This window comes from Apteryx mantelli, chromosome 10, assembly GCF_036417845.1.
Source record: "Apteryx mantelli isolate bAptMan1 chromosome 10, bAptMan1.hap1, whole genome shotgun sequence".
In the NCBI taxonomy this organism is placed as follows: Eukaryota; Metazoa; Chordata; class Aves; order Apterygiformes; family Apterygidae; genus Apteryx; species Apteryx mantelli.
In genome coordinates this window covers 15,895,922-16,028,754 of record NC_089987.1, presented here as the reverse complement: position 1 = coordinate 16,028,754, position 132,833 = coordinate 15,895,922, and the positions used below count along the sequence as shown (strand labels likewise).

At 37.4% G+C, this 132,833-nt stretch overlaps 2 protein-coding genes across 4 annotated transcripts; one reads left to right on the top strand and one right to left on the bottom strand.

Moving 5' to 3' along the window:
• The first annotated feature begins 57,567 nt into the window (after positions 1 to 57,567).
• Positions 57,568 to 78,706, top strand: SIAH1 (siah E3 ubiquitin protein ligase 1). 2 transcript variants are annotated; one of them, XM_067302555.1, is made up of 2 exons: positions 57,568 to 57,634; positions 76,371 to 78,706. In XM_067302555.1, exon 2 carries the CDS (start codon positions 76,373 to 76,375, stop codon positions 77,219 to 77,221), a length of 849 nt encoding a protein of 282 aa, XP_067158656.1. In that variant the 5' UTR covers positions 57,568 to 57,634; positions 76,371 to 76,372; the 3' UTR covers positions 77,222 to 78,706. The 2 variants fall into 2 exon arrangements, with proteins under 2 accessions (XP_067158656.1, XP_067158655.1); XM_067302554.1 differs by lacking the exon at positions 57,568 to 57,634 and adding an exon at positions 57,873 to 58,034.
• A 3,640-nt stretch (positions 78,707 to 82,346) lies between these two features.
• LONP2 (lon peptidase 2, peroxisomal) lies at positions 82,347 to 131,107 on the bottom strand. Of its 2 annotated transcripts, XM_067302552.1 has the most exons (15): positions 130,856 to 131,107; positions 129,783 to 130,017; positions 128,848 to 128,979; positions 127,080 to 127,202; positions 126,004 to 126,167; positions 125,117 to 125,211; positions 122,798 to 123,056; positions 115,011 to 115,152; positions 107,746 to 107,896; positions 105,808 to 105,934; positions 104,581 to 104,714; positions 94,013 to 94,155; positions 86,022 to 86,229; positions 84,543 to 84,733; positions 82,347 to 82,830 (listed from the first exon to the last, which is right to left on the bottom strand). In XM_067302552.1, exons 1-15 carry the CDS (start codon positions 131,086 to 131,088, stop codon positions 82,609 to 82,611), a joined length of 2,559 nt encoding a protein of 852 aa, XP_067158653.1. In that variant the 5' UTR covers positions 131,089 to 131,107; the 3' UTR covers positions 82,347 to 82,608. The 2 variants fall into 2 exon arrangements, with proteins under 2 accessions (XP_067158653.1, XP_067158654.1); XM_067302553.1 differs by lacking the exon at positions 127,080 to 127,202.
• Positions 131,108 to 132,833: the final 1,726 nt, after the last annotated feature.

Below are 132,833 nucleotides of genomic sequence, written 5' to 3'. Positions count from 1 at the left end.
CCAAAAGATAGAGTCACCTGTCTCTTCTACTTTGGCTATGTTTTTGTGATACAAATGCTGTGTAATCTCTGTAGCTATCTGTAGTAAAGGAGCTGGGATTCAATCTTTTTACCTCAGTATATACAGTAAGATTCTCTGTTCATGTAAATGGGTTTGCTGCAACTGAAGGCAGAGATTTGGGGGTTTTTCTTGTCCTGAATGATTGACCTATGCCTGAAAAATGTTAAATGTGATGTTCTTATTTCAAAATAAATGTTCATGCTTGGACTTAATTAAGAATAGATGAATCACTTTGAAATCACACAATTGCTTAATCAAGTGTACCACGTTTCTTGAAGAAACTGTCACATAAAACACACTACATGTATGTCTTCTTTCATTTATGTGCATCCTGGCTTCCTACATGTTCATTTTTTAGGAGCTGGTGTAAAGAATGTTGCAATCTTTATTCTTCTATCTGAAATCTGTTCCTAAAGCATGTTTTGTGCTAGTCAACATTTGGTGCTGAAAAAACACAACTCATTTTAATTAGACTACACTGACTTAAGGAACAGGTTTGGGGGACATGGGATAAGATCCCACGTTGTCCAGAGAGTAGTTTTGAATTTAAGCTCTGTTGTAGTCCTGCCGGCTGTTCCTGGTTTAGAGTCTCTGCAGAGCTCCGTGTGTCTCCTCAGCGTTTCCTCGTGACACATCTGAGGGAAACCCTCCGATAACAGCCGTATTTTCCTCCCTCTCTGTGCTAAGAATTTTTTATTTTGATTAAAAGCAGTGTTTTGAATGAAAATAGCAGGGACCATCTTCTATGAGTGAGAGTGGTGGAAAAGTTACTCTCTCTCTTTTAGGATTTTATCGAATGCCCATCTCCCTGATGAAGTCTTTTAACTCTGATTTTTGGTATGAGGCTGATTAGAAGATTTTTGTGATAAATTCGACAGATCACTCTCAAAAGGAGTTTTTTATCTAAGTTTTAGAATAAGAACTACATAACATAAGTAATTCAGGTTGTAAATAAAGCTATAAATGATTACTAATATTCAGCACTGGTACGGCTGTTTTTCCTTTCTGTTTCAGTGCCATACTAGGGCAGTTTGTTTTCTGGAAGAACATTTCTGAACTACCTGTTGCAATAGCAGAGAAAATGCCTGAGAAAGTTCCATAAAAACAGTGAATTACACAGTGTCTCCCTGTGACTGACAGTGTTTCCTTCTGGTTCACCAGCTTGCAGGCTGTATTTGATATGAATGCCTTTCTTGCTGGAATTTTTTGTAGCTGCATCCAGTGCTATTTTTAGGGCTTAATTTATGTTCTGAATGATTCTGTCTTATTGGGAAGCTTGTGGCCCTGGTATAATTCATGTATATGACATGTAATTTTAGTAAATGGTATTTAAAATAATAATTACTTTACAAATCCAAATATCCCCTAATCTGCTGTGAGCTGTGTGATTTGCTATAAAATATAGTAGAGGATTCTGGTATTTGGAGGAGTCTGGTCACAAAGCTACACAGAAGGCCTTACAGTAGTCCAACTAATCATGCTTAAAGTATTTTTAGTGCCCCAAACATTTTTCACCTGTCTGTGTACGCACTTATGTTTAAGATGTTACATCCTCCTGTTGAAACATTGCGGTTCTGTCGTGACTTTTCAGAGAAACCAACAAATTTGTGCTAAATAAGTTCTGTAAGATTGCATTATATCATTTTAAGTAGTTAATTCAAAGGAAGCATTTCTGAAAAGGAAGCTGTTTCAGGATATGTTGGTTCTTCTTTTCAGTCTCCACTTGAGTACTTTTTTTAACAGTTGCAGGAATGTTACTTTCAATGTTTTAAGAAAACTAAAATATTACATCTTTTTTATCAAAAATAAGAAACAAAACACTAATGACATCAGATTTCTGACAAAATATACCACTTAGATTTATTTTCTTATCATTTGTCACTAAGTAAAGGAATCACTGTGATTCAAACCCAAAGCAAGCTATAATTTTTCTATCTAGCTTTTAAATGAACATAAAATGCTCAATATATTGAGTCTTAGTATTATTAATTTTAAGCGAAAAAACTGAGCAAAATATTATTCTCTGTTACTAAAAGTAATGGCTGGCTTGCAGATATGTTGGTGTAGCTCCCCGCTCTTTTTTTTTTTTTTTTTTGAAAAACAGATGTTAAAGATAAATTCAAGCTGTGGATACTTCAGTTCTTTAATTTTATGTAATGATTTTTAAAATAATTGTCCTTCTTTTAATAGTAATTAAAAAAAAGACTGGTCATAAAACTATTTAAAATGTTTTCTGGAAAGAAATACCAGTGCTGATGACATTCTTTTAACTGTAGAGGGAGCCAGTTGTTAATTCTTCTGTTTAGAGGTAAACAGTTGGATTCTTTGCCTCTAAAGAAAATGTAGAGCGCTATGGGAGGATGTATGGCAATAACAGATATTTGCACAGCTACCCAGCCTTAATGCAGAAGTTCATTTGTATGTCTTGTTGTATCTTTTTACACTCTTATTAGTATCCTTAATGCTACATGGTGTCTTTTGCTTGCTTCGTGTCTGAGGGAGTGTCATTTTTTTCTGTTTGCTAATAGTTTACATTTGAGATGCAAATAAATTGTAGTTAGTATTAAAAAACAGTAGTAATAAGTTTACCTTTGATACAAGCTCTTTGAATTCCAAGCTGCACCCAGAAATCTGATGTTTGGACAATTCTGATTGATTTCTTATAGAGTGATATCTTCATTTTTAACAAAAAAAGACATTCAGAAGAGTTATGTTAAAAATCAGAGAAGATATCACAGATTTGCATAACAGGACCAGGGCAGAACTGGCTGCCTAGTTTTGCCGGAAGTCAGTGAGCAGTAAGGCAGAATACTAAAACTGAGGCAGAAAGAGGCCAGCTCTTCCACTGGGGTGGAGACTTCTGAGCACACAAGACTAATGATACTGAAACCAGTGAGCCTGACTTCTTTATGTAAGAAGCATTTCTATAACTTGAATCCAAGTGAGCCCAAGTCAGTCTTGTCTCTGGCAAAGACAAAAGAAAATTAGGAATATCTAAAAGGCAGAGCATGAAAATCTGGCAGTCTTTTCTGAGAGAAGGAGGAAATACGCTGTGGTTAATAAATACTTTTCTGCAGGAGATCTTTGCAGTACAGGGCTGTGAATTAAAAAAAGCACATCAGAGACCTTTACCAGATCTTGTACTGGCAAAACACCAAGAATATGGATAATGACATTCTTGAAATTCTAAAGTGAGGAAGGGGCTTTAAGTTAGTAGTATTTGACTTTCATTGGAAACAAATCAATGTTTTCTGTTGTAAGTGCAGCTACCCAAGTATTCTTTACACTTAGGAAATAGAACTTGTCAAATTTTAACCTTTTAGTCTACTTTTACTCTGTTGACGTAGATATAGGAAAGTCTAGCACCTGCTGTCACCTAACGTAAAGAGAAATTTTTAGGACTGAATGTAACCTAGTCTGAAATATTTAACATCAGCATAAACTCAATTTCACAATGCTCTAACTCATTTTCCTTCCAGTGCTGAGAAAGAAACTGACTTTTGAGTAAATAAATAAGCAAATAGCACTGAAAATTAAATGATTTAAGATAATACATGAAATAAACTTGCCGAGTTTGTACCAATTCAGTGTGTGCACACAACTGTTTTTGTTTAAAACTATTCAATCCACTAAAAATTGACTAAAAATTATTTAGGGCTCCAATGCGTGTGTGGTGTGTGTTTTAGTGGTTTAAAATGTTACCAGTGTTGTTTGCTACAGATTCACTTTGGCTCTCACTGCTACTGGAGGAGTACTGTGTGCTGGATTCTCAGTTGTCATAGCTGGCATATTGGTTTAAACTGCTATAGGTCATGAGTCAGAGCCCTCAGTTCTCTGCTGTCAACAAAAATGCCAAGAAGATAAAGATATAGAAGCTAGATGGTTAGCCTTTCGTTTATAGCATCCATCAAAGCTTGGCTTTATATACAGAAATCAAATTAAGTTTTCCAGTAGTACAGCAGCTATGAGTCTTCCAAATTATGATAAATTGAAATAATTTGTGCAAAAGCCCAGAATATCTCATCTATCCCATCTGGTGGGTTTAGTCTCAGGGCCTTTTAGGGACATTATTGAAATGTCTCTGGTAGGAGGTGAGTGTAATTGCTGCTTGAGGAGCTATTTGGGAGGGAAGGTTATGATTTCTCTTAATATAATATTTAATTATATACAAATAATAAAGCAGTTTAAATGAGTTTGTAATGTTCCTGTAAAGATGTTATGGCCCTTTGTTTCTCTCATCACTGATGGGCTCTGGCGTGATTTTAGTTTGTATCATAACTCACTAATAGTGAGTGATACATAGTAAAAAGGATGTTATAGGAGTCTGCCTCAACTTGCGTGTATCTGAGTTCACAAGCCTATGGGTGGAAGCTGAAGAAGAGGCACAGAGTTAGCAGAGTGATGTGCCAATGGTAAGCCAGTGCCATAGTGGCAGACGCAAAAACAGATTCCAGATCTCTTTTTCCCCATCTAGGGTATAAGTGACACCTTTTGATTACTAGGACTGCTACTGTAGTGGTTATGGATTAAATTCTAGTGTTGCATACATCTGTTCTCTCCTTCCAATGAAACTGAGGCTAGGTGTACTTTGAAAAAGTTTGCTTATCTCCTAATGCTGTAAACATGCAGAAACACTCATATGCAAGATGAATTCAGCTGAACTAAAGAGGGCAAGTGGTTGGGCAAGGAGATATATCTTGTCTGCTATCAAAACAAATGGTAGAGACTGTGTGCCACTCTGCTTAGAAAAGTCTTTCCAGACCAAAGGATGCCATCCTTGCATGACAAAATGGGTACATCTATACTTTGCTATAAAACTATAAAAATTTATGAAGGTCTGAAGATACAAAGATTTCTTTCCAGTTTCTTGCCAGGTGAAACAAGCATGGAGTCTGTTCGTTAGAATCTGGATTAAGACTATCTTCTTTGTGGTTAAAGAATGCAGACATAGAAAGTCTGATCATATATTAGTGTGTAGATGGATGGGAAGTACAGTAAGGACTATGCAGGAAAGGTCTCTGAAACATGTGGAGTGGGTATATGGAGGGAGTTTTATTCCACAAGCAAAAATTAGACAATTTATTTGAAAACTAAATTATTAAAATTTAAATTTAAAATATTAAAGTGTTTATATTTCAGACTAGATTGTGTTTGTGAGTTGTAACAATTTACCAGACTGGCATAGGCAATGGTATTGTCTCAATGTGTTGCTGTGCAGACTATAAGTGTGGAAGGAACTGGGTAATAAATCCTATGCTACTGTAGAACACAAGTTTAACTGGCTTAAAATTTTACATTTACTAACATTTGATCTGACTTAACTGCCTATCTGGGAATTGTCTGTTCTACTAATTGATTTGGCCCTCTGCTCTAACAATGTTGGAAATATGTGCACATTTTCTGTTGTGCACATTTCAGAAGAAAAAATGTCTTTATATAATTCAATATACAATGAAAATGGAAACTATCATATCCTGGGGGAAGGGTGGGGAATTACAGATAGAACAAAGCTAAAAACATATGCTATAAAGATTCATGACTAGATCTATAGGCAGCAGCATTTTACTTCTGGTTAGATGATGATCTTCTGATAATGGATACAGTAAGCACAGTAGTTGCTTATAATACCCTGGAAACCCAAAGCAGTTTTATGGAGATTGTATTCCTCCACTTTGTGATTACAGGGTATGAAATTATGTAGTTGGAGAAACTGTCGTGGTGAAGGACATTCACACTAAGTAATATGGTTCTGTCCCAAAATGCAGACTTACTAACAGAAAACAATAACTCATACTGTAGATACCAAATATTAAAAGAGCATGCATCACGTTTTTTAGTAGAGAAGTATCTTTGTGTCAAAATATGCAGGTTAGCAACTGTTCTGCCTCATGGATATTGGTAGAAAATGAATATGGGAAATAGTTTTTTTTTTAAATAAACCAAAGAAATGTAATCCAGAGTTTATGGACGTGAGTTATATGACAGAATATCCTCCAGTCCTGCAGAACAGAAAATCAAGATAGGAGGACAAATGAAAATATATTGACTCAACTTAAGCTTTCTTGAAGTACCGTATTCTTTTAAGTGGCCCATGTCACTGAAATATATTGTATAGTTGTTATGTTATGTGGATATTGGCTTTAGAGTGTCTGAAGGTCTAAATCAAAGCCTATCATTATGCAGCTCATCCTGGACAAGATTCATAGTCCCTTGCACTTGCAAAAAGACAAAGCTGCTTTCAAGACATTCCTGCTAAGACAGAAAAAAAGAGCAGGAAGGATTGCACTGTCTCCTCTTAACAGAGTTGCGGGAAAGGAGATGTGGTACATGCTGTGACAGGCTGCAGTCTTACATATGTTCCCTCCTGAAGCAGGTTGTTCCCTGGAGCTTTCTGTCCACATTATATTGAAGACTCCTGTGATAAACCCAGAAGGATTCCTAAAGCAAGGTGGTGCATTGAGCGTGTAATTTAGCTCACAGGTGAACACAATATATGCTGGAATGATTGGTAGTTGGTATAGTGGTAACACCTAACAGACCCAGCTGAGTTAAATTCTGCTATGCTAGGTGATCTGTAACTTCAGAGTAAAAGATAGGCCATGGCACAAAGACTTTACACTACTGAACTGAAGATCTGAAGAACTGGGAGTGGGATGCAGACACATGAAGAGTTTGATGACTGCTATTCATGTAAGGTTTGTTTTTCCTTTAATTTTTTAGTGATCTAGTAGTTTTGTTTGTTGTTTTGTTAGTCTGCGTAACAGTAAATGTTTTGGAGTAAGCTTCCAATGTTTTGTATTTGATTCTGATGTATTGATGAGTGATTGAAAAAAAAAAACCCACAATAATGGAAAACCAGAATTTTGTGCTTGGAAAACCTATAAACAACTCTTGATTTCTAAGGACAAATTTTTAATGTGACATTTTGCTATGCCTATGCCAGAGACTGTTTTCATGTTGGCTTTAGTCATTTTGTTGCTACATGTTAAATAGCAAGATATGAAGTTTTGATAATATTTTAGTGAAAAAATTATGTAGATCTTTGTCTAATTTGTAAATAAGTGACTAGGTGTTTGGATAGACCAGTTATTGCGTTATGCTAGTTTAATTCCCCATGAAGGAATTACTGCATTTTAGAGAAAAATAACTTAGAAATAACTTCTGAAAACCTTGCTATGGTGCTCATCTGTACCTTTGGGGACCTAAATATCTTTTAAAATTTGAACTGGTTATATGCAAGAGTTTTCTCTAAGATTGATACAACCTATGTGGAGATCAGCCCTGATATAAATAGGCACACTTACTTGAATGAACTTCTGCCTGTCTGTGTTTGTCCCAAAGACTTAAGCAGACTGTCTTCAAGGAGCCTTGTAATTGCTCCCGTATCAAAGTGTGGTGCTGTAACCTACAACGATGAGTTACTGCTCATCTGTTAACAGAAGATCTTGTAGGCAGAAATCTGTATAAAAGTCCTACAGACCAATATATTAATGGAATAATAGTAATTCTTGGAATATACAAAGAGTTCTTCACCCATGGTGTCTAAAGCCTTATTACTAAGGAGTGTGTATCATTATTTTCATTAACAGATGGAGAAAGTGAAGCGCAAAAAAGTCAAGGGTTATGTAGAAAGAGGTCTGCTTAGGCAATTTTGCAAAACCTGTAGTTTGAATCAGTAATAAAGAAAATGATAGAAACAAATCTTCTAGGGAAAATTCAGTTTGTATTGTTGAGGGTGTTATCTACATAATATTATCAAATTGTAACAAATTTTGCAAAAATATATATATATCTGTGTCATTATATATACATAGCTGTTGTCTGTAAATTTACAGACACTTTCTAAGTAATGGTGATGCTCTGTGTGTTTTCTTCTCTGTTGTGATTTGGCTGTTAATATAATAAACCTATTTAATAATTGTAGGAAGGAATATTATGTTCGTTCAAAGAAATGAAACCAGTTGAACTCAATATTCTTATCCTCTCTCTTCTGCTTTTCAGTAGGTATGATACTTATCTAGATATCACTTAGCTTTTCTGGACTTTTTACAGTTTGTTTTAATTAAAATTCCAGTTTGTTTAAATAATTTTGTGGACAACATAAAGACAAATGTCTTCTTGCTGTCAAGTCATCCAATAGTAATGAATAATGCTCCAGGAGCTTTGGCTTTTCTTTTTTTTCCCTTCCCCCCCTTCCCCCCCGTAACTTTTGTTCCAAAAGCTATTCAAGAGGTTTAAAAGGCACTTTGAGGTCCAAAGATAGAATTTTCAGAAGTGTCTAGGTACATAAATACCTCTAAAAGCCCACAGTGCTTAAAGGTACTTTGGAAAGTGTGACCTTAATGCCTAAGCATTCACATCTTTGAAAATCACATCTTTTGCATTCATATAATATCACCAAAATGTGACTACCTTGGGAAAGGAAGATCAGACATGGATTTACAGTGGGGGGGGTGGTAAATGTGCTTTAGGTCCCATACCAATAGCATCATCTGGAGCAGTACCTGGTGTGGCACAGGAATGCACAACTGCAGCCACATGGCTGTGCAACACGCCCATGTAAGCTGGAGCTGTCTCTGCCCCAAATGCTGCTACAGCTCATCACATGATCCCCTGTACTCGAAGAGGATAAAAATAGGACTGATTACATAGTAGTGAAACAGTGGACTTGCTAAACTTATGGGGATGTAGTTCCAATTCTGATGGTTATTAAACTTGCTTTCATGAAAAGGGAATGGATATAAGAAGAGAGACTCAAAGCTGGAGGCATAAACCTGAAGCAGATTATACCATGGCAGCTGCACAGGAACTAGCAGTCTGAACTTCAGAATATGTGAGGAATGCTACACTGGTTTCACTGCAGTTGTTGGTGGGGGACTCAATTGCTTTTAGGGGTTCATCTTGTGTTTGGTCTTAACCTCCTTATGGGTTCATTTGTTTGTAAGACATTCAGCATCACAGCTAGTAGTTCTTCACTTACTCACATAAAAGATAGCAAGTTCAGTATCTTGTAGAGACTGACACTGGTAGGCTTTCGTAAAAGTTTCAGCGTACTTCAAAGTGTCTGTTTTTTGTCTAAATCTGGCACAGGATGGTACTTCTTCAAAGCAGAAGGAGCATTTCCAGTATGCAGTAAGCCATAGAGCCATTTTGAATGCCTTTAGCCCATTAAATGTGTGATGCTTTGATCTTAGGTTGATGTGAAATCAGTGCCTCTTGCCCTAAAAGCGTTCCCTAACAAACTCCCAATCTGTCTCATGGGCTTTTGATTTGCTGGTGGTTTTGAGGCGCGTAGTTCATTCTCTACCAGTAACCCTTGTTGTGACTGCTGTTTAATACAGCAGTAAGCATAAAGTTTAATTGAAAATTTTGTGCACAAGCTGTCTTTTCAGAAAAATAAGCTATTGCTGTTTTAAAATACAGCAAGCAACAGAATGCTGACATAAAAGTGCACTCGCATTCATGGTGATTTGGTATGACTGACAATGCCAGTAATCTGCCTGTGCTGACAGTTGGGAGGTAGGCTTCTTACAAGTGTTTGTCTCCTTAGGTGTTCCCTTGTGTTTAACTCGTGATAAGGAGATGATGGTCCATTTAACCGTAAAGGCTTTTACCAGTTGCCTCTGTATTTACTAGCACAGTTCCTATTGCCCAAAAATAATTTATAGTACAATGGCATTAATATCTGATTACAGAAGTGTTTTGTGATGTTTTCTATCTTGTGAACTGTTTAATACGAAGCAACCATGCAGAAATGCTTGGATGTGTGAAGTTAGTGAGCCAGTTAGTTAAGCTGCAAGAGCCAGTGCACTTGCAAATGGAATATTGAACATACCAATTCATTCATGAAACAAAATTGGTTGTGGGTTTAAAAAAGAAAAAAAAAATCTGTGAGCACATTCCTCTAAATTCTAGAGGTGTCATAACTGGTTAAAAAAAAAAAAAAAATCTTTATCAGTTACATTTGGGTTTAATTTGGAAGTGCACTTTGGGGGGTTTTAATGTTTTAACCAGCTTAATAAATCAAATCTTTTTAGTATGTCCACCCATGATTTTATTGCACCTGGCAAAAACAAAGAAGTAAAAATTCTCAGCTGTCTCTTCCTTTCTGATGGAAAGTCTAATATTTCAAAAACATGTTTTGTGGGGGGGTTGTGAGGTGTGTGTATTTTTGTCTTTTTTGAGAGACACTGTGTGGTATTCCCATGGTCTGCAAAGGTGCCTTGAGTGGGTCTTGAGTTCACACAAACTGGGTTGATCTGTGACTTTCACAAAGGGCATATGGTCTTGGAAAGAGCATATGGTCTGGGAGAAGACGTTTATCACAGTGCTGCAAAACCTTCCCAGATGGTTTATCTATAGGGTAAACCTGGGAGTTCACTTGTGAAGGCTGCATGCCTGCCTGGGGGATCAGTATAAGGTTTCATTAGTTGAGCCAGGATGCTCAGCTCGCATTGTAATCTATTCACTGGAACTGTTTTCCCTTAAAAATAGGTCAGAAATTAAGAAAAAACCTAGGCCACAAAGACAATTTCTGGAAATAATCCACATGACAGTGAAATTGCTATTTGGGAAGCTTATAGCTTTCTGAGTTTCATTAACAATGTCTAATAAATACTCTAAAATTTGACTTTAATGTCATAGATCAGCAGTCGAATCCTGCAGCTCTTATTTGGTTAACCTTAATGGGACTACAAACTTGTTTAAAAGTTTGGAAAAACTAGTCTCAATGGCTGAACTTTTTTTCCCGTAATTGCGGTACTGAACAACCAATTTTAGTAAGCATTAAGGCACAGCTTAAATTCTCAAGTTAGGGGCATAATTGTGAAAATGTATTTAAATTTTTTTTTAAACAGTAGGAGGGAAGAAGAAGATTGGAAAATGTTTTAAATCGGATAATGTAAGTAGAAAAGCTCTTTACTGTGTAGTTGCATTTTTCATTTCATCTAAAATTTATCTTGGAAAGTTTGATAAAGAAACATCATGCTTTCTATTTATTTCTTTTGAGGAAGAATGTTTTCCAACACTTTGTTTCACTTACCATCCTTACTGAGTTAAAGAGAAAGGGAATGAATGACAGGTCATGAAGGAATCTAGGAAGGTCATGACTCCTCTGTAGCAAAATAATATTAAAATTGAGATAAAAAATGGGAGGGGAAACAGAAAGGTGGATGGTATTTTTTGGCCCCAGCACTGAATTCTGATATTTGGAAGTAATTATTCTATGATTTGGTCTTGAACAAATGACATAATCTTTCTTTGTCCTTATAAAATGAGAATAAAATTTCAATGCCATTGAAGTGGGTTTTGGGGGGAGAGGGGTTGTTCTGTTTTTAAGCTTTTCCCTACCCTTTTCTCTTTCCCCTCCCTCCCCCCTTTTTAGGTGCAAGACCCATGGCAGCAAGAGAAATCTGTAGCTTCTAATCCAAAGATTTTGCTTAACTTCAGAAATCCTGTTATAGTTCTATAACATATTGCGATTAACCATCTAGTGTTTGTAGGACACATATGCCACCTAACATAAAGAAACCTTAGTCTGAGATGAGGTACATAAGTACAGCTATGTTACTAAAATAATAATCCTGGCATACATCTTCAATAATAGTTACTTGAATGAAAATGAAAGTAAACTATTTTTAATAATCTGTATTTTAAAGTAATGTCATTATATGTAGCTAATAGTTTTAGGATTTTATAATATATTGGCATATACTGGCTGTATAGAGCCTGGTGCAAACAGTTAAGTGACTGACACTGCTCATGTAATTAATAGTAATGCTATTTATTAAGGTTCCCTGACATTTACTCTTTAAAATCCTGCTATAAGTTTTAACTTTGCCAAATGTTATTCATTTGAGCTGATATTTTACATTTTGGCTGTCTGAATCAGTTTGAGTATATGTTTCTGAAAATTTCAGGCAAAATGCTTCAAGATTTTCCAAGAGTGAGGATAGGAAAAAAAAGTCAAAATATTAATTAGTCTTGCTCCAAAATGGCTATCAGGAATGCTTATTTGGAAGCAAATAAATGGATTGGTTAATAAGAGATTTTTGCATTGAGAGCATGTGTTTTACTATCTCAGGGGAAATTCACTCCATTTTGGCCAAGTCACAAGGCTGTGAACAGTGGCAGTCCTGACTTCTGAGCTATGGGATGGAGCCCAGCCCAAACTTCTGTGCCTGTGCAGAAGCAATGCAAGGCAGTAGCCTAAGAAGCTCTGTAAAGTCTCGGTACAGCATCGGGTTTTTAAAGCTAACTGGAGAACAGTTTGTTCCATATCTATCACACTTGCTCTGTAATCTTTCTTATAGAAAAAACTCTTATCAAAGCCTTATCTAGAGACCTTTTCAGATATTCGTATTCCCACAATACATTCCCAGAGTTGGGCTGTTTCTTGTTGAGCTAACCTAAAACCAGTGCAACTAATTGAATAATTGTTGGTTTGTTTCTAGTGCTATTGTGTGTACATCTTTTTTTTTTTTTTGAAGATGCATTCATCACAGTATGCAGTGGTTGTGTTTAAAAGTGTTACAAGACTCCTAAATTATCATAGCTTGACAGAATCTGTCATTAAAGCTGCTTACATGAGTTGTTCAAAAAACACCTACTGTAAAATTTAACTTAATTTATTTTCCTCTAGTATTAAGAGTCCCAATCTCTAAATACTAGGTTACTGAGGTTTTTTCTGTAGTTCTCTCATGATTCACTGGGGGGGGGGGGGGAGTGTTTTGCTTAATATACCACTATTAAATATCTTCCTTTTCTTATATTTTTTCAGTATTGTCTTTTAATTTTCTAACTAAACATTATTTAAAGCCTAATTTGAAGACAGAGATATTAATTTCTTTCTGGACTTTTCTGTGCTCATTATCAGAGTGCACTGCTTCACAAACTCAAATGAATTTCTTTTCACTACTAACTGGTGAGATAAAAGGCTATTATTACCATTTTACAGTAATGATGAACTAAACCCAGAGAGATTAAGGCATTCCTTAATTTTGTGTGCCCAGTTTTCAGAGTACTATAGTATTTCTGTTTCAAAGAGTTATCTGTAAACAGTCATATATTCTAGAAATAGTCTTCTGCCTTTTTCCCACCAGCTTGATCTTTTGTTCCTCCTCCCCTCTAACTTTCTCTGTTCTAATTCTTTCCATCCCACCTTTGACTCTGTCACCATTTCTTATTATAGTTATAATCTCAGTTCATCAGGTTTCTGATTTCAGTCCCAGTTGTCTTGCCCAACACTTACACAAATTACTTGTGTATTTGAAATAAGAATGTATTCTGAAAGGTGAATGTAGGGAAAAAAAATTATCTTTTAAAATTCATTGCGACTGTTCCCTGTTTGTCTACTCAGTGGAGAACATAAGGTCTTGAATTAAACAAACAAACAAAAACTTAAAGGTCAATAGAATTTCATTTATAGGATCAAGGAATCCTTCAAAAGATACATGTTTGTTCACCAATTAATTTTAAGAGTAAAAATATTTTTTCAACTTATGAAACTTACTTAGTTAAGTAGTTCAAATACTTGTGCTGAGTCCTTGAATATACATATATTTGAGTAAACAGAACACTATGTAGCTTTTGGGATGCCTCAGTACTGGTAGATTTTACAGCCGTCTGTGTGCAAATTAGGATTTAGGATTCCCTGTAAGCCCAGTGACTATAAAGTCTTACTTAGTGATATTGAGGCAAAAGTAAGGCTCCAAGCTTATGTACCAGACACGAAGATTACATTACAAAACCTGCATTAGGTGAGGGGGATGGGAGAAACAATTTTTTCATGTGTATATATATGAGAATTTTTATATGGAAGCTGTTGTTTCTCTGAAATCTCACAATGTCATGTCTAAATAGCTTCTCTTTTCAGAGGAAAAAAGCCAGCATCTAGTTCCTACTCTTTCATTAAAACAGAGTAAAAAGTAATTTTCTTTTCATTTACCTGGGATTTATCAGTATTCATGTTCCTTACCTTCTCTGTAGTGAGTGTATTTCATGGTCTGTAAGCATATTTGGGGAAAGATCATAACTATCTTTTATTCTCTTTGCTATTGTGTTTGCTTAGAAGTTAGTGCAAGATAGGACCCAACTTTGCTTACTAGACCTATATAGTCATAGGTTAGTGCTACACGGTCCCCTTCTCCAGGGGTTCTCCAGGCCTTCCCTTCTCCAGATTGAACAAGCCCCACTCCCTGAGCATCTCCTCACAGGGCAAGTGCTCCAGTCCTGACCATCTTGGTGACTGTCCACTGAACTCTTTCTCCAGTTTATTGTTGTCTTGCTTGTTTCAGGGGACCCAAAGTGGGATGCAGTCCTCTAGATGCGTCCCAAGGGGCCTAAGTAAGTACAAGGGGATAATGATGTCCCTTCGCTTTGGGGCTATGTTCCTGTTAATACAGCCCAGGATGTTGCTGACCATCTTGACTGCTAGGGCACATTGCTGACTCATGTTCACCTTGCTGTTAACCACAATTCCCAGCTTCTTTTCAGCAGGGCTGCTCACAACCAGTCCATCCCCAGCTTGTGTTCTTGCACAGGGTTAATCCTTTCCAAGCAAAGGACCTTACATTTGTCCTTGCTGAATTTCATAAGGTTCCTGTTGGCCCCTTCCTCCAGCCTGTCTGGGTCCATCTGGATGGCAGCCCTGCCTTCAAATCTATTGACTGGTCTCCCCAGGTGGTGTCATTTGTTGAGGGTGCAAGTTGTAATTTTTGAAACTTACAATAAAGCTGAAAATATTGAAGAGCTTCCTTATTGTGATTCTCGTCTGTCAAACTGCATGTTTGGGTGTGATCAAGAATGTGATTGTAGAAATGGTTTCTGAAACTTTTAAAGGAAGCTTCCTGTGGAGTAAAACTTATGTTGAAAAGCATGGAATGTTTCTCTCCATATGCACTTAAAATAAAGCTCATTTATTGGTAGGATCATCTTTGCATGTTGTTTTGGGGTAACTATGTTAATTATTTATGTATGTTAATTGGCATGCAAACACAACATTTATCTGTCTCATGTTTTGTGGAAGGGGAAATTATCTTCATCTGCAGCATTTCAGTTTGATTTTTGGCATGTAAAACAGGGAGATCACACACACAGAATCTGAGCGTCAGTTTAAAAGCTTCAACATTCCAGTCCTTCAGCAACAGTAAATCCTGCCAATGAAAACTAGCTAGATACCTAAGTAGAACAAATCAACAGGAAATAGCCCATGAAAAAGTTTCCACCAGAAAGCCTTTTTTAAAAAAAAATTATTTATTTATTAGCAGAGTAAGTATAAATTTTTCAGATTATACGTACATTTAGTCATCAAGGTAAATCTGGGGAAAATGAGATCTTCTTAATGGTAACACAATTAGCAAATGGTATGGAACTGATCAATATTCCATGTATTACCATTTTACTTTTAACTCTGACTTTTCAAGATATTCTTTGCCTGCCTGGTATGCTACATCTGCTAATTAACTCCATCTGCTGAAAGACTGGTCTGGCAATTTAATAACAGTTGCTTTATTAAAAAACTATGCCTGCAAGTGCTACTGTTGGTAGCACAAAGGGAATTTAAGGCAAATTTATCTTAGCAAAATATCCACATTCTGCTGATTATGTCACTAAATCTTAACTGAATATTTTTATTGTTCTTCACATGTGAGTGTTACAGAAAACAATACACTATGCATTTCACTATGCAAAATATTAGGTTTAACAAAGTAATAATTTCACTAGCTTTGTTCTATAGATCATGTTATGAAGTGCACTGAAAGCATGAAAGGACTTGAATTTTGCAGCTTCAAAACTGCAAGTAAACTCTTCTAAACTTGGCAACTTTTTTCTTGGTGAATTTTTTTTGAACATGATAATAGAGATGTGGTGTTCTATTTATTAGGCCCTATTCAGTGTTTACTACTGAATTCAGAAGATTTGCCTGGCAGGCTCATGGGACATACTGTGACTTTCTTAAAGAATATGGGGAAGAAAGGGATATAATACTCATCTATTCATGAATCCATATGTTTTAACTTGGTTTAGGATGCATATTGCCACTGTACGTATGAACACATAGTACTAGAAAATATTTGACATTTGTCCTGAGGTGAAATGATACTTTGATATATCAGCTTGATTACTCTTATTGAATACTAAGCACAGCAGATTTCTGATTTGCCTTTTAACTCTGGCTTCTTCATTATGTGTAGATTATTGAAATTAAATAGCATCCCTTTAAATAGGAATGATTGTGTCCTTCTTCAGAAGCCACCAGAATCCTACTGTGTCCATACTTGCTCTACATGTTGTATGTAGTTAGTAAAGATAGTTATATTGAATTTTCATAGAAGTGATAGCCAAACAACCAGTAGACCATCTAGCCTGACATATAGATGAAAGGCAACTGCACCTAATAATTTGGATGTTTACCCTAGGGTCCAGCTTTTTGCATTCTGGGAGACTAAATTATCTGTAGTTGCAAGCAGAGAATTAGGAGAGAGCATGCCTTTAAGACCCATCTTTTGGTGAGTAAATGGCTAGGTGAGAGATTCCTTGGCAATTTATGGTTCAAGCTACAGAAAAGAGAAAAAGATATCTCTAATATTCCTAAGAATTTGGTGTGAAGCTGATGTCATTCTGACCCTAAATTTGACCATCAATTTACAGCTAAACAAGCAAACAAGATCTTTCACCCATGTATCGAAGCTTGGTATTCCTTTTCAGCTGGGAGTGCCAGTCCACTTGGCCTGGTGTTTATTTCTGCTGATACCAGTACCTCATACTTCATAAAAATGAGGGCTAGTCTAGGGAGATGAGAAGAGCATCCCACCCAAAATAAGAATACAACCCCCCAGTTGTACATTGGGGGCCTAGAAAGGTGGAATCCATGGTCCCTAAAAGGCCTGAAGTATTATGAGATTTGATTAAACTTTTCTTAGTGTAGAGCAGAATTATGAGTTTGTAGGCAAAATGAAGCTTCCTGTACTTTCCATTAGCTGTGAAGGGATACAGAAAGTTGGTGTGGGGAAGGGATCGCTGTCACCATTCAACCTTGCTCCTTTGCGTTCAGGCCATATTGTTTCTCATTAGAGATAGATTCAGATAAAGCAGATACTAAATGTATTTTAAGGACTTCAGGCACTGGGCAATCTGCCACCTGCCCTGATAAACGTGTACCAAAGCTATTCGGACCCTCACTGCTAGGAAATTTCAAAATTGACTTTGTCTTAGTTCAGCTTCTGGCTTTGGACTCTTGTTATGTTTTTATCAGCAAAACTGAAAAAAAAAATTTTTTCCTCTTAATGTGCAAATACCTATTCATAGTGACTGTCACCTATCAACATTCTCCTTGACAAAGCTGAACTTCAGCCTTCAATCCCCTATGTCGTTGTTAGGGCCTTTGCGCTGTAAACTCTGCAAAATATTTCCATTCTCGACATATGGATATCAGAATTGAAGAGAAGCTGTCTTTCCAAAGATATGCACAGATGCAAGGTATCACATTTTCACTTGATATTCCTTTTTTCAAGTATGCCAAAATACATTGTAAAGAACTACTGCCATTGTAAAGAACTACTGCAGTAATAAAATGATTAACCTGGGTATTACTGACCCTTTTTGTTACAATGTTGTACTAAGAGTTGGATTGTGTTAGTTGCAGTGATTATTAAGTCTTCCTGTGACTTGCTGCTTCTCAGGGTGGCTTCCCATCTAAAATGTACATTTTGTATCTTTTCTGTTGTCCTTCGTAGATATGCTACCCTATACTCGGGTAGGTCTTAATGCTCAGTATAACCATGTAACCAGATGTTTAACATCATAGTGTAACCTGCCCTTCTTTTACAGCTTTTGGTAGCAAAGACTTTTACTTGTATTATCAGTCTAGATAATTATGTATAAATGACATTGATCAAAGAACTGGTAAACTTACTGCAAATGTTAATAGCTGTAGTTAGCGATCTGTCAGTCACCGTGCTTTTAATTCTTCTAAGATTGTCCCTGTTCCAAATATGATATTCTGAAAAAAGTATACATACAATACTAAATGAAATGCTTTGGTGCAGGCAGGGTAAAATCCAGCTGCCTTATCTGATGATTTTTTTTGCCTATAAATAACATGGACTTATTTGTCAAGTTCTACCCTGTATGCAGCTGGATGGATAACTGACTCTTTATCAGGGTTCTGTGAAAGGTAACAATGCTTACAACAACAACAAAAAAAAGTAGTAGTTCATAAGAAGCAGATGGGACACCCTGCCTCACAAGTTCTTTTCTTTATCTACTCTTGTATTACAGATTAATCATAGTTATAAGCTCCTGATTCAAACTGCTCCTTAGTCAGTAAAAAGCATTCATCAGTACCAACACTTCATTACCAACATATTTTAACTTAAAATTTAAAAAATCATATTTGTATTCACTTAATATTTTTAATAATTAAATTTGGAGAAGTTGACTGGATTAAAACCATTAAGCAAATCTTGTCTGTAAGTAGGTACAGCTGCAGTTTCTTTTGTTTAATTGGAAGTGCCTGGATGGAAACTAAATTTGGAGTATGTAATTGAGTTTGTGGAGGCAATTAGCAGGTTGAGAATTTATATTTAAAAATAATATCCACAGGTTGCTGAGTAATGAGTAATTTATTCATTATGAGAGGAAATCATCTCTATTGACTTCTTTAAAATTATACAAAGAATGTATTTGGATATGCTTTGTTTCAGAAGATCAACCTCTTTTTTTAAAGTATAATACATGTCTTTTGTTACCATAGTTAATCATGAATAAGCGAATGGACCAAACAGCTTTAGCTCATTGAAAATTCTGGCTATAATGATATTTCAGTAACTGAATATTCAAATATACATCTAATGGAATTTTTGAAACTAATTGACCCCTTCCCATTGATTGCAAGGGGAAATAAGTGCTTTTGGAACACTACCCTTCTGCCTTTCCTTTAATTGAAAAGAGTTCAGGTTCATATATCATGAACACTTTTCACTTGGGTTACTCAAAGTGTCTTCATAATGTCAAGGCAATATATATTTGGCTTGACAGAGTTAAAGAGTTGCACAATTTGGCTAATTTACTGACTGAAGTTTTAGCGGATGCTTAGCTAACAGTTTGTGTTGCTTGGCATAGATTCAAATGCAGTAACTAATTAAAAATACAATGGGAGGGCTAAGGTGAGAGCTAAAAAGGCCTTCATTTGCTGAGGTCTGTTCAATCAAGTGTGCATTACTCAATTCCGTAGCGTTCAAAGTGACTTTTAGGATGCTACAGGAACAAGTATGGCCAAAATATTCGTTCATGGGGATTTCAACATTTCAAAGCAAAGCACCTGGATTTTTAAGCAATCGGCAAGAAATGTGAGTAAAGCAATCATCTTAACAAAGCAGCAAAGCAAAGAGACTCTCCTGTGTGCCCACGGTAACATCAGGCTCATAGTGAAACAGATTTTGAAGGGGAAAAGGTTATCTGCTCAGAGCTGCATTGCCTGTAGATGTCCATTAATGATATTTGATAGCCAAGGTGCGAGCTAGACAAGAACTATCATATGGAACAATGCTCTGGTTAATGTATCTCGTAATTTCTGTCTCTGCATTTGCATATCTAATTGCTTATAATAAAATAAAGGATATGTTGAGCATGGCCAGGATAGCTGAATGTATCTTAAAGGTAGCTGGGATATGTTGTGTAATCACTTGTGTTGTGCAGTGAGGAACTCGGGGGCAGAGGGGGATGCTGACCGTGAATTTCGTCAGTTTTAATCTTGTGAATCATATTTAAGGAATCTTAGAAACTGGAAGCTCAAAAGGCCTTTCTTCAAGTGTTTCCTGTTAGTGCATGTATCTTTAATTGTTGGGTTCTATAATACAAACTGCAAAGTTGGTTTGCTTTCTACAGCTCTTTGCTGTTAAAGACTCTAGAAATGCTGGGGTAGATTCCTTAGTATTATAGCATGGTGGCAGATTTTTTCAAGTCAAATGTGACACTGGTGTAAGAATGGTGAGTACATTTTCCTGTTGGGTGACTGCATGTGCAGCTGCTTTCTTCAGTTGTGGGTATTATTTTTGCTGTAATTCACTTCCTTCATAAATTTATGAAGGAAATGTAACACAATCAGATACTAGCAGTTCTCAAGAAAACCGCTGCAAGGTTTTTTTCAGATCTTTAAATTCTGCTTGAATGCTCTGCAGAAAAATGATTGACATAATCTATTTTATGAAAAATAAGAAAACTTTCCAGGAGATACTGTTTGAAAACTGCTGCTATAAGTAGAAGGAAATCTATGTAAATTTGCATGCTGCTATACAAAAATTCTTCACCTTAACAAATAATCAACAACTACATCTAAACAGCCTTTACCAGTATGTCCCAGTATTTGCCATGCTTAATGCCAGCCTGGTTACTGAGTAAAATCTCCATCATCCTTTTCAATTTGAAGAAGATTGGAAGGAAAAGAGAAGAAATAAGGGGGGTGGGGGAGAAGTGTGTTCATAAATAACAACAGTCTTACTAGTCCTTCATGGGTTTTTGGCTATGGAAAGTATCATCCCTTGGGCAGGCTTACCAAATGGCCTCCCTAGACTCAGTTGGGCTTTGGATCTTTCCCTTTTACTTATGCCTTTTTCTGTAACAGAAGAGAAATAGTGCAGTGTTCTGTGTGTTTAAACTAGTCACAGAGACCAGTAAAGATGAGAACACCATGCATGAAGAAGGCCTTTCTAATACAGCCTAACAATAATACTAGGGAGGAGTAAGAATAACATTAATACTGATCCAAGGCTCAGTGCAGGTATATGTGGGAAACGGAAGTTGTGCTGTTACTCCCAGCTGCATATCTTTGTAACCTCTTACATGTACAAAGCTGGCAAAACAGTTTAGGAAGCCCTGTAACAGTAGTGTAAGCTGCAATATTTAGTATCTAGAAAGAAAAATATAGCAAAAATGCTTTGGTAACTGAATGGTTATTGTGCTTCTTGATCCACAGTGAATCATGAGTGGGGGTTTTTTTTTTAAGGTATATGCGAGTCAGCTGTATGGGGTTTTTTTGGTATTGGTTTCAGTTATTAGGATGAGATCAGTAGGTGTTGTTCCACACTTGAGGAATTCAAATATTGCTTAAAATGTTTGGTTTTCTTTAGTGCATTCCATTGCAGAGCATCTTGTTTTGCTTTTGCCTCTCCAACTTCCTTTCAGAATTGTACCAGCAGCTTACAGGCTTTTTCAGTATTTCAAAGGGACAATGTGATTCCCGAACCAGAATGGTGTCAGCAGGAGACAGTCTGTCTTAGTGTCATTTTCTTGTAAGTTGCTTCTTTGTTTACACTGCGAAAGGAGAAGGGGGAAAAATCAAATTGCACACAATTGGCTCCAGTAAATAACAAGTGACAGTAAATGCCTTGTTTCTTGCATGGGGAAGGCTGGTAGCTTACTGAATTTCCATCTGCGCTCCTGCTTAAAGGAACCAGGCTCAGCTCTCCCTTGTAGCTTGTTATGCAACTGATGAGGCAGGGCTTTGGCCTCGGGACCAGCTAGCTTACATAACATGGCTCCTAATCCAGCACTCCCTTCCCAGTTTGAAAGGATCTTTTTCATAAGGCATTTTCTATAATAAAACTGCTTCCAGATTTCTACACAATTGTTTGCTGAAATAATGGTATCCTAACTCTTAAAGGAGTCATACAAGAGTTCTTCTGGTTTCTTGCTTGATCTTTCTGTATATGTCACCTCCTTTTCTTTTGAATAATGAATTACTTACAGGCTAAAACAGGATTTTTTTTTTCTTTCAGGCCATGGAGACACCTTTGTTTTGTTTGTTTTTTTTATTAGCTGACTTCTCTCAGTTGGTACAACACAGAAGAAATTGAGGCCTAATACAAATAAGCTAGTTTGAGAGAGTTTCATTTTTCTTATGTGGCATATATTTGAAAACACGGGTGACTAAACCCACAGCTAGAATGTTTAGTCTGTGTGCCTGAGAGAAGAAAGACCTGAATAATAGCACGATATTAATGCCGCAAAGCTATTCTCTGCCGAGATGGCTGCAGTGGTTACTTAAGGACAGTGGGAATTGGGATGTCTTGTTCTTTATTGCAGCCTAGGGGCATGCATTCTTGCTTTAACAAGAAACTTCCATCTATTATTCTTCAGCTCCCCTCATAACATACGCTACCCGTCTCCAGATGCTCAATTATTCTCTGCTTGTTTCTGTCCTTACAGAAATGTATGCGTCTCCCTGGTTAATTTGGTAGAAACTTCTAGAGCAGCTAAAGGATGGTATTTGCATGCTGCAGTCCAGATGGCATTTGTGTGCTTTGTGGCCTGTGTGCAAATTTCTATCTAAGGTCAATATGAGGAATCATCCAGCATAAGGTGGCATAAACGTTTATATTACTACTTGATCTTCTACTTGATGGAACAAAGGACAGAAATATAGGAAAAATAAGTGTAGATGAAGTCTCCTGGGGATTAAAGTGGACAATCTAATCTTCTTCCCTCTCCCGTCCCTGAACTGGCCAGCTCAGTTGTCATGCCCTGTAAGAAAAATATTTACAGCTTGTTCCAACTTTGGTGTGTCTCTGCATACTCAGCAGTTAAGATCTGGTGACTTAGAAAGAGCTGAAGTTACTTATGCATCTCCCAGTGTTGTCAGCTGTAATTGCAGATGATCGGCCCTTCTAAAAATAACCTTGGTAGTGAGAAGGTAACATTTTCTACTATTTCAGAAGGCAGCAATTCAGAATGGCTTATTTATGAGATTGCCTGAAATCTGCTGTTATGAATGATGTCCATAGCAGTCATTACTCACTTTATTTTCGTGAAAGCACATATGAAAGCACATACGAAAGGTGAAATAGAAATGTGTTTATTTAAAATATCCTTTAATGAATAAGGATTCTAAATGTGGTCGCCAAAGTCCTCTTCTCATTCACAAAAGCAGCAGAATGGACAGTAGCACTAAAAGCTTCAAAACTGTTGCACAAATGAGGTGTCATACATTTATGCAGTGTTAACGCTTTGTCTTCAGGAGCTGGACAGAATACCCGCGATGTTAGCAAGCGGAGTTTTTATACAGGAAAAAACTCGCTATTGGAAAATTGTTTCTTAAGTCTTCTTTACTCTTCTTGTCTTTTCTCTGCTGCCGTTGGCATTATCACCATTCGCTCTGCTGTTCCATTACACAAGCTATGGATCACTTCTCGACTCCTTTCCTACCAAAGTCTGGATTGTGCCCAGACCCTGAGATGGTAATCAGAGGAATTGCTGGTTTTTGTCTAGTGGATTCTCTCACACCCAGAGAGCCAATTAGTGACTTAAATACAGTGTCATAATTATTTAATCTGATGTGTTTCCTAGATTGGCCCTTTTGTTTTTCAAGGCGGCATTTAGTAATGATGCTTGATTTGGATTTAAATGACCAGAAAATGACTTGTCTTTCTAAATCAAATTCTTCCAGTCCCCTAAGGGGTTGACAAAATTAACATTAAAATTTGACAGGAATTCTTCAGATTGATATTTTGAAAAGTTGGTAGTTTAATTATAGCAAATAAAATCTGAGATGTGGGATCAGCCAGTCCAATTCATTGATTATTTTGGATTTTATCAGGCTAGATATGAAGTAAAAATGACATGTTGAGATCATTGAAATGAAAATGCTTTCTTAATATCAGCTGAATATAAATCAGAAGGTATATTTAGAGCTTATTAACAACAGTTAAATCTCTCATGAGAAACTGCACACCTTGATTTGTGCCTACCTCAGAGACAAAATATGTATTATTGCGCATAATCTGGCTCGCCTCCACTAAGCAGCCCTAGCATTTCATCTGCAAGAAACTGGAACCCAATCAAAAGTTATGTTTATACAATCTATGTTATTTAATAAACTACAAAATATAGAGGGTTATTTGATCTTTAATATTTGGGGGGAGGGGGCAAAGTTTCATCCTCACTGGCAAAACCCACATTAATTTCTGAGGTTTTAAACTGTGAAAGCAGTGCAGGATCAAGTCTGTTGTATAGCAATGTAGCCACTAAATTTTATGTGATTGCCAATACAGTTTTTACAGAAAAAAGACAGTTATAAATCATGTTATATGAATTCAATTTCAAATTCAGTTGTCTGCATTTTGAAAGAATTTGCAATGACTAATAACGAAACCAAAAAATAAATCTGAAACATGTTTAATTTCTAAATAAAATTTCAGGTTACACACTGGGCAAGAGAAATCTTATGTCACTTTAACCCCTTTTAAAACCTCTTATTTCAGTTTTACTGGCTCTTTAAGCATAAAGCCAAAACAAAAACAAAAACCCACCCTCCTTCTCATCTCTCCTTGCAACTGTTCCCTGAAGCTCAGGACGAAGTCAGCAAGAAGGCAGAATGTGTATCATTCCAGCGTTATCCTAAAGTTAGGACTTCAACTAGGAGTGTGTTATTGATGTCAGAATACTTGTATGCTCTACTAGCATGCAATTTTATTATGGACACAGTTATATCAAAAACATTTACTCATATCCCTTGGATATGGGAAATATTCCTCTCACAGACCAGGAAAATATACCAATAAAAGTACTGTTGATCTAGACCAAGTATGTTTGCACAAGGAACTTCCATCAGTGTGGCCCTGAGGGCCTAGCTGCCCAGCTACCTGTATGCCGTGTCTGTGCTATAGATTTGTGCTAGCATAGCCCCCTGAGCATATAGACCTCCTATTTAGATACACGAGATATATTACTGTCACATAAATCAGCCAAAAGTATAAGGTATGTTTATTAAAAAATCATTATATAGTCACTTTGCATCCATCATAGCATGTAGGGGATGCTTTGAATGAAGGATATTTGGCACAAACAAAATTTGTTTTACTGGATTATCTAGTTATGTGGCAATCTGGGATAATTCACTGCAAGCAGAAAAGCTACATAATGGTATATATAATGGGGGAAGGTTTCTGTTTATTGGAAAAAATTAAGTTAGCAGCTTCAGAAATAGCCCTGAGTCAGACAGCTAGCTCTATTATTATGTTACTTAGAAGCTAATGTATTATGAACAAGTGCCAAATATTTCTGTGTAATGCAAAAGAGATTAAATGGAAGCTTCTATTTTTGAGATTCGCTTTGTAGCCTACGTGTAATCAACAAAACATCCTAGATAACAAGTAGTACACAGATAGCCCTGCTAATTATGAATAGTTATGTAAATGGTTATAATCTGACCATTGTACTTTTTGGAGGGATTGAGAATACATACAGATCAACAGACAAGTTTTAAAAAGGAATTTACAAAAAGTCAGTTAGAAGTTTATTTTTAAATGTTAGCGTGGGAGCACAACTCAGTTATGTAGTTATTGTTGTTAAAGTCGCTTTCCTAGCATAAGGAATGGAAAAAGTCCCTGATAGGGCTAAACTGCATGAGTGCATATGGTCTTGAATCTGGTTGAGTGACTTGCACAGTACTTGGTTGCTAGAGATGATGAAAAAAATTGTGAGTTTCTGAATAGGTCTATGTGCAGTTCTTGACTAATGCAATATAGTTTTATACTTTTTGTATTATTTCATGCCTGGAAAGGCCAGTATGTAGGGTTGCAGAGCAAGGCATGGTAAGAGTAGTTTCTCCAGTCGATAAATTGCAGCAGCAGATCTAAAACTATTGCTCATCCAAAAAATCTCATTTCTAAGTTAAAGGTCAGAATTGATGCCAAAGATCTTTGCATTCTAGGAAAGTTCAAATCCAGTTTGTGCTGTCCATAGCACTGTCAAAGCAGCCTTTTAAACTGATTTGCTTTATTTTGGTATTGTATTTTGCATGTACTACTTAATGTTCAGAAATGCTTAGGACTTAACAGAAGTATCTAGAATAAATTTCACAGGGATGGGCTTACTTAAAATATTCTCACCTAGAGCTACAGCAAGGAAGAGTTCACTCACCCAAAATTAGCCTACTGTCTTGGTAATTTTGTGCTGGTGGCATGGTGCAGCAGGCAACGTTATGGAACTCTGTACACTAGCATGGACTTACAGGCTCTGAATATATTTTTCTGAATAGCTGTGAATTGTCTACTTTTGGCTATGTGAAAATGTTGTTGTTTAATTTACTGATGATTGTTTAAGCTATTCTGGGTAGCAGTAGTTACAAATTTTGCACGCTTTCAAACACCCATATTTGAACGCTCCAAAAGAACGCATTTAACTTAGTGTTAGCGCTTTTGTTCTATATGGCGCTGTCTGAAGAGGACTCCACTCCACTGCCCTCTCTAGTGGAAATCAGGATGGGTTGTTGGTCCACCGAAGGAAGCATTAACTTAAGGCTTGGAGAAAAGGCAGGCTGCGCTTCACAGCTCCATGGCAGAGCTGCAAGCGTGTTAGTGGATTGCTGATTGGAACACAACACTAAAGACAATTACTACTGCCTCATTAAAAGGAATGTGCATATTTCCTTAATTTGAGACTTAATTATTTACTGCTCAGTATATATTGGTCTTTGTAATGTAACTGATCAGGCTTTACATACCATTTGCAGTTTAAGATGAGGTTCTTCACAGAAAATATGTATTAAGCTTACCAACTTTTGTCACTCCTTTCAATCAACTAATACTTAGAAGCTTTGCTATTTTGGCTCTGCAGACATTCTGAAAGTGGTTGAACAAAAAATCAAGTGGTTTTTGGTCTGTTTTTGTTTTTTTTAAGGGCACTGTTCTTTAAAAAAAAAAAAAAAAGAAAAAAAAATGCTTCTAGACCGATAACAAACTGTCTTTTCAACAGACATTTGTTGCTAATTATTAAAAAGTAAAACTTTCCCATTGGCTTTAAAATGTCTACATGCTATTTAAAATTGACTTTTGAACCTAAGAAAGTCCAGTTAGAGAACCTTTGAAAGAATTTTCCCAAGATGTATTTAATTTACTGAGAATATTTTTTTTCTTGTACTTCCAAATAAGTTGTTCTTCACAAAAGAACAGTTTTCATTCATAAACACAGTTCTCTGTGGACCAGCTCTTAAAACTTTCACTTGCACAAATTCAATTTTGGTTTTAATGATGAAATAGCTTTAATTTAGCTTTTTAAGTTTTGAAATTCAAAACACAACATATTAAATGATGAGGTAATGGCAAATACAAGAAGATCATTCTTCTGTTTCTAAGCATTTTAATTTTGAAAGATGAAATCCTGGAATTTTTCCTTCTCATACCACTTAATATTACCTCTCAGTATTAGATACCAATTCTCATTCAATACGCATTTACATGGTTTTCTTTAAGCAATATTCATTTAAGTAATCAATAGCTTATTTGAGCTATTAACAATATCTAAAGATTACTTGCATAATTGAGTCCCTATGACATTTTGTAAAGGCCAATCTTCATTTAATTTGGCTCTAAAATTCTTACCAGATGGTTGAATAAAGTTGATAAAGTTAGTATTCATTACCAGTCTCTCCATGACTAGGGTACATTCACATGATCACTGTGTTGTGAGATACTGGTGTGCTTCTGAAGCATGCCAGAATTTATCCATGGCGTCCTGCTGGGAGCTAAATCCTGTGTGGTATGAACAGAAGGACATGGAACATGCCTTGAAGGAGCTTATGAGCTAATACTAAATTAATGCAATGGTTACAGGCAGAAGAGGAGGATCTGAGGGAGGTCAGGGGGTTACAGAAATTAAGAAGTAAGACTAAATAACCTTTTTATACTTGTTTCAAGTGCTTAAAAGAAAAAAAGAAAGCAAATAGGGTGTTATTTGTTAGTCAACGGTTAGGAGGATTTTTGCTTCCTTTCTGAAAGCAGGAATTCTAGAGTTCATTCCTTGAGCTATCCTGACAGGGAATGAGTCTTAGTTTCTGGTGATAAGGCTCTATTTATAATGGGCCATTATTCCAATATTGCATATTCCAAAATTCAGGATTTTTGTATAACCACCTCTTACTCATTTGCCTGGGGTTCTTGGAGGGGTGGGAGTCCTATTTCTGCTGTCTCCCAGGAAGCACCCCCACTGTCGTCTCGGCACATCTATAAGTGGGTATGCTGGTCTTTTTTTAGACAGTGATAGTATCTGGCATTTAACTGGCTCACTGAAATTCTCCAGGGAACTTCCAAATGGTGATGTACTCTCTTAGCTGCCTAGTTATCTTAACACAATGACTGAGTTTTATTGCTCCTGTCACTGAGGCAGCTACTGTGGTGTCAAGCCAAGAAGGACCATCTGGGATAACTTTGCAGATAAATTCCAGTGATTTGCTTAGAGACTTGTATCTACTTTAAGGCAGCATTCTTTGTACAGGCTGTGAGACACTGTGCAAAAGTATTTGTATCTGAACCTGTTGTTTCCTCTTCTGTTTAACATATTTTATAAGTTCAAACTGCTCATGACATTGATTCCTCCCTTGTGACAGCTATACTATTATAAACAGGAAGTTTGCCTCTTGTGTGGTTCCTCTTAACCAGCATCATTCCGTTCTCAGGAGGACTATACACACTAAACATATTCTCTAGATGTGTCTCCTGTCATCAGTCCTGTGCTTGAATTGTTCATTATCGTGTCTCTAACTCTCTTATATAAGTTATGTGGCTGTTCAGACTGTTTCTAAATAAAGTTCAGGATGTCTGTTGTGTCAGTCACACTTAGTGAAATATGAAGTATGGATTTCTCCAGTGGTAATGTTTGGCTAAAAAATGCTGCTGTTACACAGATTAAATTTCCATAAAATATTTCCTTCAAAGTTTTTTTCATTAATTTGGTTACAAGACACAGTAGTTAATAATCAAACCACAGCTACACTGAAGATGGAATTTCAGTCTATGAAATGCTAAGACAACAGCTGCAATCCCCTGGGACAATGTAGATCACAAAGCCTTGCATAAAGTATTTTCATTTAAGTGGTTCTGGCTTTGAAGTGTGCTTCCAGAGCAGATTAAACCCAGACATGGAACATCTTTGTGAACTTTTGCACAATCTTCCTCGTGGAAAAGTCTTCTTTCTGTTAGAACTACATTTATAATATGGAAACCAGCTTCAGCCCAAGAAACCCCAGGCAGCACCAAATAATTCTGCTGAAAAATCAAGTAAACTTCTTTCAAACATTTCATTTCACAAGGAGGTGCATGCCAGAGATTTTATGAAATACACTTTGGACTTTCCTGACTTGTATATAGAAAGTATTCAGATACTATAATGGTGTGTGAAAGCATTAGCAGATATACTGATAGGTCCTGAGCAAATCATAGTTGTCTGGTTGTTGCTTCAGGATTTGGCCTAGTCAAGCTTACAAACTGTATTATGGAAATCAGAATTCCTTAGAGTTTTACAGCCAAATCATTTTGATATCAGTTATTTTCATTTAAAGTTAAAGATGCCTGTGTCCTTCTGATTGGGGGTGCTGGTTTTCTGGTGGTATCAGCACATTATATTTAATTTCTGTGAAGCTGTATGCACAAATCTGCCATTTCATTTTTGATGACTTCTTTGCTTTCCTTTCTTTGGTTCCTATGTAGTAATGAAAACATTGTTAGATGGTCTAACCTCCAGATATTTTTCCTTAGTGACAGCTGGAAAATGTCTTCACCAAGAAGTACCAAGCAAAACTATAACCTCACAAGAGCATCAGCTAGTAAGGAATGCAGGAGTTTGCAGCTATAAGCATGTCTTCAAATATAACCTAAGCATCAGGCTACAACTGTTACTTTTTGAGTGGTGCTATGACTTTTCCCGGGTATTTCACAGAAGTACCCATTTCACAGAATTCCATCTCGGGAGGAGGATGTCTGGTCTGACTACAATTTCTCTAATACATGGAAAGGAAAAGAGAGAGAGGCTATAGGGGGAAGAAATGGAGCTGTTTTCCGGTCTGTACTGGTAAACTAAGCTGGGCTAGGGCACAGATTCACATGCTGACCCTCAGCCCCCTCACTGTTTAGTTGCTCGTATGTTCCCTGAGGCAGTTCTGGCATGCTAGTGAGCCTTTGCCCAGGCGGGCACAGTGGGGGCATAGCACAGGGCAGGGGCTGCACTGGAGAGGCAAAGAGGGGAGTTTAGCCCTACAGATGTAGGCTGTGCTGTGTGCCACTTGCCCTCAGGGTCAGCACCTAGGCCCTGGCCTGTTTTATTTACTTGGGTAGATGTAACCACAGAGCCCAAGAGGGGAAGAAAGAATTATGAAGATCCTAAAAAAGAAATTAAAGTGAGCTAGAGAGGTAGGAGAGGCACGAATAAAAGAAAAGTTATACATTCAATTGTTTGATTTAGAAGGACCAAGAACTTCTGAAACATTTAGCAATGACATCCTACAATTTTGTTTACTATTTGTTCTGTGTGATTACTTTAAAAAAGGCTTGACTGTTTGTTGTACTTGTTTTGTTTAATGATTGCAAATGCTTACCTGTTCTGAAATCATGAGTACCTGAACTTGGCCCCCTCAAGATTAAAGGTATTGTGGATTAATAGTTAGGATAAGATATGCTGGCCTAAAAAGATTAAGCTCTTTTTCCTACCAAAGCACCTGCATAAATATAGACAAATCCAGAATCAACAGAAGATATAAATTCTATGTGACAAGGTTCACAAAAACAAAGCACAGATGTCAGACCATTAGTGAATATTTTAATTTTAACTAGATTTTGGCTTCATATAGATATGAGTACCATTATTAGTAAAGTCAGAAATTGCGTATTTTCCCCTTCTTATTATTTATTATATATTTCAGTTCTGTTCTGAGTATCTGTAAAAAAAAATTTTCATATGTGAAAGTGCAGGTAGTTTTTATGCAGTGGATACCAAAATACTGTCACAATAATTATACCCAAACTTTTATTCTTTAGCACTTGTAGACCATAAACATAGTCAATATCCTACTTGATGTAGCTCAGATATCCTTTGATGTAGCTCTCAGCCCATTATCTTAGTTCCAAAGTGAAACATTTCAAAGATCCTATGAGTAATCAATTTTCTGGAACTAAATGTGAATGAAGATTAGTTATACACCAAGGTTTTGACATGGGCGCCTCATTCTCTAACCTCTGAGTACCCTTACTTTCCATCACATTGCAATGTGAAACTATCAGGAAAAACTGATAGGACAGATTCTATCCCTATAATTAAAAGATATGGCATTTGAAACATGATTTGATAATTAGGAAAGGGAGGAATATCTGCAGTTTAAAGAATGCTACTGTCTGTTTCTGACTACAGTTTTTCAAACAGACCTAAAAGAATTAGAAGCTCCCACTGAGATTCAGAGGGAACCCGAGTGTGTAAACCCCACAATAGGCTAAGTTTTTCAAAGAAGGAGAGGGACCTGGAAGAAGTGAACTGTAATCCAATTTTTATAGATTTGTGTATTACAGTTATCTCCATAGAGTCTGAGTACCTTCCTGGAAGGTCCTGCTTTTCTATCAGCTAAGAAGTATCAAGACTCTGTTTCCAGAATAAAATGTAGACCCAAATCTTGTACTCCAAATGCTGTAAATCTGGAATATTTCTAGTAATTCCATCCAATCTATGTAAATGAGGGAAGAATGCACTCTGTGATATCTCTACTATATGTCAGTATAACACTGGATTTTTTTTTCATTGACATGCTTGGTATCTCATTTCTGTAACTAATATGCAACTCAAGTAAATTAGAGGAGAAGGTCGTGGCCGTACATATATCTGCAGGCAAGCAGGTCCTACTTGGCAGCCTATTAACCTGGTACAGTTCTGAAAGAAATACTCAGTAGCAAACAAGAAAGTAATGCCCACTTCTTAAAATGTTGTCTTTGATTTAGTGTTCTTAACTGTTGTTGTGAAGCAGATCAAGGAATTCAGATTCCTTGTATACTTTTAGGTTGCAAGGGTCATTTGATACCTTCTCCTGCCTTAGACACCAGATAGGATCCAAATAGGGCTTCACCATTTTATTTGTGTTGGCTTGCTTTTTGCATATCTAGTTGGTTAAGTCCCATAAGTATTTCTTTTTGAATAGTACTTAAGAGTCTCAGCTGATGCATTTTTCGTGTGTTCCATTGTCTCTCTACATGACAAATCCACTGAAAGCTTTTAACGTGTCCCAGATATTTCCATCTGTTCTAGAGAGATGTAAAATAGGACAGTTACTCTCCAGTGTTTCTGGCATCGTTGATCATTCTTTGAACTTAATAATAATTCCTCACAGCATTTGTTTATAAAGGTGTTCTAGAAATGTTCATACCTTTTGTAGACTTCTAGCTTTTATATCCATATATTGCATTTTAACAGACTTGTAATGTAAAGTTTTTCTGGACACAAAATACTTCAAGTTTCTTAACCAGATTTCTGTACATGATACAGTCACGTTTTTACCATTTTGCTGTGGTACATACTCCTGGTAAATCAGGAAGCTAAGGAATCCTTGCATGCAAAATGTTTGAAACAGTTGGGATGGGGAAGAGGGACAGGTTTTGTTAGGATGTTGTTTAGGGGGAAAAAAATGTATGTCTTCGCACAGGATTTTTTTGACTAAAGACTTAGTGGCATGTCAGGACAAGACTCCCATATGAGAGAGGTGTGGGCAGGAATCATCCTTTGAGCCATAAGGACAGGAATTTGGCTTGTATTTGGATTGGGGGGATACAGGTTGGTGAGTGCATTTAAGAAAGTGGGAAAAAAAAAAATTATATGCTTTTTTTAATCCTCAATACTTTTAGTAATAAAATGCACGATAACTTTACTTCTTGAATATTGCAAGTTCCTATTAAAGCAAATAAGAACAAACTGCTAAAGAAGTAAGTTGAAATGTAAATGAGACTCTCTAGCTACCTTGCTGTATGCTTGAACATATTGAAAATGCTTTTTTTTTTTTCTCTTGACCTGCCAATCAGTCCTCACAGGTCAACTTCAGACTGACTTCTATTAAATCTAGAATTTAGATTTGTATGTTTACAAGCTGCGCATACAAACAAGCTATGTTTGTTTAGAGGCAGGTAGTTTTCCCCAAAACTGTATAGATGAAACATCTTTCCAGGCAAATCCTATTAAATAATAGCCTCTCTGTGAATTTAATGTTCAAGAAGTGGAAGGCTGTTGAATAATACTATGTTGTTACAAGGACAAAATGCTGTGCTATTGAAGCCAAGCTTTAAAACATAAATATAGCTTTTCTTTTATGTCTAGATCTCTCTCAAAGATATGATTTGTGTTGTGAAAATAAAACTACAAGTAACTTATGCTTATAGAAAAAAAGAAAAAAATGGAACCATATGCTTAGAACTACGTTATTACTGCTTTCACAAATGTTTTGTTGTATAGCTTTTTCAGAATTATCTCAGGTAAGTATTTTGTTGATGACAAGCTGAAATTAAATTAGGATAATACAGCCTGCATTATTAAAAATATAAAGTAAAATAAACCAAAGTATCTTTCTGGCTAATGGCTAATTGTCACCTTAAAGAATTTTTGGTTTAGGTTATTAAAGCACTCAATAATGATTGGCTGCCCTTGGGAGACATTTGTTAATGTTTTATTCCATGTGAACATCTGGATTCAATTTAGTGAAAGAACATTGTGAGTGAGAACTGGCCTCTCTCCAATGCACTGCAATAGGTGTCTGGAGGTTTGAATACTTCGTTTGCATTACTATTCTGAGATAAAGTTACCATCAATTCAACTAGCTGAGATTCAATAGGGGCCTTTTAATACTAATTATCTTAAGAAAAATTAGGAAAATTAAGTTCAAGTTCACATGCAGAATGCTGATACCATGTAATAATCATAGGATTTATAATCCAGGTGAACAAAAACATTCAGGAAACACGTTGTACAGATATAAAAGTAAAAAAATCTCTAATCAAAGACAGTGGAAGTTTTCACTGAATTGATCCTTGTTGTTTGTCATTTGATGTCATAACACAACTATAACAGGCTGCATTTTCTGCCCTTGCTAAACTTCCAATTTATTTCCTTCAAGAGTAAATCTGGTCCTTTATGACCAAATCTGAGGAGTGCTGAGCATCTCCCTTGAGGTACTGAATACTACATGAAATGACAACATTGTCATGAATCCATGAAGCAAATATCCCTTAATAATCATAATATTTATGTTATTGTCTATGAGTGTTAATAACCATGAAGAACAATGATATCATTGATTAGTTAGTGAACAAACTTAACTCCTGCCACTATAATGTAGCTGTGACTTCAAAGTAATGGGCCTTCTTGCTTGAATTTAAATTGGATGGTCAAGTCATGTTCATTATGCAATTCATAAACAACATAGGAAGCTGTTCCTATAGGTAATAAAAACCTTTTGGGGAGTAAGGAGGTGGGGAGAGGTCTGCTTGAACACATACACTTCAGCCTGTTTTAAGCTGGCTTTGAGCATAAACTGCTGTAATCAATTTTCTATCCTGATTCCTTGTACTTTTATAGTCCTTTTTGTGAAGAAAATCAAATAATTGTTTTTTCAATTTGTAAAATTAAGAAATGCAAATATCTCACAGAAAGGTTATAAAGATTAATTTTGTAAAACTTTATGACTGTGGAAAGTGTTACATAAGGTTTAATTAAGCACTGCTACATCCTCATAAGGTATGCAGTTAGTATTCTGCAGCTGCTTAAACTTAGACATAGAGCAGGTTTGGCGCAAAGCCTGCATGCTCTATCCTACTTCTCCTAGTCTTGGGACTTGATTATGGGGGCATGATTCAGTTGCCTGAACTTAAATGTCCAATGCCATCTGAGATGCTCTAAGGTATTTCCCTTTTACTCTGACTGCCTCTACATAAGGGAACAGATCTCAGTTATGTTCTTGTTCTGTGTAAATAATTTTTTAAAATACTTTGAAGTGGTATATGCTTTACAATCCTTCTGAAAACTAAAAGCTATAGGTGTGATTCTAAAAGCCTACCACCTCATTATCCCAGAAAGTAAGAGGAATTCTTCAGAACCAGCTGGTGAATCAGACCAACTATTGATATATTTGTTCAGATGCGGTATTTCATTTTCACTTAAAACATTAGTGTTAGGGGAAATAATAAATATCTACTATATATATATACTACTGTATATATAGTATAAATATCTACTAACTGGCAGGAAAGAGAAAGTATAAAAATGATAATGCTCTAAAATCAAACAGTAAACATCAATTTAAAGGGCTGCATTTTAGGGTTTCTCTTCTTTTTTTAACAATATCTTAAAAATTGTATGATACAGCAGTATGGATGTGCAGGTTGTGGATAGAGGATCTATTCATTTATGCATGAATTACATGAATGTCACTTGCTATTGACCCTATGAGAGCTTTTCTTTGAGATTTTGGTTATCAAAAAGCAAATAATCAGTCTAGATTTTTGGAGCATAAAAATACATTCACTTTTTGAGTGTCCCTCTGCAATATTCCTTGGCTTGATAGAAAACACAGCTATCAAAGGCCAGTGGAAAGGTTGTTCTTGGCCTTCTTCCCAGTTTGTCATAGGTAAAAGTCCATGTGGCATTGGTATCCAAATCCCAGTAGGGGGATGTGGGTGCATACATGGACTGCATATAAACCATAATAAATCACTTGTTTCAAACACAGTTGATCCTTTTTCTTGGCATCTAAATGATTGAAACTGTGCTGTATTTACTTTGTCTCTTCCTAAATGTTGTATTGAAAAGGAACAGACTCTTCCGTGTCCATTATCTTCTGTGACTCCTTTGCATTCATTTCACTGTTTTTATTTCTAGCTCTTTTCTTAGGTTATTCGGAGGTATAGTGGGCTAAAGTTCCAAAACAGTGGGTTGGTCAACACCATTTTAATAGTTTTCAGTGTCAAGGAGCCAGATTTAAAAAAAAAAAAAAAAAAAAAAAAAAAAAAAAAAAGCTTAGGACAGTTGAAAACAGTGCATTCTTTCTCTATTATTAGTGCTCTTTTTCCTTCTCATCTTCCTGTGTTCTCATTTTTGTTGTTTTTCTTAGTTGGGTCATTATGGAGTTTCAGGTATTACATTATCCTTCAGAAAACTACTAATAATATTGGTGCTGTTGGCAATATTTTAGAGAAAATGAATTTCCTTTTCAAGTTTTCTGCATAGATTGTAATTTTTTTGAGATGTTATTGAATTGCAGAGGTTGTTTTTCCTAAGGCATCCTAAAGTGCTTCAGATGAAAGGTGTGGGGGTTTTTTTGTTTTTGTTGTTGTTGTTTTTAAGAATTTTCTCATAATAGCATTATATAAGAGCTTCACCTGTTATATTGATCAACATCCATGGCAAAGTCCAGAATACCAGGAGATGTATCATTAATGTGTTTTTTTTTTTTTTTTTGTCCCCAAAATTAAGGGTAGAAAACGAGACTGCAAACAAGAACCAAATAATAGCTGAAGGAAGCAACGCTAACTCCAGCCTGCTACAATGAGTAAAATTTGAATGGGGTAGACTAAGATTGGCAGTAGGATAGTCAAAAAACAAACAAGCAAGCAAAAACCTCTTTTGGTGAGGAGAGGGAAATGAGAAGGTTGCCTGAGGTTCTTGAATCACTGTACATAACAGTGGAAATGATAAGGTTTCTGAATATTTCCTCAAGTATGAATGAAAGCAGAATAAATAGACACAGCTTCTTTGTGAGCTAGGTCATTTCCAGCTATGGTCTTGTTTCTCTGTATTTTGTAAAAGTACTTGAATTCGTCTGTTCGGGGGATTTGCACTAGTTATGCAAGTACTTGTGGAGAAACAGCTCTTCTGTTTACACTGGTATGACTTTCAGTAAAGGTCAAATGCTTTCATGCAAACTATAGCTTTTTATGCAAGGATCTGTGGCAGGTCTGCTTGGTTCTTGTCACCATTAACCAGTAGCCTTAGCTAGCTGCCAGTGGCTGAAAATCTTCACCATTTTGGTTTAGACTCTCTGGAGAATCATATGTAAAGAATTTTGCTGCTTGTAGGCAGACTGAGGAGAACTAGATTAATTCTCACTTCCTTCTCACTACTCAAGCCACAGTCATTTTCAGTTTTTATGGAGCTTCCTGATTCCAGCACTCCCTTTCTGACAGTGAATAAAACAGCATTTAACACATGCTGTCTGAATACCTCAACTTCTAATTTTAGGTATGTTTTTTCACTGTCATTTTTGTGTCTCTGTTTTTGCAGTAGCTTAAATGAGGTCAAAGATTTTGTGCCTGCAATGCAGGCTAATGTATCTGAAATGTAAATATCTGTGGACTCTACTCAGCAATTTAATATGGCATTTAGGGGTCTTGAATCCCCATTTTGCTGCCAGGTGTCCATTGGTAAAAAGCTGTTTGAAAACTACATTAATAGGCTGAGGGCACGTTTTAGCAAGCTCCTGATTTATTTATTGCCCATGACCTGGCTCTCTGTTGGAGCCATGGAGATTCTCTGAGTGCTTCAGAAACCATCTGGAGAAAATGTGAGGCATTCTGTTAGTATTAGACAGATGCAGGTGCAGTATTATGCGGGGATCTATGCAGTGTTTTCTTAGAAAGAAGCAGTATTTGCTCCAGCACACTAGCTGGCATGAGGCCATTGCCTTGCTTCTGCTCTGTTTGCACGTGCCCCACTGGAACCACGCTTTGCAAGGTATAGCATGAGCAAAGGAAGGTTTGTTTTATTTGGCTTTTGTTGACATCAACCAAGGCAAGGCTGGTGTCTCTCCCTCTCTCTCTCTCTCTCTCTTTTTTTTTTTTTTTTTTTTTTAGCACAAACATAGTGACCTTTTATGTATTTTTGAAGTTACATAATCCCTGTGCTGTTGCTTTTCTATATATGAATAGCACCTTAAAAAAATACTTGTTTCTAAAAGTAGGCTATGGTATCATTTAAAATCTTTGCAAGATCTTTCTATTTGGAGGTTTAAATTTAGAATCCTGTGCTGTCATTTAAAAAATGTTGCTTTTCATCTGCTTTCCTTCAGGCTCCTGGGAGTCAGTCTCAGCCTAGCAGACACGGCATTGCTATTTCCTTTTTAAATCTAGGACAGCAAAGCTATGACACTTTTCAAAGTCCTGATGTCCTTGTTAATACTTCTTTTTACTGTGAGTGAAGGTAAGGCTTACACAGCACGTGTCCTAGTTTTCAGTTCCTAATTCAAGCAGAAAAGCTTTAGAAAACAGAAGTTTGACAGCTGCTTGTATTGATAAATATTAAATCATGTATATTGTAGCTTGTAAGAGCTTTGTCCAAGATGGAGGAGACAAAATGCAAAAGTATGACAGTTTAGGACCCACTTATATATAGAATGTTCTACTGTGACTTTTGAAAGAATTTCAAACCTTTCACAGTCAATTGATTGAAACATGTTTGGCTACTGCATGAACAATAGAGAACTCTCAATGGCTCCCCTGTATAAGAAAGATACTGATTTACTAGAGTTAATTCAGCAAAAGGCCACTGAGATGACCAGGAGGCTGAAGCATATGATACACGAGGAGAGGCTGAGAACTGGGTTTTTTCAGCCTTAAGAAGAGAAGGTGAAGGGGAAACCTTATTGTTATCTACAGCTATCTACTAGGAAGGTATAGAGAAGACAGAGGGAGACTCTTCCCAGAAGGTGCATAGTGATAGAACAAGGGATGATGGATGCAAGCTGGAACACAGGAAATTACAATTAGATATGAAGAAAACGTTTTCCCCATGAGGGCAATCAAACACTGTAACAGGAGCCCAGAGAGGCTGTGGGATCTTTGTCCTTGGAGAACTCAACAGGATAAAGCCCTGATCCACCTGATCTATTTGCACCTGCTTTAAGCAGGAGATTTGACCTAAATTCTGTGTTTCTGTGACTGAGCAAAGCTACCACATTTTGATGCTGCTTTTGCAAAAGAATAGGGCAGTATTTCTTTCATGTAAAAGGTTTAAGTGTTTTTATAGCTTCTCTGAAAACAGAGGACTCCAGATCCACCAGCTGTGGATCATGCTTCCTTGTCCTACCCCTTCTGCTCTGTACTCACGCAACATTAGTGGAAACTGGACAAATAATATCAGAAGATCAAATGATAGGCCAATACCATAACGCTTGCAAGGGGGTCTGCCCTGGTCAGCACAGCATGTTAAAAGCATATTTGTGTGTGACCTTTTGGTCCACTGGTGGGAAACAGTCAGGTCATCAGTGGCAGTGTTCTGAATCCTGCATAGGAAACCCCCCATGACACTGAGATTTTTATCTCATTCTCATATATAAACTCTCCTACTTTCAGCTGTTTCATATTACCAAACAAAAAACTCACACAAATGTTACACATATGCACTTTTTTCCTATATTTAATATAAATAATATTTCTCTCATTTGAAGGATATTTTCCTCTTTTGCTGCTGTAGCAGAGACTTAGGTCAAAAAATGAAAGTGAATACAAAGAAAATAACGATACACATTGTGATCCTTGTACTCCTAGCTTTAATCCACTGTTCTGCCAAAACCAGTTACCCCACTACTGATGTGATAGGCAAAGCTGGGATAATCATGGTCCTTCTCCAATGACTGCAATTCTTGGTATGTTTACAACTCATACTAAAGAGAAAAAGGTTTACAAGAGCCAATACTGTTATAACTATTGCTGTCTGTAATGCAAGATTAATGACTCCTACTTTCTTGCTATGGGTCATTCCTTTTAACTCTTCTAATTTAATCCTTTTCTTCACCTTTTCTGGCACTCAGCAATAGGACAAGTTTCGGACGCTGTCTGCAAGCCTTCTGCAGAATCAGGAAATCCTATAAAAATGCTTTTACTGGAAACTGAAGGTATAAAATGTTCAGTGAACTTCTAAGGATCATCCACAAAAGTGTACACTTACCATCTTGTATTTTTTTTTTTAAGTACTGTGAATGTTTTCAACTCAAAATTCCACCCCTTTTTAATTATTTATTATTAGTTCAGAATAACATTTTCTAAACACAGGGTTTTAACTCTAGAAATAGGAATTAAGTACTTGGGAACCTAAATGCCATTGTTTAAAAAAAGTTAATTTGACAAAAATTCTGTGTGGCTCTTAAGAGAAAGTTTGTTTATGCATGGTGGAGATGTTTTTATTATGGGGCAAATGCTGTACTCCTACATGTTCACTGGTTTCAGTGGGCCTGCAAGAGTGCTGCTGAATTCTCCAGAAGATAATTTTACTGTTGTTAATATCTATATTACCCATAATATGTAAATCTTATATGTTTATATGTAAATAGGTTTGTTTCTAATGTCCATACTGTGATTATACTCACTCCTTACCTATGTAACTTTAGGAAGTCAGTATGTGGCGATGGAAATACAAAAAGAATAAAGTGTCATTATTTCAGAATATAGCAGTTATTCAGAAGACCTGCTGATAAAGATGGCTGTAGTATTAGAAATGAGTGCAAGAAAGAGAACAGAATGCTAGTCTCTAAGAGAATAGTATCCCCATGGCATGCTGAAGTTTTTCCATTTTTAAAGCTAACATCTGTCAAAGTAGCAGCAGTGGGAAAAATAGAAATGGAGATAATCAGGCAGTCTAATTTTGCCTTTCTCTGGTACACTTTCAAAATAGACTTGAAAACATTGCTGAGTTCCATAAATCAAATACACCCCTATGCAATCCTACTAAATCAGCAGAATTGCATCATGATGTATTCATCCCTGCTATTTGGACTACATAACATTGAGTTCAAGGTGCTCGTATGTCATGGGAATAGATATGTCACTCTTGGAAGATACTGGCATGTCAGCTAGCTTGCTTCAGGGTCATAAGTTGACACGGGACACTATTTGGAAGCCTTTCCTTTGGGCAACCCCCTCCTGAGGATAGGAGTTCAAAAGGAAATATTATTAAACACACATGCTAGAGAGACAGGGAATACTCCGCTGTTCTGCAAAATGAGAAATAAAGGCAGCTCTATCAGTCTCTGAGCAGGGCATGTTTTGGGGAGATTCCACCTTTTACGGTTTTATTTCTGCATGTGCTAAGATACAAAAACTAATTCTAGATCCCTTGTCAAAGTTACATGTATGTAACTTAGAAATATATGCTATTACAGAGGCTAATCACAGTATATAACCCTATACAAAGTTATACACCACTTATTAGGCATCATATAAATAACTCTTCTTTTAAACAAACTTTACTGATATTCCTTGGAGCATATGCCAGGGAGGAAGAGTGTGGCTGAAGTAAAAATTGTAAGGTTCTGATGGTAAAATGCATATAGTGCAATCTGTTCAGATGAGATGAAGCGTGACTGCGATAGCTTTTGCTGTGACTTGGGCTAGGCCTGTACTGGGATAGACTTGAGCTCAAAGCAGAGTGCAGTGTGTGGGCTGGGGGCCATGCTCACAGAAGGGCGAGCCCAACATCCGTAGCATCTCTGTGTTACCGCATAATGCTCATCCCGCTCTTGAAAGCAACGTAGAGGAAGAAAGTAGATATCGTTCCACCAACTTTTAATTGGCTCATTTGTTAGGTTCAACTGAACCAGTTGCAGGGACTTCTGCTCTGTATGACCTTCCTCTGATATGTAAGCTAGAATAGAAACTTCCTGTGTAAACTTCTATCCCTGTGCACCTAAGTAACATTGCCATCTGTGTCAACGGGCTTTGACCCCAGTACTCTGCATAGTGACCTTTTTCACAAGCTGACTATAAAGAAATTAAAATAGAATGTGTATTCACTTCTTCTAGCCCCGTGCATGGGTCAAGATAAGTTTAATGCCTGCAGCATGCTAAGCTCCGGTTCTAGGAAGGGAGCGTAATGCCAGCAGGAGAAGAATGGTGGAAAACATTTAGCAGCAACTGAAGGGGAGTTGGCTTATACATTTCAAGATAAATTAAGGGAGTTCTGACAGCATCTGGAGGTCCTTTTAGGACCTCCTGGAATCTCTGAAAAATAAATCTAAGTAAATTCTAGGCTTTAAACTTTCTCTCCAGTGGACTGTAGAAGTAGAGTATGGTAAAGGTAGAGCAGGCATTTTTATAGATCTACTATTTTTGTTCTGAGTGAATCACATGTTACACAGGTGTTTGCAGTTGGTGACATGACCAGAATATATTGAGTATATTTTCTTAAGAAGCATTTTATGTGTCAATAAAATACTTCAAATATTCCAGAATACTGAAAATAAGGTTAATGTATTCTATTTTCTCTTTTTTTTAATAATATTGTGTTCATACTTGTTAAATTACTATTAAATGTTTTCTAGCATGTATATTTGCAAATATGGTTGCTCTTTTTAAATCCTGACTCACACTATAATGTTTTGATGGTGCAATAATCTAGATTAGGATTTGCTTTGTTTTCTAGTGAAATTAGGTTTAAGCGATTCTGCCCTCTTTCAGCTCCTTTTCAAGTTATACCTCTGAACTTTCACACAACTGCCCAGTTTCTACCAAGGTGATAGAGGCTTCGATGGTAATTCTTTTTATTTACTGTATTCATGAGAGTAAGTGGTTGGATGCCACAGGTGCTCAAATTCCAATCAGGAAGCCAGACTTCATTGGGTCACTGCTCATAGAGCGAGTGTCTGTTAATTATACTTTCTTTTAATACTGACAAAATATGTAATATAAACATAGCTGTGCTAGTGTGGAAGTACTTTGGATGATGTAGCTAATACCACTTGTGAAATTACTACATGGTATAACCGCTCAGTATTTCTTTCCAATGGACTAAGTCTTTCCAGGTCTAAGTCTTTGACTAATGACATTAACTTTGCTAATGAGGCTCCAAAAATATCAAGCCAAATAATGCAAGACCTTACATTGCAAGACCTTATTAAATAATGAATAATCTGCAGTAGCTAACAGGTCATTATGGTGTGGTAGAAGCTTGACAGAGAGCTGAAAAATGGGTAGCAAAAAGACAGACTGTTCCCAGAAAATGTGAAGTGATGGTATTGCTTTCTATTGTGGATTTCACTCGGAAGATTGGAACTTGACTTCTGGCCTTCATATCCAACACTTGTTGGCAGAGTATCACTGTGTAAATAAAAGTACTTAGTTCTTTTCTTTTGGTTGGTTTCCCAGATCATGTCAAGGTTAAAATGCACATTAAGAGGAAAATATCTTTATCTTTAAAGAAAAAAGTTGCTTTAAATATTTCTCAGTTTGGCATATATCAAATGAAGAAATATGCATTTGATATGGTTATGCTTAGTTTAAACAATCACTCATACTTTCTGTTATGAATAATGGGGAAAAAGTTATCTGTATTTTAACATAGCTGAATATGTCTGCTTTGCATGATGCTGAGAGATTAGGTGCTTTTGCATGGCATACTTAAATCTATACTGGTTTACAGTTTTGAACCCTTGACCACCCTCCCCCCAAAATACTAGAAAAAATCTTGATGCAAAGCAAGGTGTATTTTAGGGGAAAATCAGAGGAGATGTGATTCAGAGATTTTGGTGACAGTTGGCTGATAACGTTCACATGCAGACATTTTCCTGTAGTATAAATTATGGTACTAACTTTGTCAATCTCATAAATTTCCACAATAGAGCAATATATTAATTACAGAAGGTATTTTCACTGTGTAACTTGACTGATGACAAAGTGAGAAGGGTGATGATTATAGCAAATCAACACAGAGAGTTAAAATAAGACAGTAGTGAGTAGTAATATAATGTTCAAAAAGTGGTTTGTCCTGTTTGATACTGCATCCATGTTCCCTTGAAATCCTAGAGGGTCTATCTTTTTCTTCTGCATTCAAATTGACTTACATTTGAAGATTTATTTTATGGCCGTTATGTGTGTAGGAGGAATTTATTAATGTGGTGAACATGTTCTCTGTATCATCACTGAATTGTTACCTAAAAAGTTACTAACTTGTATTGTGAGCTGTTCCATTTGTAGGGGCTAGAAGTGCTGTAGCCAGAAGACTCCAGATTTGTTAAACTGGAGAGCACTGTTCAACAGAGTGGGTAGTGATTGTATTTATCATGACCCCATTCTTCCTGTGTGAGCCACAGGAAAACATTCCCTCCCTCCCTCAAGATTAATTTACAGATGTGCAGTATATTTTACATCTCCAGTAATGAAATTATTTCAGATCTTACTGTGGGTGAGATTAGATTGTGGTGACTGGAAAGGAGACCATGTTCAGGTTATATGAAATCCAAAACTGTTATTTCATCATTTATAAGTTCTTCAGTTGTGTTTTTGAAAAAAAATCATTTTTCTGGTTAAAATGATGCTCTCGGCAAGTGCAAGATATGCAGATGCTACCACTGTTCTTCATTTCTCAGGTGAAGAATGGATTTGCAGCCTCTTGAACAGAAGTCTTAGAATATAGAGAGTATATATGGTCTATCCTGTACAACATCTCACTTTAATGTAGAAGGTCCTTTCTCATTGCATAGACTCTTATATTCTATTCACCAAACTGGAACTTGCCTGCGAAATCCCCATATAAAGGTCAGCAGGGTAAAGTGAGAACCTGGATGCCAATGATGATTTTGATTTCCTGCTGCGTGTATCCAGATATATGCATCAGTGGTCCTAGCTGTTCTCACAAATTCTCTTTGCTTGCCTTTTATCCAGGCAGGCTTCTCAGTAGTATGCAGAGGATAAGAGAAGCAAAATATGGATTATATATATATTTTTAATGGATTATCCAGTAACTGTGGGTGCTAATTCCTAGCCACTTAAATGTATTGCTTTAAGAGAGATTATTCCTTTTGTTATCCTTTACTTAATTCCTACAGAGAACTAAAGGTATGTGCACAGTTGATAAATTACAGGTAGCAATCTCTTTCCAATTGACAGTTTCAAAGACTTGAGCAATTAGTCTGTCCATTAGGCTGAAATCACTAAAGGCTTGGAGATCCTAACACAGGCTTTGTTAGAAATTTCTCCTGAAAATGCAGAAGACTCAAGGCAGTTCCCCTGCACATGTTTCAGTAGAGGAATATAATAAAACAGGACTCTTTATGAGGACTATCAACCAGTGCCTGGGGAGCTTCCTGAAGATCTGATCAAATTACATCAGTATTGATGGAGATCAAACAGAATTGATGCACAAAACTACTGATGAAAACTGTAAAACAGCTTAATGGTTTAGACTCTCTCTACAAATCACTGAAATCCATGGGAGGTTCTTTTCTAAATTATAGCTCAGAACATTGGCACATACGTACAGAAGAACTATGACAGCAATTTCTGTTCTCTCCATTTAACTTGGTGTAGGATGCAGAGTATCCACAGAGCTTCTCCTTCACTCCTGCAGCATTCTCAGATGGACAGAAATATGTACAGTTCTTAAATGCAAGGTGTGAGTTAGCCTGAAGGTCCATTTGCCTATAACTCATGCTTGACTCCCAAATCTCTTTGCGAGTCTGCTGGAGACCATAGAGGGTTGTGTTCCTACAGGGGTATGAATGTTTCCTGACATTTGCGCAGTTCTAATATTGTGGGAATTCCAAGGCCTTTTAGAAGCTGGAATCAGTCCTGTGTAAGTTATATATGTAACTCTGTTTATACAGAAGCATAAACAAACAAAGATCTTCAGAAGATGAAACTCAGCCTAGACTTTCAGCAAACTAAAAAGACCTACCACAGTTGCTTCATGAGGCTGAAGAATGTAGCAAAAGAAATAACCTAACTTTTTCCCCAAGCCAGAGAGAGATCTTCCACCTGAAATGGATCTCTTCTAATGGAAGTCTTACACACCAAGCATGAAAATTACTCCCTACAGCCAGCAGAGAAATAAAAGGAAAGGCAGCAGCTGCTCTTCTGTGCCTTGGGACACGAGGAGGAAATGGTATACCCCTGAGGAAACTGAAGCCTTGTCCTGCTAAAAGCCAGTGGAGAAAAAATCGGCAAGGTTCCTCTGGTAAGTAATGTTATATGGCTGATGTGGGCACCTCATGAAAAATGGAGTGTGTATAAGTGAATCTGTGTGTAAGCCAGTGGTGATGCCAAGGGATTCTTCTGTTTAAACATGTAGCTGGTGAATGTGAAATGCTTTCCAAAACCACATTGTGAGAGTTGGTTCTCAGTACTGTAGCTCACCGCGGAATGAATACAGTAACATCAGCCATAAAAAATGCTGTATTTCTAAGACTGTGTATCCATGTTTCATAGTAAATGAACAAATTCTGGTACTCTCTTCTCCTGATGTCTTCCTTGCTGAGAAGATTTATTTTATTTTCTAGGCAGCAACTTTGAGTATGTGATCCCTCTCTAATGGTTCTGATTTGCCTACTGTATCAAACAAACCACCTTCCTCCTTAAATCCACTCACAGCCTCTCCTTACTGTCCATCACCTCTGAATGGTACTGAATCATTAAATCCTTACTCCAGTAACCTCAACACATTGGATCCATGCCTTTTAGCTAACTACCCAGTTAGAATATTCACATTTTCCTATCCTGCTTTTCATGCTTCAGAAGAGGTTTTGCACATTTTAAACATCTGCAAAATTCTCTCTGTCATTTTCATTCAAATCCCAGTAAACCTTTTGCTTGTTTGATTTCCTCCCCATTTTGTTCATGCCTACAAAGTAGAGGATAAATATCAGGATGTCAGTGCACTATAACTACTTCCTACATTGCTAACTTTTATTGTTTTGCCACTTTCTTTTGTCTGTATCGTCCTTTCTCTCTCCCATCTTATATAATAAGCTCTGTGGGGCAGGGACTGTCCTTTTAGGTTCATGTTCATGCAGCAGCTAGCATACTGCAGTCCTGGCACGTGACTACAAGTTCTAGGCATGAGTGTGATTAAAAAAGAAGAATTACCTGTGTAACTTAGCCTAGTGTAAAACTGGACTTTATACTATTACAACTTTATGTAAAGGGACAAATGATCAAATAGAAATATGTAAATATGATCAAGATCTCTGAAAGTCCAATTGACACAGATATTTTCAACTAATATACTTCCATGTCATATAATCTGAAGAGGGTGTCAGTTACAAATTGTACGGGGGAAGGAACTAAATTCAGTCTTCCATCACAGAAACTGAGCCACCTGCATCTGGACTGTGTATGTACACCTTAGCCACAGGGCTTGCTTGTGGCTAACGTCACGGCTTTTCCCTGCACATTGTCTCAACTGTGGCTCAAAAGGATGAGAAATGGTTCATCACCATTCAAACGTCTTGGTTCAGTAGGATTACTGCTGCAATCATGAAGAGCTGGATTTTTCCTAGTCCTCTTGCAGGTACTGGGAGGGGAGGGAAGCAAACATACCAGTCGTATTTTTGTGCACACACAAAGACAAGGAAAACCTGCAATTGGGGAAGTGCAGCAACTATTCCATCTTCCCCCAAGACATACAGAATCTGCTCTTGGGAACAGAAACCCAGGAGTCCAGCTCCTGTTCGGCTTTTCTTGCAACTTCACTGAATTCAGGGTATTCTAGAATACGGAAGTTTGGTACCATGTCTATTAGATAAGTTTGGAAGGAGACATATTAGAAAGGATACTCTCAAATTATGCCTGCCTGAATGAACTTTGGCAGACTATAAACACAGTGTAATGCATATATTACTCATAGTTTGTGCTGTAGATAATATAGTCCTTTTGATGTAGGAAATAACATAGGTCACATCTCCAAAACTGTAAATGACATTTTCACATTAGCCTTGTAACCTTTTGGGGATCTTGTCTGTATGAGTAATACTGCATAGTTACAGCACTTGTCTAAATTAATCTCTGCTAATACACTGAAAATGCATATAGCAACTGATTTGAAAGGCAGAGAAAACATGTTTTAGGGTTGCTAGCTGAAGTTAGTTTGTACAGTATTTTTAACATGCTTAAGACAGCTCACAATAGTTACATTTCAGTGCCATTATAAGTGCAGTTCAAAAATGAAGGTAAGAAAATGAAAATGAAGAACTGGTGATGGCTTAGGAAAGTGCCTCAGTCAGACCAGGAATTTTAGGGGCAAGATTCTTTTTTTTTTTTTTCTTTTTTTGCTTGCTTGCTTGCTTTTTTTTCCTTCCACCAGCACAAGAGATGATAATTTATAACCTCCCAGTTTAACTTGTATTGATAAACTCAGCAGAGATTTATTTCCTTTCTAGGGTATGAATAAGTCTTTTCACTGTCTTTCTCTTTGGGGCAAGCAGACTTTGGGATAGTATTTTCAATGTTGTTACAGGTTTGATGCATGCAAGCTTCTATAGGTTGCTTAGCAGGTGTATTCAGCACTACTGAAGTAAACAGGTGTCCTCCCCTGCCACCCAATTCTTGGTTGTGTTGGTACCCAGGTTGCACTGTATAAAATCTTACTGAAAAAAGTTTCACATAGTAAAAAGATTTTGTAATGGTTAAGTGCCATGTTTTAACACAGTCACAAAACTAGAAAGCTGCAAAGATAAATGAAATTTAAAATAATTTCATATGCATACATTTTAGAAGGCCTCTGGCACTAATAACCCCAGTGTCTATCCTCTGACTAGATTAATTTAAATTTCTATTAGAATTCAGCAGATGCAGCAGCGATGGGTTGTTTTTCATTCCCAGGGGGTGCTTTCTCCTTGGTAGCAACCCCAGATACCCTTTTGCTTTTCAGTATCTAATTGTTATACAGTAATTAGGAAGATGACAATAAAATCAGGAGAAGAGCAGGGAGCTTATAGTAATCATCAGTTAAAGTGGAGTAAAAAGTTAGAAGTGGCCATGGCTTAAAGTAGTTTCTTTAATGGACTTCCCAGCAAAGGAGAAGGAAGACCTGAAAAATACAATACACAGTTCTAGAAGTTGAACCTGAATAGTGGAATAAACCTTTCAAGAAAGAAATACACTTCTAAAGGGCCATTTATTGGAAGCTCACTGATGACATGTATTGATTATGAAAATCATTGTCTATAATATGATGACTAAAGGGACAGATTAATCTTTGTTGAAACTCTACTGGAGTCAATTTATTTGAAATTAGTCCCCAAACAGTGCAGTTTAGGATACGTACAGGGACGATTGATTGTATGGCTATAGCAATAGCTTTCTCTAATGGTAGTCCAAAATTTCTAAACATGTAGAATGGCTAAGAGCAAGAATAGCTTCTTGCAAGAAACCCCCATGTTTTAGAGCTTTTGTTCCTTTGAACAAACTAGAATTTTCTTCCATTAGCACTCTCTTCATAAATTTTTAAGGAAGCATGATTAAATATGAAATACTAGGAAATAGCAAAATCGAAACTGTTCATTGGCCTTTGTATACATTATGACACAGCCTTCAACTATGTCTTATTTAAAAGAACAACATGATATTGTAGGTGTTCCTAATACCATACGCCAGGCCATACAGGCAGCCCGGGTTGGAGTATTTTACCGTGTCTTGAAGTGCCTCCCTGGGGTGTGCCTGCTGGAATCCAGTCCTGGCTTGCAGGAACCCTGTGGTAACGGATGCACTGCACAGTGCTTCTCCTCACCCCCGCTGGGCCAGCCAGAGCAGGATTTGCTCTGTAATTATTAAAAGGATGTGTATTTCACTGTGCAGATGTTCAAACAATGTGCTTGCTTTCTTTCATTTAGAGAGAAATTAACTTTTAAGAAGAATCACAGTGAACACAGGCAGAGCTTGCAAAGGATTTCTGTTTAATGTCTTACTGAATGTTGTTACCATGTCACCCAAAAATACATTGGAAGATGATATCTTTAGGCAGCTGACAAGCTATAAATTTTCTCTCAGGCAGTTCTGCAAATGCATGATCTTCCTAAGAGTATTTAATTTTAAGCAAATGGGCAAAATAATCAAAACAAACAAATACAGATTTATTTATAACTGCCTAAGAGATTTAATGTTTAATTTAAGTGCATACACCAAAGTAATCCTAATTTTTTTATGAATTAAGTGTAATCATTAAAATAAGATGGTCTTCCACTTTAGTCAAGGAGCTGTCCTCTCCACACATCTGAGACAAATTAAAAAAAGAAAAAAAAAAGTAACGGGAATAAAAAGAAGCATTCTGAATAGGGAAAATTGTAGTGACATTATTGATGTTCAGTGTCACCATACCAAATGGGATGGCTAACCTATTCTTGTCATATTACATTCTTTGAATTATCTTGTTGCAAACCAGACTGTGTTTTCAAAAATATTTCTCTTGAGACCAGGGATAACACTGTTATAATGACCTCACTGAATAAAAGGAAGCTGGTGACTCAAAAGCTTTCCTGTGCAGCGCTGGCAACCTAGGGGAGGGCTGGAAACAAGAGGTGCTACAGTGGTAAATGATGTTACAGTAGCATGAAAAAAAAGACTTTTGCAATATAAAATAGGCATTTGTATCAAAGAACATTATAATGCCTCAGGCTTTCTCTGTACTCAGGTGTGAAAAACAGAATGTTGTCTTTTGTGATTTTTCCCTCTTCTCTGGTAAATCAGAAGTGTCAGGGATAATGCACATAATCAGATTTCTTTGTGGCCGAAAGCTGCTTCAGTGAGGCACCCCCTTCAATTTTATAATCCTCATTAAACTCTCTGTGGTGTCTGCTCAGGCAGAACTCGCAGTAAAATTAAAAGGAATGTTGTATGACAAAGGATACCTGATCATAAGTACCCTTATTTTGTAGTGTTTTCAGAATACCTAACGTAAGGTGTTATATTTAGCCAGTGTATGATTTGCAGATCTATTTCCAGTGACAACACATCTGTGAGAATGATAATGATTTTTAAATACATCTTGAACAGGAACATGAGTAAAGTGGACCCTTTCTGCACTGTATGGCCTTGCTGCATTCGTGTCTTGCTGATCACCAGAACTCTGGTGAAAAATTTTTACTAGCAAGAGGAAAAATCAAACCTCCCACTAATCTCCCTTCATCTAAAGCTGCATGCAAACCTTCCTTCCTCATCCAAGCTTTCCGCAGTAGGGCGCTCATTCTTATTGATTCACGCAGAAAGCTAAAACGAAGAGACTTTTTGTCCCTTTTATATTGCCAGAGGAAGAAGAGGGGGGGAAAAAAAATCAGTGAAAGCATGATCATTTTCTTTGGAGGTGTTCTCAAAATGCTGTTACACTGGCAAATGTTAGTGGCTCAGTTATGGGCCTGGGAACAGTCAAGGAGTGAAGGCTGAACAGAAGAACAATAAAAACATTCATGGTATTGTGAGAGCTAGAGCAGTAGGAACTGGTCAACGTGGCAGGATCTGAGCAAGGTGTTAATCATATGCCTCAGCGGATTGGTTGCAAGTGTAGAAAAAGGGGATTAACGCATGTTTTCTCATCAGAAAACTTGACAAGCAGCCATAAGACTGTCAGGTATTTTACAAAAGCAGGAAAGGAAATTGTAAGCAAGGAAAGTGATGCCTCTTTCTTTTTCCCTCCGGTATGTTCAAGGAAATTATTTCATAAATAAATAGGATTGTGCCAAAGACCCACTTAATTCCAATGAATTTCTCCACTTGATTGAAATATTTCAGGAAGGCTCAAAATGTGGGCTGTTTGTTTGAACCAAGGAGTAACAATATAGTGTAACAAAAACTGTGTAAGAATTTAGATAGGGATTACATAAAATGGAGCTTGATATGGGACTGTGTTTGAATACCTCTTGGAAAGCTTCTTGAAAAGGCAAGTGTCCTGTCTCCTAACTTGTGTAGTTGTGCCAGCTAAAGGTGTTTGCATATGCTGTTTGTTGTTTGTTTCTGGATTAAATTAAAGGCATTGAGCTTGGTTCAGAAATCTTTATATAATATTAAATCTCTAGCTATCACCTCATTATCTGTGTATAGAGATTATCTGTCATACTACTTGAGATCTGGTAATAGTCCTTGATTTAAAAAATGAAAATGCATGTATTTTATGGAGGGCTTATTACTCGGTACTTTCTCTCATTGCCTATCAGTGCCCAGTGATGTGTTTCTTCAGGGCATGGTGTAAGACCAGTTTGTTGTACTCAGGCTTAACCTCCCAAAAGCCTTTCCAAAAGCAAACCCTCAGAAACCCCTTCTTATCTTGTTCAACCCTACAGCAATTCAAGTTTCAAAACTAAGAGAAGTTATTATACATGTTTCTCATAATTTTCAAATCAGTTTATGATCTTGTAGTTTATTTATTGAATGGCCAAATAGTTAAAATAGTATTTGTGTATTGTATCAAGTGTGTTACATATCCACAGAAATTTTCCAATATTATAGCATTTTAAATCTTATTATAGTTACACATTTCATTCTTGACTCACGTGGAGTCAAAGATGATTGGATATTTACATATGTAAGAACTGGGTGATTCAGGAGACTTGAATTGGTTTTAAAGGCTTTTAAATTCATTTAGGCAGTTGGAATACAAATCAGGTCAGTGCTGACTGGAATTGTATTTCATCTAATGACTAGTTATGGACTCTTGTGAAATAACTTGATGGTCTTAAGCCTCTGCTGGGATCTGTACTGATCCTCAGGAGGGCACTGCTTGTGTGGCTCTTTGTGTTGCTAAGTGTACTCCTACTCTCTTGAAAATCAGTGCTTTTTGTTGTTCCACAACAGAATTTAGACAATTACTTCATCCACTTTGGCAGACAGCCACTTGCTTCCCTCCTAAAACTGCAAGGTAGTAGTTGTCTAGAGATATGATGACCATAAGTACTTCTATGGAGCTCCATGAACTCACAGAGTTGCTAGATAGCCTATCATTGATTGATATATATTGTTTTTTTCTTTATATATAACATTTATAAAAAAAAAAAAAAAAAGAATCTGTGCAACCTAATCTTGTGATTCCTGTATGCTAGGATATCCAGGAAATCTCAAGTTGCTGGTCTAGATATTAGAAGGGATGAAACTGAGGAAGAAGGTGAGTCTTGCTTAAGCTATACAGTGCTTCTGAAAAGTTAGTTGTTCTGGTATTGCATGAAATCTCCATTTCTGAAAATGCTTCTGTAATATACTTTAATGTGTGTGTGTGAATTAAAAGATAACAAGGCACCTTTCTCCCCAAAATAACTTTTAAAAAGCATTTAGCTTTTTCTTCACTTTAAAAAGATTATTTTTTTTGTCTCCCTAACACCCTCTCCATTGCTAAATTGAAAACCTTCCATCTTCCCTTAATCTTTCTATAAAACCTGTCTTCTGCCTCTTCTTTCAAATTCAGCCTCTTAGAAATCCTGAAAAAGACATAAGTTGTAAATAAATCAAATGCATGACATTCAAACAAAAGCAGTAAAGAAAAATATTTCTTCATGAAATAACTGAGATCAGTTATATTAGTTGATTGTAATAATTAAATACAAAAATTCAGTCTGATTTTTTTTTTCAAGCTGTCTTGTAAATGTTTGAAGACTTAGTACATAGCTGCACTATAATTAACTATAGACTATAACATACATCTTCTATGAGTATATCCAGTGAAGTCAACTGGTACATCAGGACTGTCAAATCCAACCAGTCTAGTGTAATATCAGCTTTAGAATGAAATATTTATTATTTTAAATGTTAAGTTTTGGATCCTATTTATTGCCTTTTGAAACTTTAGCTTTTGCATTTTGAAGGTTTTGTTTGTTCCCTTTTTTAGTAGAAACTGAATTTGAGGGAGTTGCCCGAGTGCCACAAATATTAGAGGTAGGCCTTCAGGAAAAAAAAATAAGCCTTTTGTCATGTAAAGTATTTATCAATAAAATTATGGGAGTCTGAAATACTATATATATATATAAATATATATATAAGGATTTACCACTTAAAAGTAGGATATCATACATATTTCAGAGAATCTCTGTACACTCTTACAAAGAAGGCTTAATTCAACAGTCTATATATGAAGGTCTTAAGTGTAGCCCAAAACGGCTTTCTTGTGGAAATACTGTTAGCTCAGAATATACAAAAATGTTACTGTACAAAATTTGTGGTCAAAATATATGAAATAACTATCAGCCTTTGCCTGAAAAAAAAATTTATATTTTAATGAACTGCTGTAAGTAGTTGCAGTATTATTTCATTTTTTATGGCATCAGAGAGTTCCTAAATAAAGTCTGGGAATAGAAAAGTTTTACAGCATATGCAGTGAAGAATATAAATGAACAGTCATTCTGCTGCAGAGAGAGATCAGTAACTGATCTTCTATCTTAGTCAATCAATATTATTGTCTTTAAGAGCACTCCTGGATGTTTGAGACAAACTTTGAAAGCTTGTCATCTCCCTTTCTGTGACACTGGGAAATTGTGGACTACAGAAATCATTAGTAATGCATCCAAAGGGATATTTTACAATAACATTTTTGGGGGAGATATTCAGTGGTTAGACAAAAAATAAAGAGGATAAAAATATTTTATTTGTACTTTTGTAAATGTATCATTTTGCATATGGAGAATAGCATTTTTCTTGTAAAGTCATACTGCATTTAATCTTTCGATGATTATCTTAATGTCCTTTTGTAATTTGTGTAATTGCTAATTTGTAATTAGCATACTATGTTACCTTCAGGTACTTCTCTTGCACACAAGTTTCAAAATAAGCTTATATTTTAGGACATTATGTACTCAGTTTTCTTAATGGCTGAACATTCTCATTTCAATCCAATAAAGTAGTTAGAATAGGATACTCAAAAATGCATAAAAATTCATTATTACTTTTAGAGACTCTTAAAAATTCTGTAAATAGAAAATTCACTTAAGCATGTGTATTTTTATTAGCTTCAGTGGTACTACTTGAAAGCTTAAAATTGAGTTTGTTTGGATGCTTTGCTTAGGACTAAAGCATGTAGCTATCAGGATCAAGTGTTATTATGAATGATCAGAATCAGTACTTCTGCCCAAGAAACTAGATGCACTCACAAAATTTGAATATCCTGTTTAGCAACCATTGGCAATTGTATTTCTAAATCTCAAGTGGTGAAAACACCATAAGAGAAAGTTGCCGTGTCTTGCTAATATGCTGTTTTCTAGAAAACTTTGTTCTTGCAACAAAGAATTTCTCAGTGTTTTGCAAAAACATGTAAAATATCACTATTAACATATATAAAATTATATTACAATAATATACATGAATTTGTAAAATATTGTAGCAACTAACAAATAGTGTGAACAGGTTTATCCCTCTTACTAAATAAATACAAAATCAAAGTGCTTTCAAGAAAGAATATTGTCTAAAGCTTAGAGAAGAAAAAATACATCTTATAATGTAGTCATAATGTCAGCATACTTTGATAAACTAGCTCTCTCTGGTCTAATTTACTGATTTGTAAGACAGAAGTGGTGAATGTCCTAGTGCAATGTTTTGTAAGCTGATCAGTGCTTATAAAATGGTTTTAATTTGATTTGGTATATTTTTATGAGAGGAGCTATCGACACCAAATATATTTGGGAAAAATTTCTGGAGAATGAGCTTCACAAATTTTTATATAATCTCTTATATTCAGATATTTTTCTTTTAACTGCTAACTTGTACACTGACTGCATATAAAATTATTTTAATCAGTAAATATAATATAAAACTGAAGACTTATGATCTTTATTGTCTACTAATGAAACAGTAATCGCACTAAACTACAGGTCTAGATACATATATAATGTAGATTGATCAGAGGCTGAGCAATGGTGACCTATAGATGGAAGGAGCTTATGTAATTCACTGAAGATAAAAGTCTTCAAAATTAGAGAAGGGGAAATACTGTTTTTGTGTTCAAAAAGTTTCAAGAATGGGCTAAAATTATAATATGGGAGTCTTAGGTTATATATCGTGGGAGAAACGCTGCAATGGTGAGGACAGATAAACACTAGAACAGGTTTAAGAGGAAAGTTGTAAAATTTCTACCACAGCAGGTTTTTATGAGCTGTTTAGACAAACACCTATCAGGAGTAACGAAGACATAGCTGATTCTACCTTGGAGCAGCGGATGGATTAGATGACCTGTTAACATGCCTTTGAGACCTTCTTAGTCTGATTTCCCAAGGTAACGAGGCCTGGGCGACCTTGCTAGCGTGTGTATTCCTGTCAGCCCTCTCTTACTAGCTTTTGAACCTATGGGTTAGTTCACTCCAGTGTGACAGAGGAATGAGTCTCCAAGCTAGTAAGGGTCTTGAAATTTTCCTGAAAGGTGTTATAATCCATAGAGGAGAAAGACTCAAATAAGTAGCCCCAATGAGAGCAGGAGGACAACATGAATGCTTTGGTCTGCCAGCTGGGCAGCTGGAAGATGTGAACTGGGTGACCAACCAGTTGGTGTGCACGCATAGCTCGGAAGCAGCTGCGCTGTGCTCCCTCTTGCTCAGCTGTCAGCTACAGGGCACGGGCACGCTGGAGCACTGCAGGGGAGTAAGACATGAGGGGGCAGGCTGGAGGCATTGCAGGAGTGAGGTTATCAAGAACAGGGTAAAGTGGGAGGTTACTGTGGTGAGGAGAGAGGTAGGAGAAAAATCCATTAGAAACTAAGCTTAATTAGTTTCTCTAATATACAGGACTGTGAGGCTGTATACAGTTTTCTTCTTTTAGCTAAAAGTTAGCATGGGTTTGCAGGATCAAAGCCTTAACCACAGAGATGCTTGTAATAAACCACACAGACTATGGAACTGATAAGGGTTCTGGTTCTCATATCTAAAAATACTAACTGCTACTAGTAGAGAAGCTTGTTTCTTGCTGCCTGTAGATGACTACCTTCTTTCAACTTCGACTACTGAATAGGCTTCTGTATGTTTAATAATACTTCAAATGATTGGCCCTATTTTGTACTAAAATCAAGGTAGGAAAAAAGCTAATATTGATAACAGGATGCTTCAGGAATATGCCCCTTCCTATCCAGAACAAAAATAATATTTTGCTTAACCCTTGCCTATTTCTTTAAGAATTCAAGTAAGTCAGCAATTATAATCGGAGCTGGTTGCAACCTAACCTACAGCTCATAATCATTTCTGAGTATATCACTACCCATGAACACTTACAAGAAAAGGCTCAGTAACCACAGCGTAACTACAAGATTTGCAGGGAAAAAGGCACAAAGAAGTTGTACTCCTATAGTTGTCTTCCTTTGACACTAAATAATTGGTATTATTTACACTTAAGAGGATTCCTAAATAGTGGGGATTGAAAAATATTGCATTACTACAGTGAAATACTCTTAAGAAGCTGCCTTAATTCTGAAATCTCTCAATAAGAGCTAGACTTGGCAGATTTGACATAGGAATGTTATACAGAAAGAAGTGCTTGCTGGTCATCAAAAGGAATGAGTAGGATATTGAGAACCATCTGGATAACCAATTAAACTAGCCAAGAAAATGCTTCAGTCATTCAAAAAATAAAGTAAGATCATGAATACATATTTTTAAATATTTTACTGAAAATAAAATAAACACTGGCTGTCCTCTGGCAAACCTCTGAAGAGCAGCCGTAGATGAACAGGGTCCTAATCCAAGAAAGCATATGTAAGCACCCGGGTAACTGCATGAATTTCATTGAGCCTGTGCGCCGGGAGCTCCGTACGCATGCAGAGCCGTGCTGGAGCAGGGCCTAACCGGACTTATGCAAAGTTTTCCAAGAGACGGGGGAGGGGTTTGCTGTTAGCAGCCCCTTAAAAGCGTCAGAATGCTCCTCTGCCTGCCATCAAGTGCGTTTGTAAAAAGGCACTTTTGAGGATCTTTTCTCCCTTTTTTTTTTTTCTTTCTTTTTAAAGCTAGGAATCTCGCCCAAGCGCCGGCGGGAGGCCGAGGCCTGGGCTCGCCGGGCGCCAGGCGGCCGCGCTGCCGCTGACCCGAGGGGCCGCCGGGGAGCGCGGGCGGCGCCGGCAGAGCTCGGCCGCGGCGGGACGGGTAAGCGGCGGCGCGGGGCGCGGAGGGGCCCCAAGGCCTCGCGGGGCGGCGGCGGCGGCCTTTGTCCGCGGGCGGCTCGGCGCGCCCGGGGCGGCGGGGCCTGAGCGGCGCCGCGTGCGCGTGCGCGTCGGCCGCCGCTCGCGCGCCCCCGCCCGCCCGCGTCGGGAGCGCGCCTCGCAGGCAGGAGAGCTCCGCCGCAGCTGGCGCGCCCCCGTGGCGGTGTCTCCTCGGCCGGCAGGCGGGAGGGAGGGAGCGAGGCAGGGAGCGCGCGGTCGGTTCGGGCGGTTGGGCCGGCACCGAGCGCCTCGGCCAGCGCCGCGCAGCCCGTCGCCCCGCAGCGCCGACGATCGCGGAGCCAGGCCGCCCGCAGCGCGGCCCCCGCCCAGCCCGGCGCCCACAGGTGAGTGCGCCGAGCGGCGAGGCCGAGCGGCCGCGGGCCGCCCTCGCGGAGGGCCCCGGCCCGGCCGCGGCGGCGGGGGCGGCCGCGGAGCAGCCGCGGCTCCAGGCCCTGCCGCGGCCTAAGCGCAGCCCGGGCGTCCGGTTTCCTGCTGGCGGCCGGGCGCCGCGCTGCCGCCTGCGGCGGGGCCGGGGGGGCCGCGAGAGCGGCGGCGCCTCCTGCCGCGGCCGGGGGGAGGGCGGCGGCGAGCCGGGCCGCCGGGCTATTGTGCGCCGGGCTGAGGCGGCGGCGGCCCCGCGGCCCGGGCCAGGCCGCGCGCAGGCCCGCGGGGGGAGGCCGCGCCGCCCCCGCCCGCCCGCCGCCCCCCCCCCCCCGCCTGCCCGCGGCGCTGCCCCTTTGTGGGCTCGGCCGGGGCCTCGCCGGCTCGGGCGCTTTGTGCTCGCGCAGCCCGGCCGGGGCCGCCGCGCCGCGCCGCCGCTGCCCGCCGGGGCTGCCGGGCCCCTCGCAGCCGCCCCGTGTCATGGCCTGGGGGAGGCTGCGCGGCCCCCCCACCCCCTCCTCGTCTTCAATCCAGCGAGAGCAAAGAGGCGCGGAGAGCCTCGCTCATCCCGCTGGTCTCTGCGAATTTAAAGGCCTGGAGATCTTCAGTTCCTTCTCGTTCTTCCCCCCTCGTCCCCAGGCCCTGCACCATTAAATTATCACCAGTTTTGATAGCTTTTAGATATAGGTAACTACTGGTAGTGTTTGGAGTTAAAGACAAAGTATCTTAAGTATTTCTTAAGGAAAAGAACCGAGTTTCTCTTTCAGTGGGGAACTGATAGAGCTCTTCAGTATCATAAGCCCACCTTTTGTTTTTTATTTGTAAACATACCGCATTTCTCTAATATTCTCTTTTTTTTCCTTTCTTTCAACCAGCCTTAGTGAATGCTACCTTTCCTCTGTCATGAGCAGTTTACTTGTGCACTAAATAAATAAAGTGGCTGAATTTGTTTAAGGGGGCAGAAGAGTGTACGTTAGGAGGCTCATAGCTAATCAGAGTAGGTCATGAAGGACGTGGGACATTCCACACACAGGACATAGTTTCAGTTGTCTGTTTATCTCCTTCCTAAACTCTGAAGCACCATGCATTCCAGAGGGGGAGGAAAAAGGGAAGGGACTTACTTCAACCCTGAGTTCTTCAAGCTGGTCTTTAGGAAGACTGGAGGCACTGGCATATGGGTAGATTATTACTGAGGCTTTAAGCATAAAATTTGGGTTTCTGGACTTGTTATCTGTTCCAGAAAATAACCTAAAGAATAAATCAGATTAGGCTGTAGTTTTAACATTTGTTTTATGCTGTAACATTGATGTTGAAATTGAGTGCTAGAAATGGTAATTGTATTATCAATAGAAACTGATGTTCTTAAGTACCTTCAACACTTTTCATAGCAGTGAAAAATTATACCAAAAGAATAGAGGCTATCAGTTGTATACTTTTAGGAGTTTGTTGTTACCCAAGAGTTCTAAAACTGATGAGATGATGAGCAGTTTGCTCCTGAAAATGTGTCATGACAAAGTATCTTGTCCATTAATCTATCATTTGTGTTGGAAAGGTTTTAATGCTATAGTCTAATTAGACTGTACTGGAGGAGTTAGTTCACACCTACTTAGCTGAAGCCACTAGATTTCTGAGCTAAGGAAAGCAAATATTTTAAATAGCAGAAGTACTTATTGCTGTTTAAGACATTATCTGTGCTTAGATTCGAGTATTGTTGCTGCTGTGTGGTTGGTGTGAATTGAGAAAGAAGTACTGCTCAAAGATACCTGCCTCTAATGCAGAAAAGGGGGGAAGGATGAATGTGTTCATATCAGAAGCAACTGTTACTGGTCTCAAAACCCAGAGAAATTAAGTAGGACAGTTTATGAACTCTGTTCTTCGCTTAAGACATTCTGGAAGACTGTGCAACTTCTACAAGAAACACAATGTTCTTAATTTAAAGCTAAAATAGCTTTGTTTTATTTTTCCCTTCGTAACATTGTTTCCAATCTTGTAACTCTTGGCTTTAAAAGTTGGACTGTAAGTCCTGCCAAATAGATTGTCAGTGTGTGTTTTGCTTTAATGGTTGTCTGATTTTCGGGAGCTAAGCTGAACCAGAATAATCAAGGTAAATCAATGGTATCTGAAACTCCAGACACGCATAGGAAACTCAAAGAATTTTGTGGTTGTGATGCATGTTTCCAGTCTGCAGAAAGCCAAGGTGAAAATTGTGAAAGATGAAATTGTGTTACCAGCTGCTGACTGTAGAGTCACCTGAATGCCTGGTTTATGTAGTTAAGTGCTACCTGGCTGCAGTAGACAGGCTGCAGTGAAGCGCACTGTGAGGACACTGGCAAGCTCTAGTTCGTCTCAGCCATCGCTTAGTTAAGACCCAAAGATTATGGTTTCCTCCCACATATTTACTATGTTATATGTCATGATTGTAGATGCAGGGGATCGTTTTTACTGGAGGGTTTGCTTTTTTTGTTGCTTTGTTTTTGAAGGAAAATTGGCATTAAGAAAAGTGAAAAACAGTGGTAGAAAAAAAGAAGGTTTATAGTTGATATCCCTTTTGGCTCTAATAAAAATGCGCTACACATAAAAAACATTTTTTATCTTAAATATTAAGGGTTTTTTTGCTCTAGGCAATTCACAGTTTTTCAAAGTGTATGTACTGTTCATGTCTGAAATATATAGTTTCACAATAAAAATGTGATTTTTTTCTGTATTCTCTGTGTACTGTATCACTATGCGGACTAGAAGTGGAGAGATAGGTATAAATGCTAGGTGGTTACCATGAGATGTTATTGCAGGTTTACCTGACTTTTTTCTGTTAGCGCTCAATTACATGTAACAAAAGTCTTCCCAAATCATTGACTTGGGGTAGTTTTGCGTCTTGCTGTTGAGTGTTTAGCTGTTAACTATGCCTAGTATAGAAAGAAGACAAAACCTAGTATTAATGCTACATTAATACTTCTAGGTTTTATTCCACACTTTGTTTTTTTTGTTTTTTTTTGTTTTGTTAGTTTTAATCCAGACTATGTATTATGTTTCTGTAATGTCCTGGACAATTAATTTAAATATATGCCCATTTGTCATTATCTGTAAAATGGTGATTCTTTCTGTTATCGCAGGAATAATGAGAGATTTGGTTACTAATTCCACAGCGCTTTAATCAGATAAAGTGCTAGATAATTACAGTTAGCCAAATGGTGTACTTCTGATTGTGACTTGTTTCCCTTTGTAGAAACATAGTGCTGAGAACTGACAACTGAAGCTGAGATTGACCATGTTTTCAGTGGGAAAATAGAGTATTATTGGAATGGTGAAGACAGTATTTGTCCTTTTGCATCTGGAAGTGCATTTAAAAAAATTATTGCGCACATATTCAGGCAGGGAAAGTGGTTTAAAAAGTGCAGCAAAATCATCTTCAGTTGTTGACCATTTCCTTTTTTGTTTGCCTTATCTAAAAACAGTCTTGTATCTTTTCTTGTAACAATTAATGACCTTGATGAGACATGAAGAAAAGCAACCAGAGTGTAGTAATAACTCTATTGTTAAAAATTAGTCATCAGCTTCTTTAAAGTGAAGCAGCAGTTCTTTGAACTTTGGTTTGTGTGGCATAAGGTCTTTAAGTTCGTATTTTAAGGTTCTTTCCTATATTTCTCACCTATAATACTAAACAGAACTAAATTAACTTAGTTTTGATAAAAGGCCAAAGTGGTTTTTCAGAGTTTGTGTTTCTCTTTCGAACACAGTCAAGGAAGAGCATTTAGAATGCCATACTTTTTAGGAGTTATTTTCAAACACATGCATTCAGATGAAGCATATCAAAGGAAATGTTTATTTTTCCTTTGTGTATATATTTATTAAATTTGGCTAATGTACAGATTGTCAAGAAATTGAAAAGGTTTTAACTGGAAGAGGAATATTTTAAAACAACTTAATGTTAAATTGGAGGAGGGGATACCTGAAATAAATTCCTTTATGTAAAAACTGTAGAGCTGGTGTCTAACTTAGAAATGTAGGTGTGTTTAAAGCCTTATCTTTATTACTCCTCTTTACTGTGTATCACATATCTTTCATGAGAGAAGGTTCTGTGTCATCTGTATTTTACAAGGGGGCGATAACTAAAATACTAAAGTTATAAGCTGTTTTGTAAATCTCACAACATGTTGCTATAGGCTGAAGTGTGTTGTAGGTATTGGTTTGAAGAGGAATTTAAAAATTAGTTTTTCCTGTGATTTTAAAACATGATTAATTGCTGTTAACATATCATTTGGGAAGAAGAAATCAAAGAAGATGTAACCCTGAACGAGGTGTAGCATATGGAGAGTACAGTTCTGCAGCAACTGAAGGCAGTTTCTGTCGAGGTTGCCATAATCCCGTTCGTGATAGGGTTGCCACTCTCACTTGCAGTGATGCTGGCACTAATGTGACCAGGATCAGTCCCAAGTTTAGTTGAAAACTAATCACTTGTGAGGGATGGGTAACTTTCCTCTAGTTCACCTCCCAGAATAGCTTACTGCATGGTAATGTAAGTGCCAGTGCTGCTGCAAGAGAAGTTGCCCTCTGATGTCATTGCAGGAGCACTTGGGTCCCTGCAAGCGCAGGCTCACAGCTCACACGCCAGGGCCCCCCTGCATTGTCAGCTGGCTTTTGGTGTCTTCCTCGATCTTGCTGAATATGTTACCTTGAAGAGAGAAAAAAATTAATGGCAGGCAGCAGAACGATCCCTTTTGGTGGGAGTTTGCTTTTGCTTGTTACAGAAACGGTGGACTTGCACCCTGACATACTGTGCACGTGTGCCTGGAGTTATGAGGCCTCTGTCTGATGGATTTTTCTTTCTATTGGGGATAAAACATTTTCTTCAAATGTTTGTAATGGCATCTAAAAGCTGTTAAGAAATACGTAACTGAGCAGTTCTTAAAAGTGCCACTGAAGTATACAGATGCTCTTGAAACATCCACAGCTTCTACTTTCTCTTTGAAAAATGATATTGTTTTCCTAGACTGCCTATAAATTGATATATCAACTTAGTACCAAGACCTTAATGTTGTCCTCTGGTCTGTGAAAATGAACACTGTGACTTTTTTTTTTTTTTTGGATACCTCACTAACTTTGTTAGTTTTTTGACCAAACATAGGACATATAATTTGTTTGAGCCCTATGACCAGGTATCTTAATTTTCTTAATTTACCTAATGTCGTTTTGGAAATCATGTTTGAAATGGGTTTCTATATGCATTTGTGTACATTTGTGTTTACACATATATCATCCCATTTTAAGGTGTACAAGATATAAACATCCCATGTTTAACTAAAATTAGTTTTTAAATTGATGCAGACTTAAATTTTGTTCTTTTCTCTTGTTATATGCATGTGCAGTTGTCTTCTAATAGAAACTGTGAAAAGGCTCTGCTCAACAAATCTTTTTATTTTTGAGTGACCATTTTGGAAAAAAATATATATATACCCCTATATATAATAATTAAAAATCATAAAAATGACTTTCACAGGATTTTTTTTCTCTTTTTGGAGCATGAAAGTGTCAACACAGTTAAGAGTTAGAATTGTGTATGGCTCATCTCTACATGGCTGATATCTATGTGCTTATGCAAGTACATTAAGGATGTAATTTGAAGACTGGTTGCACTGGTGTGACTAGGTGATAATTTGGTTGGCAGAATAGTTATTGTTGATGGTGCATTGTAAAATTTTAGCTTGGCTTTGTGCTAGGTCAAGTAAAATCATTAGAAAATATGTTTTACAAATAAAAAATATGCATTCTATAATGGAAGTTGAGACAGATATTCTTCTAAAACAGTTCATGTAAAGGAGTAATTCTAAGAAAACTCTTAAGCATATTAAAGAAACAACTGCTGACCTAAATGGCTTTGTTTTAGATCAAGTGTTCAAAAGTTTAAAGAAAAAATTGTGGTTCCTTGTACAAGCATAATTCTTCCATGGATGCCCAGGGGCTTCTCTACTGAATAGAGCAGGGGTTTGGCAGCGATAATGTCACAAAGGCTGCTCCTGAGTATGCATAGGAGGAGGTCAGCTTAGGCCTGTGAAACTTTAAACGTATTATTTCAAGGTTCGTGAATGCTTGATCCTCAAACATAATGTATTTTTTGTAACACTTCTGTAAAAGAAAAAGGTTAAAAAATAATATAGTTTACAATTAAGCTCCAGGTAACGAGTCATTGTTAGGATTTGATGCTCCAGGTTCAGCACTGGAACATGGACTTAAGTTCTGATTTAAGTACATGACAGAAGAGGGGATGATATTGTAGAGAAAAGGACATGATGCTATGTGTTGAATTTAGAAAGTGCTGAGAAAGAGAGCATGATGTAGGAGAAAGATGCATGTACTCCTGTGGTTTCCAAAGCATTTGTATTATCTTGTGTCTTTTTATTTTCTGGTAGTGACCCAGGCCTGACTTCAGAATGATTGTATTTGGATTTTAACTTTGTATGCCATGAAGCATTTCCTAGGCAATACAAATAAATGAAATAGTGAGTGTGACTGCATTTTATGTATGCCTGGACAGAATTTAATGGGAGTAAAAGAAAATATAATTCTCTAGCCTGAAAGCTCTTTTTCTGCTGAATTGGAATTGCCTGCTTCAATAGCTGGGCTGTTGGATCTTCATGAAGAAAGTGGTGAGAACTTTCTGGTCATACAAGGGTTCCCCTAAAGAAAGGTTACTATTGTTGGCTTTCCGTAGAATATCAGTGTGGAGTCTGAAGGCTTCCTTCTTCTGATGTGTCAACTAGATAAAATACAATTAGTGAGAAGGGTATCACAGATTTCTTTTGTCTCCCTAATTTGTCTCCTTGAGGTAAAGAATAGAGGCCAGTTATCCATATGTTTTCAGGACTTGGATCATTTCTTTGGAAAGTAAATAGCAATTGCAGTTTGAATATTATTGATTTTAGTATGAAGATTGAGATGTTAGCATAATTTAACATAGTGTCCTTTAATGTATAGTAAATTCTAGTTACTATGAAACAGAAATAAATTTAAATAGGGTCTATAAAATTAATTTAGTATCCTTATCAAGTAATTAATTCCCTGTTACATTAGAGTCTGAGATTTGCAGCTAGTTAAGGTATTTTAAAACCTCTGTAAGGCAGGGAAGTACTTGCCTGTGATGACTCAGAAAGCTTGTGACAGAGCAGGAACTAAACCCAGGCCTCCCATGCATCTGCCATGCCACAGACTGCTGCTGTAGCGCAACTAATCCTTTTTTTTTTTTTATATATATGTTTCAAGGAATGCTGAATCTTTTTGTGCAGTGTGGTAGTCTGTAGAGCTAGCAGTTCAATCCATTTCTGTTTGCTGTGTCTCAGGATGATAATCCTGGCTAAAGAGTGCTCTTACTTGTGAGATAAAACCACATTTTTTAAAATAATATTTTCATGAAAAGCATGTTCTGCAGAGCTGTAGTCACTAAAACTGTTGGCTATGTACAGAAATATGGCCATGGTAAATTTAGCAGCAGCCAAGTTTGAAAATTCGAGTAACATTATAATAGTGTTTAAAAAAAATTTTTTTTGTGGTGACAATTGAATCCTTGTGCTACAGTGCTACAGATACAGTTGATTCAGAACTGATGAACAGGAAAAAATAAGTCACTTAAGTAAACTGTATTGGTTTTAATGGCAGCACATGCACTTCAAAGAATGGAAGCTAGAAACACAATGTTTGCAGAAGAAGGAAGCTTGCAGAAATGAAATACTGAAATGTTTAAAACTGTCAGGAATGTGAAAATACCACTAGGTTTTTGCACATCTTGGGTAAGGTGATGTGTGTGCTATAATGGAGATAATTTCAGTGCTCTTTATTATCTGCCTGTAGTACATCAACAAGATACAAAAGCCAGTGTCCCATCTCAGATTTCCAGAGGTTTCATTTTAATATGTATAATGAGAAAATCTTATTGTTCCAAAAATGTAGAAATGTCCATTTTAAAAATACAGACTTGTCCATTTATGTTTAAAAATGGTATGCCCTTTATCTGCTTCGTATGGGTGATTAAAAAAAGGACACCATCTTCACCTGTCATTCTTCTAAACATTTTTGCTTCTGAAAATTAAATACCTGGATTAAAAAGTTTTTTTTTTCTAGAACTCTCCCTCAAAATAACTGAGGTAAGTAGAGTTTTTATGTAGGTTAGTACTGGAAGTCCTGATCAGTAATCAGTAATTTCTGATGATGTAAGAGTTCCAGTTGTTGGCAAGAATGACTAAAAAAGGTAAAATTGAAGATGTTGGAATCTTGTTCAGTCCTGCTCTCCAGATGAGTATCAATTTTATGGGAGGGAATCAAACTGTGAATCGCATAGTGTTAGGTGTCCAGTGCTGCCGTTCTGGGCTTAGCAGTAGTTCTTTGGTGTAGATGTCATGTCTGATGTACCTTGTGGTGCAACAATTCAGGTGTCCGTACTCTGCAGTCACTGTCTCAGTTCCCCAAGCTCCCCTACACACTTGGCCACCAGGACACCAGGTCCTCACCCTTTACGGAGCTCCACTCTCATCAGGACTGCACACAGGAATACAGCACAAATTAAGGATCACAGGAGTAAGCTGTTATTTAAGATTGAAGTATGTATGAATTTAAGCAATACACAAAATACAGAGATCTTTATAAAAATAGTCAATGTACATAATCCTGCCCTTCTGGTTCTTCCTTCTGCAAAGCAGCTTTCTGTGTCGTGATCAGGGTCTGTTATGGGCCAGGTCTTTCTTTGATCAGATCTGGTTGTTTTGATCTTCTGCTCCCTAGTACTGCTTAGTTGTGCAGAAAAGTTACTGAGCATAAAATAGGTCTTGAATTTGAATTGGAATAGTTATTGCAGAAAACCTTTGTGTGAAGACACATCAAAGTACAGGTATTCTTGTCTAGTTTAGCTTTATTTATTAAGGTAGGTACTTTCATGCCACACCCTCTTCCCGGTGTCTGCCACAGACACGGGATGGTGATGCAATATTGCATGGCAATTACAGTATACAGGGAAGAATATAGGTTTTGCAAAATCAGGCTGAGGAAAGAAACACAGCCCCCAAATTGTCACGCTCTGTAGGATTTGTTATTAACAGTTAGTTATTTTTATTTTTATTTTTTACTAATAAAGTATGATTGTATACAGATGGTAATTATGATATCTCACAGAGCAGAATTAAGTGCTTCCTGCTTTAGATACTCCTGAACAGTAGTGTGTTACAGCATGAAAAATAACTTCTTTTTCTGGTGGTGTTAGTAATTTGCATTGTAGTTGGTCTTCCTATATGCCGCCGTAATTTTTATGGTAACATGCAGTAAAACTGGAACTTTTTAAAAGGGTCTACCTGGGTTTATAGAAATTACTGGGGTGAATTACTGTTGGAAGATGATCCTGATGAAGCTCCTTTCATTGTGCTCTGTGCACAGTGAAAGAAAATGAGGTGTTACTGAAAAAAAAATCAAAACTTTTTCCCCTGTTATATGCTGTTTCAATAGAGTTGTCTATATTTCCATATGAAGTTTGTCTTTGTTTTGTTAAACTCTGTGTGGTTTCTGCCCTGCTATTTATTCTGAAATCTGTACTTCTGCTTTTTCTTAGGTTTATTGTATTCAAAGCAAACTGCAAAAGGCACTTCCAGTTTACAGCAGAAGTGTCTAGAGGAAGCTAGTGTGGGACAGCTGCTGTTTTAAATTCATACCATAGTTTATTATGCTATAGGTGCTATGTGCATACATGCTAGAGGTTCAGGTCTCCTCCGTCAAGGAAGGCTCTGACGGCTGATTGACTGCTGATGTTGTCACTGAGGTACAGAACTGGCTGACAGAGAAGACCCTGGGAGGATTGGTTACAGAACAGCAGTCAAAGTGCGAGCACAAGCAGTACTCATCTTTGAGCATTGTTTCCCTATCGCCATCCTCACATCTCTGCAGTAGGTGGTTCTGCAATATCAGCAAGATCAAATTATTTGCATATTTTTAAAAAGGAAAAAAGAAATATGGTAAAGTCCCATTTGGAAGTTATCCACAATGCTTTATAACACTAGAGTTTAGTTTTGATTTGTATTTAAAGAATTATTCTTTTTTCTCTGTATTTTTGTTTTAACTAAATATAGTGGAAAAGATTGTTTTGCTACCTCCTTCACATTTTAACATTTTTTTTGTTACAGTAGATTATCAAATGTCAATAATCTTTACTGTTGTTGCTTATGCTGTATGTTGCTTATTTTGTTAACTTAATGTATTATTGCATTTTCTTTTCCTAGCAGCAGTGTTTGATAACTGTTTTTAGTATAGCTTGAATCTTCAGGAGTTTCCTTTACAGTTCACCCAGCTCTCTCCTTCTGTCCTACTTCTCCTTCTGAGCTCAAAAGAAGGGGAAGATAAACTTCCTAGTTTGCTTTTTAATAATCTGTTGGTGGTCTGAATTTAAGAAGAAACCTACTTTCTTATTTACACAAAGTATAATTGTAAGACATGTGAAAGCTGGGGTGTTCTCTTGATTGTGTAGTACAGAGTGGTCTGAGCTCAGTTCGCTGCTGTTGGTAGGACATTTCTAAAGGTTTCATTCTAGAATGATTTTTTTTTTTTCCAGTCAGTTAGAATTCATTGTTTTTCTCACTGAACGTTGTTCCTGAGCTCATCTTTCTTGGCAAGACGGGAGTATCCTAGCTATGTAGTCTCTGAAAGTTCTTGATGACTTGGATTTTGATTCTCTAGAATTCTGGACTGATAAGAATATGGATTATTCACATTTTTAAATTTGTGAAGTTGTTTGTTCCATTTAGAAATGAATGCTAAACTCATGATAGTAGTTGCTGTGCTAATATGATTTTTATGTGGAGGTTATATATCTCCTTTATGGCACTGTTCCTTTTTAATTTTACATTATAAAGTTATTGGGAAGAAAACCATTGGTAGCTAGAATGAAGTGGGTGGATGTTTAATATTCCAGCATAGATATACAGGAGAAATAGATAATGATGGTCGTTAAAGTCACATAGCACTAGTCAAGGCTCAACTTTTTGTACTGGATTAGAAACAGGTCATTATATTTGGTGGATGTAATAATATGCTGTTTGTGTTTGCACAGTGCTGTTTGTATCTGCATCTACCATGTAGTCTGTGTTGAATTTGGAGAGATCTGGATTACCCACTAGCAATGACTCAATTGGTGACAGTCTTACGCATGAGAGAACATATATGATAGCATCAGAAACATGTTGAGCGTTTGGGTCTGATGGTTCGCTGCAGAGACTGCCCAAAGAGGATGACTGATCACGTAGTTGTGTAAATCTGTTGGGGTTTCCTTTCCTTATGATTGGAAGAGGGAGTTGGTGGGGACTTTCCTTCCAGAGGTGCAAGAAGAAAACTGCTTGCAATTTTGGGCAGGCTGGGTCACTACAAAGTAAGTGGCTACGAAAAAGGTTTATGCCTTTGGTTTTCATGATCATGGAATTGCAGAGTTTGTAGGACCTTATGACTATGTCAGTGGCTGAGTCGCGGTATTTTGAATGCGCCTATGATTTCTGATGAAAAAAATTAAAGTGCACTTGAAATTGTTGTAATTTTGTATGAAAAGGAGATGAACTGGACAGATGACATTTTGGGAAAGGAAATAATCATGAAACTTATCTCAATTCTTTTCTTTAATTTTGTCTTGGGATAAAATATTCTGTTACATTAGATTACTCTGGCTTTTGGTTATCATGCAGGAAAAGACAAGCCCTGAGGTGTTTGAAATAACAAACAGCATATTAAGGGCACTAAAGAAAATAGTGTCTGGAAGGGTTGGAAAAATTCATAATTCATAAATAAAACACAAAGTGTATGGAGCCAAAATTGTATTATGCAGTTGGTTAATAATTTATGTCATGAACTGTAGGTATTTCTGAAAGTCTTGAATGAGGTCAGTACTGATGGGGGCTGTGTATAAGCAGTGATGTAAAATTCTTTGTCAAACGTTGTTAGATTTGCAGAAGTAGTCATACATTTTACGTTAATCCTGCCAGGCCTTTTGTGATCTAAGATCTCCCAAAAGCTGTGGGAGATAAATTGATAAACTTCAAAATGAAAAAAAGCTTAGGCCCTAAAATGAGTGAGTTTTTTTTTTTTAATAAAAATGAAACCCACAAACTTGTTAATATTTGAAAAATATTCACAAGCTTCTCTTGGAGACATTCACGCTTAATACCCTTAATGTTATGTGTGTTTGACCACTGAAGTGCGGATTTGGTGGCGGTATGTATATGTTTTCAGTAATGCCTGCCGAAACCTCTTCCCCTTCCATTTTGCTGTACGCTGACTCTTCTGAGTGCAGGAGGGGAGAGCAGGAAAAGAGATTCCCTGGAAAATTGTTTTCCCTAGTATTAAGCACACGTAGCTGAAAAACTGGTTACTCCGTAGTACTATAGGTGTGTTATCCTCAGCAGTTTAAAGACTTTTTTGTAACCTGAGCAGACATGGTACAAAAATATGGTGTGCTAAGGATTTTTAAAACAAAATTAACTTAATGCTACTTTAAAGATGGTGAGAAAGTTCCTACTTAAAATTCACTAATGCCTTTTTAATGGGAACAAAGTTTGCTTTTTAATTACCTTCATTCTGAAGAAAATATTCACTTGGGATTTCCATATCAGTAACACTTGCAGTTGGTTAGGCATGAGATTATGCATTTTATGTATATCTATGTATATATACAAACACATACAATATACCTGTTTCTAAATATATTCACGCAATTTTTTTTTTTTTTTTGCATTCATTGAACCTTCCTTCTGCCACCAAGGAAATATTGATGACTGTCGAATCTTTTCTATTTGTTTATAATATTTTACAGAAGTTAAAAATACCAAATTGTAAAAATTTCTGGCAAACCTTTCTGTATCTACCTTTATGGTGTCATTTATACTAGTTTAGTAATCTGTATTTTCAGTAGTTCATTTAGATTTTGAATTTTGACTTTCTATAGCTTATGTAGCATCCTGAAGAAAGCAAACTGTCAGTTTTTCACACCTTTGAATGCTGTATCATGAACAGTTCCAATTTCCAGTGCTTTGTAACTCAGTAACTCAGGCCTCATTTTCCAATATGATCAGACAGCTGAAAAAAGTTGAAAGATTTTGTATTACTTTTTTCATGACTCCAAGGCATCAAGAGTTTATAAATTTTGAATGGAAAGTCTCTGAATTCAATTAGTTCTGAAATGTGAACTGAAAAAAAGATTTTTATTGCATCACGTATAGAAATTTATAATAAAGCATTTTTTTTCTGTCCTTGAATCACTCTTTAGCATTGTATAATTAGAGTTTTAACCTCCAATCATTAAGATGACTATGCAGAAGTTTTGGGGGGTTTTATGGATTTTTTTCTTTTTTTCAATACTAATATTCAGTTACCTTCTCAAGAGCAAATTAAGATTTAAACCCAAGTTTAATCTATCTGATATGAGTGAAGTTTATGGAAAAGTGGATGCTGTTAACTTGAATCTGCCAAAGGTGCCCTCTATTTCAATGAAATGGGAGGGATTTGGTGGCTGAAAGGGGTGCCTCTGCGAGCGGGAGAGCGCGAGTGGCACGCGTCGGGTCGTGACGCTGGTGCTAATTCTGTGGCACGTGAGATGCGCTCTCTTTTCTAACTTCTCCTGAAACTACTTCCCTTCTGTCTGTAACTCCGCTGAGCTTTTTATACAGTGGGATTACTGCGTTTTCCTCTTCTTACTCTACCTCTTTTACCTATCTGGGGTTTTCCCTCTTCAGGCACAGCACGTTGTATCACAGTGTAGCAAAAGGGTTTATACAGCATTAACCTCCCTCGGAGAAGTGCTGGGGTTTCTGTTTTGGGGGCAGCTGCTTTGTTGTCGGAGAGAAGGCCTAGGGTGGTTCAGAAACTTCAGAATGTGCTCTGAAGAAAACAGATTTCTAGAAAGCCATTTCCGTGCTCATTTACTTAAGCTTTTTTGTGGTTGGGAGCTCTCTTGACTTTTAACTGGTGGGGATGTTTGCGTATTGCACATATGGTGGTGAATCTTGAGCATACGTTGTATTGAGTTAATGGTTGTTACTGTAGTGGTAATTACAATTTCTTGTGATTGGGTTTTATTTGCACATGTTATAATGCTGATACAAGCTTCCACAGGCTTCCTGGAAGAACAGTGTGAACAGGGCTTGAATTTCAAATAGTGGGAAAGATAATTTTCTTGACTCGGATACTGTATCTTTACTTTTTATGGAACTGTATCAGTTTATTGCAGTATTAATTTACTTAGGACAGTGTGCGTTCTTCAGTTGCCTCCACTGAAACCTGTGCTGCAATGATCTTGTCACTGGTGCCTCTTCACTCTGTAGATCCTGAGCTTGCCTGCGCCGGTGCGTGCAGCCGTGTTGACTCAGTTTACCACTCTTTTGTCCTTTGACTGCTCTGATTTTTAAAATGATCCATGTGGATGTTAAAATATGCCACATTGTTCCAAATCTGTCGGTCTTTTCCTTTTCTTGAGATCATTACGCTTTTGCGTAATGCGTTTGGGTAATCTTTATGCAAAAGGACAAAGTTGCTATTGAATGGATGTTTTATAGATCCAGGCACAGTAGAAATTGCTATTTGGCATGGTCCCCTTGGATTACCAGGAACAGGGAGCGGAATTCATGCGGGGGAAGTTCTTAATGGAATCTCTAGCTTTTAAAAATAGTTATTTGGGCAAATTAGCAGATCAGTGGTTCTCTCCATGTCGGAGGTAGCACTGATGGTGCCACGTGGCGCCGCGGGCGGCCCCGCAGGCCGTGGTCTCTGCAGCTGCGCCCCCTCCCACGGGCGCCTCACACGATGGGGCTGTGCCAGTGCCCAGCGGGGCAGGCCACAGGCACAGTGCCCCCGCGCGCCGGGGAGGGCGGCGGGCAGCCCGGTGTGCGCCTGCCTGCCTGCCTGCCTGCCTGCCCACCAGGGAAAGGCAGGGCTGCGTGGGAAGCTGCGCACTGCTCCTGCCCACCCCACTCCTCTGAGTGCGGCTGGGGGTGGCGTGGGCTGCCGGTTGGTACTGGGGTTCTGCTGATTTTGTGAGGGGCATAGTTTTCCTTAATAGGGAATTAAAAATTCTTAAAATGCACTTTTTCCTTTAGTTAAACTGTTTTTCAAATTTGTACGATGTTGTGAACAGTTGTGTAGAAACTAATATTTTTGAACATGACATCTATAGTGCCTGATTTCAGTGTTGCTGAGGGACTTAACTCCTGCTGGGTGGGAACGAAGATAACATCATAGCAAGTATTGCATTTAGATTTATTTATTTGATACTAGTCAAGACATCATATTGTTTTTGTAGTAAGGCTTTTGTAGCTAAAAATATCTTTTAAACTTTATTTCCTGTTGTGTAGTTGTTTTTACTTGTTTTGTAATTGTATCTTTATGATAGTTTGGCATTGACAAATACTATACTACACTGTTAACACTTCCTTGTAATTAACTTGTAGTCTTTAATACAGCTTTAAAAAAAATCAACTTCTCTCACTTTTCCATCATGATGTGCTATTCATTTTTTATGTTAACCAGAGTGGTGAAATGTAGGCTTTGGGCAGGTTTAGGCTTGCTAAATTACAGTTTATACTTTATCCAGTTTCTTCCTTGCCTGTGAAACTCAGCGGTCTAGTTCACAGATTCCTGCACATTTTTATTCCCTGCTTGTTGGGATAGTTCTTGGTTGTGGAAGCTGTGTGTGAAGACTGGTCACATACAGAAAGGGCAATAAAACAGGGCTATATGTTGTTTTTCTTCTTCAGTACTTCTGTAGCTTAGAAAGCTGAAGTGGAAAGTACATCTGTGTGCAAGAAGGTCTTTTGCAAAGTTTGTAGGTTGCTTAATTTAACTGTTGTATGGTCTCTGCGAGGTGCAATTAGAGAAACCAAATCTTGCCCAGCTCGTCAGGCTGCCTGGGGAACTGGTGTGACCCAGTGGTTTCCAGCAGTTTTATCTGTGGCTTACTGGGGATCCATGGATTGTGATGTATAGTTTCAAGTAAGATGAAGCACACACAAACTTGCTTTTCTTATTGAAATGTGTGTATTTACAATTTTTGAAGGGAAACATTTGTAGAATTTTACATATGAATATATATGCAACTTCTAAGCCTTTCCAAGCAAATGGTGAGATCAGAAGGGCTGATACTCAGCTCTCCATAACTTGTTCTCCTAGACTGTAGTAGGGTAATGTGTCAGCATGACAAGGGTTTAGGGGAGGACTAGCTGGGGTGCCCAGTCGTCACAGAACCCCCTCGCAGCAAACTGTTGTGGTATCACTTCCCCTAAATGTATTTGATTGCCATAGATACCTTAACCTTTTCATCTAAGCTGGAATGCCACATAATAGGAAAATAAGGCCAACGGTATGAATATTCCTATCATATCTCCACAATACCATTTAAGGCCCAGCACTGAATACGTGCACCATTGTATGGTTTTGTTTGCAAAGAAGAAAAATAGGTATTTCTAGTCGAGCAAGCTCAAGATGGAAGAACAGACTTTGGAGGGGAGAGAGGATGCTGGTAATGGGCATGTGAGACTCATAAAACCAGTGACTGGATACAGCCTTAGACACAAATGTTTTTCTGGCTCTGGGCTGGGGAGAGATGCTTTTGCAGAAGAATTTGAAAGTGCCTATGATTACTTTGAATGTCAAGGGATAAGTTTATTAAGTTTTATAAGATAAGTTGTTTTACCTGTTTGACTCTCTTAGTTCCTTCACTTCGTGCCGATAGTGCATGTCTTGCTAAAGCGTGCGCAGTATGCTGCTTTGAGGTATCCAGTCCAAGTGTGAGTAAGTTTGTGGGTGAAATGATGATAAATATGGGAAGCCTGCCTATTGCCTAATATTCCCATGGTAAATTTAAAAGGAGATTAAGGATGAGGTTTATTTTGAGAGCTTTTACATCATTGAAAGATACAGAACTAGTATACTTGCAAAGAAGCACTTCAGGTGGTTGAGAGCTTTACTGTGTAATGGAATCCAACTCTAGATAGGATTTTACTTTCCTTAACCTATTAAGGTAGGGTTTATTTTTTCAATATTGAGAGTTTATTTTTTTGGTAGTACTATTACTATGTTTACATAAGAGGGAGGAGAGTTGGGGAATGCAGGACAAAGCGTATTGTCCTTTCTCCCCCCCTCTTCTGTTCCCAGCGCCCCCAGAAGACAACAGGGCTCTCTGAAGGCACAGCAATGGAATAAAAATAAGCCTTGACTAGGAAGAAGTGTAAATGTCAAATGGATTAAAACACTTTTTCTTGTGCAATAAGCATGATGTTTTGAAAGTGTTTTATTGTTCACTGTTACTCTTGCTTTCCTATCTAATAGATAGCATCCATACATGTTAAAAATATGGTATTTTTACTATATTTGTTGAATGCTGAGTTTGGTTGGCTGGCTGTTAATTTTGACTTTGGGACATCTGAAAGAATAGAACTTCAGTGTAAACTTCACTAAATGTAAAACTTCATAAACAATGTTTTTTGAAGTTACTAGAAATGTTTGATTACTTCAATGAAAATTCATTCACAAATTAGAGTTTTTAAATTTCTTGATTTGTTTGGGAAATTCAATAAAATAATTGTTTTGCATTTCTTTTCTCATATTTTCATAAATGGTCTAGGTCAGCAAGCTGAAACAACAGGTGCACATTACAAACTGTAGGGCTTAACAGAGTAAAGAAAATGAAGAATCAATAGTCTACCCTGGGAAAAGAGTGTAGTAATCTTCTTAGCTATGCTTTCCCTTGTTACTGTTCTTCATTCTTTTTTCTTTATGCTTATACAGTAAGCATGGTTATCCTGAAGGTAATATCTGGAAGTTCATTTTTCATTACAAGTGGCTGGTTTCTTATCTCCTTAAATACACAGTGACTTAAAATTCAGCCTTAGAATTGTTAGGTAATGCTTCCAGTTGTTATACCCAAATGATCTAGGTGGAATATTTTATAAGTGCAATATACAAAAAAATTTGAGGATTTCGGTTACATTTTTAGCACATTGTTACTCATCTTCCCTGCAGGTTCCAATAAGTAAATTCCACTTTAGAGTAATTAGCAGAACTTCTTCACTTGTTAAATTTGCGTGCCATACAAATGTTCTGTATTCTGTGCAGCAGAATTGATATTCTACATGTAAAATATCTACAGTTTGCATTACATGTTTGGTTTTTGCTTCCATTTGTATCTAATTTCTTTTGAAGTTTCTCTGTAAATCAAGAAATACTGCATGCAAAAGAAAACAAAATGTGGTTGGATGTAACCTCTGCTGTGTACTCATTCTTTTTCTTCTCCTTTATTACAGAAATGAGCCGTCAGACTGCTACAGCACTACCGACAGGTACTTCAAAGTGTACGCCATCCCAGAGGGTGCCTGCGCTGACCGGCACTACAGCTTCCAATAATGACTTGGCTAGTCTTTTTGAGTGTCCTGTGTGTTTTGACTATGTGCTGCCACCAATTCTTCAGTGTCAGAGTGGCCACCTTGTTTGCAGCAACTGTCGCCCCAAACTTACGTGCTGTCCAACTTGCCGAGGCCCCCTGGGCTCCATTCGTAACTTGGCTATGGAAAAAGTTGCCAATTCTGTACTATTCCCATGTAAATATGCCTCTTCTGGATGTGAGATAACTTTACCACACACAGAAAAAGCAGACCACGAGGAGCTGTGTGAGTTTAGGCCTTATTCATGTCCGTGTCCTGGTGCTTCATGTAAATGGCAAGGTTCTCTGGATGCTGTAATGCCACACCTGATGCATCAACATAAGTCAATTACAACACTTCAAGGAGAAGATATAGTGTTCCTTGCTACAGACATTAATCTTCCTGGTGCTGTTGACTGGGTTATGATGCAGTCTTGTTTTGGCTTTCATTTCATGTTAGTGTTGGAGAAACAGGAAAAATATGATGGTCACCAGCAGTTCTTTGCGATTGTACAGCTGATAGGAACACGCAAGCAAGCAGAAAACTTTGCTTATCGACTTGAGTTAAATGGTCATAGGCGGCGATTGACTTGGGAAGCAACTCCTCGATCTATCCATGAGGGAATTGCAACAGCCATTATGAATAGTGACTGTCTAGTCTTTGACACCAGCATTGCACAGCTCTTTGCAGAAAATGGCAATTTAGGCATCAATGTAACTATATCAATGTGTTGAAATGGCAATCAAACCTCTTCAGGCCAGTGTTTAAAACCGTTGCATTTAATTTAGCAGAAACTAGGGTAACCATCTTTGACTGTCAGACAAATTATTTGGTAGATGGAGGATAGACATATATGAAGGTAAATAAAAGGAAAGGCTGTTAAATCGCAGGAAGCAGTTGCATGTAGTAACACTAATATATTTAAAATAAGTCAACAGTAAACCACTGAAAATATATATACACCCAAAATGGGCATCTTTTGTATTAAGAATTGATTCTACAGGAAATGTTGTAAAATAATTCTAAAAACTTGTTTGTAGATTGATTGTACTGTTGAAAAGGATACTGTTTCGTGTTTTTGTTTGTGTTTTTTTCCTCCCCCTTTGACTGACAAGCCATGTTGAGCGGTCTGATCTCTGGCCGCTGCTTTTTCCCCTACCTTTGTAAGTCACTACATAGTATTGCTGCTGTTTGTGTATATTTTTTGTGTATTTGCTAATTTTTATTAACTTCTAGTTTTTCATTAAATAAATATGACTTTCTTTTCTGTAATTCAGGTTTTCTCTTTTTTGTATCTTTTTAAAATTAATTACAGGTGTCATCTTTTGATATGCATTATTGCTATGGTAAAACTTATATTTCTGTATGTTTGGTAAATTTTGTCTCTTTCCAGTAGTCAATTCATTGGTGATACTGTTCTTAATTGAGCTATTTTGTGAATGTATTGAACTTGAAAGGAGTAATTATGTTCAAAGATGTGTTGGGAAAGAAGGCTCCTTTAAAAACAGTCTAGATGTTGTTGTACTTTGAGTTATATCTTCTAACAAAAAAGAAGAATTATTAAGATTTTTCCAAATTAAAAAATTCACATTTCAAATTTAGAGATGCTTAGAAACTCAGTTGCATCCTTGTATTTGTTGTTTTTTCAGTACAAAGAAGGTATTGTATTACACAGTATTTGTAACTATAAAAACAGTCCATTTGTTAAAAAAAAAAAAAGGCAGTCAGAATGAGATGTTTTCAGTCTTTTTATATTTGTCATTAAAAGAATACCTGGCAAATTAAAAAAAATTTTGCTTTTTGCTTTAGCTCAAAGTTTGACACATTAATACTATTGCTCAGTTTCTTGTCCTCATGTCTTTTGGTTGTTACTAATGAAAGTAATTTTCTTGAACTGATCTTGTATATCATTGTAGTGATATGATATACAGTAAAATGCAAATAATTTCTTACAGGTATAATTCACCAGCCATAAAGGCTTTTGTAGGATATTGGGCTTTATGCAGGTTGCCTATATGTGAAAATTTTACCATGAATGTATATGGTATGTGTGTTATAAAACATGGAGGCAGAAAAAGAAGTAAGTTGAAAAACTGTTAAATCTCAAGCTATTTGAAAGAAATCTTTGTCAAACCTAGTAATTATGGACATCTGTTTGGAGAGGTAGTCTGGCTATTAATTACTTTTGTAACACATTAAAATACAGTTTATTTACTGTGCACTGTCTTAACTTTCTTATCAGAAACTGATCTATTAAGACAACTCTTGTTCAAATTATTTTGATGCATGATGAGGTAAGTAGTTCTGCAAGTAAGGAACATGAAAAACATCAGGTTGGATTCCTAAAGTAGCACAGAAACAGTTGGCTTTATGTAGTGGAATTAGTAAGTTGCACGTTTTGGAAGCTGATCTTCCGCTGTTCAAGCTGTGTACAGATTTCATTTACCAAATGTACTGGTGTCTTGTGACAGCAGATAAATGCTTCAAAGGAGTCTGCGATCTAGCATCTTTTTCCTTATGAATATACAAATAATTGTTTGCCAGTCTTCTAAATCCTGTAATTACTCTTGCCTGATTAAGCTTGTCTACATTTACCTCAGTTTTGTCTTCTGGTCTATTGACAGAAACTTGGCCAAACACTTAGATTATTTTTATACACATATACACACACTCCCACTCACCCTCCCACTCACTCGTTTGTGACTGGCTGGCTGGGACTGACGTTTGCTCCTATCTGCCAAGGTGATCTGATTTTAACACTCAAGTTTTGTTAAGAAATTGTAGCTAAGGACCTGTAAGGGTAGCCCTGAGCAGGCTCGTACTCGCAACTGAAGCGTAACAGGGCTGTGCAAGTGCAGGGTTCACTTAAGACTGTTCAGTGCTGCTGCTTGTACTTCGAATGGCTCAACTTCCGTTGCGTGCCCCAAAAGAACCATGGCTCTTCAGTCCTTATTGCACTGATCTGCAGTGATTTTATTTTGGCTAGAATGGGCTAGTTCTCAAGAGTATACTTTTGAAGAGGACTTTAAAAATTGTGTTTGTAATAATTTTTAGAAGCTACTGGTATGGTCAGACTGTTTTTCATTGTGTTTTACAGGTGATAAATGCTATAGCATAACTAATGTGTGCTGATCTATTATAATGTAAATAGTATTACTCTGATATAAAAATCTGTATAAAGCATTTGATGTCCATCCAGAGATGGAAAGATTAAACATATAAATTATGCTTAGGCACAGATCCTCAAAAGTATTAGGAGTATAACTAACTCAGTAGACCTCCTCTAAATAGTTTGAGGATCTGGTAAGTAAACCACTCTGTTATATAAGAGAGAATAACATACTAAAAAAATCTGTACAGTTTACTACCTTATCTAAAAATAAATGGTGTATTAAAGCCTGGCAATGTCTTAGCATTAGCTATTTATTTTAGAAAGTACTGTCTTACTTTGCTGTATTGGGAAAAGGGTATTCAAATTTGTCTTTAAATGAAATGCAGTAGATCTTGCATTTGTCCCCATAAATCTCCAATGTTTTTTTTATTGCCCCTTTAAAAAAAAAAAAAAAAAAAAAGGAAAATGTTTGATAAATATGGATGTGAATATTTGGGGTCTGTCCTGACGTATCTTGCTAGTTCTTGTTTACAGTATTGCTTCAAAATTAAAGTAGGTTAACATTTTTTGTATTGCTGCCTATACCATTGTATTATTTATTTCAGTTTCTTTTCAAAGCTGCTATGATTACGAGTATGAATTTCCCTAGCCAGCTAGTTATATTTGTAGCCATTTACAGTGTGGGTAGAGGAAAGGAGCTACCACTGGATTCTTGTGCCTTTGATAAGCTTTGTTATCTTAAGGTAAATTCTGAGGGGCATCCTCATGTTTAATGCTAGCTTCTCTTAACTGTATTAGTGAACTGAAATTACTTTAAAAAATCTTTACTGTTCTAGCTTGCTGCTGCACTGATTTTTATTCTTGACTGAGTTCAGTAAAAGCAAAAGAAAAATAAGGCACTTAAACATTAGCCATTGTAACAGACTATATGGACTTTAAAAAAAGCAAAATAACATGACTAAGCCAGCTCTGCAAGTAAGAACATGAAAAACTGTATTAAATTTAAAAAAAGACCATTTGAGTGGCACTAAAAGCTTCACCTTTCAAACAGTCCATATGGGCAAGACTTATGAATTGGAATGGTATGGCAGGGGAAAAGCCGTGGTTTAACTTTTCTTAGGTTAGGAGCAACTCCCTGGTTCTTCTGAAGTGAAATTGCTGTAGAAACTTTTTTTTTCCCCAGTACTTGATATCTTTCAAAAAATATGGTTTTTCTGCATGTATGAACAGACTGCACTGGAATTCTATGCATGTCTTTTCTCCCTAGTGCAATGTGCAGGGATTGTTACTTGATCTCCATTAAGTTTGGTAAGAACAGAGTGGGTTTTTTCCTACTGGTTTAGATTAAAGGCAGTCAGCATATTAGCTATCATACCTTTCTGGTGTTTTACTGATTGTCTAGTTTCTTTGCCCTTTTTGTGTTCAAGTAAGGCAGAAAATATTCTGAGACTCTATGCATTGCCTCCTAATTATTCACTAGCTAAGTTCTAAACCATGTTTATGGGTAAGAGTTGAATTCTTAAAATAATTAAACAAAATTGTTTTTTATTTATTTCACTTTATTAGATGAAGTCTAATATTCTTCTGTGAATATTTTAAAAGCTTTTATAAATCAGGTGCAGAAATACCATTCTTGTATCATTAATAGCAGTACTATTATATTCCAGGAAAATTAAGTTTCTTTGTATACAGAAATTAAAGCAAATTTAATTTTAATTTACAGGCTACTTCTGTATAGGTTTTTTTCACTGATGTAATTTGCATTTCATAAGCCCACTTATGAAGCAGTTTGTTTCAGAATTAATGAGCAAGAGGAGAATGTAACATGCCAGTTCTTTTCTTGGAGTTGACTCTAGTACAAAGAAAACTTAACCTTAGATTACAGAAGTTTAAATTTCTATCTTCACTAACATCCAGGGGAGAATAAGAGACAAAGCTATCAAGAGATAGCTATCTTGAGATGGGATACTGACAGACTTTCTTAAACCTTAAATAATTCACTGTACCTAATTCAGTATTAATGATCCAGTTTTCTTGGCACTGTTAATTAAATAAATCGATTTAATTTTTATAGGCTAAACTCCAAACATAAGCATCCCAGAATCAACAATGTTCCTAGTTTTGCGTCAGGTAAGATTTAAGAAGGACACGTACTTTATCCCTCCAAAACGTTACCAGGCTCAATCTTTTTCATAAAGTCTTCAACTGTGCTCAACCTACTTCCAGTGCTGTAAGTACAACTTTGCATACATGAACTTTAGTGCATTATCTCCCTTCCTAACCAAGAATTAGTACATTTAAATTCCTCTTTAGTTGTTTCCTGTACTTAAGTGTGAAAAATGACATCTACATTGGCGTTACTACAAATAGAACTATTGTAAGGTGCCGAAAGGACTTAATGATTCAGACTAAATTGCTTCTGTTTAAACCCTTTAAGCATTTTTTTAATCTCAGAAACTTTGCATTTTTCCTATGATGCTACTGCTCCTTAGTGTATTACTTGAATATTCATTTCCTAAATACAGATACTATTTTACTCTGCACAAAGTCAATTTGCTTTTGGAGTAACCTCCCCACCCCCATTAGCTTCTCTTGCTGCAGGGGCACTTTTGTCTGAACACACCATAGAATTTTGTTACTTCCTATTTGTGGGTTTGTTCTCTTTAAAGATGTTATCAGCAATTGACATTTATATAAAAAATACACCAAATAAGCCAAGGAATTGTTTTTTTTGATAGCTTCAGCTCTTTCACGCTTGAATCTCTCAGTATGAATCTCTCGATATCAAGAAATGAGTATTTTTTCCATTTTTCTTTGCGAACAGTAGTAAAAAGCAGGAAACCCCCATAAAATGTGGCTGCAGGATGTTAACTGCTGAAGTAATAGTTTTATTTTGATTGCATTCACATCTGCATTTAAACAATCAACTTGATAGTTACAGTTGCTATATGGTTGATAGTTATTGATCAGTATTAAAATTTGATGCAGAAGTAATCTTAGCCTGTCTGCTTAAAGTTTACTATTCAAACGCTCAACTATGGGCTTAACTGAAAATCCTCCATCAAAAGCTGCATTAAGAACTTCATCTAGACAGCTTGCCATAACAAAAGTCAAATCTTGCCGTACATTCACTGCAATTTCTTCAAGATCTTTTTCATTTCTTTGAGGAATGATAATTCTCTTCAGTCCAGCTCTGTGTGCTGCCAGGACTTTGTCTTTAATTCCCCCAACCTTAATAAAGAGGAAAAAAAAATATTAAAAAAAGCACAATGATAATCTAATAAAGTAATTAATTATTGTAGCAAATTTAGAAATCACACCAGGAGTTAAATTTTAATGAAAGGTTCTCCCTCCCCCAATCATTTAGAAAAGTAATTAAAAATGCAGCAATAGTTCTAGCTCATTATATGCTTAACAAGGGAAATATGGTGGTTGTTGTACTACAGTATCCTTTCTGTAACAGTTAATGGAAGAAAAACCTTCTGGATTAAAAATTAATTGAGGATGCAGGTGCAAGAGTATCAAAAGTGGGAAAAGTCATTACTTGCAGGGAAAAAAATTTCTAAAGACAGATTGCCTTAACAATTTTTTACTATGGCATGCTGAAATCCTGCAGCTACATTATAACAGAAGATCTTCAAGATAAAGGCATTACTAGGTGGTGGTGGGAGCCTAAGTCAAGCATGCAATCCCACCTGATAAATAACTTCAGTTGTACAAGGGAAAACACACAGAAAAGCAAATGTGCACCCGAAAACTGCAAAGATGGCATTGTTCTAGAAAAATAGCCTTCTCTTCAGTAAGAAAGACACCTGTTTGAGTTTGTAATGAGATGCAAAGAGGATTCTTAAGTTAGTTTTTCTTTTAGTCACAGCTATAGCTTTTTCTCTTAAACTTTTTTCTAAACCTATTTAAAGACCATGTTAAAGAAAAAGCTTGTAATTTTAAGATGTTTTAGAGCAAAGGACAGCCTTATGCTATCACAGCAAAAAGGGTAAAATTTACACTTCTGCAGAATATAGTGAACCATAAATCCTCCTGGTAATCAGAGTCGAGTCTAGTCTGGACAATGCTGCCTACTTGTCACATTGCTTTCTTTCAGGCAGCAGATGCAGCTGATGGCATGCTCATATGGATTAAGTTACTAATAATACTAAGATTTTAGACAACATTCAGAAAGAAGGGAAGAGTCCTTTATAAAATCTAATTTACAGATCCCTAATTTCTGCACTTAACAGGCAAAATTTGGTCACTGGTGGAACAAAGGCACTTGATTTGGAAAGTTAGGCACTTACTTACACCATGTCGGAGTGAGCACACTGCTCATTTTTCACTATAGCCTCTAACAGCAGGGAGTCTTGTCACACTAACTGCCACCAGAATGCTCTTTCAGAGATCCTTCTAGTCTGTTACCATAACCAGTTTCTCTCTGGTTTACTCTCTACTGCATTAAACAAAATACTTTTCAACCTCATCCTTCCTTTAGCCATCATTTGGTACAAGATAATTCTCACATCTGCTTAACCAATTACACCAGGCTCCATTTGCTGCTTAAGTTTTCAAACAAATACAGTTTTTTTTCTTTTGCCATCATTCTATGAAAAAGCTTTACGGGAACATCCATTTAGCTGAACTATATATGGAACATCTGGAAACACGTATATAGAAATGTTAAACATAGTTTCAGGAGTAGTTTATGTGAAATTACTGCAAGAGCTTTAAGAAAACTTTTCAATTAAATTGGAGGTCCTCTTTTACTAATAGTTTGAGGAAATACATTAGAAGTTGCAAATACATCTTTGGAACTATATTCCTGAAAAGAGCATGGAGAACCACTGAGGAATGATCAGCAAGACTATGCTTTTGTAAGTGGCTGCAAACAGTTTTTAAACCTAGAATTGAAGAATTAATACAACTTAGCTCTTTTCTCAAATGATACCTACTGGAAGAACAAGGCCTCTTAGTGTAATTTCTCCTGTCATGGCTACATCTGAACACACCAGCCGCCCACTGAAGAGTGAAGCAAGACAGGTTACTATGGTAACACCAGCAGATGGTCCATCTTTTGTGACAGCTCCAGCTGGGAAGTGCAGATGGATGTCAGTGTTGTCAAGGAGATCAAAACTTCCAGAAGCTTAAAGAAAAAAGAATGGTTTGAATGTGAAAAATCTAAACCTGTTTTGTTCCTGGTCTTTATTCTAAAAGGCCACCAGAAAACTACAAGTCTTAGCACTATTTTTTAATGGTATGCTGAAAAAGCATCATTGTATTACAGTGGTCCTTAAAAAAAAAGACAAAAAACTCTACAACCTTGCTTAAATCCAGATTCCCAGACAAAACCATAATAAGTTAACCAATCAGCTAAACATTTGCATGTGTTGGGAAATTCAGAATAGGGATTAATGTAGAGATCAAGGAATTCATACTTTTAATTTTTGTTTTTATTATGTCCCAAACCTTAAATGTCAGCTTTCAGAAAACACAGCAGGAAAGCAGCACTCTCGAGAAAACCAATATTAACTTCTAAATAAAGTAAATTTGTCATTTACATCTTTGTTTACTTCATCCATAGGACATCACTATATGTATACAGTACCTTTACCTCTCTGGTTTAAAATGTTAATGCCAGCAGCATTTCATATGCATTCATTCAGTCCTTTTAGTTTAATAAACTATCTAAACTACCATAAGTAATGACAGATGCTCAACAATTATTTGGCTATTATTTTGGCTATTTACCAAACTACAAAGCACACGTCCAGAACTCAACGGTGGTTTAAGCAAGAAAACAACACGTTAAGTCTTTTTGATGAAGTCCTGTTTCACTGCAATTCAACATTTTCCATACAAACTAAAACAACTCAGAATATTAGGTCTTAGACTGTAAAAACCTACTTTTAGTAAAAATGGTATCTTATGTTAGAGGAAAACCCGAGCCTTTGGTATTTAAATCCACATGATTTCCACTGATGGAAAGGTTGACTGTAAAAACGAGCAAGAGGCAGCGCCTGCCAGAAAACTGGTAAACTAAACACCTTACCCCGCCTTCCTTGCAGGCAAGGCCACTAAAACCTCAGCTTGGCAGAAATCAGTCAGGACAGGAAATACAAAAAGGAACTGTGGAGCTGACTTCATCTTCAGTACAGCAAGTATCGTAATCCCTGACTGCTGGAGAACCCTTAGTCTGTTAACACAACACTAATGCATTTCCACAATGAATACGAGTAACTGCCAATGTTATTCAGCAATGTTACAATCTATTACCGAAAAATATGAGGCTTTAGGACATTTAATTTCCAAGCTATATTAATGCTTCCTTTATGTGCATCTTTGCAATGATGCCATCATTGGCTGATGATGCATATAATCACTACAAAGCATTTAGTCTATGCCAAGGTTTGTCATTTTTTTACCCCACATACCGTTGGTCAGCTGGTATCTCTTTGCATTGCTGCGCAGCCAGCTAATTGCAAGATGTGCCGACTCCTTCATTACATCCCCAAGTTGACCAGTCAAAGTAAGCTGACCTTCTCCATCCATGCGACTAGCTTCCACAAACATGATCTCTCCCCCCAAGGGAGTCCAAGCCAAGCCTATGGCTACTCCTGGCTGACTTAAGCGTTCAGACACCTGAAGAAAAATAACACAGGAAACAATTTAGGGAACAATCGTAACTTAAACTACTGCAAAAACAATTTGATAGTTGCCTTCTAAACAACTGTATTGATTAAAACTCAAAGGTTAAGCCCAAATATTTCTTTTTTTTTTTAACCCAACAGTAATTCTGCATATGTGTAAACATTAATTACAGTAATAGGACCTGTACATGGCTGGTTAGCTTGAGGCAGTGGCAAACATTGGGTATATCACTCCTGAAAAAACACTCCCCACCCCCAACAGTTCAATGAAAATCTTTCCTTTCACTTCAAAGGACTTCAATCCTTCAATTGACTTCAGTTTAGTCAATCCTGGCTGAATGCTGCTTTGACTAAATCCACATGCCAGAGGTATATTTGCACTGACTCTACTACTTACATGAAAAGCTATTTTTAAACCTCAATGTTACCTAAAAGCCTTTTTAAAGACAGTTTCATTGCCCAAATTACTGATGATGTAATAATTTTGTTCACTGAAAACCTTTATAAATCATTATGAATAACAAAAACACTTGAGTCTGCTAGCAGGCGACATATGAGAGAGGATGGGAAATCTGTCTCCATTAGCAATTACAGGTAGTTAAGCAAGCTTTACTTCCACATATGACTATGATCTACTTATCTAAAAGTCTGACTATGCCGCCCAGTTACTCATCAGGGTAATGGAGGTGTCTGAATTCTAGGCTTTTGTTAAGGAAAAAAAAAAGCAGGATGTTTTCCAAGAAGATTCCAGTTTTTGAATTTTTTCCTTGCTGTGAAAGATTGTTTTAGAATGTGACAAAATGTTTTCCTGAGCTACAAGGAGTTGGAGAAACTGTGATGAAAGATCACAAAGCTATTCAGCATGTTCTAAACTATTAAGTTTGTATTTATTATGGGGCAGAAAAGAGACTGGATGAGTTTTCACTGTGTGAAGCAGTGAGTAGAGCAAAAGACAAATACTCCTTTGTAAAATAAAGCGACAGGCCCATTTTAAAATATTTTGTCTCCTCCTGAAATGCAGAATTGAAAGTCAATTTGATTCATTTCTGAAAGAGATGAATTCTTCAATAAACTAGGCAGAGAATTGTTTCACTTCTCGGATAGAATACGAATGAAAGGAGCTTTGCAACACGGAACAGAATCATAATAAAAGTATCCAATTCTGAAATCCATGTTTCTAGTTAATTTAAAATTTCTCAGACTATTTTTTATTCCTTTTAAACACCTATACCATTCCACTTCATACTACTGGCAATTCCAGAGCAATAGGATGAATCTTTCTTCCAGTTCCAGCTCATTCTGCACTGCACAATTTGCCATAATCTTAATGCTTTCCTTCGGTTTGCTGCCTTCCAAGTTAGCAGAGAAGTGACTTTGCACAGGCACTGGAAAGGCAAAGCTCTGTCCACACAAAGCCGCGAGCGGGACAGAACAAGGCCAAAGCTCGGGACTCCGTGCTGTTTCCTGTCTTCCATCTTGCACACCGATAGGTGCAGTGTGCTGCAGATTTTAGACCCTGTACAGCCACCCTGCTTCAGCAGATCTCACCCCTTCAGAGAACAACGTAAATGAAACTGCCATTGACTCGCTATCGACCATCAGCCCAGCTGCAAGACCGGAGAGCTCTACACAGAAGCCTGTTGGGAAGACGCTGAACTGGGCACGGCTGGACTCTTCAGGGAGGGCTCTCAGCGAAGGGCGCCTGCACTGCTGGGCGCCATAAGGAGCCAGAGGCAGAAACAGCCCCCTGGCCCTGCTGCCAGCTGCCTGGGCTAGAAGCACTGGGATTTGTGGGCCTCCAAAGAGAGAATAAGTTATTAAATGTTCTAGTCCCTCACCAAAATGCCTCGCTGTAAGCCCATGAGAAATGCTGCTGCAAATTCTTAAGGAACACAGACACCTAAATTTTGGTAAACCAAACAGCAGACCTTTAGCAAACCTCTGCAGAACAATATATCCTACCGCTGGATTATCAGAACAAGATCTCTCTTCCTAAATAGGTGCCAAAACATTAACATTTCAGTATTAGGCTGAAATCCATCCCATCATAAAAATATAATCAAAATCAAGATCACAAGCTTCTTAATGTTCAGTTTCTCTTTCCTGTTTTGCAAATAGAAAATAACTTCCTTTCTGCAATTACAACACCAAAACAACCCCCCCCCCACCAGCTGATGTACAAACACATCGGCTGTACCAGTAGCTTTACACAGCTCAGATGCCTGAGAGAGTTGTTCCTGTCACGTAAGAGAACTGGTAGAGCAAAAAATGTTAGAAGTCCTAAAAAATAAAATTTAACAGGCAAGCTTCTTGTTAGAGCCCTGTAACTTCTGATTTTGTATTACATATATGACCAAACGCTGTACTCAACTCTATCAAGTGCATCTTCTTCAGGTCTAATTCTGATGGCTACGATTTGAAATGCAACCCTTGCTAAGGATTGTTGTTTCTTGGTGCTGTTCGTGGTAAATTAGCACTTTTCAGAGGCACAATGCAATTAGTGCCAACTCTGGCGAGAGCAAAGCTATGTAGATACAGGAGCTCTTGGCACAAACAGGACTCGCATCTGTCAGAAGAGAAAAGCAGCAGAGGCCGGTGGGACTGGCGTTACACTCCCAGATCCATCGGACAGCGAGGTAAGTTCCTACCTACACTCATCTCACAGCAAAGCAAAGGAAGCCACATCGCTCCCTCTCCTTGCTTCTCTTGTGCTCTCAATCATCTACATATTTTGAAGGACATCATGCTACCTGTTTTGCTTTTTTTTTTTTAAGCATACATTAGCTAGAATGGCTGTTTCTTTTTCTGGCATTTAAGAAAACTGTAAATAATACAGTGTTTCCTTTTTATGGTATCAAAATATCTAGTCTATGAAGCATTTTCATTTTTGTTAACATAAGTCCCTATATCCATTTCCTGAATTTTATTAGTTACAATGATGTTCTCTAATCAGCTTAGCAATAGCTTAGTAATTAACGTTTATTCCAACTAAGCATGAAGCTTAAGTAACAAAATGAATTTTGATCTTGGTCACAGTGAAATCCAACAACATTTAAGAATGTTCCATTACATCTGTGACAATCATGTATTTTGGCAGCCTGCCATGCTTTCAAACATTTTGGGTACAATGAACAACAGTAACTATCTATACCCTCTCCCATCCCAAACCAACGATGAACAACTTGGGGGGGGGGGGGATTTCTATTTATTTATTTATTTTTGGTATTAGCAGTAGCTCTACCTATATATAAATTCAAATTCGTTTACTAATTCCACAGTTTGAGAGCTCTACAGAAAACAGTGAACCGTTGACAGAGGGTCAAAAAAAAAAAAAAAGGAAAAAAAAAAGGTTCTGATGACTCCCAGCATTTATCATCCTCTTCAGTAAAATCTCCTTCCTCTGTCATCAAACTAGGCAAGTATCTCTCCCTAGTTTCACAAGTAAGTTAAGGTCCCTTAGACAAGATCTGGTGAGAGAAACTAGGTGTGTAGTTCAAAAATTTAAAGCGTCACCACCTTTCAACCATCGTTCTTCACACGAACCGGCAGCCTCAGAGGCCAACGACTGCTCTGGCCATAGAGACTGTACTACTGCTACTGCCACCTCCTCACCTAAACGTTAACTGCGGTGTGTTGACAGGCATATGTACAGGAAACTGGCCCTGGCAGCTTTGATAACTGCCCTCAGAAAACACACTTCAACCCCCCCCCCCCTTAAAAATAAATAAATAAATAAATAAATAAATAAATAATACAATCCTTAGAGGAAAATATATTATAATACATTAAACATGCCCATGAAGTGTTACAGGAACCTCCACAAAATTCAGTCACTCATGGCACCTCTGAATCACTACTTCTCAGAAAATGTCAGAGGAATTTAAATAAGAACAAAATCCTTACTTATACCTTCTAAACAACTTCAATTTAAAATGCCCATTACACTCAGCTGATAAGTCAGGTCTATCAGATGATGCAAGAGGAGGTCACTGACCTAGAAAAACAGTTTGGCTTTTGAAATTTTTGTAGATGTGACCAACCCAGTTACAATTTAGCTCTAATCCATGTGGGTCAACATATTGTCAAATACATTTTGGCTGTCTGACAGTGAAAAACTGAAGAGGCTTAACACTTAGCATATTCATTTATCTTAAAAATAGCTAAGACTATTCCAAGATAAAGGAAAAAAAGCATCATCAGTAAGTCTGCAGTTCTGGAGTTTGCGAGTGAGCCAGCATAACTGACAAACAGCTATTAAGTCCCTGTTTAGCAACGGTAAGATGTGAACCAGCCCTAAGCTACTTGCTGGCCTTTAGTGTCTATGTCACCCTTCCACAGGTTCTCCCACCTCGCTGTACAAACCTCTCTTCTAGTTCCTGCAGGCTACTCTCTCGGTTCATTCTCTAGCAAACCACTGCGGGCAAAATATACAGCAGCAGCTCCCCTGGAGGGGAGGAAGATATATCACTGCAAGACTGAAATTTCACAGATAACAATGCCTACCTAAACACTGTGCCTTGTTCAGGTTTTTCTTCTAAAAGATAATTTGTTTTGTTTCTTAATTAAACTGCTTATGTCCCATGAAACAGAGCTTTTTCTTTTTTTATGGCATCTGGGCTTTCATCTCATAGAACAGGTAACTTCACTAACCTGAAACTCAAAAGTGTTTCTGTCACTCAGGCTGTAAGGATACAGCCTAACTCTAATGAGGCCTTCCTGTGGTGCCAATAATGCTTTACTAACTGAGCTGAATTAAGGGTTGAATAAAAAAAGCTAAAATCCAAGCCAAAGGAGAAACTTCATTTTAACCACTCACAAAATGTTATAACCCCCTCCCCTCCACAAAGCATGCTGTGTCAAAATGTTTCATTAAATCTTTACGCTTTAAACTACTGTCAGATTTATTCTTCCAAAGCCTTACAATGTGATTTATTCTAACATTTGTTCTGTAGGGTGACACATACGTTTATTTTTATTTGTGATAAATGAATTAATCCTACAAGTACAAGCTGAATATCCTGTCATGCCTTTCTGCTGGGAGACCTCTGCAGAAGATGTACGAGCAGTGCAGTGAAAAGGCAAAAGCTGAACCGCTCATTTTAAGGTATTCCCTGAAGGACAACAGATCAGTTAAGTCACATCATGTTTCCAGTTCTATTTGCTCGGTCTCATCCAAGGACTGACATGGGGGCGCCTTCACTGTACCTTTCTTTCAGCTAATTATAAATGGCAAAATGCAGGTCAAAAGTGAAGCTTTAAAAGACTATATATAAGAAGGAAAGGAGAGACGCTGCAGCCTACCAAACAGAAAAACCAATGACAGCCCGTCTGGAATGGCCTTCAAGACCGGAGCTGTGCTCTTCGTTTGGAAGAATCTTGGGGCCACTTAATGAAATTCAAAGAAATTACAAGCTAATAGGGAAAATTCATTAAAACAGGAATCATGTGGCTATCAGAAATTTACACTGAAAAAATTTGGAGAAACACATGTTGAAAAATATTTCCTCATTCATACACATAGCAAACAGTATTTTTGTAGTAGTATGAGCTACTCAGGGAATTGATGCTGTCTGGATTCATCTCTAGCTCCCTTTATGTGCTATTTAATTTCCCCACTAAATATGGAAACATCTAAAAAACCTTTGATATACAGGTCGAAAGCTTCAGTTTTATTTCAGCTTATATAGGCCAGCAGATCCATGAAATGGGCATATGCATGTCCGCAGCACCTGTTCATACCATTAAAAAAAAAAAAAAAGCAGCACTACTTATAAGCACTACTTATTCCTGTAGAAAGAGAAACAAATTAGCAGAAATTACAGCCATACTACCAACTTCAAATGAATAATCAATTCCAGAACAAGTTCAAAACTAGGCTAACATCTAATGAAAGTCACAGAATATTAGGAATATTTCTTGGCCTACAATCTAATTTCAGAAAGTGTCATAAGTTTGAATTTATTTCAATTTATTTCACTTGGGACTGGGAATAAGGAGTACAGTTGTAAGTGACCAGTACTTTTGTATGGATTTACAAAATTCAAATTAGTTTTTAGCACCTTTACAAAACTAATAATCACCATTTGTAGATATCACAGCACTGTTTAATTTTTGAGTGGCTTGACATTAAGTTCAATTTACTACAACAGCTTTACATGCATCTGCACTTCAAGCATTAAAAAGCCAAATGATCCTTCAGTATTTTAACTCCAAACACCATATGGCAGAACTATTTAACTACTGCTGAAATAACAATCCAGATAAAATATTCTTTCTTTGGAAAAAAAAAATGCTATTTTTCAGTAACAGTTTCTAAAAACAAGGTAGTAAGAAAAGGATAGGCAGACTAGTAATAATTTCCATAAGAGTATTACAAATAATTTGATGGATACAGTCATTTTTACATAAGGTAAAATATTTGTACACTACCTTCTTGATTAAAATGGCCTCACTGAACTGCTATGTACGACTTTGTTATTGGGCACAGCAGCTTCTGAGGGATCAAAATGAAAGAACATAGGTTGCTGATAAAGTCACTTGCCTGAAGACCAATCTCTTCTACTTAGTTCTGAAACTACAAAATCAGAACACAAATGACCAACATGAAAAAAATCTTCCTTCCTCCAGTTCCCTCCAACTTCCACTGCTACCATCATCATCCTCCAACATGATCAATAACACTGTCTTCCTTTGACTGGTTTCCTCATTTCTTTCTTTCCATTAAGAATCTCTTCAACAATAAAATCTTCCTATTTGAGCACCTGGGTTTGGACCTCTAAACCAATGTCCATTCCCTACCATTCCTTCATTTTTCTCTGCTATCCCCACACACCATGCTCCCTCTTTGTCCTCCAAATCCCCTCAGAGTCCAATTCTCTCATCTAGGAGAGACGACTCTTCAAAGAAAAGTCCTTAAAGGTTTGAATTTCACCTCTTTTAGTGGTTTTCCCTTCACTTCTATTTTCTACGCAACTTACTGGTTTACTGGTCTTTTTTCCAGGACAAAGACAGCAAAATTTAGTGTTCCATCGGCAGCTGGTTTCCTACCATAGCTTTACAGGGTACTACATATACTACTTATACTCAGTCAGTTCACCTGAGCCTAAAGTAAAGCACTGAATAACTGCAATGCAAATGGTAAAAAGAGAATCCCAAAGTAATATCTGCATTAATTGATGGCATTTTCGTTGAATGCAGCAAAATACAAAAGTGGGAAAGAAACTAAAAATTCTGGAAATATGCCTACCGAGCAACAGAGCTGGTTGATCACAAGACCTATTTTTAAGCTAAGATTTGCATTAATTTAAAGAATGTCTGAGAACTTCTGGTGTAAAGCAAAGTGGTTTTAATACCTAAAAATGCTGACTGGCTTTAAGGAGGTATGTGGGACAGTCTGTAACACAGCTGCCTCAGAGACAGGATTCCTGGGTTCCACTCTTGGCTTCCTTCCCAAGACCACAAACATCCCCCAGACAAAAGCAAAGTTGTTATGAGCTGAGAAAACACCAGCACATTCTTAAGCACTGCTGCAGGCATCTTTGCTAACACAAAGTCTGCCATTACATTACTTATGTACGCTGAAATAAATAAACAAACAAACAAACAAAACTTCTTTAGGTGAAAAGATGTCTAGTGGAATACAAAGAAACACAATCCTGTCACAAATAAATTTTAAAAAAGGTTAATGTTGCACAAACTCAGCCAACAGCAAAACAACAGAGACTAGTCAAAACAGACAGGGACAGCAGTCAAGCAGAAACAAATGAGGATGTTACCTCCATTTCATACATAGGTGGTCCCAGGATATCTTTTAAAGCATGGAAATCAATTAAAATTGGCATTTCAGGTGGCAGAGCCAGGTCAGCTGTGTCACTGATGGATTCTGTTTTTGCATCTTCTGTGATATGCTCTTTGCAATCTAAGAAAAGAAAATATACTTAGGATTTGTAGCAACCTTTCTTAACACAAATTAAAATTATCATGACAGAGGAAAATACAATATTCAAAGAATTGCTCAGAAAAGTTCATGAAAGCGAGCTTAAAACACATCTTTCCCTAAAAAACTTCTTGTCAAATTAAAGATAAGATAATATGGCATCAAATTTAGTTATTAAGCCTAAACACGTTCTAACTGTTCAGCAAGGACAATACTAAATCTAGAGTACTGACAGAGAAGCAACTCACTTGCTTAAATGCATTTTAAAGTAGGTCACATAGCAAAACACATGAAGTTCATTTAGGACTTTGCACTTTTCACCAGATATGTGGCGTAAAAAACAGCATTTGCAGGAGACGATGTTTAATGTAGTATAATATAAAATATGGAGCTGAATGAGGAAATATTATTGAAAGCATTGTAACTGCTGTCCTTTTTATGTACACTTACAAGTGTGCTGTGGTATCCTTCATGCTGTGGTCTCCTTCTGCAAGGATTATAATGCTTAACTTCTGACACTTATAATTAAGTTCTGTCAAATAAAGAAGGAGCACTTTGGCCATATTTACATACGTTGTTTTGCCACAGGACTGCATTAATTAATGCTAGTTTGCATCACATTCAGTAACATCTCACTTCCAAAAAATCCATCAAGGACAGTAACTTGCTGCTCCGTAGCTCTGCCGCCCTCCCTCCCCACCCCAGTCCTCGCAATTCCAGCCCAATCTCCCCGCGGCAGGCCCCAGCCGTCCCCACCACCAGCCAGCCAGCGCAGGGAAGCCACTGCTTGCAAATAACACTAAGAACAGCCTCTCTGGAACAAGCCCAGCTCGTGCCACCCTGGTGTGCAGGCTCCTTACAGGCTTTCAGATGGACCCACTACCCCAGCACACCACAGCCCACCTTTATTGCTACGCACGCAGTACGTATTCTCACATTATGCTTATTCCTTTGTCTCTAACGGCTCAAGTGTTACTCTGTGTAAGCCTCAGTTCACAAAACCCACTTTCCTAGTTTGTTCAGTGCCCAGCTAGGCACATACAGCATAGTCTTCACTCACTAGAAAGTCTCCAAACAAGTTCAGTATAACAACTTCATCTACGGCTTTTATCTTGAAATATTATTCCTATGCTGGGCTCTGCTCTTCTCCTTTGTTGGATGAGATTCTTCTAAGGTGTCTTGAACGATGTCTTGAACTACCAGCAGAAAACTCCTCAAAGATCAAAATTATTTGGCCTTTTCAGAAATACCTGTAGGTGTGATACGCTCTTCTGAAAGGGCTATAAAACCCAATTAGCCTAACAGTTCCAGACACAATATACTCAAGAGACATGAAGAAGGAAGGGCTCAGACAAAGCACTAGTTACGGATTCAAAAGCACGTTCCTTTCTTACTCCATTTTAAGTATCACTGTATTTCTTTGCAGTACAACTGTTTCCTTAGTGACAACATTTCCATTTTCTACACAAATGTTAAAATGAACAGTTAATGGGGACCCTGTAAATATCAAAGCCTCAAAATTATTTTAACCCAGACTGTGTAGCTGGATGTTTGCATGAATAAGCTGAAGAACTTAAACATCATTTGTACCAGGCCTACACTGTGAACATACTCAAGTGCCTCGAGACAGAAGGGAGAACGTAAGCAGGCAGTCATTCTCCCACTGCACTTGATCCACATGCAAAAGGCTCATTACTGTCTTCTTGAAAGTCCAAAGCAGTATTTTAGCGAAACGTTTATCACAGAAATGAAAAATACTTGAACTATCCAGATATTTCTAAGACTCCGTGGCAGAGTTTTAGGGCAGTGCCTCCCTGCCCTGAGGCTGCCATTAAGATAAGCATTGTACACATACATATAGTGAAGATACTTCATTCCACCCTGAACACACAAGTTTAATACATTTAAAGTGACAGTCTACATTATGCAGTATTGCATACTGAGCCTCAAGCCTTCTGCACCACTATTCTAAGAAATTATCTACTTTTGTTTTTTCCCATTCAAATGGTGAGAATGGCTTCCTTTGCATTTTAATACAGGCGCAACAATTGAAGATCCAGAAATTTAAACGTTATGGAAAGACACAAATCACTGATCTAATCTATTTAATACAATATTGAAAGGTGTACAGTGGGTGTACAGTGGTACAAAAGTATTTTTCAGAACGGATGAAGCACGAATGTCTCATTTCACAAGATACAAACTGCCTTTTTATTAATCCTGATGTATAAAGAAGGCCTTTTTACAGTTAATATTGTTACAGTACAATTCACACTAATGCTTTCATACAGTATCAAGGAAAACACTCTACATCACTATTATAATAATAACATCAGTTCAGCTTTCATACAGCACTCAAATCAGGTAGTTATTATCCAGCCGCCACTGATCTTTCCATTCTACAACAACTCTTTGCTCAATGCATAAATCCAATTCCGTTACTGTGAACACTGCTTTTGTCGGCTGGCCCTCCTGTTGTTTCAGCATATCTCTATGTTTTTGTTGAACTACTTTTTCTGTACACAATAAATTTAAATACATAAATACTAGCAAGTATAGGAAACAGGTTACTCTGCGTGCTATTCCTGCAAATCAGATTGTAATTCCAACAGTATGGACTTCAAAAACCTGAGCAATTTGATATGACAATTCATATTTTAAAACAAAATTGAGTTTAAATACAACTGCTTTTGTGCTATACTAAGTTATTTTACCACCTAACAAACGCAATGATTTGCCTTTTCTGCTTGTTTTTATTTCACTCAGTTCTCTGTAAACAGCTGAAGCAGACAGACTTCTTGTAAACAAATCGGTAGTTAAGCTTGGAGACCACCTGCCCTATAAAAAGAATAAGAAACTCTTTGTGCTTATATAATCTAACTAGTAGACCCCATTTTATAATCTTTAACAATAACAAACTCCAGACTTCCCCATTTTCAAAAGTGTTAACCTAAACTCTGACCTTTTCTACTTTGTTATAAGAGCATACAGTGATATTCCAAAATGTAATTACAAACACTAACTTTCTTTGAAGGAAAAAAGTCTTATTTTATCACCTTATTAGACGTGTTGACTAGGAAGAATTTATAAAGACACAAGTAATTAATTTTTCCATTAATGATGACATATACATATTCCCTTCCCATCCTAGCAGAATAGCCATAAATCATAAAAAAACTGAAATGACACTTCCATCTAAAAAAAAGACAGTCAAATTCAAGTTTCTAGGAACAGGAGTTTTGGCTAGGACAACAGCTTTATCATCTTACATTGAGTTTAGTTAAAGAAATAAACTAAGTCAAAGAAGCGTCCTTAACAGGAACTGCACCCTGTACTAGAAACATCTGCTGATCTACTACTGCACTACCACTTAAGTGAAAGAAACACCATCCTCAGCTGTTTTAGTATTTTTAAAAAATGGCTAAACTAAAAAAACAGACTATGTTTGAATGTAAAACTTTCACAGCAGAATCTAAAGTTACTCAGGAAAGATCAAGTCAATGTTCCTTAAGTCTTTGCCTCTGAAAGTTCCCACAATGATGCAAAACCTTGTGCGTAAATACTGCCACATGAATTACTATATATAAATCAGGATTTATTCTAAAAAGGAATTCCATGGCACAAAGATAAAGACCTAAGAATTTAAGACCTCCACTTTTTTCTAGAGATACAATGAAAGTGAGTAAATGGAAGAGCTGAAAACTTCCTCACCATGTAGCAATTTCTCACCTCCTCATAAAATACATTTAAATTAAGCACTAGTAATACAGTGGTCTTAAAAACAAAGATTTCTAGCTATACTGACTAACATAGAAGAATAAAATGGAAACATGAAAACTTTAAACAGCTTTTAAACATACCATATTCTGATTTGTTGAATTACTACAATAAAGTATAAAAAGAAAGTAAGCATGAAAGAAAAGGGGTTTGAGTTGGAGCAAGAAAAGGGAAAGCAGCATGCCCTTTTCCCTTAAGTGATTCACCAGCAGATGCTTCAGCACATGACCCACAATTCTTTCCACCTCTCCAAATTAACTAACAAACTCCACAAAACTACATTTAGGTAGGAAAGGATGGGATTGCCCCTATGGACAACAGTCCTTGATCAGAATCAGGCACAGCATGAAACTACATCTAAAGGCAACTTTCCCTTGTCCAACTTGCATCTGATGCAAGACATACTCACACAGTGTTACTTCCAAAACATTTTCGTTTGGAAAGGAACTCCTTCCCGGGACCCTAGTCCTACCAACGCTTTCTTGGGCGCTTGCACTTACTGCTGCGTGCACTCTACTCCCGCAGGGTCCATCAGCTCGGGCAGAATCCTGTTCACGTGACTGAGAAAGCAGGCTCCAATTGGCACAGTGTTTTTAAAAAGTTAAACACTAATATTTCCTGACAATTCTCCCATAAAATGTAATTCTATTTGAGAATCATGATGTGTATTGCACTTAAGCACTTGAATTTGAAGTTTTCCTGAAAGAATATTTAGATAAATTTACATGTAAAATATTCTGCATATAGAACCAACTTTTGATATAATTTACGCCTCTGGCCTAAACAGAAATGTAACTCCAAGCATTTGGAGAAAGAATTACATATTACATTTCCGTAGACTGGCTAAGTATCATTTAAGTACTGAGTACTACATTTTTTTACTATTGCTAACTACTAAGTGTGCTAACCTCAGCACAGTTAAACTCAAGCCTGAGTGCCTGCAGTCACACCACCCTGGCGTTCATGCCAATCAGATTCTGTAAACCAATTTCCCAGTGCTAAGAAAGACCCTGTGCTGCTAGAAGTGCTCGGTTTTGGACAGAATACAGAATATGTCACTTTTTGCAAAAGCAGCAATGTTAGCCCAGGTATATTAATGCCTCTCTACACACCAAAAAGAAAAGAAAATAAAAAAGTTTATAACCCCAGATTTTGTGAATAAAATGCATTATGCCCAAGCTGAAGTAGGAGGAATAAAGACTACATGTTTTAGTTCAAGTTGACCACTTGGATCAAACTAAACTCAAAAAAAAGAGTGCAGATTCATTCCCAAGTAGTAGGACAAACTGTATTACTGGGTTATAGAAATATTTAAATATTTTTGAAGCCTTAGTTTCAATGTAGATAGGATTCATGTACTGAGTATTAGTAGCTAAATATTACTTTTCCTAAACTTCCTTTCAAGTCTGAATTACATAAATCATTTTTTGCTTCTGGGTTTCAACCGTTGTATCATGTTATGATGCCTGAGTACACAGTTGCTGTGCTGTACTCTTGAGGCACTTGCACTAAAATAGGTAGGAGAGTCTCACATATTTTTATAACTGCTAGAATTTCCTCCAGTGTCAAAGACGAGATGATTGTCTCATAAATCTCAGATAGTCTTTCAGTAAAATATCAGATAGTGTTACTGTACACAAGAATGACTCCCTGGAGATGTCTGAAAAATGACTCCATTTGCTTTTGCTGAAGTTCACTGTATAAATTCAATGACTGATGCAAACTAACACTCCTCCACTTGTCAACTTTGTCATAAAGCTCAGGAGTCAGAAGAGCGAGGAAGGCAACACAAAGCTGCCGATTTATTTCAGCCATACATTTTTGGAAAGCTCTAAACAGCTTGACAGCGTATCTCCTGCATGAGTTCTGCTATGGCAGGTATCCTCCATTTTTAGAGCTCCGCTATTAAACAATGTCAAAAGCTTCACATTTACAAAGCCTTGAAAACCACTGCTCCACTTTGAGTTACTAATCTGATTTAATCAATATAGCGATGGAAATTTAGTGGTTCTATCACCTCATTTCCTTCAACTTTTCTTACAAATCCACAAATGAGAAGGCACTCAGCTGAATAAACGCAATAGGCACCGTGTCACTATGCTGATATGCTACAAAACATATATAAAATATGCTTTAGCAAGTCAAATCCTTAATGCAAGCCTGTAGCTTGCTTTCTCAACTTCACAACTCATGACAACTGAATGTGTTAATGAAGAGTCTAAAGCCCACATCAGTAACTGACAAATATTTAAAGCAAAAATGAATTACAAGTCTTTTGAAACAGATAAAGAAAGAAAAAAGCCACATAATAGTTTAAAATTAAACTATTAAGAAGTTACAATACCTTGACTACCTATTCTTCAAGAGCCGTTAATGATAAACAAAAATTTATCATCACTATGCACAACTGCACAAACATCCACACATCAAAAAGATAAAAAAAAAAATTCTACTACAGTCAAAGAAAGAAATTTAGGCTATAAAACCCATTATTTCCATCAATTTATAAGTATCTGAGTTTGGGCATATATATTTCTGGGTTTTGTTTTAAATATTTGGTTGCTTCCAGATTGAATGAAAGCTAAACAAAATCTAAAACAAACAAAGACAACAAAAAAATCCCACTCCCAACAAGTGACATATTCTGCTAAAAATACAGCTGAGTATAAACACATTATCAGTACAAAATAAACCACACACTTTGCAGGCTGCACTATTCTATACATGTCTTTGTAATACCAAAGACTAACTATAGACCCACCTGTCCCTTGGAATCCCTTTTGTTAATACAGTGTTTTCCTACTGACAGTTAGGTTCCAGAAGCACAGACAACTGTTCACAGCTCAATGCTTCTGGGCCTACTCCAAATAGTGTGCCAACCAAAAATGCCAGCATTTTGCCCTCTTTTGAAGAACTTAGCTTGCAATTACTATTTTTGCTGGGGTAAGTTGCAAGTCCAGTGCTAATTTTAACATTGTTAATAGCCCTCTCACTGGATTGAGATGTTTAATACAATTCCTTTTTGTTTTGTGCTTTAATAGTAAAATGATTCTTTTCACAGTACCAAGAGTTGTTCTTTGAAACTACTTTTCTACTATTTTATCAAAAGTCTTGAAGAGAAGAATGACACGTTTCTTAATTCATCAATCATATTAGACCCTTAAACACATTTTAGATATACCTATCCTTCCAGTACAAAATTATACTTTAAAAGTATGAGTTATGTCAAAACTACTATTACAAAAGTGACAGTAGCACAGTGTAAAGATACCTGATCTTGCTTGATAGTACACCATAGCCCAAAGGCTCAGCGTTCTGGTTCAAAAGCCAGTTCAGGTGTATTTCAGAAAAATCCAGTACAACAGAGAAAAGGTATACAAAATGCAGCATGCAATATAAATAGAAAGCCTTAATAAAGATGTCTTAAAAGCTTTTCCTTTCAATGTATGTGGGACAATTTAACATTTCACAGTTGTTCTTCCACATACAGTCACAGCTACTGTGAGAGAAGCAAACACTAATTTGTAGGCCAAATTCAATCTTCTGATATTACAGATAGTTTCCACAGGCTATTATGATGATCTTAAAAAAACAGTTAAAAGAAGGTTTAATTTTCACAAAAGAAATACTGAGTGAAGGAAAAAAGGCAAGGAAAAGCTGAAAGACTATCAATAAATGGGTTTTTAGAGACAAGCTACAAAATCTTTTACTGTGGGTAAAACTCCTCTTGGTATATTTTTCTAATTAATAGCACTGTATTTGTACAAACATCAAACATATTTCCGCCCCAGATTTTATTCTCTGAAGTGGGAGACAGTCACTATTCAGACTTACAAGCTGCTTTATTTTAAAGGAGTCCATAATGAGTCTCTTCATTTGTCCTCCTGTAAACCAGTCTGGAACTGTTCCTGCTGTACAGATGTTAATACTCAGGGTTTTTCCCCATCAGGTTAGCTGTGGAATCTTTTAAAACATCAAAACACACAGCTGTCTGTTTAGTAGTATATGTTCACGAGTATTCTGGAGCAAAACTAAGCAGCCATTCTGCTCCTACTGTTTTCTGGTGTCCTCTGGCACACTGTTATTCTCTGACAGACTGGCAGTGTTTCTTGTCACAAAACATCACACATACTCACTGCCGTCTTAACATACTACCTCTACAGTGCAAGTAGTAAATAAACACTGAGAAGACCCCATGGTTCACTCACCATTTAATGGGAAAAACACAAAAACACTCAACAACAAAAAATCTGCAAGTTTCCTCTAACGGAAGTAAATGCACAATTTGAAAATGCATAGTGTAGTACATTTTCTCAAGAAGGCAAAAATATGGTATAGCAGCTTGAGCTCAAGAAACCTCTACCTGAATTGCTAGTATTGGCCTCCCAGGTGACTGTACTACACTTCTCTGCAACCAAAACTGTAAACTGCGGAAGGCGATATTGACCCTCCAGTGTAACGACCTACTAAAATCCTACTAAAAGTAAAATCCTACTGAAAGTGCTCATGGAAGAGGCAGACAATACTAGTACTATTCAGAACTTTAGAAACTCAGTAAATAGTAGTAATTCCAACTCCACAGAGATGTTGCCATTAAAGTGAAAGACCATTAAAATCACTTTCAATTAAAAAATTCCAACATAAACCACTGAAATAGAAGATATCTCATGAAGAAAGCATGCCTGACTCTAGTTCATTACCAACTGATGAGCAGAAATATGAAAACTGCACTTATGCTTCTGCTTTAGATTATCTAAAACAAAAATGCAGCACGGAGAGAGGGACAGTGTGAAATTTCAGGTTTGTCAATCTGATAGGAAAAGGGGAACCGGTGAACAGCTCTGCCAAAGTCAACAGTACCAAGAGAAAACAAAAAGAAAATGCAGAAATGAAAAAAGCATTAAGGTAGTTCGGGTAAATAACATTTTATAAGTAGTCTCCATTCTGTTTTAAGAACCTGTGTTCTCTACAGAATGGTTTCCCTTGCACAATTTCCCACTATGAGTTGAGATGCCTTGATTTGACTAAATTGCTAAGAAAGGGATACAAAAATCAAAGGCTTTTTTTGAACCAAAAGGAAAATTCAAACATACACTGTTGGGCACTTTCCTGATAAACTGTTACAGACTTGCAAACTGCATTTATCTAATTTTAGGGGGGGTCAGAATAGCCCAAACAGAAATGCAAGGACAGAACAATCCTTCTTAGCTTCTTATACTTTAGATAGAAAGTATACCTCTCTTAAGCAGTGAAGGGCAAGGTTTGATGTTTTTAAAAATTAGCAAAACCTGGCTTTTATATATATATCATATTTTAAATGACAATAAATATTTTTATGGGAGACGGGAAAACAATCAATTAATCAGTTAATAGAAACAGACAGCACAACAACATTCTTGAGAGTAAGATTCGTAAATCTTGCAGTCCTCTTCCACAACCAGTGCCACAGATAATGAGCATTTTGCCTGAAGCAAGATGGCAAAACGTGGCCTAATACAATGGATACAGATAGAACTCCACCAGGATATGGGCTGAAAATATCACACATTCCTTTTCCGATCTATGAAGAATTTTTATTTTATTATAAAATATATGTTTCAGTATACCAGGGGAAAGAAAGGGCAGGCCAAGAGGGAACGAAAGATGCAAGAAGTAGATCTTTATTATTCTCACAGAATAACAAGTTCTAGTTGCAGCAGGAAGAGGTTAACTACCATGAACTTCTATACATTTAAGTCCAGCAATAACTTTTCACAAAAGTGTAATGCTGCAGCTGGTGACAGACTTATAGATGTTTGGATCACTGGGAATAATAAATAGTTATCTTCTGTAAACATGGGAAAGAACAGACTTACTAAAGATGACGAAAGTTACCACAGCTCCAAGGGACTTAGAATGAGTGCTACTTCATGCCTGGATCAAAACAAATTGCAGTACTTGTAAAGTGCAAAACAACCACATTTTGGTCCTGCAGACTTGAAGGAAAAGTCAAAGCTTCCAGACAGTTAATAAAGTGCAAGATTTTATCACTAAAGACCACTGAAGCATCACTTCTTAGGACACTATTTGAGCTAATGAGTTTCATGAATGGCCCTAAACCCATAAGTGACATAGATGCTGCCTTCTTAAAGGAACACAAAGAGAGTCCCCAAACCTTCCCAATTTCAAAGCTCTTCAAGTTCATATTTATTTTGGAGTACAATAAAATAACAGGATCCAGTTGCGAGCTAGTAGAGCTTGTGCAGTATAAAGAGCTACAAAGTACCTCTTTAAGTACAATAACTAAAGCCATTGCTTAGTCTCTCACTAAAAAAAGAAAAGTGAAAGATTTGTATAAAAATCCCTAGCAAGATATGAAAGCATACACAAACCTTAACTGCACACCTAAGATATGAAACAGATCCACTGGATTGCTCAGTTATCATCCTGGCAGTTGAGATTACTCCATTTAAGTCCCAAGCCATAGATCAACACTACCTGATCCACACATTAAAAGAATGTCACTCTATTTGCAAAGCTTTTTCAAAAAAAAGCCGATGAAGCATAAAAACAGGGGAAAGATTGATAAATCAGCTTCCCAGTGACTAATTAGAAGTTTCCTTTTTAATAAAGTATGCAAAAGATACAAACCTTCTCCTTCAGCCACTTCAGCACGATCTGGCTTTGTTTCTTTGTGCTGTCCTTCTGCCACTTTCACTGCCACAGCTCTGCAAATAGCTCCCAGTTTCCGATCCAGAGAGCGGACTCCTGCCTCTCTAGTGTATCTAGCATAGACACAAGTATTTTACTGATAGGTAAAAAGTAGTATTTTTTTTAATAAGAGAGATGTCTTTTGAATTTAAACATACTTTCTTTTTAAAAATACATCCAAATAAAATGAAATGTAGAAAGCAGTAAGGCCTTAGACTACTCAAATAAATAGAAAAAAATTCATGTGCTAATAGCAAACTAATTGTTGTTTGTTGATAAAATTGTGAAGAAAGTCAAACCACTGAGTCAGAAGAAGAGACGACTAACACCTGAAGCCAAAACTTAGTGAAATGCTAAATGACGCTCCAATGACACTGAGCTCTTCTCACGTGTGTAAAAAATTAAAAGGCAAGGATATTTTTTAAATTCAAAATTTAGTTCATTGAAATTAGAGGAACTGATCGGAAAAGTATATTTTCTTTTAATCTATGAATTGAAAATAAATACCAGACAATAACACTTGCTAAATTCAAAAATACTTTTGGTCATAAAATACTCCAATTCACTGAATACTGACATACTACTTCATTCGTAAATGAATTAGTTACATACCTAAAAGGTGTTTTGGTTGATTTCTTTTCTCTCACGTCCAACAAAAAAAGTCGTTCTAACTAGTAAAAGCTATTTTAAAACACATTTTTATTTTTTAACCTAGTTGCAATTTTTAGACAAACATGGCCCATCAAGTCACAATAAACAAAATTATGATCTCCATTTTTTCTATGAAGATAACATAAATAAAACTTGATTAAAATAAAGATTATATTATGCAAGGACCATGGATTCACACGCTGAAGGCACTAAAGAAATACTAGTTTGAAATGTTTCTGCCTATTCATACTGCTTTGTCAATTGTGCCAACACAACTGCTTACAACTCACACTCTAAATACTAGATCAAGGAAATCTCTAGCGAAGGAAGAATGTTTCTGTTTAGTATGGAGAGAAGAGCTAAGAGGAGCTTGGAAAGAGCATTCCATAAATTACCAGTTGTTGAATTCTGAATATATAAAGACTATGAATCTAAAGAAAAGTTTCATATGATAAATAATTTAGTTACCAGCAAAAAAAGTCATTTAAAACTTAAAGCAATGAACAACCGATTTACCTGGTAATTATGTCTAAAGTGGTTACTTGTGGAATCTGAATCTGCTGTGGAGTCAGGCCATGTTGTTCAAGCTGTTTAGGAATCAAGTGTCTGTGTGCAATTTCAATTTTTTCTTCCTGTGTATATCCTTCAAAAGAAAAAGCATACGTTTACGAATCATTTTGCCCATAAACTACAATATCAAATTTATAACCCATTTACAACTGTACCAGGTTGAATATAATAACCCTATCTCCCACCCAAGACACCTCCAGATCCACAAAAATGACTTGGGCACCTAAAGTAGGACTTCAGAAGAATCTAAATCATTCTGTAGATACTAACATTTACAGCAGTTATGTTCTAGGTACCTAAAATACTCAGCCTAGTGATAATCCAGCTTAAAGAGTTAAGAAAGTCTGCCTTTAGGTACGTGCGATCAAGAACCACAAGCTCATTCTCTCTCTAAAGGGACCTTAATGTGAAAGAGTAAGCATTAGGCATATTCTGAATAGTTTAGAAAACTGGATTTCACACACACACACACAAAATAAACAAATAAAACAGCACTAGTCTCTTTCCGTGATCCTGAAAGACTGGTATTTTTGATGCCTTGTAAGGTACCAACCTCCCTGGAGAGTTATCTTAACAGTTAGGGCAGTCATTGTAAAGGAAAGGGATACTGCAGTATGTTACCAAATCACTATTTAACATGAAAATATACAAATAACTTTCAGTGCCAAGAGTGGGACCTACTTTTCCTGCAGCCTGGCGAGCGCTGAAGTCACAAGACTGGCTACTGTACGCAGAACTCAGGCTCTCAGCTCCGGTTTGAGAACTGCAGTCTGAAGGGAATGCCCAAAGTGTACAGCCCCTTGATCTCTCTGAAGGTACAGCCCCTTCTCTACTGCATTAATTCACACAGACTACCAAATCCAGTTCCAGGAAACAGTTCAATTCAGTAAGTTATTTTCTCATACTATTAGTTTCCAGGATTTTCTAGAATTGCCAAATTTTGCTCCAGTAGGCTTTACACATCCTAAAGAATTTATTCCATCATGACAAATATATTGTGAAAAAAGAGGAAAAAGTGTAACTGAAGCACATTACAGGATATGCTATTTTTCCTCCACATACTTGTAAGTATTATGGCAAAATACCCAAATTTTTATTTTGACGATCTTTCAGAACATGATTTTGGGAATGAGAAGCACAATAAATCATAGTGTAAAAAAGTTATACTTGTATAATATATTTATAGTATACATCACAATAAAAATAGTATTAGTCACCTTCACATGTTTTGGTTACAAGCAGCAGTCACTCTATTTGAATCCTTACAAACCTATGTTCTAACACCTGCAGTGCTCACATCCAATTTCATTTTCACAAGTCCTAATAATTTGCAAACAGTTTTCACTCAGAATTATGAATTTGTGGACTGGTAAAAAAAATCATCAAGAGATTCCTTTCTTTACAGTAACTAGGTTACACTTAGCAGTTCTTCTTTTCATCAGATCTAGTTAGTTACTGCAATTGGTCTGTGATAAGCTAGAATATCAAAGGCTGTCAGTATGATATTTTGTGGTTATTCAGAACTTCACATGAACAAGAAGAATTTCAGTCTTTCAAAGCAGAAATTTCTTCACTGAGATCTTAAAAAAGATCTATCAGCCATCAGCAGCATATAAACATATCAATTAGTGAACATATTATTACAGAATGTATCAATGTATCTCCATATACTTAGAACTGAATTTTCATAAGCGCAATGCTAAAACCTTTCATTCTCACGAGAGAGGCCATGTTGGCACCCAGATGGGTCTCTTTTGAAATGTCTGGTCATTCAGTCTAGTTTCCTGTCATGCTTATCTTACAGAACTGCTTTTTATTTAACGAAAAACATCCCAACATTAAAAACGTGCAATAGGCATTTTAATGAAAGCACTTTAGTGTTACCTGGAACTTGAATGACTTCCATTCTGTCCAACAGAGCAGGTGGGATAGTAGCTGTAGTGTTGGCTGTAGCTATAAAAAGGACTTGGGACAGATCAAAAGCTACATTTAAATAGTGATCGGTGAAACTGTGATTTTGTTCTGGATCCAAAACCTTAAAACAAAAGTGAACATGAACTGATGCAGTTGCTCAATTAGAAATAAAATATCCACGTTTTTATTATATTACACATAAATCTGTCAAATCTGACTTGACATTCATAATATACACTTTGAATATTAGTAAAGGCTAGTCCTCAATATTCTGCCTAGCTGTGATTATTTTATCACTAGATTTCATACCACATGCAAAAAAAAGTTTGTAATACAGCCCTTAATACTCTGTCCAGTTCAGAGCAACAATGAAATAGATGCTTCCTGTGCATCACCTAGCAGTCAACATGATCAATTCAAATAGCATAAGTATTTTTAAGATAAAGTGTGCACAATGAAGTTAAAATTGTAAAGCAGGGTATCAGAAACTTCTGAAAGCTGAATCTTCTCTTTCAGCTTCTCAAGCAATGAACTCTGCCTTTTCAAGATTAGACAATCCTCAAACTTTTTTTCTGTTTTTAATTTCCTGATGACTCTGCTTCAAGTCCTCTAATATGCAACAGTAACAGTAATAGTCAGCATAGTTTTGGCAGGCAGTTGATTCCAAAGGCTGAAAAGGTCTTTCATCTTCAGGCCACACTCTTCTCACAGGACTGAAGTCATTGTGAAAAATCTAACTCTGCATTCAAAAACTCTACCTTTAAGATTTATACTGTGGATAGGTAATAGTTCCTTTTCAGTTTAGAATATGCACATGAACAGTACAATTATTTTAAAAAATAAAGTATTTGCCTTCCATCAATGAATGGACAAAATAAAACTCTTTTTACTATTGTCCTCAAAAAATTAAAACATCCATTTCTATTTTGGCTAGGTCACACACAGAAAGAGTTGCTCAGTCTTCCCTCACCTTAAAGATTCAATGTCACATTCAGTTCACGGTGTCAGGGACTGATATTTCCAGTCAATTCATGAAGAGGTAAAGGGGAAGTCGACTGCAAATATACCTGGAGAAGTATTTTCAACTCAATGTTGTTTTTTCTGTTTATGTTTTAAAGGATCAAATTATACTAAAAAAATTCAAGATCGTTCTAATTTTCTCCTAACATACTACTAATAGGCTTTGAAATTAATCTTCCACACTACGTTCAGTTTTTGGCACAGCACTTAAAAGCACAGAGTTAAAGATGCACAAGTACATGGGAGTCCAGAAGCTTTCAGATCCCAGCCACACGCTGCCTGGACTGTGCTGGTCTCCTCCAGCTAGATAGAGCTCTTGGGGCTTCCAGTTCTGCATCAAAAAGCCTCCACATCTTAAGGCCAAAACTAGGCAGGGTTTTGTCAGAAGTTACTGGCTAACAGGGTTTAATGATTTTTCTAACCAGTTTTCCTTGTGAACAGTAGCAGTAAGTACCTTTCTAGAAGCTCAGCATCCACTAACTGAAATAGAAAAGCTTGGAATGTATTCATCTACGCAACATGCAGATGCTTGATGTCAGCCGACTTAGCACATGTTGCTCTATGATAAAGTACGTATTTTCTCTTACTGTGTATTTTGCCTACTATCACTAAATCACTTGCCCTATTCAAAAACAGTCCCACATTTTCTTTGTTCAGCCTTTCACTACTAATGTGGCCACAGAAGCTCTTCTCATTGCCCTTGATATCCCTTGCAAGTCTCAACTCTGGGTGAGCTTTGGCTTTCCTAACACAATCTTTGCATTGTTTTTTTCCCCCAAGTTCTGTGATCAAAAAACCAAATCAAAACAAAAAAAAACCCCAAACAAGACAAAATTAAATAAACACTGAAGAATAACAACATGCACTCTGACAAACCTCAATAATTTATTGCTACAGAGAAAGTAAATCTATGGCTTAAAAAACAGTGTTGTCTTTCTACTGCTATTATTACTAATTATATGGGCTAGTACTCTACTTGCATATATTTAAGCTATTATTTGAACATGCTGTTTTTCACTATTAGGTGATAAATATAGTATTTATACAGATCATGGCTGTATTAAGGTGCCTTCCTCTAGTTTTCAAATAGTGCCAAAAATTGAAAGTTCATTGTATATAGTATTCTACACTTGGCTTCTATACCACCACCTGTGTACCACCTTCATTCCATCTCTTCCCTTAAATTACTGTCATGCTTTTTCTTCCCACATGATGAATTATCTATGCTATGCTGACATGAATAATTCTCATGTTACAAATAATGGGACCTAAGCATCTCCTGAGAAACAGCACACTGCTGTCAAAATAATTTATATGTCCATACCGAAATGAATGTGCCCCTTGTCCTAGCAACTTGAATTATAGCCATGAATAGTGTTAATAATTCTAAAAAACTTTGAATTTGAGCAGTTGTTAGCTGACTAGAAAAGAAACAATTTTGAATTTTTATTACTCTAAATCCTGCTCAATCTTTGAAAAGTTAAAAAAATTCAGAATAGAAATGTTTTATGATCACAAAGAACTATCAAAGTACCTTTTTACTGCACACCACACACACAGCAGATTTTTTTTGAAGTAGAACAATTTCTGATTTTATTTAATTAGTAAAAGCTCTAGTTTTGAAATACTGCACAGATTTTAAACTAATTTTTGGAATTTTACTGTGACTGTAATAAAGTCATACTTTCCCCTTATGGTGAAATCTTTAAGCATATTGAAGCATGTACCTAAATTCTAAAAGTAAGGCTGTAACTCAGTGAATGTTATTGTTCACTGGCTGCAAGTTATTCAAAAGCTTCTTTTCTTACCCTCTCCAGGAGGCAGCTGCTATCATATACTCTCTTCTTTACTGATGAAGGCAAAGGCCTTGAAGTCTCATGACTAGCCAAGTACACTGATGAATAATTCAATCAATAGAGTTAGAGATACCTCTTACCTCACCTAGTCCTACAGTCTAGTCCTACACTACAATCATGCAGTGTATCCAAACACGGCCTCTAGAAACTTTCTTCAAAGAAAGAAGATCTATATCAAACATTAGTCTCCCATTCAAAGTCTACTTTTGTAGATTTTTCAAACATGACTTAAACCACAAATCTTAATTCAGTTTACATTCTTTTTATATTGATAGGCACCATTTGCACAAAATTCCAGTCTATGAGCTCAGTCATTTGCAACCACTTCTGAAGATGCTGGAAACCATGTATTCTGCCAGACCACCCCCCCCCTTTTTTTAGAAAGTGTATCTGCATGTGCATATTAATCTCTTTCCCCTTCCTAGTATGTAACAAGATTTTCTTATGAATTCCACTTAGTGCTATGCTGTTGACTAGAGTATTATTTACTATAATATACAAAACAGTGCTGCTGTGCTCCTGTCCAAACAATACCATCCAATAAAGGTAATGCAAGTTGTAATCAAAACCAACTTGGATAACAAATATGTAAAAATGTGAATTATCTGAGATTTTCTACAAAGGCTAAAATTTCTCTGGACTAACAATTCTTTGTCATGGTAACAATTTCTTAAAATAATACATAAAACAATATCATGCCTACGCATTTAAAACAGATTTTTCAAAGCACATAGAACTGTTCTTCAGCTAGGTATCTGTCCTAAAGCTCAAGTTCAAAAATTTTCCAAAGAAATTCAACTAACAGAAAAATACTAAGTACAAAAAGAATATTCAGTGAACAAAACATCTTGGTTAATTTGCAGCCAACAGCTCACATGCCTACAAAGGCATCTCTGTACCAGCATTTTATTACCACGAAATCCAGAATAAGTTCCATGAACAGTTAATTGCCTGGCTATGCTCCTGGTCTAATTTCCCTGCATACAGATACTCACTATCAGGCACTTGGATCCATTTCTATTTTTTTCTCTTTTAAACAGAGGTCATCTAAATTTAGAATAAAACATTCCTTTGTTGATGAACAGTAACTGGAAATAGGAAGACATTCTGTTTTGCTTAAGCAACAACTCCACAGAAACACCACAACTAAACACATATCCAGTAAATATAAAAACCAAGCTTCGCTTCCAAGCTTATAGGGTATGTTAATTTTCTCCCTGAGTATACCCCATTGTACAGAGCCAGTGAGAATTCAACACACCTACACATTCAGGAAAAAAGGCTGTGCCATTTAAACTTAATGATGGCACTTACCAAATGAGCAGAGGCAGCCTGAAAAACAAACTCACCAGTCAGGTGACCACTCACTATTGTTTGTTCTTCTACGTAATAGCTACCTTTGCTCATTCCAACAACGTAAACCACAAAAAGCAGTTGCAAATTAAGCCATTTATGTCCAGGCATGAGTTCCCCATCAGAAGAGGTAAAGCACCTGCTTCAGGATGTTTACAGACAGGAGTAGAGGGATACACAGATCTCACACAGGAGCAGCACCCAGACATGGTTACTAGAGCAATTACTTCTCCAGATGCAACTAATGGTCAATTAGCAATAACTTGCATAAAGACTGCAGCCCAAGCAGACAGGTGGAAGCTAACCTGAAGAGCCTCAGCTGGAATACTCCATGGCAGGAACAGAGTTAAATGCCACTGAGAATGAGGTTTTAAAATACAGAAAATAGAAACATCTCAAAGCAGCAGCAAAATATCAAAAACTCACACATAAAATAATTCAATAATAAAAATCATTTCATTTGCCCTCACATGCCTAGCACGATAGGAAAAGGACAGAAATGCTAATCCCTGCTGCAGGATAAGCAGCAAAAAATAACCAAACATAAACAGCAGAGGTTGAATGTAATTAATAACATTAATGAACAGTTTCATGATCAGAACACTTCCCTCCACACCCCCCCCAAATGATTCTCTTTCCAAGAAATGCCAAATCATTGCTTCATTACTGATTTTGATTGCCTCACAAACAGCAGCCAGCTAGCTAACAAAATACAGTGTTTCCAGTATTTTTTATCCATGCATTGACTACATCAAGGCCAGTTTAGTTTGCTATCTAAAGGAGAAATTACTGAAGAAATACCAGCAAACTCAGAAACAGATCTAGTTACCAATAGCAGCAAAGAATAAAATCCTGCAAGTGGGAAGTACATATAAAGAAAATGCATTTGAATATTTGTTACACAACCCTGCTTGTTTTTCCTTGCACTTGGAGGCTTTTCATGCATTCTAGGAATGTGTACCACACACTTGAGAAATACAGAGTTATAGGATCTTAACTGTCATTTTTAGAAGTTAAAAAGAGAATCCATGGTATCTTTCAGTACATTTATATTATTATTAGTCTGTGTTAATATGCAAAGACCTAAACAAAGCGCTCAAACCATAACCTGTTCACACACTGATTTTCAAAGGACTGATTGGCTTCATCAAAATAGTAATTTTACAGTATCTAACAGGAAGACAATAATGACAAACTGCATTTGTAGAAAGTCATACAACATACAGATGAGCTCATGACATAAAAATTTCACTTTAAGTAGGAATTTTCATATTCAAAGCACTGTATTAAGCAACATCAGTTAAAAAGATTCACAAATGTTACCAGAATCATTTACTTTCGTTCCCACCCACAACCTCCCAGCTACAGAAGTTACCAAACCTCAGCCTGCCATCTGAGATGATTCTAGGATTATTCCCTAAATCATTTCAGTGAAAGTGAGCCAGTGGGGCTTAAAATTTAAACAACTGTCTTTTAAGAATCCAACTCATTTTGACTGAAACAGCCAAAGGAATAATCACAAAAGCAGTCCAGCTAAACCGCTGATAGGATAGTAGCCTCTTACAGACAGACAGAACATACAAGAGTGGTAAAAAGTATAACAACACAGCAGTATAATGAAATTCTAGACATACACAATACCAAAATCAGTAACAGCACTAGTCCTACATCTGCTCTGTACAGCTCCATGTGTTTCAGTCTAGCCCAGCCTCACTGTGCCCTCACCTTCCTCATCCCAACCTCTCCCCTTCATCAGTTCTAGGGCAGTAAGATGTGCATGGCCTTTGGCACTGACAGTGGGCTGGAGAAGGCCATGCTCTTTGTTTCGTTCCTATACCCAAGGAGATGCTCCCTCCTCTCTCCAGCAAACTGCTAGAAAGAAACTGCTGAATACGTAAATCAGTGTGTCCCAGCTGTGGAGAAAGGAACTGTACTGGCTTATCCTCATATCCTATACTCCAGGAAAAAAGAAGGGAGGAAGAAGTTTCTGGCAGCTCACTGCTTGCTTTCTACTGCAGATGCCTCAGAGGCATGAAGCCTGCAAGCCATACGTCTTGATTCATCTTCATCATAATCACTCAGTTGTAGCGTCCTGAAATCCCAGCAACTAACCTCATTAATAACATTTCTACAGGTGATGAATTTACAAAATAATCCAAAACATCCCCTTCACAAAAGTCCTTAATCACTTCTCCTAGATGCTACTTGTGTCTTTAAGCAAGTCAATTTTCACACCTCTAAACTCCCTGCAATAAAATAACTACTCCATGTACTTCAACATTAGATTCATTTTTATCTTGATCTGAGTCCCAGGTCTTAAGAAAAAAACCACACACACACATTTAATAGCTGACTCTCATTGAAAACAAAGACACTCAGCACATCATAATTAATCAAAGACTGGGGATCCGTGACTTAAATGATAAATTTAAGTGCAGAAGGTTAATTACAATACCAATTAAAAAATACTGATAAAAGGATGCACAACAATCATATTTATATGCCAGGTAACATGCTTACTTCTAGCATAAGCCTGTGCCATCAAAAGCTTTAAAAAATATATTAAAAGTGTTCCAAGAAAGAAAGGGAAAACTTGAAAAAGTCCAGCTACCTTCTGGATAGTTTACAGTTCTTTCTTACAGCTAACAGTATTTGGTTATTAAAAAAAAAATCTATGTCTTAAAATCCCCAAACAAGTAATATTAAGGCCTGGATATTCTTGGAAGCTACAGAACACTTACTTAGTTCAGCACAATGTACATCTTTGTGTTTAAGTACAGATCACTGACATTAAATGTATCTTACTCAATTTACCAAGTGATTGCATTTACATTGCGCATGAGAAATTGAGAGAAATCCAAGAACTTTAAAACACACTAGCTGGTATTTTAATAAAAAAGCTAAGATTATCGTGCTATCTTTCCTCAAGTGTATCTTCCTTTCTGAACCCAGTATTAAAGTTTTTAGTTAAAAATGAAACATAGCTTGTAATTTAACATCTCTTACCTCAAGTAAGGCAGCTGCTGGATCCCCCTGCAAGCTCTTCCCCAGTTTATCAACCTCGTCCAGCAGGAATACTGGATTGTTAACCCCAACAGTCTTCAGTCCATTGATGATCCTACCAGGCATACTGCCAACATAGGTGCGCCTGTGAGAAATAACCGTGTGTGGGGAAAGAAGGGTCAGGTGCATGAAACAGGAGTAGAAAGAGCAAAAATAAAACTCAAAGAAAAATATAAGAATTTCTAGCCTTGTAACAACTCTTGTTTTTTGCAAAAACTTCTGCAATTAGTAGATAAAAGTACTGAATATGCATTTGAACTAATACAATCAATTATATCAGCAGATGCAAATTCCAGTTCCTTAGTGTATCAGTCAGTCCAGGAAGATAAACTACATATGCATTACAGCGCATCCAAACATTATAGCTTACAGGCATTTCACATGATTCAGTACAGGCATCCTTGAACTGTATAAACAAGCTGAATCAGATCTGGGAACCTCATTAATACTAACATTTAAGAATAGTGATACTGTTTTTCATTGTTTCAACAGAGTTCACAAAGTGTGTTACAAATGAGGGCAAAATTCCAAATACATCGAACCGTTGATGCCCATCGTATGTACCACGTGCTTTAACTGTTAATCACAAAGAGAATATTTCTTATTTATTATGTCATTTCAACAGTCAAATAAAACCTGGAACAGTGCAAAGGAACAAGAAATTATCAGTCCAAATTTATTCAGCAAAGCTGGTAAAACTTTTTTCCCCCCGCAATGCACACAGAGGAACCACCTTTTACATGTATATATACCCATTTGCTGCATTTATCATACTCTTTTCTGCTTGTGCCATAAGTAAACAAAATACTATATTTAAAAGTATGAAATGCTGGTCACTCAGAAGAAAGAGATACATGAAGTACTGAATTACAGTACCTATCTCATGACCCTCACAAAGCAGATATGTGGAACAGGCCTGCTTTGCCATATGAGCTGTTTCAATACAGTCCAAAATAAACAGGATGACATTTAGAAAGATGAAACCAAAAATACCGTAGGAGTAATTTCAAAAGATACTAGAGAAGGTTTAAAACATAAAAATAACTCATAATATGTAGCAATAATATTAGTTTTGTGTAATATTTAACTACTGAGGGAACAAATGCAATTACTGTATTTAATTCTGGATCTGAGTAAAAATAAGAGTTTTTAATATCTTTTAATAGCTAGAAATGCAATATAATTTCAGTTTGCCTATTACCACCTTCATGAGACAGCTGTTAAAGACCGGAGCAGCCAGCATGCAATAGTTTATCACCTCACTGCTTTTGTGCAGACTCTTTCCCTGCAGCGAGAGCACGGATTCCTCTCCATTGAGGGTAAACTACACAACACCTATTACAGGTCCAGAATCTGCATGGGGGAACTATTATACTAGCATGTCACTTCATTCTCCATCTGCACACAGTCAACCTTGCCAGAAGAATGAAAGGATCCTATAAAACACTGACAGAAAATTAGGAGAATGAAGCAGAGCTGAAGCTCACAGAAGTGAATCATTTGCCAATGGAACCAAGCTAACCATTGCAGCCATTTTTTTGTTTTACAGTAGGTGCTTACTGCACCAGTAGATACAGTTTATATACTTCACAGACAACGCAACACGAATGTTTTTTAACATTATATTTACCTAAATATGTTATCCTATTTCTGGGATAAATAATAAACATTTTTCTTACTTGCTTGGTACATTATTCTCAAGCACGTGCTTAAATTTATAGATAAGATATGAAAGGACGTCTTATTTTTTACTTTTATAAAAGACATTACACTTTTATTAGCTTTGTGTATTTTTACATAAAATTTTAGATGATCCTTTTAAATTCCATAAAAATTTCAGATACCTATGTTCCATCTAGTTACAACCCCCCCCCCCAGCTTTGGTTTATAAACTAAATGAAAGGAAACTGGGTTTCCCTAGTTAAAGGGAACCACTGTGAATAAACAACTTTCACTACCCACCTTCACCATGCAGTTGCAAAAAAAAAAACCCACACAAGTCAAAGGATAATAAAATTTTAAGTACCAGAAGGATTTCTGAATAATAAGATGTCTAATTATATTCATGCATCCTTCCCATCTTTAAAAACTTTTCAGAAAATTTCTAAATAAAGACTTTTTTTGAAAAATCAGGAAGAGATTTTTCTTTCTTCCAAATTGCTACAAAATATACTTGATAAGCAGCAAAAGTTGTTGTTATTAATGGACTGAAATGCATTTTTTTCCCTCAAATAACCCTGAAAATAGACTGCATTTCACAGTCATTTTAGATTCAAGTCGATTTGGGTATTTAATGGCATATTTACATTTTAATAGAAGATTCTGACAGATAAGCGTCTTTCAGTAAGACTCAATGACTATTGTACACATTCAAGTTTTCTAACATTTTACAATAAGCAATACATTAGGTAGACGGAAAGAAAATTATGAAGATCTGTGGTGAAGAAAAAGCAAAAAAGGAAGATACTCAAGATAACATGGCCTATCAAGCCAACAGTTTGGGGAAATACAATTTTAAGAATATCAAAATCAAGCAGCTTCTAAAGCAAGGGGTATGAAAAACATTCCAACAGTTATAGAAAATCATTAAATTAAAATGCTAAAAACAAACAAACAAAACCCTTACCCCAAATATGCCTTGTGTTATTGGCTACCATGTAGAAAACAAACTACTGTCTGACTGAAATGAGTCCAGTGTTACCAAAAGGTTACCTGTACAACCCATGAATTTTTCAAGAGACTCAAAGGAAAAAATTAAAGGAATTATTGCTGGCAACAGAGCAGCTCTGCAAATGAGTCAGTCTCCACAGAATTGGGGTTAAAAGATGAAATGACAGGGTGGCTAGAAACATTCTGCTCTTCATCCCATCACCTGACAACTGACTATTCTCACTCTTTCTTTGCCTTTTATTTTCTTCTTCTCATTTGCATTTTAAAAAGTCTCTAGACATGGTAAATTTAAACAATTAACTCCAACATGTTTAATCAATGCATTAAATCTCTAATTAAAGCATGCTTAAATTTATTTACATAATTTGATCAGTTATCATGAAATACAAACTCAGACTATCAATTTTAGGATAACAAATACCTGGATATTAATTCACTCTTCTCATTTATAACAGTCTAATTCTGTGATACATCTTCATTTAGAGATGGATCAGGATCTATTTTAATATAATACTAATCAAAGATCCAAAATCTTCAAGGCATATCAGAAATGCTAGCATAAATGTCATCTGTGGGATGATAAAGAACAATAACTTAATATTTTACCTTAAAAATAAAAATATAGATAGCCTGTTTCTACTGTGTTATGGAACACATCTCAACATAAAAGTCCTCCATAACACAGACCCTGCAGATATCTACATTAAAAAAATATATATTAAAATTACATGCAGATATGAGCATTATCTGTCTGGACATTAACCTCTGCCTTGTAACTTTTGAAACTGAACACCACTATTTGTGAACAGTAGCCACTGAATGTAAGGATATTATTTTCCCTATTTAGATGGAGTTAAAAGGAGGAAAAGCAGTATTCTGCATAAGCATCTTTTACATAACACAGCTTTACTCATTTTTTTGACACTCTGCTTCTCTCCATGTATTAAAGCTAGAAAGAATCAGCTGCTTTCCATTTAAAACAGGAAGTACAGATCAAGTTTCCTGGTTGCCTCACTTGTGTAGTAACAATTAAAAGCAACCTAAAGAGCTCATGCCACAAAAGGTCTGTAATTTGTTAATGTTTTTAGTACCATTTACAATCATACCAGTTAAAAATCCACAAACCTTGAATGCTGTAGAAGGTAAGGTTTATTTTTGCAAACAAGTGGCCTGATTAACTGTAGTGCATGCCTGCACTACAAATTTCTGCTAGCACAGCTGTATTGGTCAGGAATCACACCTTTTCATACTTAGATGCACCCAAAAAGGCCTTCAGCATAGACCAAAACCAGAAGAAAACTATTCAGACTTCTAAAGGTTGAACAGCAACGTGATAGAAGAGTACTTCACACAGAGGCCAGTATGAAGAAAAAAAACCAACGAGCCTCATGGTGATCTCACTAGCACCACTATAAATAAAAGCAGCAATTACATTTTCCTTTTTAAAAACAGAAAACCACACACGTGCAAGAGAAAAGATCACACAGTTCCTGTATAAGACCATATATCAGCACCGAGGAGATCTTAAAAGCAGTGAGCTTTTTAGAAAAGAGTTCAACAAGCCCTTCAGGGTTCTTTGTTTTTCTTTAAATGCAAGTTAACATCAAATGCAAAGCAGCAGACTTTTACAGATGGTATAGATGAGTGGTAAACATTAATGACAGCTGGAGGATGCCTGATAAAGCACTTCTGTTTTTGTACTGAGATGACAACTTTATTTTGGGAATAGAACAGTAGTTGCTAGTCTTCACCCAGTGAAGAAAGGATTCACATGAACTCCAGCTGCAGACACATGATCCACATTTAAATGGTAAAAACTGGGCGTCTCCAGATTGCCCTAGTTATACATCACATAGAACAGCACACTTGCTGAAATACCACTCCCCTTGGTGCTGCAATCCAACGTGTTCAGTTTTGTTTGCTGAATCTGTCAGCATGTACCTTTCACCTACAAGGGTAGTAAGTGGCCAAACACAGTAAACACTATTTTAGGCAGTGTTTGCTTACAAATGAAACAGAAACAGTTTCTTCTTAAATGTTTTAGTACATTAGGCCTCCACCAACATACTATCGTGTTTCTGCAACGTTAATGGAACTTTAACTTCAGCCTAATATGGAGCTCCTTATTTACTTTCTCCTAAAGAGAAAAAGAATGGCTCCTAACACGTAATATCAGAAAATAAGCCTACTTACAGTATAACTCAGAGAACAGCAACCTATGTCTCCAAACATTCACACCACTTCTATAATTCCTTTCTGTGACTGCCACGGGAAGCACAGTATGGGTTCACTTGGCTGGGATTAACTTGGACGATCTATTCATGCAAAACAACATTACAGACAGGTCTACAGAAAAGCTGTAGTTTCAAACTTGATTAAATCTTACTCTGAAGACATAGCAAAGCAGAAAAAAAATTAAAGCAGATTTTAAAAATTGTATTAAACTGTTGGTTTTAACTTTACATACACAAAACCTGCAAAAGTGGTTGGCTACAAGGGATGAATAACTCCTCTTCCTCCTAACTGCTATAAAGTTTGGTTTGGGCCTTTGTTGAAAAGTTATCACATTAAATTCTTGATAATATTAGATGGTATTTTTCCTGATGAAAAATACACTGTCTTGCCAAATACTTCCAGTCAGCTAATCTTAAGTTAAAAGTTTTAGATATTAAATTTGTAAGGCAATTTAGGTTCCAACATGCATTTATAGTTTAATAAAGCCATCAAAAAATACTGTAATGACAGCCACAAACATCTGAATTTAAAAGTTTTATCTCATTATCACACAACTCTAGCTGTCTTTATTAAAAGTAAGCACAAGATAGAAAGCCAAAAATAAAATAAGGAAAACAGTAAGGAATTAGTGGCAACTCAGTAGAAGTTGCTGACAGCTTTACTTCTGTTCATAACGTCAGTTTCACAGAGCAGGTCTCCCCGCCAGGAGGGCTGAAGTCCAACTCCGCCCTGCAAAAGTTACTTAAGGTCTTAAACGCTGTAATGCTTAGTATTCAACAGCCTCTTGTGGTTTCAGTTTGAATAGCAACATGTTGAATCTCCTTTCAAGTAGTTTTCAGGATCCAAATCACAGGTAATTTGAAACATCAGAAATATTATTTGTTAAACAATGGTTAGCAATACAGTTTATGAATTGCAAGAATAACACATACCAAAGAAGGGGGACAGAGTTTTCCTTAATGTTCCAATAGTGTTTAAGTAAGGTGGCAAAAAGAGCAGATATTAAAGGTTTACAAAACAATCACATGAACACAGTGCTGCTGCACACTAAAAACTGATGCATTACAACAAAAATACCTACAGATTTCTGCTACTCACTATTTAGTCGCCAGTAGCTGCTGGGTATGGTGACAGAACCTACTCTAAGAAAATATTTTCAGAAGTTCCTTTCAAGCTACAAACTAAAGATAAGTGTCAAGCACTCTCCAGAAAACAAAATTCCTGGAAATATGCCACAGAAGAATCTGCACAGGAATAAATGCATAGTGCTCATTCTTTCAAGGGTGCCTAAGTAAAGGTTTACTACTCAACACTGAAGTTTCAAGTGGCCATCAAGTATGTAATCACTGTTTCCTCACTTTTTCCTATCTCATGTGTTCTAGTCTAGTAAGTGATCGATAGTATATTATAGTCTAGATTCCCAGAAATATATCGTATGCCTATATTCCTAGAAGTTTATGCATAGCTTCAGCACAACACAATACAGTGAGTCTCCTGCATTTCTTCCAGCTGGGATTGTTAACTTCCGCCACTCTAATGTGTTCACACATGCAACTAGTTTACACGTTTGGAAGTCTGGTACCACAAAATGAACTTTTATTAGAATATTTCTTATAATAATTGTCATTAAAATGACATAGGGAAGTGGCAAGAACATCAAGGTCCTTGTTAAGCCTTGAAAAAAAAAAAGTCAAATTACAGCATAATCTGGAATTGAAGCAAGAAACTATGCTGTACACTGATGACTGAAAATAGCAGCATAGTTACTGGGCAAAACAACTGCTACAGGGCATCAAAGAAAGAACTGATAGCTTTAATTTGCAGTAATTTACAAACTTTTGTAAGGGGAAATTTTATTCAATAACATGACTTCAAAACAACAACAAGATGGTTTTACAGATCCTTAGAGCACTACCAAGTTAATTATCCCAAATCTCCTACACTAACTGCAGGAGACATAAAAGGTGATTATAGGAACTGAAAATGGTACAGAGATGTTCAGCAGTCATTGATCTACGTTATCTATTCATCATGCCTCCAGCGGAAGGAGTGGGGAGCAGACTAATATGAACAAATGGCTTAAAAGACTAAAGAGTAGATATATAAGGAGATGCAAGATTAGAAAAAAGTCCTAAGGAAAGTCACTCCCAAAAAATCTCTTTTGAACTGCTTAAGTGTCCTTGAAAAAAACTTCCATTTTAAAATGGAAGAATAGTACATTAACAAGTTTGATATATTCGAACAATTCAGTTGTTACCCTAGAAACTTGCAAGCACCAGGTTTACTGTTCTTTGTTCTATAGAACATGCTTATAAGTAATATACTGCTATTTACATGCTAGTCCATATAATTCTTGGCATCCCTTTTAAAAAGCAGAAAAATCAGATCCAAAATTTAAGAAAAGAAAGTTAAGTTTGCATTAGACTTTCTATTGAATCTTTCTTCACAGTGCCAAACTGACTCAAGATGAAATGTCTTAGAAACATAAATGCACTTTCTCATTATCCTCAAAGTACGTCAATTCTTAAGTCTCAAATTTGTGAACTTTGATGTTCTTAAATTTTTGCAAGTCTTCCAGATCCATGTGTGATTATTCCATTCTGTACCCTCACAAGCAGCAACAGTTAAGCTTAAAAGCCATATCTCGACACTAAATGCCCATGCCCATTATTAAAATTCTCCTCTGAGTGAGCAATCATAATTACAGTGCATGAAATGAGATCTTTCGTATGCTTTCTCCATTTCAGCTAAACAATGAAAATAATCAATACCTTCTGTAACACACAAAATAAAAAATTACAAGTAGGAGAGGAAGAATTAGTTACCTGTGGCCTCGAATATCAGACTGATCACAGACCCCTCCTAAAGCAATTCTGTGGAATTCTCGACCCAAAGTCTTTGCAATAGATCTTCCAACACTAGTTTTACCGACTCCTGGGGGACCCACAAAACAAAGAATGGGTCCCTTGAGGTTGTTTTTAAGCTGCCTGACAGCTAAGTACTCCAAAACTCTCTTCTTCAGCTTCTCCATAGCATAATGATCATTATCCAAAAGAATTCGAGCTGCACGAATTTCAAGGCGATCTATCAATTATTGACAAGAGAAAAAATATCAGCATATTTACCTTTAAGACATAAACAATTTGTTCTATAGTATGAAAGATACAAACATATTCTCAAACATGTTCATCAATATAAAATTCATCAATCATGCAAATTTTTTTAATGAATCACTGAACAAAATCATCATTAGTGATCATAACTTTCTGGCTTTTAGTCTATTAATGTATATTTCTATTTACTGTACCTAAGAAGAAGGCCAAAGCACCTTCACATGTGTAATACACGTGAATAGAAACTTTGCTTAAGGTAACAAACTTCAAATCACCCGTGACATGGTAAAACTTTGCAAGCTGAAAGAGCAACTTTCAGCAATGAAACATTCCACCAGCACACTACAGTTTTGGCCATAAAAGTCAACAAACACTTTACTCATCTTGGAGTTCTTTGAATATACTGACATTTGTAAGCTGATCTTTTTACAATTTAATGTTTAAGAAAAATATTTACAAGAATATTTGTGAACATCCAAGGCTCTAGTTCAAAAAGACTGAAATTCATCACCACATGTACTAAGAAGGCAAAAATTGGAGATGTTTTTGCTGGTATGGTATAATAAATTTCTTTTTAAAATCAGATTGTTACAAATGCCATTCAAAAGCCTCAGTCTTCAATAGTTGCTAAAAGTAATTAGAAATTCTTTTCTCCTAGCAGAACACCTTCTGGAAGGGCATTTTGCTTAATTAATCTACTCCTGAGGGTCAGCAGGAAAAGGTCATGTTTGATTTTCTATCCTTTCCTCACTTTCCATTTTTGTGTTCTGTATTAATAATATCAATCTCACAACTTTCAAAACTATGGTACAAAGCTGAAGTGATACTAAGCTTTTCTATTGTATCTGATGTCGTAACTATTAAAAGTAACTACAATTACATTTTTTCCACACTCTTGTTCCTTACCAAACTTGACTAATTTCAGATGTGCCAGAATTTTCTTCAAGAAGATTAATGATCCAGAAGTTTACAGACGTTTTTTATTTGACATATAGATGGCAATTAGCTTGATGCAATTTTCTTTCTTTTTTTTTTTATAAGAGAAACACTACCTAAATTTCTTGTGAAAAAACTCCCCCAAACAGCTTTACAGTAATTATTCTACATTGTTTTTCCGAATGCACATCATAAACATAACTTCTGAATGCTGCGATCCAAAACTGACTCTAAAGTACAGAGACGTCTCAGTGACCACCATGAACTATGAACTTGTTTGCAGTGAGGCATGAAAAACAAAGCAAGTCCAAACAGAAAACAATCAGAGTACTGCCAGGGTTGAGATTAACAAAAGTGAAATAAAAAAATTATTCCAGTGTTCTAGTTCTACTTCAGTGAGAAAAATCTATGGAAAGAAATCCATCATTTTGAAAAAGTATAATAGTGATTTGATTAATACTGTTTTGCCATATAGCCATAATAATGTAATATGATTAATGTTAACTTCAACGTAGTTAGCAAAAATAACAAAAGCTGTAAGAATGCAGAGATACTACTTTTGTAAAGACTAGCAAACACAGTACAACTCCTCCAGGGACTCTTTGAATACATACCCATTCTCCTAACCTCATTTTGCACTGTGGTATTCCATATTCCAATATTTATGATAGGGGTGTGTGTGTGTGTTCGTCTGTGTGTGTATATATATATATATATATATATATATATATATATTTGGGTGTGTGTGTATGTGTGTGTGTGTATATATATATATATATATATATATATATATAGGGGTGTGTATACACACACACACACACGATACTAGCACAGACTGTAGTAATAACACCTTCATTTTTCTGTGTAGATATTTCTAATGCTTTTTTAATTCACATTTTTAGATGTACAACTGAGTTCTATGGGCTATCCAGTAAAGATCTTATTTTAAACCAGGCAGACCATAAGACCTCAGTAATGTATGAATGACATTTTTACTGTCAGACCAGGAAACAAAAATTTGTAAGACAGGCCTAATAAGTGTTTACATGGTGGCTTCTTGTACTAAATGCCTGTGCAAGAGAGTCAACAATTCACCTTTGGTACTCTTGTTCCATGGCAATTCCACCATCAGTTCCAAGTAATTTCTGGTCAAAGCATATTCTGGCATTGATTGAGGCATCTTCTTTAATCTAGAAATACATGCACAAAATTCATTAGATTATCCAGGAATTAACTGCAAAGTAAGATCTCACCTGTACTACAAGACAGGTATTTAGCAAACTTGAGGTCATCAATATACCCTCTTATTACACTGACAAGCATATTATTAAAAAAGCAAGTCACTATTCCAACAATAAGGAGATTGTCTTTGTATAAAAATAGCTTATGTATATGATTTGAACAGAAAAAAAAAAGACAATTCCTTATGCATATATTATATAAGGAAAAAGAAAAAAATTACTAAATCAAGCTGATACAAAGGATTATCTCCCTGCATGCACAGTATCTATGCATTTTCACTGAAGAAGAAACATCATATCATCACAGACAGTACACTCATCTCCCTCACTGGGGAAAAATGGAGGAAGAAAAAAAAGACTCAAGAGATCTCTATATCTGAAATATCTGGATCAGTTTTATACATTTATTATTAACAACTGGGATGGTGTTTGCCCCCTCCCTTTTTTTTTTTTTTTTTTGAAGTCTTCACTTCAAAATATAGCAACCTAGAGCCTGTAGTTTAATGTTATATTAATTTCTAAATCTAGGACACTTCATATTTCTTTCTGTCACCACCTCTGATGTTCAAAAGACATGAAGTGATTAAATTTGTACAGGAAAAACCGCACTCTACTAAAATTTTTATAATTATTTCCCAGACACAACCAACAAAAATATAGTATCAAGGAAAAAAAGATGTAATGCAAGTTTTTTTCAAAAATTAAAATAAGAGAAGAAACCACCACCTGAAAATCTCCTACCTCTTTATTTCCTTAAGACAAACTTTAAGAGCTTGTTCTGACATACTGGATGTTCTAATCTTTTTTTCCAGCATGACGACATCATCATGATCTTCCTCTTCCTCCTCATCTTCTGTAGCACTTGGAATGTGATTGATTCTTCTAATAGGACGAATAGCTACAACCTATAACACAGAAAACCGAGCCACAGAATAGCACCAGTTTTTGTTTTTTTTAAATAAGATGTGCACTTGTCTTTGGACAGAAACCGTGAGAAAAACATGCAAGGTGCTGAGAGAGTCCTTTTGGTCTCCATTACAGAAAAAGTCAGATAATAAGATTTTAATCTGATCTAAAACTTTATAAACATGTTCTACAAGTATTAACAGTACTACTTTAAAAGATTACCACCTTTTTTTTTTAGTACGTATTTCCTAAGTGTATTTATCATGTAACCATCATTAGTAGGTAGTAGAAGATGAACAAAATTAAGAGTTGTTCATGATATTTTAAAAGGCTTGGTATTGCAGCCTATCATATTAAACAGGATAAACCTAATCTTTACAAAAAAGAAGGGTCACTTCTTCTTTCCTTTTTTGTTTCTTGATTATTTCCTCTTTAGTAAACATACCCACATAGGTATGATTAGATGCAACACAAGGCTAGGCTGCTACAGTTTGTTCAATTGCATGTTTCACAACACACATTCTTTATGTGTTATTTCAAAAGCTATCATTCGCCTGCAATGCCATTAATAAAAGGTACATCTTTCACTTCCAAATTCTGCACAGGCCAAAATTCAGTCTGTACACACAGTGCAGATAAACTGGGAAATGATTCTTCAAAGGAATCTGAGTTTTTATTCAAAATCAAAAAGTAGTCAGATTAAAAAAAATAATGCCTAGACAGCTTAGATATGTAAATAGTCAAAGTTGCTGGCTGGGTGTTCTCTACAGCTCCAGACTGACTATGAAACATTATGACCGCAGATTAGACCTGTACACAGACTAAAATCATGTATGTTCATTGGCCTGTTTAAAAGTGCACCTTTATACTTATTTAGGATATTTAAGAATCCCACATTTAAAGGTCCATACCCTTTTATCATCATCCTGTTTGGGCTTTCTTGTTTTCTGAAGCAGCTTCAGGCCTTCAATTTGTCTAACAAGCAAGGGTATAGTCATCTTGAACCGTTCTTCCAGCCTAACAGCATCTAAAATCTAAGAGCAAGGAGTTATGAGTAGCCAGCATTTTCATGCTAATAGCTCATCAATTTTGGGAAGGCAGAGAATTCTATTATGGTGTTTTGGCCAGAGCTATGGAATAGATGGTTTGAGAAAAAAAGAGGCGGTAAGAAAAGCAAAGAGAATACAGCACACAAAAATCTAACCTCAAGTCTATGATATTACTTCAGGATTTGTACATCTGTTGTCAATCCAAACCAAAAGCTGTATAACTGTAATCTACCAAATAAACAGGGAAGACCATTTATACACAACGGAAGTAAACAAAAACCTTCAAAAAATTATACGAGAGCATTGTTTCTCATCTACTGTATGTTGATAGTTTTCTATCGGCAAAGCAAATCACAGTATGTTACATCTACTCTAAGAAATTTCTTAAATGAAGGAAAAATTTCAGGTGCTGGTCCAGGGAGGTTATACATAATTTAAAGACTCGATACCCTTGATTTGTAAGCCTGAGTATACTTTAAAAAGTAGCAGGAAGTCTGGATTCCAAAACTACAAAGTACCTAAGAAGAATCTCTTATCCCGTCTCTTTGTAAAGCGTCTTCCTATTTCAGCTGCATCTTCTGTGGCAAACATCTATCAGTATTCTATTCCTCAGTTATTAAACCTCAGAGAAGAGAGAGTTCTCTAAGAAAGTTACGGTACAATCTCCTCAGGCATACCCAGAAACATCACCTTATGCCTGAAAACTTTTAAAAATATTTTATACATTATTCCATTTTATACGTTATTCCACTTTCATGTTTAATGATGCTGATGTGTGGAAATGGGTAGAATCAGGCTGTCTGTATTTCCACACTTTCCACTGGCTGCTCTCTTCTTTATCACTTCTAACAAAAAACTCAACATGGTAAGTTTGATTTTTAGGTGAATGATGTACCTTTTTCCAGCATGAGATTCAGCTACAGTACACACCTTCAGTTAGAACTACTTCATTAATTTCTATTTGGTGTGTTTTGAAAGAATGTAAGTCATGCTTTCAATTTGAGGTTGCGTGCGTGGCACTGGCAGCAACGAAAGAAACACCAAAGCTTCCAAGCACAGCAAATGAATATAGAAATCAGACTTAGTAAGCAGCAAACTACAAGCACCCTTTTTACCGTACAACCTTATTTTGACATAAGATGCAAATAAAACTATAGTGTCTCTGTGTTAAAAAAGGCAAAAAACCCTTTTTTGGGGAAAAAAAAAGATTTTTTTAAAGACCAAAATATAACTGATTCAGGAGCTGTTATTACTAAGAGATGTATAATCACTTATCAACTCTGATAAATAAGCAAGACATCATTACAATTTGAAGGAAGATTATCATCTTGTTCACCACGAAAAGGGGAAATCCATATGATATTTTTATTATTCTATAAAATAAAGGGATTCCAACACTAACTAGATTCATTTAATTATTAGGTGAACTGATACTATATATCTAAAAATTTAAACAATAGCATGAAAACTTTTTACAAGAATACACACTTAGATGTAACACAAATAGCTCCGGCAAAACATTAGCACTGTACAATCTCAACTGTAAAAAAACTTCAAAATTATCTAAAAATGGATTTAACTGTAAATAGCAAATACCTGATTCCCCTTAAAAAATTTAAGAACATAATACCTGAAGTTTCTCTTGGTTGGATGTACGAATGATAGAAGTCAGTATATCTGGCAAAGCTTCTCTAGGCAGATTGTCCAAAAGACGTCTCAGCTTTGCAACGGCAGGAACAGACATATCCAGCATCTCAACCAGCTGTGAGGAACACAGACTGAACAATATTCACTGTTGTTGATGTTTCTTTTTAAATTATTTAAACAAGTATTCAAACTAGAAAGAATTGCATTTTTCAGTATAAAATGTGTCTAGGTAATTTGCCAAAAAGCTACTGGGAAAAAAAAAAATCCACACAAAAGTCTAAGTGCTACTAACTCAGCATAGGGCCATCAAGACTTCGGGTCTTCTGTTTGTTGGAGAAGTTCATAAATATCATCGTAGTCTCCAACACTTTTTTTTCAATGCCTACATCTTTTATTCCCCTCTCTCTTCCCACCCCATTAAAAAGAAAAAGATAACTTTCCCAGTTACTTTAAAATTATTATGATTCTCCTTCTATACACCCTTTAAAAAAAAATTTCATTATGGTTGGGGACATCTGTTTATAAACAAGACTCCAGAGGGTTTGTTCCCCCCCCTTAATAAAGTATTTATTACAAATCAATCACCATACGTATCGGGAAATCTGGAAAAACTTATTCAAAAGTATTCCATTCACTAAAGTATATTTATAGTATTGCTAAATAAAAAAAACAATACCAAGGTATTATAAAACTAACATACAGCTAGACCTATCTTGCAATGAACTACATAGAGACACTGGAACTCAACACAGAAACCTTATGCTGTAATAAAAACATTTATTTTGGGGCAGAAGGACTGAAACTCTACTTGGCACTGAAAAAATATAAGAAATACAGGCAGAGGGGGCAGACAGGAAACAAGCAGAAAACCCCAAATACATATACAGACACACAATGCATAGGATTAAAATAATTTACCTGCACTGCATACTTGTAGAACTGTTCTGACAACTCTCCAAGTTCCTCCTCCGATTTATGCTGATTAGTAAACTGCTCAAGTCGATCTAACTGTTCAACTTCAGCAACAGGATACGGCTTCTCTTTCAGCAGCTGCAGGATCTGGAATCGGCAGAGGCCCGTAACCAGCAATGTATAATGTGGCTTGGGCCAGTTGCTGCCAACCACCTGAACTGCCAAGGCAGCAGTGCCAATCCTAAAAACAGGTCAAACGTTTGTGTTATTTGGAACCTTCAACAGCAGATTTCACGTACTTCTTATCAACAAGCAATAGAGCTACAGGTTGCAAGAACTTCCTGGGACATTTAGTTCCTTTTAAATAAAGGTAACCAAAACATACAATTCCTTTCTAACACAGCTTAAGAAAACCAGACCTTAAAACGTCAAAAAGAATGAGCTAACTGCTAAACTAACTAAAATAATATAACTAGACACCTGATTTGCAAACACCTAACATTTTTTGATTAATAATTTAACTGAATTCAACGAGGACAGGAATGTTTATGCTTCTGCTTAAATTATGTGTGCCAGAAAAACGGGTATTTTATTTTACAGTTCTTCGGCGAAACTGTGCCTCATTCCAATCAAATGTTTCAGATCACGTGTACCCGACCAAGATGCCCGTTTAACTAGTGCTAACGAAAATAAATAAAAGTTCTTTCCTTGCAAAACCTGACTAAATGCGCTGGTGTGACGTAGCTCTACGAGCGAGGGACAGCGCGCATTTGTTCCGCCCACGCTCCATCCCACGGAAACACCGCTCGGCTGGGGTTTAGGGCAGCTTCCGCGAAACAACTTCAAACACACGCGCGAGGCCGCTTTGCCGTGAGACTTTTCTTGGGGGAAAGACTCGTTAATAAGTGGCACGGCCTCAGCGATCCTGGCCCCCTTTCTCCGCTCACTCCCCCTTTCCCTCTTCCCCCTCGCTCTGGTTTTTCAGGCTTCGCTCCGGGCGCCGGCCACGCACCCCGCGGCCGCCGCCAAGAGCAGCTCCCGGCCCGGCGCCACAAGATGGCGGGGGCGGCGCGGCGCACCTGCGCAGCGAGGGCAGGTCGTCGCAGTCGGAGGTGGGGTCGCTGGTGTTGGGGAGGACGCCGATGATGGTGCTCCTCAGCGAGGTGCCCTTGAGGAGGCGGCTCCGCACCAGCTGCATGTTCCGCGGCGAGTCCACGCTGGTGCGCATGGTGGAGCCGGGCAGCAGGACGCCCTCGTGGGTGAGCAGCAGCGGCAGGCGGCTGGGGATCTGGATGGCGCTGCCCGACGCCATGGCCGCCCGCGCCGCTCCCCTTGGCGCCGCCGCGCCCGCGGCTCCGCCCCGTACGGGCCGCCGGCAGGGACACGCGGCGGCGGGAGGCGCGGTGCGAGCGGCGCGGCGCTGCTGCTCCAGGCGCGGCAGCTCCGCGTCGGTCCCGCGCGCAGGGGACCGGTGGCGCCGCTGCTGCTGCCGCCGCCGCCACGCGAAGCGCCGCCCGCTGCCCCCGCGGGCAGCCTGGTGCCGGCGCGGCTCGGGCGGTGCTGCGGCGGCCGCGGCCGCCAGGTGTCAGGCAGCACCCGGCGTTTCCCCAGGGCCGGGGGGGGAGGGTCTTTTTATTTGTTTATTTACTTGTTTATTGCCTTTTTTAATGCGTAAATGAATGTGCTGTGAATATAAAGTCTGACGCAGGAGAGGGAGTTTGAAGCAAAGCTATCATCTGTTACCTGTGACGGTTACTAATTTAAACCCAGCTCTTCTCTGCTTTCTGCAGGTTATAACTTTTCTCTTAGACCCCCGGGTAAAATCCCCTCTCCGGCTGCGCTTCGCTCCAGGTTTCAGAGCCGCCGCCTTCGAGCGCGACAGTCAGCGTAGCTCCCTTCCAAGCGCTCCGGGCAGCCCAGGCCGGGCGCCGAAGGGCAGCACGCAGCATCCTCGTGCGGAGCGGGGGCCCAGCCTGCCCGGCTGCCTCGCCTTCCCTGGAGCCGGCAGCAGGCCGGGGGGCACCGCAGCTCCGCCCCTTCTGCAGCCAGGCCGAGCGGGGGCCGCCGCAGCTCCGCCCCTTCTGCAGCCAGGCCGAGCGGGGGCCGCCGCAGCTCCGCCCCTTCTGCAGCCAGGCCGAGCGGGGGCCGCCGCAGCTCCGCCCCTTCTGCAGCCAGGCCGGGCGGGGGCCGTCGCAGCTCCGCCCCTTCTGCAGCCAGGCCGGGCGGGGGCCGCCGCAGCTCCGCCCCTTCTGCAGCCAGGCCGGGCGGGGGCCGCCGCAGCTCCGCCCCTTCTGCAGCCAGGCCGGGCGGGGGCCGCCGCAGCTCCGCCCCTTCTGCAGCCAGGCCGGGCGGGGCCGCCGCAGCTCCGCCCCTTCTGCAGCCAGGCCGGGCGGGGGTCGCCGCAGCTCCGCCCCTTCTGCAGCCAGGCCGGGCGGGGGCCGCCGCAGCTCCGCCCCTTCTGCAGCCAGGCCGGGCGGGGGCCGCCGCAGCTCCGCCCCTTCTGCAGCCAGGCCGGGCGGGGGCCGCCGCAGCCCCGCCCCTTCTGCAGCCAGGCCGGCCGGGGGCCGCCGCAGCCCCGCCCCTTCTGCAGCCAGGCCGGCCGGGGGCCGCCGCAGCCCCGCACCTTCTGCAGCCAGGCCGGGCGGGGGTCGCCGCAGCTCCGCCCCTTCTGCAGCCAGGCCGGGCGGGGGTCGCCGCAGCCCCGCACCTTCTGCAGCCAGGCCGGCCGGGGGCCGCCGCAGCCCCGCACCTTCTGCAGCCAAGGCCGAGCCTTCGCACCGGGGCAGCGATGGGCTCCCGGGCTGGCAGACGCCGTGGGGAGATACTGCCCTAGAGTTGGGCTCAGCATGCCGGTGTCGGCCAAGGTTACGGCCCTGCCGCGCTCGCCTCGGTTTGAATCGCACGATGTGATCCATAAAATACTCTGCCCGATCCTGCAGGAGGCCGCTCGAGTGCCGGGGGCTGTGAGTGCTCAGGCCTGGGGAGAGTTTGGATGAACAAGAGGATTTTGGAAACTCTCCCACCCTTCTCCCCCTCCCCCCCGGTAAAAAGTTGCAA

Bases quoted from the DNA above. Each gene is read 5' to 3' on its own strand.
- SIAH1 (XM_067302555.1), top strand. From the start codon at position 76,373: ATGAGCCGTCAGACTGCTACAGCACTACCGACAGGTACTTCAAAGTGT.
- LONP2 (XM_067302552.1), bottom strand. From the start codon at position 131,088: ATGGCGTCGGGCAGCGCCATCCAGATCCCCAGCCGCCTGCCGCTGCTG. The intron at 126,168-127,079 runs GTATGGACCTTT...TCTGTGTTATAG, and splicing joins AACAGGATGATGATAAAAGG to GTTGTAGCTATTCGTCCTAT. The intron at 82,831-84,542 runs GTAGGTATCATT...CTCTTTATTAAG, and splicing joins TAAGAGGCCTTGTTCTTCCA to GTTGGGGGAATTAAAGACAA.